The 130,228-nt window shown below is 25.9% G+C and overlaps 11 protein-coding genes and 2 long non-coding RNA genes across 24 annotated transcripts; 6 read left to right on the forward strand and 7 right to left on the reverse strand.

Moving 5' to 3' along the window:
• The first annotated feature begins 989 nt into the window (after positions 1 to 989).
• LOC132918397 (ribonuclease P protein subunit p25) lies at positions 990 to 20,546 on the forward strand. Its single transcript, XM_060979603.1, has 5 exons — positions 990 to 1,253; positions 9,513 to 9,570; positions 18,849 to 19,125; positions 19,494 to 19,613; positions 19,784 to 20,546. Coding segments are annotated over exons 2-5 (510 nt in total). The 5' UTR covers positions 990 to 1,253; positions 9,513 to 9,569; the 3' UTR covers positions 19,896 to 20,546.
• Positions 5,493 to 13,581, reverse strand: LOC132918395 (tyrosine decarboxylase). 5 transcript variants are annotated; one of them, XM_060979598.1, is made up of 13 exons: positions 11,356 to 11,443; positions 11,098 to 11,263; positions 9,713 to 9,927; positions 9,355 to 9,468; positions 9,120 to 9,299; positions 8,810 to 9,046; positions 8,361 to 8,755; positions 8,147 to 8,288; positions 7,898 to 8,069; positions 7,424 to 7,500; positions 6,360 to 6,592; positions 5,874 to 5,954; positions 5,493 to 5,802 (listed from the first exon to the last, which is right to left on the reverse strand). In XM_060979598.1, exons 2-13 carry the CDS (start codon positions 11,105 to 11,107, stop codon positions 5,646 to 5,648), a joined length of 2,013 nt encoding a protein of 670 aa, XP_060835581.1. In that variant the 5' UTR covers positions 11,108 to 11,263; positions 11,356 to 11,443; the 3' UTR covers positions 5,493 to 5,645. The 5 variants fall into 5 exon arrangements, with proteins under 5 accessions (XP_060835581.1, XP_060835580.1, XP_060835583.1 ...); XM_060979597.1 differs by having other exon boundaries at positions 11,324 to 11,429; XM_060979600.1 differs by lacking the exons at positions 11,098 to 11,263; positions 11,356 to 11,443 and adding an exon at positions 12,653 to 13,581.
• Positions 19,157 to 22,005, reverse strand: LOC132918396 (MOB-like protein phocein). The gene is made up of 5 exons (XM_060979602.1): positions 21,740 to 22,005; positions 21,518 to 21,681; positions 21,247 to 21,456; positions 20,143 to 20,254; positions 19,157 to 20,031 (listed from the first exon to the last, which is right to left on the reverse strand). The coding sequence occupies exons 1-5, from the start codon at positions 21,800 to 21,802 to the stop codon at positions 19,882 to 19,884; spliced, it is 699 nt and encodes a 232-aa protein (XP_060835585.1). The 5' UTR covers positions 21,803 to 22,005; the 3' UTR covers positions 19,157 to 19,881.
• Positions 22,006 to 23,467: 1,462 nt separating this feature from the next.
• Positions 23,468 to 29,455, forward strand: LOC132918394 (nuclear pore complex protein Nup160 homolog). Its single transcript, XM_060979595.1, has 2 exons — positions 23,468 to 23,697; positions 24,864 to 29,455. Exon 2 carries the CDS (start codon positions 24,869 to 24,871, stop codon positions 28,469 to 28,471), a length of 3,603 nt encoding a protein of 1,200 aa, XP_060835578.1. The 5' UTR covers positions 23,468 to 23,697; positions 24,864 to 24,868; the 3' UTR covers positions 28,472 to 29,455.
• Positions 29,456 to 33,053: 3,598 nt separating this feature from the next.
• Positions 33,054 to 41,107, forward strand: LOC132932249 (opsin, ultraviolet-sensitive-like). The gene is made up of 8 exons (XM_060998525.1): positions 33,054 to 33,228; positions 33,592 to 33,789; positions 35,108 to 35,320; positions 36,080 to 36,210; positions 37,701 to 37,873; positions 38,847 to 39,007; positions 39,217 to 39,318; positions 40,778 to 41,107. The coding sequence occupies exons 1-8, from the start codon at positions 33,167 to 33,169 to the stop codon at positions 40,869 to 40,871; spliced, it is 1,134 nt and encodes a 377-aa protein (XP_060854508.1). The 5' UTR covers positions 33,054 to 33,166; the 3' UTR covers positions 40,872 to 41,107.
• Positions 41,108 to 41,359: 252 nt separating this feature from the next.
• Positions 41,360 to 45,491, reverse strand: LOC132932251 (uncharacterized). Its single transcript, XR_009662836.1, has 3 exons — positions 45,331 to 45,491; positions 44,401 to 44,468; positions 41,360 to 41,495 (listed from the first exon to the last, which is right to left on the reverse strand). It is a non-coding gene; the product is annotated as an uncharacterized LOC132932251 (long non-coding RNA).
• A 2,077-nt stretch (positions 45,492 to 47,568) lies between these two features.
• Positions 47,569 to 56,136, forward strand: LOC132932217 (opsin, ultraviolet-sensitive-like). The gene is made up of 8 exons (XM_060998487.1): positions 47,569 to 47,707; positions 47,801 to 48,001; positions 48,920 to 49,132; positions 51,227 to 51,357; positions 52,316 to 52,488; positions 52,888 to 53,048; positions 53,656 to 53,757; positions 55,689 to 56,136. Exons 1-8 carry the CDS (start codon positions 47,664 to 47,666, stop codon positions 55,777 to 55,779), a joined length of 1,116 nt encoding a protein of 371 aa, XP_060854470.1. The 5' UTR covers positions 47,569 to 47,663; the 3' UTR covers positions 55,780 to 56,136.
• Positions 56,137 to 57,868: 1,732 nt separating this feature from the next.
• LOC132932218 (uncharacterized) lies at positions 57,869 to 61,900 on the reverse strand. The gene is made up of 2 exons (XR_009662830.1): positions 60,712 to 61,900; positions 57,869 to 58,130 (listed from the first exon to the last, which is right to left on the reverse strand). It is a non-coding gene; the product is annotated as an uncharacterized LOC132932218 (long non-coding RNA).
• Positions 61,901 to 65,334: 3,434 nt separating this feature from the next.
• On the reverse strand, positions 65,335 to 76,263 carry LOC132931640 (guanine nucleotide-binding protein G(s) subunit alpha). 3 transcript variants are annotated; one of them, XM_060997535.1, is made up of 12 exons: positions 75,432 to 76,263; positions 73,456 to 73,528; positions 73,345 to 73,399; positions 73,149 to 73,268; positions 72,971 to 73,068; positions 72,298 to 72,352; positions 70,897 to 70,970; positions 70,657 to 70,836; positions 70,394 to 70,592; positions 70,100 to 70,309; positions 67,075 to 67,238; positions 65,335 to 65,961 (listed from the first exon to the last, which is right to left on the reverse strand). In XM_060997535.1, exons 1-10 carry the CDS (start codon positions 75,568 to 75,570, stop codon positions 70,163 to 70,165), a joined length of 1,140 nt encoding a protein of 379 aa, XP_060853518.1. In that variant the 5' UTR covers positions 75,571 to 76,263; the 3' UTR covers positions 65,335 to 65,961; positions 67,075 to 67,238; positions 70,100 to 70,162. The 3 variants fall into 3 exon arrangements, with proteins under 3 accessions (XP_060853518.1, XP_060853517.1, XP_060853516.1); XM_060997534.1 differs by lacking the exon at positions 67,075 to 67,238; XM_060997533.1 differs by having other exon boundaries at positions 65,335 to 67,238.
• An 8,520-nt stretch (positions 76,264 to 84,783) lies between these two features.
• LOC132918075 (ribosomal RNA-processing protein 7 homolog A) lies at positions 84,784 to 86,858 on the forward strand. The gene is made up of 7 exons (XM_060979152.1): positions 84,784 to 84,937; positions 85,067 to 85,206; positions 85,366 to 85,488; positions 85,547 to 85,676; positions 85,739 to 85,904; positions 86,109 to 86,239; positions 86,674 to 86,858. The coding sequence occupies exons 1-7, from the start codon at positions 84,913 to 84,915 to the stop codon at positions 86,757 to 86,759; spliced, it is 801 nt and encodes a 266-aa protein (XP_060835135.1). The 5' UTR covers positions 84,784 to 84,912; the 3' UTR covers positions 86,760 to 86,858.
• Positions 86,859 to 94,177: 7,319 nt separating this feature from the next.
• Positions 94,178 to 105,066, reverse strand: LOC132916994 (uncharacterized). Its single transcript, XM_060977491.1, has 12 exons — positions 104,835 to 105,066; positions 104,110 to 104,341; positions 103,963 to 104,039; positions 103,685 to 103,739; positions 102,872 to 103,149; positions 100,130 to 100,331; positions 99,163 to 99,339; positions 98,623 to 99,049; positions 96,682 to 96,732; positions 96,173 to 96,235; positions 94,706 to 94,882; positions 94,178 to 94,488 (listed from the first exon to the last, which is right to left on the reverse strand). The coding sequence occupies exons 2-12, from the start codon at positions 104,301 to 104,303 to the stop codon at positions 94,288 to 94,290; spliced, it is 1,902 nt and encodes a 633-aa protein (XP_060833474.1). The 5' UTR covers positions 104,304 to 104,341; positions 104,835 to 105,066; the 3' UTR covers positions 94,178 to 94,287.
• A 7,360-nt stretch (positions 105,067 to 112,426) lies between these two features.
• LOC132917275 (uncharacterized) lies at positions 112,427 to 116,135 on the forward strand. Of its 4 annotated transcripts, none has more exons than XM_060977940.1 (6): positions 113,830 to 114,073; positions 114,226 to 114,403; positions 114,475 to 114,672; positions 114,744 to 114,858; positions 115,445 to 115,559; positions 115,836 to 116,135. In XM_060977940.1, exons 3-6 carry the CDS (start codon positions 114,492 to 114,494, stop codon positions 115,950 to 115,952), a joined length of 528 nt encoding a protein of 175 aa, XP_060833923.1. In that variant the 5' UTR covers positions 113,830 to 114,073; positions 114,226 to 114,403; positions 114,475 to 114,491; the 3' UTR covers positions 115,953 to 116,135. The 4 variants fall into 4 exon arrangements, with proteins under 4 accessions (XP_060833920.1, XP_060833923.1, XP_060833924.1 ...); XM_060977941.1 differs by having other exon boundaries at positions 114,226 to 114,347; XM_060977937.1 differs by lacking the exons at positions 113,830 to 114,073; positions 114,226 to 114,403 and adding an exon at positions 112,427 to 112,607.
• Positions 116,080 to 123,323, reverse strand: LOC132917274 (rab5 GDP/GTP exchange factor). 3 transcript variants are annotated; one of them, XM_060977934.1, is made up of 11 exons: positions 123,166 to 123,322; positions 122,770 to 122,947; positions 121,558 to 121,670; positions 120,505 to 120,759; positions 119,876 to 120,002; positions 119,404 to 119,767; positions 118,790 to 118,918; positions 117,130 to 117,240; positions 116,797 to 116,943; positions 116,484 to 116,678; positions 116,080 to 116,226 (listed from the first exon to the last, which is right to left on the reverse strand). In XM_060977934.1, exons 2-11 carry the CDS (start codon positions 122,928 to 122,930, stop codon positions 116,137 to 116,139), a joined length of 1,692 nt encoding a protein of 563 aa, XP_060833917.1. In that variant the 5' UTR covers positions 122,931 to 122,947; positions 123,166 to 123,322; the 3' UTR covers positions 116,080 to 116,136. The 3 variants fall into 3 exon arrangements, with proteins under 3 accessions (XP_060833917.1, XP_060833918.1, XP_060833919.1); XM_060977935.1 differs by lacking the exon at positions 117,130 to 117,240 and having other exon boundaries at positions 123,166 to 123,323; XM_060977936.1 differs by lacking the exons at positions 121,558 to 121,670; positions 123,166 to 123,322 and having other exon boundaries at positions 122,770 to 122,929.
• Between the last annotated feature and the right edge of the window lie 6,905 nt (positions 123,324 to 130,228).

A 130,228-nucleotide genomic window follows, 5' to 3' on the forward strand; every position in this document is an offset into this window, starting at 1 on the left:
GGTACCTACTACCTAGATCGGCTAGATCAGTGTTTCCCAACTGGTGTTCCGCGGAACCTAAGGGTTCCCTCAGCCGGTGCCAAGGGTTCCGTGAGAAATTTGGGAAAATATAAATTTATTAATAATAATTTTGATTTGAATTATGATTCTAACATAGAATAGCTCCAAAAATTATATGGGGGTTCTACAAAACGTTCAAGCTCCTGCAAAGGTTCCGTGAGTAAAAGAAGTTGGGAAACACTGACCTAGATACCCGTTTTAAAAAATCAAAACTACAACATTATTTCTAACAAAATATATATAATATAATATTACCTATGTTTGCTTCAAGAACTAAAATATTAGTGCCGGATATTACATAAAAAAATGCATTCATTTAATGGTTCACTATAACTTAATAGATCAATCAATAAGTTACTAAATGACCTTTGTTTAAGAGACCATTAATTGACATTAATTGAAATATATTTGAAGATTGTTTGTGAAATCCGACATAAATTTAATTATTAATTTATAATTCATGATGCAGAGAAGATATCTTTTCTACGACTCGACATCGTGTTACGTGTTATAATAAATTCAAATAATTAAATATTCTCTTCATAGGCCTGTAACAAGTATAAATAAAGCACTACCTATAAGTTTCTATACTGATCTAGACGATCTAGTGCTCTGCTGCTCTAGTGTCTAGTCTAGTATAAATAAAGTATGTAACAAACCTATTTAGATTATTAAATTTATATTTATGATGATTAGCTTATATTTTCTAATATCTTTGATAACATTGATAATAACTACGATAAGCTTGTTCTGTGATATTAGTTCGCGATAATACCATAGATAATAATTATCACTGAATACCACGGTCTTGGAAATATTCTAAGACCATATTTGATACCGTCAGATTAGCGCGAAAAAAAATGAGGTTATGTCATGTATTTAATATTTTCATAAGCCAATGATAAAATATAAAGAGATTCATTTATTCATTATATCTATATAGTTTAATAAATTAGTACAATTTTGAATTTTAAAGATAGATAAAGGTTTAAGATAGACAATAGAGAAATACACAATAATAATAATCATAGTAAAATTGTTGTAGATAATTGATATAATATAGTAGCTAGGTATATACCTATTTTGATTGTTTAATTTGTTGAATTCTTTTTTATTTACTTATATCTGTACATCTGTTTCAAACGTATACAGGTGTGATTTAGATAACACGTCCCGTGTATTAAGATAATCAAGTAAGTGTATTGCTTTTACTGCTTTTTAACTACATTATAACATTTTATAAATAATTCATTAAAAAATAATAGATAAATTATTTCATGACCATGGTGATTGACATCAATAACACATTTTAAGCATAATATAAACTTTTTAATTTAAAAATTACATCTAATTAACTTATTAATAAATCTTCTAAAAATCAGTTTTATTACTTCAAAATATATTAAATAGTCCTAAATAAACATTGTTACTAAATTTAATAATTGCAGATTTTTAAAAATGTATTTGAAATTAATTTTATTAATACCCAATAGTACTATATAGCAACAAGTATGAAATAATACAAGTCAGTTATAAAAACATGTCTATAATCTTTAAATTTATTCAACTGATCTTACTCTATACTTCCTTATTATTTTCTACCTACTTATTAAACTATTAAACTTGATTGGATTAATGTTAAATAGTATTTGATCTGACTTTTCAATGTCAACCTTTGGAATCTATTTTTAATATTATCGGTTTTAGTGAAACTATTATAACATTATCAAGTAAAAGTAATATTTTTAATTGTTATTAGCAAATGCCTACTCTAAATTATTAAGAATTTTATAATATTAAAAGTGAAAATTATGTTTTATTTTCAAAAAAACAAAATTTTTATCATTATTTTAAATATAATTTCATATTTTAGATTGGTATTTAAATTTAAATATAAAACTATCATTAAATTTATTTTTATTTTATCGGAATATAAACATCAAACAATTAAAATTTAATAAAAAAATAATATAGTATAGTTGACATTTTCAGACTACAGTCAGTTTCAGACCTATAAAAAATCAGTAAATTACCAAGTTGAACTCTGTAGTGTGAACTATATTTTGATAGATTAATTATTAAAATTTATGGTTCTAACTTATTTTAATGGGTATTTTTTTTTTTTCATTATATGTCTGAAGACATAGGATACAGATGCAAATTAAATTAAAGTACTAAATACAAAAATACAAATTTACAAATTAATATTAAGTAATTTTAATTATTAATGATTATTCATTTTTATTCATTTTTATTCATTTTTAGACAAGTTTTTACCCTGATTAGAGTTGAAAAAAATCAAATGTTTTTCATTTATTTATCAATATTAACATTTGGTGTACTGGTGCAAAAAGCAAAAGTTTTTCTTGTACGTTGGAACGTAAAATTAGGAACATTAAGATAGATTGAAGACAACATTTTAGGACAGTCCATTTTAGTATTTAACAAATTATATATACGATGGTACATCACACTATTGTCCTATAGTAAATTCGGTAGCTATCATGGTTAGTGGTAATTTGTCTTAATGTGATTTTAGTGTCAACAAATATATAAAAATCGATTTTTACTTTTTCTAATTTTTTTATTAAATAATCTAGTTTTGGATTCCAAATCAATGACCAGTGTTCTATAATAAACCATACAAGTGAAAAATCCAAATACACAGTGGTTTATTACATGTTAATTATGAATATGTTCAGTAAATGTTAAATCCTAGGAAAAAGTAATACTTACGTTTTAGGCTAGTAAAAGTTTTAAAACTGCAAGCCTATACTTAACCTATCAGGCATGCAATTATGGTTGTACAAATTAGTATGACTGGATGGAAAAATAATCTGGTTGTAAATAGAATAAGCAAAAACTCTTAAAAAAATTCCTCTAATTAGATCTAAAGCAGTTTTACCCAACTGGTGTTTTGCAGAACCTAAGGGTTCCGTCAGCCAGTGTCAAGGGTTCCATAAGAAATTTGAGAAAATATAAATAAATTAATAATATTTTTGATTTGAATTATGATTCTAACATAGAATAGCTCCAAAAATTATATTTTATATAGAATAGGTCTATAAAGTGAAGAGTATAGAGACACTGACATTGAAACCTAAGATTTTTAATGCTCTATTTATGGTAACATTAGTATAATGTTTAAAAGAAAGTTAGGATGAGTATAATATAATTCAAGATCTTGGAGTTGAATATCACTCTGAAAATAAAAATGAACTAGGTATTAGTTAATAAAAATAATAGTTAATAATATATTGACCTTTTGTCCAATATTAAGGTAACTTTATTATTTGTTTAATCACGAGTAATGTAAGATTTACTAAATTAGTCATTTTATAAATTCTATAAAAAGAAAAAATTTGTTTTTTACTAAATCATCTTAAACCAATGATAATTTTTTATATTAATTATTAATGTATTGCTCTTTTCAAGCGCTTTTTTAAAACGCATTTTTAGTATTATTGAGGGTTTTTGCACTAAACAACAATTAGAAATAAGTAAAAAAAATGTTGACAATATATTAAATAAAGATAAATTTTAAAATTCATAAATTGCTGGATTAAAATGTTTTCATTTTTGCTAGTTACTTTTGAATTAGAAAATAATACTATTACTTTTATATTTTGGTAACAGTAAGTAATTTAATTATATTTTAATTAATAATGTGACCTAGTTACCTTTTAAAAGTAACTTACCCAACATAACATGACTGTTTGAAATCTGAAAAAGAAATTATTTAACACTTACTCAAGTTGAGAGTTAATTCAATTTTGGTGACTCAACCGCTGATAATGTCTAATTCATCTTTGTACGCTTTGAGAATCAGAAAGTGTCAATTTTATGTAAATATTTTATGTCATATAATGGATATTATCGAATAGGTATTATTTATTTTAACAAATTGTAATCTCTCCAAGAAATAAGAAGTGAACTAGACATAAGTGGGTTAGGCTTTAGAAAAATCAGATATAATGAAATCAACTTAAGAGCAATTTTCAATACACTCAGAAATGTATGAAATACATGAGAAAAAGATAATATACTACTTAAAATGATAGATTTTTCAAGCCAGAATCCATAGTGTATTAAATTATGTAATTGATACTATGTATATTGTATAATGTAGTTATGGATGATTAATTCAAAGATTATTGATTGATGTGTTTAATTAGCTTTAATGAACAACTAAATAATAGCTTTCTTACCCATCTATTGGTTTTAACTATTTATAACAATTTAGTAATCAAGTGATTATCTACTGATTATAATAATATATAATTGGATAATAATAACAGCATGTCCCAAAAATAGATTAGCTAACATGTTTAAAATATTAAACCATAAGTATTTATATAAATATAGAATTTATAACAAAAAACTACAATTTATAATTCAACACTAATAATTTATTTTGTTGGTACAGGAAGCAAGTCAATAATTAATCAGGAATTAAATTATATAAGTTATATAGTATCATGACCTCAAATATTATGGTTATTTATTTGTTTATTTATTTATTTATTATTTTTTTTTTTTGTGGCTAAATCAACAAATAGAATAATATTTCATACATTTTTATAAGTATTTACTTAATATTTAAAAATTTAAATATGATATATTTAGTTGAAATATGTTCATATCACCTTATTTGATTAGAAATAATTATAATTATGTAGGTAATGGTTGTTTTAAAAGATGCTGAGTAACATAACAAAAAAAAGTATTTTATATTAAGATTTAATATTAATATTATTATTTGTCTTAATAATTGTATGTACCCTATAATTGTATTGACTATATTATTGTTAATATTAGTTTATATTTTATACTATACAATATGCATAATGACTAATCATTATACATTTATTTTAAAAACAATAAACGATATCCCGAGTATAGTGTAATTTTTCTACCTAATAAATAGTATTAGTTATCATTGTTAGTATAATCAATATTCAATGCCATTGTATATAAAAGCAGATTATAAATATTTAATGAATCAATACATTTGAAAAAAAAAATCATGTATAGTTCTATCTTTTTAAGAAAATTAAAGGATTTAGACCCCTGGATCATACTTTTTCATAGTTATAGCCTTGTAGGGCAAAACATTTAATAGGGATAATTTTCCTCCTTAAATAGACTTTTTTTATTTTTTAAATAATCATTATTTAATAAACATTTTATACTTATTATTATTACTAGTTTATCTTATAATATTAAACTATCTATTAGAAGTCAATATTTTAAATTATTTATTGATACCTAAAGTTATTAATTTTTTAATTGGTCTTGATTCTGAATTTTCCCTCCATTTATACCAAATTCCTAAACCGATTATGTCAATATATTTATAAACTTGGAAATTGTTACCAATATATTTCATTGTTTTTTATCCTAATATATCATATTATTATTTTTTTTTAATCATTTACAAACATTAGCTAAACAGTTAATCTTTTTTAATATAAGCGTCTAGATTTATTTTGTGCGTTTGAGGTCATGAACTTATATTAATTATAACTATTAACAAGCTAGAAAAATAACACAAGCAAAAATTATTTTTATATTTTGGTCAGTTCTTATTTTTGCATGTTATTTTCATTTTCAGTTTTAACATAACTAGATTTCCTTGGAAATACTGGAGAATTGCGCCGTGATTTGTTTTCTTCTGTGGCCAAGTGTTCTGGTGATTTACTTTTTGATTTAAAGTGCATTTTAGTTGCCAAATGTCTAAATCTGTATTACAATATTTGCTTAATATTTAGTTATTCAATTCTAATATTATAAACATGTGTTGTATAACTGACCTTACAGGAACATCATTGCCTTCTTTATCATCAAACACTCCTTGAAATAAAAATGCTAATGGCCAACTTATCCATGAACTCCTAAAAGTATAACAATATAATATTTTAATTTTATAGTTGTTAAATAAACATTTTTACCTGGTTGTGGAATATTACATATATTCATTAACATTCCCCATAATTACTATGACTAATATATTTATAAAATTATATAATTATTTGTATTAATTATTAATATATGAAATATTCAAAGTAGAGTATAATTATAAAATAACTTATATCGATCATGTAATATAAATGTTTAAATAAATCATCATAAATTTATAAACAAGTTATATAATCATACAAGATAAATAAAGAATCACATCCTTCAAGAATATCTACTGTTTTTAAATGTTTAGATCTTCTTCACAATTCACTACATGTATATCAATTATTAATAATTTTTTGTAGATTATTATTATTACTATCATTATTATTTCTTACGCTGGTTGTGTCATTGTATCTTCTGTATCACTTGTAGATGTAGATAATGGATCATGGATATCATCATCCATTGAACTTAAATGAGTATGTCTGCGAGATCCAGGGGATGATCGAGCAATTATTGGATTATATATTTTCGGATCACTGACCATTCGAACAAAAAATGATCTCCTATAGGCCAAATCATCCTTCTTTTTACGTTCCGATAACTCAAACACTTCATCCACTTGCTCCTATTTCACATTTAATACATTTTTATAGAACAAGTAATTTATAATTATTCAGAATTAAATTTGTAGGAGGGGGTAAGAATTGTAAGAATAGGCTTCTAGTAATAGTAATGTAAGATTAATTTAAAAGTTTTAAAATGTTTATACTGTATAGTAAATAATAATATACATTGGTACAAAAGTTTTTAGTTTCTACAAATTATATTTTTTTAAGTGTAAAAAAAATAACTTAAGTGATTAATTGTTTTATTTAGATATCTAATTTTATCAAAAATCTAACTTCATTTTTTTCAAAATCTGAACTTAAATTGCTTTAAAAAAAGTTATGCCTCGTATTTTTTTAATTTCTACAAAATATACAACTTATGAAGTATTTTGTTTTAAAAATATAAGCTTTTTGACTGAGCATAACATTTTTAACAACGTCTATAGTTAAAAAATCTAAATGAATTAGAAAATTTTAAATGTGCATAAATTACTCAAAATTAGTCTAATAAATATTTTGAAATAGAAATCGTTATACCAATATTTTTTTTTATCATTCAATTATGCAAAAACTTATTGAATTACATTCTAGATTGAACGTTAAAATTAAAAACGACAAAATTAAATAATAATATATAACTCATCGCTGTATAATTAGTACATATTCATCGTTCCTCTCATAATATTCATGTTGTACAAGTACACAAATATGAAAATAGGTAGTGTTAATATTTAAATTTATATAATTCTATACTTAGAAAAGTGTCTTATACTCTTATGCTATAATAGATAAAAAAATTTTAACCTATTTAAACAATTCACATATTCACATAAATTATATTTACTAACTTCTCGTTTTTCTGTGAGTTCTTGTTCGTTGTACACGACTGTTACTGCTGTTTCTTTTATAATTTTCCAGGCGTAATCTAGGTTTCAATATAATTTAGTTAAATTTCAAGTCATAGGTATAAAGTACAGTTACATAAATTAAGTATTGTTTTTCATAATTTAAAGAGTTTAGTTGTTATGATGAGAGAAGAAAAGATCAAAAATGTATGAATAATATGCTTCAAAAAATGCTCACGAGAATAAAACTGTTATTCAATTGGAATTAAAAATCATAAAAATTAATTTTTCTAGTACTAATTTGTTATTTTGAAAAATTATTTTATCTCGTTAATTTCTGTTCTATTAAATTTAAATAGTTTGCACTAATGATGACTGATTGAATAGTAGGTACTTTACAAAAAAAAAACTTAAAATGTTACTGATTACAGTCAATTGTTTAATTTATATATTATATCTTTGTTTGTTTTGTATTACCAATATCATCTTCTGTAGCATGCTCTGCAACTACGCAAAACCTGATGACATACTTGTCGTGTACTAATGATGGAACCATGTGAAGTTTTCCTGATTCGTTAATGGTTTCTAAGAGCTTTTTATTTAGTTTATTTGTCGGATCGTCTTTCAGACGGAAACAAACTAACCCCATCTATTTTTTTTTTAATGAAAATGTTAATTTTATATAATGGTAAAACATTAAATTTAATATATGTCAATAATTATTACCTTCACATCGTTTAAGACTTCATACATATTATCGCTTCTGACTAATCTTTCAAAACGTTTTGCTAGTTGACAATGGTGTCTAATATATTTTTGAAGTCCTGAAATTCCGTATGTGCGTAGCACAAACCAAAGCTTCAGTGATCTAAATTTTTGTATTCAAAATAATTAATAAATTTGTACAAATACGAATCGTTTTATACTAATATAAATATACCTGAAACGTCTACTCAATGGTATACCCCAGTGTCTATAATCTACAGCACCAGCATAACCATGTTGTAAATAAAGAGGATCGACCACCAAAGCACAAGTTAATTTAAATCGATCTTTTACCCAAAGACATGAACAATCAAAATTTGTTAACAACCACTTATTTGTGTTAAGGTTAAAAGAGTCTGCATATTGTACACCATTCATTAGAGACCGAAACTCAGGACATATGAATGCACTTCCTGCATAAGCAGCATCAACGTGTAACCAAACAGTTTCAAATTGCTGACATACTAGACCAATTTCGGGTATATTATCAAATGAACAACATGACGTTGTTCCTAATGTAGTAGAAACGAAAAACGGTATCAATCCCATCGCCTCGTCTTGTTCCATCACCTACAACATGCGTTAATTTATATATATTTAACTTAGTATATATGGCTAACGAACTTGTCTTAACGTAGCCCCTCTTAAACTGTTATTCTCGTCAGGCTCAAGTATACGTAATTTAACAAATGCCATCATAGCCCCTTTTTCCACGCACGAATGTGATTCTTTAGAACAGTAAGCCATTAGTTTTGATAATAAAACACCTTCTTCAATAAATGGGTGAAGTTTTCGTAATCGTTTAATTGCTTGAGCTCGAGCTGCTAGCATACAAACAAATATGCACTCACTTGCTGAACTCTAAAAAAAAAAAATAGTGTTTGTGATATATTTTTATTTTTTATGACTAAATCAAATTGTTTGAATTTTTCACCTGAAGTACTCCACCGCCTTTTCCGTTGTGTACTTCGGTTTCGCTATCGCCTTGTCTCGCAGAATTAATAGTTTTTGATGCTTCTTCTGAAAATGTTAAAAACTCTTCTGGTAATCCTATGGCTTTACCGAGCCAATCCAAAACTATAGTTTCCAATTCGGTACACGAAGGACTTGCAGCCTTTATAAATTAAAATATATTATATAAAAATATATATATAGTGTTGGTTACTTACCCATGAAAACCCAATACATGCTATAGAATCAGATAGCATGTCTGCTAAAATTGAAGGAAATGAATTACCAGAGGGAAAATAAGCATGAAATCTTGGATGTTGCCAATGTGTCACCTAGTAAACACAAAAATTAAGAATGTCTTATATTTCTGTTACAGATTTGGTACCATACTTCTGTTTGGATTTGAAAACAAAAAGCTGATAAAATATTGAAAAGTAAGTTTATATTAATGTCCAATTTCTACTTAGTTTTTAACTATATTTAAAAATATTTTATTCTATTTAAATCTCGGTATTAGTGTAAAAGTAATTTATGTTCAACGATAGCTACTAATTATAATATATACAAATGTTTTACTCCTGGCATAATAATATTTTCAACGTCTTTCATTATTGCATCAAATGCCTCCGGATGTACAGGTGCTTCCAGTGGGATTTGATTTTTTAACCATCCAGGGTTTACTGTTGGTGTCACTCTTCTGTGTTTTATTGTCTCTAAATATTCACAAATATAGTCCACCATTTCCTTGCCATGCTTGCGAAATTGTTCCGTATCCATTTTATAAATTTTTCCTTTAAATTAAATAAAACATTTAATAAACACTTTTATTAATATTATTCAAATGCATTTGATTTCGTTAAGGATGTAAAACTAATTGATTTCTCTCGGAGAATGATAATATTCTATGTTGTCATGTGCATGAAGGAAATATTAGATTGACGAAACCACTGCAAGTCAACAACAGATTTTTCACCTTTTTATATTTATTCAATTTTTTCATTTCTTATTTATTAAAGAGATGTTTTTCTGAAAATTTAAGGGTACCTATATTTTAATTAATATTGCTTTATTTGACAAGTTTAAGTAGCACCAGTTGTTAACAAAACTTGTAATGAATAAATCAAATTAATTCATATCGGAAAATAATCGATAGAAGATCATTAAAATCACAATAATTGAACTTTTCGAAAATGTCCTACAAATAATTAATGTATTTCAAACAGAATTTGCCTGTTAGTGAAAATACAGTTAAAATTATTTAACAAATTAGAAGTATACCTACATGATAAGTCAGGAAATCATTACACATTTTCAAAATAATTACTTATATTGGCTATGGAAATTAAATAATATTGCCAACAACGCCAACACATTATATAACCTAATGCTTATTGAATTATACTATTAATTATACTATTAAAAATACGGTTACAATTTAATTTTTAAGCTGAAAATATTTTCATAAAAGTATTCATTGGTGTTATTTCATTTTTGAATTTTGATCATATTATATGTATCTATGTTATATTAAATATTATGTAGCAAAATATCCAAATATCATTTACTCGTGTCGCGAAACTTTTATAAGTCCCTAGAGAGAGGGCTACTTTGATTTGTATTTTTAATAAATGAAAAACTACTTACATAAATAAGTACTAGGTACATAAAAATAAATATTACATTTAGTACAATGAATTAACCTTTTTTTAACTATCGAAAGTCTACCAAATTGTTTAACAAAATTTATTATTTTTAATTTTTATCTATTCAAGTAAAATATTAACATTAAATTTTTAAAACATAATTAAAGATAATTTCTAGATTCTTAAAGAAATTTAAGTAATTTATATAAGGTTTTAATCAAGAGAATGTATTATGTATGTATTAATTTTTAAGTTATTATTTATTATTTATTTTATACTAATTCAACAATTAACGATAATAACTATAAGGATACTAACCATCTACCATGTACAGTTTCACACTTACACTTATTATAATTTAAATAATGTTGGTGTAAAATTGTCATGCAGGTATCCAATTAATACGCCAACTTCTAAACTGTGGTGACACCACCGGTCGACTTCCCCACTCACGCCTCCTAATTCCTTACCTCTATCAAATTTTCTATAAAAAGATTATACAAATTGTAAATTGTCATATTTTTAATAAAATTAATCCGATTACTGATTGGTGTTTATGTGTAGAGGGAATATTACCAATATCCAGCACTTCGAAACAGCCTCGACTACATACGAAATAAATTAATAATTTTATAACATTTTACTAAATTGTATACCAATTCATATGATACTCTTGGCCTAAATTTCTCCTATATAAAGGTATATTATCAATTCTTATATACATATATGATGTATATATTAATTATACATATTTTTTTTTTATTGGCACCGCAACTATTATTTCGTATTTTTGCATAACCATATTATCGCATATTTATCACATTACTTTTAAATATATAGATTGTTCCACCGCTGACCTATCCGCCTACCGAGTTTTAGGAATTTCTAAAGTTTGATTACAGCTACAGCTACTGTACGGTTAAAATAATTCAAATCAATTATATTTTCTACCAATATTTGTTCTAATTTATCACAAAAATAAAAAAAAATACGACCAAACATTCATAACCAGCTCATATTTTGGGCGGCCCACCGAGTTTTCCTCGGTAACTCTCCAGACCAATCCGGCCCTAAATTCATTATTCTATTAAAGTTATTATTTTTTGATCATTTATATAATTCTGGGCACATCAAATGTGTATAGTATAACTCCGTATAGTATGTTATATTAACTGTAAGCTTTTTTTTTTCAAAAAATTCTGAAAATTTTGTATAAAACATTGTTAGTTTTAGATATTACTTTAACATTTCCAACATGTATACCATTTCACAGAGAAAACATGCATTATTTACTATCTTGTAATATAATTTAAAACTATTTTTTATAATTCTTTTATTAAATATTTAAAATATTATGAAAATGTGGAATTTTAATTTAATCATATTTTGCACTGTATAAATCATTTATATATTTTATATGTTTACGCATAACACGCACTAATTTAAAAGCAGTAATTTCATTTTTCTAATTAATTATAATATTACAAATACAATATAACATATTACTAATATAATACATCATATCATAAAGTTACATAATTTCAAAATAATCAAATAATTTATTTTTATTTTTGTTCTAATACTTACAGAATATATATTACAATGTTATTTATTTATATAGATATGCATATGCCTATTATTATAATGTACAAATTGTACAATAAGCCTTAATTTGAAATAATTTGTATAAAATATGAATTTGTCATCAACAATTTTGTTTTCGATGAATATTTTTAAAACAAAAGAATTTAAAAAAAAAACTGATCATTTTGTATTTTTATAATTTGCTTAAAAAATAAATATCAAATATATATTATTTGATTATTATATATTTATATACGAATACATCATATATCTGAGAGGGTGTACTTACTATGATATACTTCGAATGCAGCGCGTCCAAACTGCTGGAGGTATAGAACAGTTGTGGAAGGCTCTCGAAACGACTGCCTGTAGCGTGAATCTAGCGGCCAACATTTAAATCCAAGATGAATAGTATACACCGTTTTTCGATGGCAAATTGTATTATTATTTTATACAATATTGCCAATTTTTATTTTACTTTCTTTTTATCACGTTTTAAAAATTTTTCACCTATAATGAATATACTCGTAACATATAAGTATTAAAACAATTTCTTTTTCAATCATATAATATTGTATTGTACCATATTTGTTTAAGTTTTTATTCCCAGTAAATCAATCTTTTAATTAATTTAAATAAAACGATGTCTTTAAATAATAAATCACGCTGTTTAAGCTATTAGTTATATTTAATATGAAACATTACATAAACAGGCTAGGATTCCCTTTAATCCTCTGACTTGAGGATGGAATGGGACACGTATCATAACACAAACTTAGTATTAAATCATAATATTTATTATAAAATGTAAAAGTTAAGTATTTAATGAAAGTAATATTATTTATTATGTTGGTTCCTACACGATCCCACAACTTATTTTGTCTCACAATTACTAAATTAATAAATGTATAAACTACAGGGAGGCAAAAGGGACATTTGCCCCGAGCGTAAGTGTTTTGGAAGTGATACATTTTTAATTGATCAAATATTATGCAAGAGTGTGAACAAAAAAAAAAAAAAGAAAAAAATATTGTTATTACTGTTATTCGATATTTGTCATTTAAATTGTTTTATGTGTGTTTCATAGGCGTGCGCACGGGGCGAGCCCGGGCTCGACCAGAATCTTTTTAGGGGCATAGTAAAATTTCAAATTTGTGTATATTATATTTAACTCATTATATTCATGGAGATCGTGAAAATTGTATTTGTTGTAATAGTGAAATAAAATAAAAATATTTGTGTACCACCACATAATTTTTATTGATTTATTTATCTGACTAAAACATTGTGCACTAAATTTCAAAATATGTACCTATAGTATGACTAAAGAAGTACTAAAGAGTCTATACTCTATAGTATAGACAATGGCCTATCGCCTATGGAAAATAAGAAAATTCATTTATCAATTATTACATAATTACCTACTAAGTTTATATGCATAGTTAGATATAAAAACATGCATTACGTATGTATTAATATAATATGTAATTTTATTTTTAACTTAAAAAATATACAAGTACCTACTTATGCCTATAGCACATTAATGTCGTATACACATAGCACATACAACTTGATTCAATATTTGTATAGGTATATACATATTATACAGTTTTAAATTTACAATTATTACAATTAGAACGTATGTACCTAGTATGTTAATATGTCAAAAAAATTAAGGGCACTGTTCAAGTATTGGGGCACTAATTTTTCCAGGCTCGACCGGAAATTAAAGTCTGCGCACGCCTATGGTGTGTTTATATATAATATTATTTTATTGTTAATAAAGATACATTTAGTAAGATGAATCAATGCTTAATATATACTTCATAAATAACTACAAATATAGGAGTTACTTACTATTTATTAGTTAGTTAAATATAAAGATTTTACATAATAAGTATTCCATCTTCCAACACTATTAAAAAAAGATCATTATTTCAAATAGATAATTTCTATAAGAAGAACATTTTTACGTAGCTATAATATTTGTATGAAATGGAAATGATTAACTGAAATACCGAGCATAACGAGGAAAATAATTTTGCACCCCTCACTCCCCCCCCATATATTAACCTTTAATACGCCTCTGATAAACTATAACATGTCATTTTGTCCCTATACTACGAATAATTTCAATTTTATTAGTATAAAAATTGTTAACATTTTAGACTGCACTTAAGTATTTTATTCAAGAAATGGAAATAACTATTTCGTGTAACTAAAATACAATTTTGATTTATATTTTATTTAGTCTAACCAAAGATAATTAAAAATAACTAGCTAATCGTATTGAATAACTAAAATGCGTCTAATATGGTGTTCAAAAATATTAAGGAAACATTTTCAAAGTGTATTATACGTAAATCATTTAATTTTTATTTATATAAATCGTGTATATAATTTATAATTAATATTAAATATTACCAGCTAACCAACATTTTAGGCGATTTGTGCGCCAGCTGAAACCATCCCTTGTCTCCGTAACATTCACGAATCAAATACAATATCACATAATTATATAACCGTCAATATTAGATGTACAATGGACACCGTGTCTCCGTGGAAGTTTGTTGTCGCTAGGGTTGTAGAAAACTCGTGCCCAAGTTTTCACAGCGAATTAACTCCCGAGAAACTTCACTTTTCTGTTAAGTATTTTAGCCGTTTTCCATTCGCTCGACCACAGAGTATATAGTACGTGTATATTATATGAGAGTGTTCTAAGGAAATTAAGGCCCTGTCTCGCTCTGTATGATGGATGTATTACATGGCAGGAAATGTTGAACAGTTATATAGTTACTTGTTGTTGTAGCTTGTTAGTGAATTTATGTGCTTTTTGATAAGAATAAAGAATATTAGAGAATCTATTACTCGACTAATGTATTCAATCATACCCAGATGATCGCAGATATTAATTTAAACAAGTTCGCCAAGTTCAATACCTATAAGTTATTCACAAACATTATTTTGATCGGCACCACGTTTACAGTTGGTGTGAATGTGTAAATTTAATTGTAAAATATAATTTTGCTATCCTATACTACGTATCTGTTTTCCGACCCATGCAATAATTTGAACAAATATAATTTTTTATATACATTACCTACTGATTCGAATCAGAAATATTATATTTTGTTATTATTTATTTAAATTACACGCGGAAACTTTAATTTTTAGTGTTCGTTGAAGTTATTTTCAGTGTACTGTATTAACCCTAATATTTTTGTCACGTCCCTTCAACTATCATAGTCCTAAATAATGCTACCAACAGGAAGATCTATAACGATTAATTCGGTGTGTGGGTGTTTGTACGTGCATATATACATATATATATAGCCATATAGGTCAAGGTTCATTGGGTAAATCGTGAAGGAATTTCCATCAACGTTTTCTAATAATATGACGCTTGCAATGTTTATATCACGAAAAATAAGAAAACGCATACAAAAAATCATTGAAAATGTTATACTGTGTATTAACATAATACTTTATGGTTCCGTACCATAATATAAACTGCCTTAGATATAAGTGAATTGTAATGGTCTGTCGCTACGAAACAATGATATGAGAATTCATTTTTATAAAATCCCCTATCCAACTGTGCTTTTCAGGATGTTTGAAGTTAGACTTGAAAATTATAATCGGTATATTTTATTAGTAGTCGGTCGTGGATGGAATGTTGACTATGCGACGATTGCTCTGGAATGCTCTTCATTTTATCTCATAAAAGTCCCGTGGCTATAATAAACCTGGACGAGTGACGCGGGCTCTTAAACTATTGATTCTCGTTCACATGCTTGTGAGATTTGTGTCGCCTGCGCGCTCAACTGTATTATCGTTACATATCTATAGCTTGAGCACATATTCTGTACAAAATCCGTCGTTTTCGTTTTGTTAGGTATATCTGCACGTGATTTATTAGATGACAATAGACAATAGTCAATAGATAATAAATGCTCTACCTTTATATTCGATTTATATGTCCTTCTAGAAATATATATGTTATAAAAATACTCGCCTGTGTGGTGTGAAGACCATTGATAATTTATCTCGAAGATCGAGTAATGTCTAAATTAGAAGTTTAACACACGTTTGGTAGTAAATTCTTAAATTTTTATTTTACAGTAGATCAACAAAAGCTATATTTCAAGGCTACTACTTCCTTAAATTCCTTACTGGAATCCCATAAATATTAAACATTTTTATGATTAAAATATGATGAAAAATTTAAAATTAAGTTTACAATTTGTATAATTGCTGCTATATTTGCACTATTTGTTATTAAATTAAAATATGAAAACATAAAAAGAAATGGTAATTGTACTTTTTTGACAAATACAATTTCTTATTTTTTCTTCATACTTGAATTTTTAATAACTAGTATATTATAATGGTCAACTGTAATTTTAATATTTTATAAATTTAAGCACAACACACAATATCAGTTAGATATCATTAAAAAAAAAAATTTGTAAACTCTCTCTGCAATATTGAAACTTTATGCTCTTTTCTAGTTTACAATACAATTATTATACAATTTTGAAAAAAATATTATAATTTATTTAAAAAAAAGTTGGTTTATCTCAAAACTGATATTTTCTTCAACGAGTTATTGATTAATTAAAAAAACCATTCTAAATAGTTATACCTAATAAAACCGTTAAATAATACAATTATATTGTAGCCACTATGTACCCACCCATTATCGAAAAAAGTTTTAGTTTTTCCTGATAATTATTGCCTAGGTTTAGTTAAATTTCCCATGAGTACTGATTACTCATTTATGTATACTAATCTATATAAACACTAAAAAATTTATTAAATCTAAATTATGTTATTAGGTATTGGTATTATATCTATATTTAATTTAATTTCTCTAATTAATCAAGTAAATATAGATGCTCTTAAATACTAAAAATTAAATTAAACAATAGTACAAAATTATTTTTTACATCAAACTAAATGTGTTAATACTAAATTTATCTATTTTAAACAGTAGACTAGACCTACATAATTCAGATGTGAGTGATGTGACGTTTAGGAGGAGAGTGGCAGGGTATACATAGGTTAGGTATTATAAACCCATAATCTATGCATAAAAGATAAAATATATTGTATAAGCCATAATGCATATAATACATGTACCTTTACGAGAAAAATTGTCCAGATAATTGATTATAGTTAAAGTCCTTTATGATTAAAGTCCTCATTACTTCGATGCAAAATTTTTATATGTACTTTTAAACAGTTTTTTTAATCATTACTTATATTTTTAAGTGAATGTGTAAAAAATGTCATCTGTATTTTGTATTTACTTCTGCAAGATCATTAGTTTAACATAAAAATATTTCCCAACCATATTTGAATTAGATTATTGTTACACTCAAATAACTTCAAAAACACTCAAGATATTTCGCATTTTTATCACCGTTCTAGATAGTACTGCTGCAGATAGTATCCATTCTAATGAAACATTTTTTCATACTTAATAGAACAAAATCTTATTTTTAATAAACAGTTGAGTGATTAATGATCATAAGAACTATAAAAAAAAAGAAGACACTTATCAAAATAGATTTATATAGAGCAGTAAATTAATTTTTTTAAATGAAAAGTAGAAAGTAGAAATTATAATACCATGACATCTATGCTATTACAATTATATTTTACTTTCTGCTTGAATAATATTATTATTTAATTATTTAATTAATAACATTCATTTTCAATCTAACATACTAATAAGTATTACTTTTTGAAAAAAAATATATTAAGTAATCATTTTGGTTCATTAAAATATTAAATATATAATCCTTCAATTTCACTCACTGAATAAAATATGTACATTTATTAACTATAATGAAACAAAAACTCAAACAGCACCTCTAATATAATTTACTCTGTAACTAAATTATAATATACAATTTTAGTCAGGGCGGGATTGAAAATTTTTGACCCATCACGGTTTCAATATTTAACCGGCCAAATAATATTTTAAATACTAATAACTATTAGACATTGTAGTACTCAATTATATAGAAAAAATAAATACATATTAATGTAAATAATAACTTATTCTATCCAATCTAACTTATCTAACCCTGACTAATACATTTAAAGACTTGAATAAATAAGAATTATATTAAAATTACTGTGGATACTAAAATGTTGTAATTTATTTAAATTCAATTTTTACACAATTTATATTTAAATTTTATCAATTACCTAGTTTCAAAGGAAATAACCTGCAATTTGCTATATAACACTTAGTAGGATCAACAATTTAACAAAAATTGTAAAATATCTAGTAAACTACTTATGGGTTTAAGTTAGATAATAGGTGTCACAATTCTCCATATTTACCACGAATCAGACATATCCTTAAAATTGTTACAACACTGTTCAACTTAACATTATTTTATTATTATTACTACATAGTTCAATATTTTTACTTCTATTAAAATGTAAATTAAAATACTTGTATTTTACAGTGGAAACTCTGAAACCTAAATGTGTATACCAGGAAGAACGTTGGACACGTTCCTTAATTACAATTGACAATTTACCAGACAATTTTGAACATTTAAAAGTTAATAACCATTCCAAAATCCGAAACATGCTTGGTTTTGCAGTAAAAAGTTTTGAAAACTCTAATCACTTAGTATGTAGTGCCAGTGGTCCATCAGTTAATAAGGCTGTAACATGTGCAGAAATATTGAAACGACAGATGCCTGAGCTTAAACAAGTCACTGGTATTGGATATAGAAAGTAAGTAACAACTTAAATCAAATATTTTAGATAAACGGTACAAGATAAATAATTATGTTTATTGTTGTAACTTAATAAGTTATAAGTATTATTTCCTATGTATACAAATTAAAAATTATAGTAATGTGATTGTTATATAAATATAATTATAAATTGAATTTTCACTGTAAATTGTGGTATGGCACCATTACAAAATAAATACTATAATACTACAAAACATTAAAATGAGAAAAAATTATATTTATTAGTGTACTAAACAATTACACTTTAATAGTTTATTTATAAATACATATTATTGTTTTAAAGTTAAAATGTAATTTGCTTTGAGAGACAATTTATAAATAGTAATATTTTTTTTTTACTTACAGTGTAAGGATGATTAAGGATGAAATGATTGATGGTAAAGTCTCTCAATCAATTACAACAAGAAGATTACCTTCAATCCATATTCTTTTATCCAAAAACCATCTTCATCCTAATTTACCTGGGTAAGCTTACAATAATCTAATATAATTCATAATTATTGGTTAATTGTTTAACTGATCTAATAAAAAAAAATTAGAAGTTAAAAAAAAAATATATTTTGTAATGTTTCCTAGTTAAATGATTAATTTTACTGTATGTCTAAAATTAATTAATTAAAATATTTTAATTTTAGATACCAAGGAGCTGATAAGGTATCCGATCATGTTAGCAGACCAGTGCCTCGCAAAACATTTGAAAAGAATGATTACCGCGGTACTAAGGAGAGTAAAATTATGGCTCTTTAATTGATGTTGTTCCATCCTCTTCAGTTCTTATACCTTGCATAATTGCATCAGGCATAGGCACAATCAAGTTTTCTTTAGCCATTAAGCTGTATTTAATCACAAATTTTGTAAACCTCTGGCATAAGTATGTTTCATTCTGTAATATTTATCATTTTATACAATTATAACCTATTACATAATTATTAATACATATTGTATCTGTAACTACTTTTAATGAAATAATAGTTTTATATTTTGAATATTTTACCTCAAATTTATTATAAATGTTTTGATGATGGTAGTATGCATGGGAAAATATCCTATACACTCGCCGACAAACAGATCCCAATTTTGCCACCGATGATTCCTTAATATTAACTCTAGAATAAATAATACTTTTAAAATTGTATAAGATATAAATATAATATTTTATTAATTAATTAATTGTTGATTTTTAATTTTAAACATTAAAATAAAAATGATGTACTATTATATAATACATAATGTTGTAAAAAAAACAACCATTATTGGTAGCTTTTCTTTTATATTATAACAGTATACTTAAGTACAAATCTTTATGACTTATATGTAGTAAAATGTATTTTATCATGTATTTAAGAAAAATATTTTAATGTAAGCTGATACTTGATAATAAACTTGCATTATATAATATCTAGTTGTGTTTCTTTTATTTAGTTTCCTTAAAATCGTCATTTTATGACTGGACAAATAATTAGGCTATATTCAATTATTATTTTCTAAGAATAGTTGATATGTGTTATTTTATTATTCAAAAGTACTATGAAAAAACTCAGCTACCAGGCAAAAAACCAAACATATTTTTAATGCATAAAAATAATAAATTAATAAAAGCTTTAAGAAAGGTAACTAGCAGGTTTATTCTGGGAATAGATATTCAACATTAACAATAATTGAATAAAACATATAAACTAAAAAGTTCATATATTTTTTCTTTTTAATGAAACCTGGTCGATAATGAGAGGAAGAAAAATGTTGTGAGCTACATTAGTGTAGACAAACATATAGGTGCCTACACAGTAATTTATATATATTTAAGCGGATTCAAAAGCCCAATAGTAGCTTTTAATATATGTATAACATAATATGAATTTAAATGAAGAAAATAACATTTTATGAATAAATACCTAATATAATTATAAAAAGACTAGTTATAGAGTAAAAATTTAAAAATATCAACTTGGTCATTATTAGTAAATCCCATGATTCAATTAAAAAGTGATAATAGAGCATAATTAGTATTTTGGAATAAGATACATTTTTTGTGAATAGTAGGTTAATTTACAAAAACACTATTTTATAAAATGCATGATAATATATGTATAAGGTGTACCTGCTAGGAAAATATTTGTTACTGTTTAATAAACAAGCAGCTCCATCTAAAGTATGGCGTGTATAATCAATAGCCGGACATTCCTTAGGAGTTTTATGTGCAGCACATAAAAATATCCACTGTTCAGTTGATGTCATTTGGCTACATGTATCTGGTAAACATTCAGTTTGTAATTCGACTGCTAACCCATTTAATTCCATACAAAACTGCCTATAAATGCAATCAACCAGCATTAATAATGTTAATTAAGACAGAAGAAATTATTTGTCACCTTAAATGTTCATATTTCCAAACTCCTTCTTCTTGAGAATCTGGCGGTGTCAATATTATATCAATATTACTCGGATCTATACGTATTTGTTGCTGAATAAACTCTTGAACAGCTAATGTACTTTCCATCTCTTCAAACGGCTCATCAGGCCATTTACGGAAGAACTACAAAACAATGTTCAAATTTAAGTAACAAAAATTTAAATAATAATTTAGGACTCACATTAGCTTTAGTTCCTGGTTTGTTTCTTTTTAATAATTTCTTTACAGATTCAGCCATCTTCATTTTCAGTGATTAACTGTTGTATGATAGAATTGTCTTTTTGTGCATAAAATATACACACTATTTCATTATAAAATTGTAATAGAATTCAAACATAAAAATAATGGTATTCAAATTTAAAATTTCCAAAGGGCTGAACAATAACCAGTTTACACTTATACAGAAAAATAGAAAACACCATTCTTTGGCCGACAATCAATACGCTATCACTATCAAACATACGGAAATGATAACGTATTAATATAGATAAAAAAAAATTATACCTAAACAAATTATACAATACAAAATTAAAAAGTACCCAAATCACAAAATAAATGAAATCTAATCGAATCTATTCTGTACCTTTTGTTTTACGAAACAGTGGTACAAAGTCAATCTGTTTAAATTGAATGAATATACAAAAACAAAACGTACATTTTATTCATAGAAATATTTGTTTCGACGCTTATTTATTCCAAAAAATATTTGTTCTAACGACTAATTGTTCGACAGTCTAATTATACTAATAACCAATTTTTTTATTAATTCTATATAATATTTCTATAAAGTAAAATATCTTCTAACTTTCTTACTATAATCTATAATTATCAGTGGCGCTGAACTCGTATGTTACCTAGTGAAGTAATCGCTTCATTTCTTAAACGGGTGCGTGAGTGGATGAGTTATAAAAGGGTTAATCGGTTAATGGGCTAACAAAGTTAAATAAGATGTAACTTATATACTTAAATTATTATTGATGCCTGAAAGCGTGAAACATAAAAGTTTGAAATCCACACCAGTAATCTGTATGTACCTATCGGCTATCATATTAGAAGACAGAATTTTGGGTAACAAAAATCTTAGATTTCACTTCACAAAAAAATTCTGAGTTTGGCGCCACTGATAATTATAGATTATAATAAAAAAGAAAATTTAGGTAATAGGTACTTTTAGAAAATAGAAATATATATAGAATTAATAAAAAAATTTAGTGAATATAAGTTATGAATAGTTAACAAATACAAGCACTTATACTGGATCAATTTGGGGGGGGGGGGGGTTAAAATATTTTTAAACCATGAACTAAAAACCAGTAAAAAGTGTGTAGTTAGTGTTTGTTATATTATAAATATATACCTATACTTTAAAAATGTCGGGGGGCTGAACCCCTAACCGCCCCTGTATACGGGCCTGAACAAATATATTGGAACCAATATATTTATTTGGTATCTAATATTTAAAATTTTAAAATAATTGATGCGTTTAAATTAAAAAAATGTAAAACATCTATGTATATATAAAAATTTGAATTATAAGAAAATTGTGCTTTTATAATTTTTATATTTTTTGGGGTTTATTATGAATTATTAGTTATTACCTATTTGCTACTATAAACAACGTAGTATTTAATTTGAAAATATTATTTTTAGGTTATTGTGCCATTTATGCCAAAAAAATATTTCTTGCTAGTAAGTTGCCGTAAATAACTTTTTCACAAGATATTATCTCCAGTGGTTATTTATTCTAACTTTTTTGAAATAAATTTTTGGTATGCAAATGTCTTATGAAACTGCAGATATTCTCCCGAAAACATTGGAACATGGACGAAAGTGACGTTGGAACAAAATGTGTGATCCCCATGCTAACGTATTTGTGATCAAGACGTGATAAGCGTTAACAATTAAACATTTAAGCTCCTTCCTCGTGAGGTTGGTTGTTGTTGCCGCCCGACAACACCGAACAAAAATATTACCAAACGACTTAACGTCTAGTTTGACGCTTAACTATATGGTATATTGGTATACCTTTTAACGAAGACGAACGTCCAAACGTGCTTTAAAGTTTAAAATCATTTAATCATTTTAATCGACTTCGACTGTCATCCTGTTAAACTGACTTATAACGTTTGTTTAGGAACGGTGAGTTGCTTACAATAGTATTATTCTTTTGAAGTACCTACTGGTTTTCAAACCAGGATTTAGAGTTTTAATAAAGGTGCATAATTATGAAATCCTTAGTTATAAATATATATTTTTGAATCGGATCTTTTTTGATTTATTCCCATTTCGTTATTCGTTTGTTATGTTACATATTAATTTCATTATCCGATATTTCTAAATAATAGCAATGATCTAAATTTTAAATGCACTACAAAATATGATTATTAATCATAATTTTTGAGAAAATCTTGATTAATTTTAACTTTCAATGTAAGATTATGTCTACAAATAAGATTTAGAATAATAAACATTTAGACTCGATTATTATTATTCGGAGCATGTATTTATATATATTTATATATAAGTAGTTCAAATTATGTTGATTAATTAATTAATTATGTTTACTAATTAGTTTAAATAAGTATTCTAGTATTTATATTTTTAAAAATATCATTACTTAACAACTTTATTTTTAATATTATTAATGATCATAAATGCGTAATGTATACATATAATCTAGGATCGCTTATTTTTGTATGAAACTATCTAATATAATTTTTTTTTTATAACCCCAATAGGTTCAATAAATAATAATAATAAAATATTTTTCTTAAATACAATGATCAGATGTTAAATATAATATTTTCTTTTAAATTTAATTGAAGTTGTATGAGTTTGTATTTTATAAAATGTAAATAAAAAAAACTATGAGATTCAATGATTCATTAGTTAATATAATATTCTTATTTTTAAATTTAATAATACATCAGTTCACCATCATATTGAATATATCAGATTAAAATGTCTTGTTAAATGATTAATCAAAACATACAATTTTCTATATTTTATACTTAAATATACATGTATGCTAGGTACCTATCTCTTGATAATCATTTTTATCGGAATTTTTAATTTTTAGAAAAAATTGATATAGAAAATTTCTTAAGATACTTCAAAACAATAAATTATATTTTATTCATTTATTGTTCGTGTATTATGTAAACCATTTATTAATTGCAGTTATTTTACTTTCTTTTCTTTTCTTACAAATTATAACAATAATTAAGTAGGTTTAATGTGTAATTGCTATTTATTACTTTAGTTTTTATTTTCCAATTAATTTTTCATTGTATTATTTTGTTTAGAGAATATGGATATTGATAATCCATACCTAGATACCATCTACAGACAAGTAGTTACTGAACATTTTCAATCAAACGAATGGAGGGAAATTTTAATTAATCCTGAAGGTGCTTCAACTACTCTGCGTGATGAAAGTACACTACCTCGATCAGGTGGACACTGTTTTAAAGATATTCCTAATCGTTTTATATTTTGGCGTGTTTTGTATGATAAACTTGAATTGGTTGAACATAGCTTAGACGTGAATCTTACAGAAAACCAAGTGCGTATACATTTTCGTGATTCGCCTGTATTGGAAAGTGGAATCTCTGTGTATGAGACATTAGAATCTGTTGTTTTATTAGTACCAACAGCATGTAGCTGTCACCGATTGACATTTCCACGACCGAATCGTGTTGAAAATGATAATGAAAATGAAAATGTATTATTGGATTCATCAATTTTTTCAAATTTTAATGTACCATCTATTGATGATCCAGCAACATTTTATTCCTATAATGCAGAACTTAGTCATCCATATTCAGCTGCTTCTTGTTTAGATCAAAAACATGATGCTATATTTATAATAGCTTTACAAAATAATGTCATGCTTTACATACGTATGGAGTATATTTCTGGACTACCCACCTTAAAAGAAATTTGTCAAGAATCTGCTGTACCTCGAATGCTATCAAATATAACCAAAGTTTTTTCTACACATATTGAGAATCCAGTTATTAACAGTTTAGCTGTACACCCATTTCAACAAGATATATATGTATACTCTCTTGATGATACTTGTGAATTAAAAGTTTGGTCAATCGATAAATCTGTATATATTTATATTATGGATATGAAGAAAATATATGCGGCTTCAACAGAGAATGGTTCAAGACCACATATTATTCACAAAAGCTTTGACGAACAACTTTTACTTACTATTTACCTCAGTTTATCAGAAAGTTCAACATTTGTAGTGCTTGAACCATGCACTGACCATGGTATGTTTAAACTTCAACAAAAGTTTTATGTACGGTCACCTGTAAATAGTAGACTAGTTGATATGTCATTGTACGGTAATGAAATTTGGTGCATATGGAGAACAGGAAAAGATACTGCTTGTGTTAAATCTGTGAATATCAGGAATGGTGGATGGAAAGATTGCTCTTTGGATACAACTGCTTTTGAACAACCTACCCATTATTCATCTAACTCAAAACAAATTTATTTGGATAAAATATTTTCGTCTTCGACTTATTTTACAAATGATGATTTGAAAAATGCTATTGCTGTTTACGATACATCTGATGGTTGTGAATTTATTACTGATTACCGTACCAAGATAAGTAATGCAATTGATACAAAAGTTGCTCAGGAAATGGATAAATATGACTCTTCAGATATTGAGTCACAAATGCAACTTATAGAACAATGTAGTGCCAGTTTTTATAAAAGCTGTTTAGATTACCGTCGCAAAAGATTAGCTCCTCTTGGTCTTATTTGGTTAGGTTCACCATCTTTTTTACTAGTTGTTGTAACAAATTCAAGTTTTTGCTTTTTGCGGCCATCAGATATAGTCGAAAACAAGATATTTTCAATTAAAAGTCCTGAAGATGAAACAAACTTAAATAATTTACTCAATGTGCTAATGTCAGTACCGAAAAATAATTTTAATTTGTTTTTGGACATAAATATGTCTCAGGAAAGCTTTTTAGAATTGGTTAGAAGGTCTTATATGTTTGATAGTAGTGATCCAATCATATCAATATTTTTAAATGGATTTAATGTTCTTGATACTATTCGTATGTTAATAAAGATGCTGTATGCTGATCCAGAGACAGATGAAAGTATGGAAGATACATTATATTCAAGATGCTTTAAAAGTAAATTAGGTACCAGTATAGTTTCTCACAGTTTCCATCAAATAGTGGTGACACGTTTTGACTTGTGTTGTAGATTGTTTACATTTATGGAGTTAAATTCCAAGAATTATGGACAAACTAGAGAGTATGTTGTTGATGCTAGTAATCTTGCTTATAGCTATTGGATTCAAGCATTATTTTCACATGATATAAAGTTATTTGAAAAAATGATCTCTTCAAATAAATTTTTAGCGCAGGAACCATTTATGGAATATATTGATGGCTTGTTAAACTACACTTGGCCACTTATTGATGCTTCTACTCTTGTAGAATTTTTATTGCAAGAGGGACAATACACTTTCATACAACAAATTGCTCAATTATTGGATTTTAATAAATGGGAAGAAACATTAATTATTTCATATATGTTAAATAATGATCCAGGTAAAGCACTTAAGATACTTAAAAGTGATATTAAAAAAAATATAGATGATTTTCTAAAATCTATCACTCTGTTTGAAAAATATAGTTATTATGAACACGCAGTAAAACTTGGAAATCATGCATTAAAAATGTGTAAACATATTGGAAATAAAAACATGACATCAATGTTCTATTCTAACATTTTTCTTAATAATTTAAAATTAAAAGCATATAAGAGTGCATATTGTAATATTTTAAGTTTAGAGGACCCAGATCGAAAGTTAAATTGTTTGCATACATTTGTTTTAACATTATTAGAAAATAATGAAAAAGAAGAACTTTTAAGTTATAATTTTTATGGTTTACAAAGTGCAGTAGAAGATATAGTACTAAAAAAAGCACGATCTTTGTCAAATGTAGATGCAGATCCTTTTTACATGTTTTTATGTTCAATTCATGATAAACATAAAAAATACAAAAAACTATCAATGACATTTTATGAATTATATTTACGAGCTGATACATGTGTAGCCCAAGAACAATATTTAAGACTATCACTCTTATACTTAGAAATATTAAACCCTAATAATGCTTGGTTTGTAACAGTTTCATTACCTTTTCTCTCAAAGACTGATGATGTTCCCAATGGAATAATACAAATTGAGTACTTAAAAAAATTATGTTGGTTGGCTCGAGCTCGTCAGGAAATTGAAGAGTCTACAACCGAAATGGACATACAAAGTGTGATATCTGTATTGTTAATGAAACATAAGTATAAAGATGTGATGCGTTTGTCTAAAATGTGGAATTTACCACTTTATCAGCCATTAAGAGAGTTGGTGAAAACTTGTTTATCTCTAACAGATTCTGATGAATGTGATAAAGCATGGATTTGGTTAGCCGACAATGGAGTTAATGGTGATGGCATTGATAGTGGGAAAATAGCTTGGCATTTTTTGGAGACATTAGTAAATAAGTATGAAGAAAAAGGAAGAACATTGATACATTATCACATAGCTGATGAATTACTTAGACATAAATCATTTTTACCTAATTGGATTGTCAAAATATTCAAAGAAAGAAATGTTGGTGAACTGTTACAATTATATTTAAGTTATGGAGAATTGATTAACTGTGCAGATTTAATACTAGAACTATTTGAAAAAGAAATAAGTAGTGATGGTACTGGAAATACGTTTGGTAAAACAATACCTGTAGATATTATAGAATGTGTAGTAGTAAATTTAAAACATAATAACTTACAGGCTGGTGATGAGGTTCTTAATAAATATAAAATATTTTATGATAAAATTGTAGCACAAGAAAATAAAATTAAGTGTTTTTAATTAAAATGTAATAAGTTTTAAATTTTGTACAAATAAAATTACATATGTTTGGATACTTATGAATTAAGATAAAAATTTATTTTTAAACTTTATACTAACTGCTAATATGAAATAAGTAAATTGTAAAACAGTTATAAAATAAAATAATTTTATTTGTTTGATATATTTTTATGTTTGTCTAAAGAATGTCAAATAAATCAGCTGTTTTTTATAAAATTATTATGCTTATTGCTTAATTTTATTTATGTCTGTATGTTTACTTTATTTACACTTATGAAGATCACAATAATGGCAAATGTATAGTCTAATTGTCGTATCATTGTTTTATCATCATTTTTTTAATCCTATTATATGTAAACTGTTCTTAAGAATTGTTTTAAAAATCCTTGTTCTATATTTATAATCAATTAATTCTATTTCTTTTATATAATAATAGAATGTTGTATTCTGCTGTCTAAACTATAAATTCAAATCAAGTTTATAGTTAACAACTGACTGTGGTGTATTTTATATTGTAATAATTTTAGGTTTTGAAAAAAAAAAAAAAAAATTAGCTGATAAATTTAAAAAAACCAGGCATTTTTGTTATTTGCAAAACATTGCATCTTTAAAAATTTTGAGGTTTTTGATTTTTGGGTATCGTTTCTTAATTCTGAACAAATAATTCGTTTTATTAAATATTCATTTAATTTTTTTTAAAATTAAATTTAATAAATAAATTTTATTCATGGTTTTAAATTTTTGACAGTATTGGTTATACAGAAGTGTGCTAACATCTGTAAAAAAAAAAATTCTGGTATACTAAAAAAATTAATTAATATTGTTACCAATTTTACTTGAATAGAAGTCTTCTATATTCAGTAGGACTTCTGTCACACAACTATTTATTAATTTAAATTCTTATAATTATAACAAACTAAAAACCAATATTTTATATTTGTAAGTAATATAAGTTTTTGATAATATATGCTTGCATACAGAGTATCTCAATGTGTATTTTTTTATATTATCTATTGTTAATGGCTTCTATTTACATTATTTTTTGATATATGATTATATGAAGCCATAATGAAATATCAATCCTATAAAATTGTATTCAGTTTTTATATAAAAAAAAGAAGCCTTTGAAATATTTTAATCGTTTTAATTCATTGGATATATACAATCAATTATAATATGTGCTCTGCTCTTAATCATTTTGTTAATGTAATATTTACAAACCAATCATATCATAATTACCTACCCATCTATCCTATTTAGGTATTACGAGTTATTATATCTTGAAAAATATACACATATTTTTATTATTTTTTTCTAACACATTATATTATAAATAGGTGTTCATATACACCTTAAAAAGCATTGATAATGGTAGGTAGGTAATAGGTATTACTAACAAGTTTTCATGGGATAATTTGTATTGCAACTATTACAAGCATAATAATAATATTTATTATTTAGGTACCTACTGAGATATTTATTAAAACAGATTTGAACGAAATTTTTTGTAATTAAAGTTTTCACTACAGTGAAACCTCCCTAAACGGACACCTCTAAATAGCGGAAATTTTTATGGCATTTTAACTTTTGATTTTAATAATTTCTATCGTAAATTTGTGGAATTAGAAAATGCATTAATACGAAATTACTTTGTGTCAAAATACGAAACAATCTAAAGTAACTGATTTTTTTAATATAGGTATGTTAGTTTTAATTTTTATATTATCAATTTTCTTTATCTTTTTACCTATGTATATGTATAAATCACTAAATAAATAAATCAATTTTTTAATTATAATTTCAATTTTTATTTCTCTAATATTATTTTTCTCCCTCTAAATAACGAACACCTCCAAATAGCGGACAAAATTTCAGCGACCTAGGGTGTCTGGTATTTAAAGGTTTCACTGTATTCTGAATTCAGAAAACAACTATCTAAAACTATGGATAGTTTCAAATATGGTCAATATGGATTGTTTATTTTACAGATGAAATAGAATTTTCATTGTTACAATGTATAACATTACGTAATTTCAGAAAACTAGAAACTAGGTAAAAACATCTATAGGTATAAGAATAAAATATGACAACTATTATATTATAAACTACGGAGCGAATATTATTCTTGAAATATATATTGTAAAAACGATTTTGTAAAATATAAAAAATGTAAATCTAGAAGGGTTTTATGGATCTCTTCTCCCCACTGCTATTCCATATACTCTGTTTTTTTTAAGTCGGGCTACCTAATTTAATTTGAAAAAATAATTTATACCCATTAATGCGTAAGTGCATAATGTTAAATGTTTTATAATGTATATTTGTAGATAATTATAGTAAAATTGTAATAATTATTGGATTTAAAAGTTAAGTGATAATTACTATTTTTTTCAATTAAATATAGGTACCTTTTATACATAACATTATAAAATATGTGATATATATGAGCTGGCATCATTTGCTGGATGTAAGCCGATTAGGCGAAAGGTTGAGCTTTTGCATAGATACATGGATCCTCTAAATAATTAATTAATAATTTTGTTTAAATGAAAATAGTTTAAAATCCTAAGTAGAGCGATGAATGTATTTGTTTTACAAAGTTTTCTTTTGTTTTATGAAGATACTCTTTTTATTGTAGAAAACACGCTTCGATCTTAGTCTTAAAATGTGGTTTCTGGTAATAAATCGGAACTATTAGTTGGTTCAGGCCGTTCAGGGCCAGTGATAGGGGTAGGCGACCAGGGTGCCTACTTTAATACCTACGTGAGACCGTGAGAGCACCTCGACGGTATTAATAGATAATTTAAATTTTAAGCAAAATATAGAAAATTAGTAATTAGGTACTTTTAACCCCTGAAGTTGAAGATAGATGTATTTATTTACTATAAATGGTTTAATGTTGTAATATATAGACTAATAACTTGTCAGTTATCATAATAAATTCATCGATCTGCTAAAAATATCAAATAATTAACAATATCATTTATTTTGTAAAGATTGTGTATAATACATTTTACTTTCTTGATTTTTAATCAAGTAAGTATGGTAATTGAAATGAAAAAGTCTGAATTTTTAAAACTTCAAGAATAGGAAAATGATAAAAATGTAACTGAATTGTAATGAGTAGGTGGATAATTAAACTAGCTTTAACATAAAATATTAATGAGAGAGATCCGATATCACAAGCGGTCAAATCGTTATTTGAATCCACAAAAACGTTGGCATGAACAGTCCCAAAATTTCTATTTTTTTAACTTTTTCCCAAAACCAATATAGCTAAAAAGTTGGTCAATAGCTCATTAAAAAGGGATTATCAAGTAGATACAAAATATGAGATTAAAAATTTTTCACAGTTAAAAAAATAGTTATTTTTTTGTTAGATTTTCATTTAGCGTGGACGCGTGGTACATTACCAAAACTGGAGAACGGATTTTGTTATTTGGGGTCTTGTTAGATTCACATTGGCTAGGAGAAGTGCTGTGAAGAACTTTATCTTCAATCGTTACTTACTACAAAAGTTATAAAGCTGAAAAACATAAAAACGCCAAATAAAATGTGTTTTAATTATTTTTTTGAAGCTCTGTAGTAAATTAACTATAAAAGATAAAGTTCTGAAAATCTCAGTGCACTTATCCTAGCCAATGTGAATCTAACAAGACCCCAAACAACAAAATCCGCTCTCCGGTTTCAGAGATCCATCTCACTAAATGAAAATGAAAATAAAATACATTATACATATACGAGTATATTGCATACAATTAATAAGTTTCTAAAAATTGAAAATCAAGAAAGTTTACATGCCGATCTCTGACTTGGAAAGCGTTTTTTTTATAAAGATTAATTTTTAAGATAGATAGTGAATATTTACTCTTAAAACAATCACTCTGTAGAATTTTCCAATTTAAATAATACTTATACTTATACTATTATGTGATATATACACCTATATAAATTATAGACACATGGCGAGACATATTCGTCATCGTCACATTTTTTATTTATATAGGTGCAATAGGTGCATATAGATAGGAACAAATAAAATTGTAGTAAGATTGATATTTAAAAATCGAAAGTCGATTAACAGTTTTACTTACATAAGTAGTGTTATTTAACACACGGGAAGAGGATTGTGAAAAATATCAAGTACTTAGCTAAATATAATAAGCGATTAAGAATATAATAATGAATAGGTATCTGTATATTTTAAATATTAAAAAACGAAACCATTCACTTTGAAAAAAATTAACCTGTGTACTTACAATATTAAATTCAAATTTAACGTATATATATAGGTACATTCAATATAACATAGGTATACACCACTATATGTTATAAATAGTCTACTTGCATTTGATTTATGCGATTTTAACGTATTATGTCGTCATTAAACTATTTACCTGGAAAAAAACTTTAGATATTATAACCTTATAAGTAAAAAAAAATTATTAGCAGGGGATTAATCATTTGATAGGCTACGACGACTACGATTAATCCGCGTGGCCCTTGCAATCCACGGCGTGTGTACCCTACTCTATCTATACACCTCCCCGCAACCCTTACTTACGTGTATAAATATAAACTACGGCTTAAAAGTACCGTCTGTTCCGGACGTGTACAGTATATAGTATATAGGTAGTGTTTTAGTTTTCCGGACTCCGGAACGCGTTCACAGTCAGTCCACACATAACCGTTACAATGTCACCAACTCTAATAATGGACTTCAATCGTACTGTATCAAGACCTCTGCCACAATTGGGGTAGGCTGAAATATTATCGAGAAAAAAATAAAACAAAACCCCTTGAAGTCGAGCGTACTCGTCGAGGGAAAATTTCTATCGTTTCAATCCCGAGGCTGAATGCGGCCATGTTAAAATATTATATTATATTATTATACGATAACGCCCCGAGAAATACACGTGATTTCCCAATAGATATATTATATCGTTCGCTCCCCTTTTGCATTATTTAATTTACATTTTTTCGAATGGATATTATTATATTATTTACAAATTTCAAATGTTTAAAATTCTTCAATCTCTTTTCTTTGTCGTTTGCGTTGACGATTTAATAGGAACAGTAAAAATAAAATAAATATAGGAATGATTTTGTACGAATTCTAGTTTGATGGAAAACGAAGTAGGAGAAACTCACTTGTTGGGTTGGAACCTTCCAGCCGAAGATCTCATCCACATCCCAGAACACTGGTTAAAATACCAAGAACCCAGTGCGTTGCAACATTACTATTTAGCATTTATGTACACACTTTTTACATTTATCGCATTATTTGGAAATGGTTTGGTCATATGGATATTCTGTGTGTAAGTACTTACCTTATATTATGTAGGTATATCTATATTTTAATATAAATATTATTAGTACATAGCAGGTTTAAATCGCGAGTATCAACAGTGGCGTAACTGGGAAAAAATCTAGGGGGGGGGCAAAGTATAATTAATGTAATATATTTATTATTATAAAAACCCTGACACCCCTCTCCCACCGGTTAAAATATATAACTTTAGCTTTCAAAAAATTATCAGGGGGGGCAAGTGCCCCCACTTGCCCCCCCCCCACAATTACGCCACTGAGTATCAATATATTTTATATATAAATACACCAAATACCTAAGAATATATTATTATTTTGTCAGTGTCGGTATTTATTTATTTTACATACCTACTTAACAAATATTTCAAATAATTGTACACATTAACTAATATTATTCCCCGTTCTATTGCGGATTCTTTTAATATGAAGTTTATTATTAATAATAATAATACCAATTTATTCATTTGAACAATACAAGTAGAAACCCAATTTGTTTAAACAGATGATAAACTTAAATTAAATGTAACAGGTCAATAAACAAAATAAAAGAAATATAAAAGAAAAATGTACATAATTATTACGTGTAAAATAAAAATAAAATAACAATATCTAAATTATTTTTATATTTTAATTATAATTTATAATTATTGTGATAACAGTACATATACCTAACAGGTAAGATTCATTATTTTTATATTATTCAAATGTTTTAAATATTTTAGGTAATAGAAATATTTTGACGAAGAAAAAAAAATTATTTTAAAACAATATAACATAAGGCACAAAAATGTATAGTAATCAGAACAAAAAGTATACGTTTTTTATTGTAGTAGATACTTAGTTATGGAATGAAATTAAAAATATTGGTCTGTAAATATTACATAAATTTCAATGTATCAAAATGTCGTATATTATTTATTGTATTTTTCAAAAATAATATAATAATGACCTTTATTTACTATAAAAGTAATTACCTTTTATAAACTATTAAAATATATCTATGATTATTGTTATAAAAAATAAATTAAAATTGATGTTAAATTATTAAATCGTTAATTAATTTTTCAAATAGATTTTTTCAAATGTATTATAAATCCGGCATCAGACATCATGTACCTGTACAAAAAGTCTTTTTTTTTTCTTAAAAAAGTCAATATTTACAGTCTGTATACAATTAATACATATAAAATAAGATACATAAATACACGGCTTGATTGAAGGGGATGTCCATACTTTATTGACACTGGGTAGATACTTCACAGGTACCAATACATAAAGTTACAATTGAATACCTATACTTTATTTCAGAGCAAAACCATTACGAACGCCGTCTAATATATTCGTAATTAATTTGGCGCTGTGTGATTTTGTGATGATGGCAAAAGCACCAATTTTCATATACAGTTCTATAAATCGTGGTTATCAAGGCCATTTCCTTTGCCAGCTATTTGGTGTGGCTGGAGCTTTCAGTGGTCTCGGTGCGAGTGCTACGAATGCTGCGATTGCATATGACAGATTTAGGTATAAATAATAAATACCTAGGCCCTAGGTACATTATTTCTTCTGTTCTTCATCGACCATTTTCAAATATTTCCTTACCTACCATTCTATTTAGCAGTCGTCTTTTATATATATATATATGTATATACATGTTAGAATGTTTCTATTGTTATATGAGTATATATATCGGTATTATATAATTCTCAGTGTAAGCACCTATACCTTAAACCATTCGCGTTTCGTCTACAACACATACACTATACCTATTATTTATTAGTATTTTTACTATTTAACTATTATTAGTATGCACATACCTATATTATAATCTTATAGTACAGGAAGTAGGAACCTAGTACGTATTACCTATTTACTATGTATTCCTTTCTAATTCTATCTAAACTATTGTAATTATTAATAATATTAATATATACTGTATACTAATATATATATATATATTAATTCATTACATTCAAACGTTTTAATTTCGTTCACATTCAATTTTGGTTTATTTTTTTTATTTTTTATTATTACTCAGCGTTAAATGAACCAATACTTTCATTATATCGATTATAATAATATATTAGCCATTACCCATTATATATACTATACCTAAAGGCTAAACGTACCTATTAAGTTAATGCCGTTGACATATTATTTTGTTTACAATAACTAGATATTTTAGGATAAAAACTAAGTATTTACGTTTAATTATAATTGTTTTTCGGTAAAGTTAACGTTTGGTTTGAAAATATGTTTAAAACGTAACACTTTATTTTTTAGTACGATAGCAAAACCATTCGATGGACGTATGACTTATGGTAGAGCATTATTTTTAATTGTATGTATTTGGGCTTATACTTTGCCATGGGGTATTTTACCTCTAACCGAAAAGTGGAATCGATTTGTACCAGGTTAGTCATTAGTTCTTAATATATATATATATATATATAATATTGTTTAAAAATGTTTTGTAGGTATTAAAAGTAAAAAATAAAAATCGGCTATTAAGAAAAGAACATATAGAATAATACTATATTTTAAAACTTAAATTGTATACATTGCCAACATAATAAATAAAAGATAAAAACTATATTGTTAGTTATAAACTTTTAACTCTGTTTGAAATGTGGAAGCCATTTATTTAATAATGGTATTTATAGGTACTTATCTAAAAGTATATATTCTAAGCGTTTTCACGTACTTATAGGCAATAATCCATTTAAAAATTATAGAATTTAACAAAAAGATAATGAACTTAAATTTTAACCGTGATTACTTCAAATCAGTTTAATATGTATCTATATTATGCACTATCTATAATTTAAATTTGACCGATTTCTGAAATTATAGCTTTTTACAATAATTCCCCATGAATTATAGGGAGATATTGGACATTTAGGCCATGAATATGTATATAATTTATCTCATTATAATTATAGAGTAGGTTGTTTGTAGTCTACACAGTAGCGTATACATAACTTTTGTAGGGATTGAGAGATCAGTGAAAAAATACGTAAATTATGTATAAAAAATAATTATTTTGATGTATTTATAATAATCTAAAAAGAAGCTCATTAGTGTATAGCAAATAGCTTTGGATAAAATACTAACGAAGTCCCGGAATGTATACACCGATGTTTTTAAACTATAAAGTTTTGTAAATAGATAAAAGTTAAGCAAATGTCCTATAATGGATTATTATTTATTATAAAACATATATTTTATATTTAATTCACTTTATTTCAAAACTATTTACTTCAGTAATTAAATTATAAAATTTTCTTTTCTTTTCTTTTCTTTTTTGTCAATTTGTCTATTACTTATTTAAAAATGATAGAAATACGAGTGTCGTGTTAAAAAGTGAACAAGCTGAACAAGTAATGGTGAGATAGGTGATTAGATCTATTGCTATATTTTGTATTCTTGTGTATAAATATATTAATATACTATACTACTACAGTAATAGATTATAGGTAACTACTTACTATAATAATATTATAAAGCATATATATACATATATATATAATAAATTTAATCAGTTGTAATATATCAAATCCGTATATTACCACTATGTATGTTAAATACATTTTAAATTGCCTAATACATTTTTTTATAAATATGAACAAATATATTATATTTTTAATCCTTTTCAAGAAAATCATAATTTTCTAAAATATTATAAGAAAAGAAAATTATAGAGGATAGAATCTGAGTTGTCACCACCACATCTTCACTTTTATAGGCCCTCTATAAGTACCAATATTAATACATTTTTATAAATACTCGCACGATAGACACTTTATATTGTTATTGTACTATTTTTCTGCTATAATCAATTCAAAATTAATTTTGTTTAATTTACCAAAATTAACGATTATTGAAACTGTATTTTTTATTTCAGAGGGGTACTTGACAAGTTGTACTTTTGACTATTTATCTCCAACAGACGAAACTAGAGCTTTTGTTGGAATTATGTTTGTTATTTGTTATGTAATACCGGTCTCATTAGTCATATTTTTCTACTCGCAAATCGTTAGTCATGTCTTCAATCACGAGAAAGCACTTCGTGAACAGGTTAATTAAAATTTGATGGTAGTATTGAATTTTTTTTAAACACCTACGTATTATATTACTTAACAAATTCAAATAATGATAAATCTTTGTTGTATTTGATTCAGAATAACAAGTATAAATTAAGTTATAAGTACCTATTTTGTTGTTGTTTTTATTCAAATGTTAATCAATTCATTTCTCATTCGTTGTGAATACCTAGTAATATATTACTATTTTACTTAGTGACGTAGTGAGTGTTATTCTTATTATTTGAAAACAATATGCAAAGGCGGATACAGTGGTCCTAAATGGGGGGGGGGCAATTTGTTAGTTATCAACTAAAAAAAGGTCATAATCTATTTTTAAAAAAACTTTGTTGGAATATATGATACTTTTTTTGTGATCGGGAGGGGGGCATTTGCCCCTATTGCCCCCCCTGTATCCGCCCTTGACAATATGTTTATTTTAAACATGTATCTTATTAATTATACATTATCATAAATTAAGTATATTAAATGTACTACAATTTATGACATATGCTGACATTACAGGCTAAAAATCAGTACCTAGTCGGCACTTGCTAATAATAAAATTACTTATTTACTATTATAATTATTACTACAACCACCCATCCCTAAATTGTATTGCTAAAAGCTCCAGACCAATGTCCATTATTTAGACACTATGTTCACCACACAACTGTATCTACTGCATGTTTAATATATTATTGTAAAATAATAATTATAAAATGGGTTTCGGTAATGTAAGTCTTGTATATTATTATTTTTTTTTTCATAACATGACAATCATTGATTATAAAATCCCTGCACTATTATATATATACTTTAACTAAAGTGACATTGCAACATTTTAATTTTAATGTGAATTATGCAATCATAACTTAGAATTGTCTCATAAAGTCATAAGTTGCACGTAGACGCCTTTTGAAATACTTGAAAACTAGATTATAATCATTCATCTCAATATATTTAAGGCTAAAAAAATGAACGTAGAATCGTTGCGAAGTAACCAAGATGCAAATGCTCAATCGGCGGAAGTAAGGATTGCAAAGGCAGCTATCACAATATGTTGCCTATTTATAGCTTCTTGGACACCATATGCAATAGTCGCCATGATTGGTGCTTTTGGAGATCGGTAAGGGTTTTTAAACTTTTGATGATTTTTAAATGTTTTCTGTATATTATTATTATATTACTAACTCAATAATTCAATTTTTAATGTAAACATTTATCTAATGGTAAATTATATAATGCATGTGAATATATAATCACCAAAAATCACATAATATTATCATTTAATTTTCTTGAACACCTACTAATCAGTATTATTTTTTTTACTTCAAGATCATTGCTGACACCTGGTATCACAATGATTCCAGCGATATTTTGCAAAACTGTGGCATGTTTTGATCCTTATGTATATGCAATAAGTCATCCAAGATACAGGTGATAACTTATGATAATTATTTGTGATATAAATTATAGTTTATGATTACCAGTATTATAATATATATATAGAGACTTAGTTAGGAAAACAGTATTACTAAAGTAAATGTATAAATATGACTTGGTATATTGTTAAATGGTGTGTATTTTTATGTAAACAAATTTAAATCTTTTAATTTGAGCCCCAATAATATAATAACTATTTTATTAAATCTTAAAATTGTTTAAACTTCTTTTAATTTAATGTATTTTTAGTAAAATGTTATTGAATATTTTAACACCCAAAGGCGCAATTAGGGGAGGGCTGGAGGGGCTAAATCCCCTCAAAAACATTCAAAGCTCCCCCAAAAACCATGCAGAACTTTATATTATTATAATGATAAATAAAAAAAAAATATGTGATTACTACTGAAAAAATGAATAAAATAAATTTTTGTTATTTATTTTTAGTAACAATATATTATAATCACGGTCTTAGATACGTCTATTACGTCTAGAGTCTAGACTCTAGACCGTGCTTATTATAACGCGCCACAGTTGTTTATCATTATCAATAAACAAAAATATTATCCCTGTGAGGATATTTCTGAGAGGCAGTGATTGAAAAATATATGGAAGGGGCTGAAGCCCCCCAACATTTTTTATTCTAATTGCGCCTATGTTAGCACTTCAACATATTTTCTAATAGTATTGATTACTTGGTACCATCTCTCACTCGTCATTAATCAGAAAGCATATTATTACTTAACTCCAGGGTGATCATTATATATTTCTCAATTTATTATTGAATTCATAAATCCACATTTAACTTTTCATTAGTAGTACCTTTTAATTTTTTGTTTAAGGATTTGAACATTTTTGGTTTAATCGAAATATTTTTGATAATGAAATATTAACTTTTTAGAGGAATTGGTTTATGAACTAATATTAAAAATAGAGTGATAAATGGATTGAAAGTTTTAATAAAAATATGTGTTACCTACATTTTTATAACGAACCCTGCGACAGAAAACTGCAGCCTTAACCCTAAATAAATAAAACAAAAAATACATGCAAACAATTATTGTATACAAATAGATATATATTATATATATATTGTATATACAATGCTAGATTTGAAATATTTTCTGGTTTTGATCTTACCAAAAAACTATAATTTGGATTGATAAATTCCAAAAAGTGGTTTGCAATTAATTAACTAAATATTGTTTTTGGTTCGGAATTCCTTTTTACATAAATTACGATTAATTTTCTAATTTTTTGCACTACTTCTAATAAATTTTACCAAAATAGTAGGGTAACTTCATAACAACCCTGCACTTTGACGTTCTCTGCGTGTTATGACTGTTTTGTAATATATTACAGACAATATATTTTATGAGTATATGAAAGTATATTTAATTGACTAAGGTACTTAGGTATTCTATACAATTTAATTTATACATTTTTTTTTATTTAGGTTGGAATTATCAAAACGTGTTCCGTGTCTTGGAATTAATGAAAAGCCGCCACCAACAGCATCCGAGACCCAATCCACAACTACAACTGCTTAATATATACCTACCTATTATTATAAAAGGTTTATACTTACGAATTAAAGAAATCTCAATAATAGATCAATAACTAAACGTGTGTCTTGTAAAATAAAATATAACCATGAACCAAACATTTTATTTAACTGTCTACTCCAAAGAATGTACATTTTCTATTTATTTAAAACTAATATGTAACATTTAATATTTACCAACTTACTTTAGATTGATTGCAAAATAAAAACATAAGAAATAATTGTCATTGTAACTGTTCCATACCAAATCTGTATACAACTCAAAATAAAAAAATATAATTATTAAGTGAATAATAATACAAATTAGGTAATACTGTAATAGGTACTGCTTTAACTAAGAAAATTGAAGTTATAAAATGAAGACTAAACTTATAAACTTTATAAACGTTATTTCAAAAATTAGGAAATAATATAATATATTATACTTATACATAAATCATAATTATATACATATAAAATTAATTAACCAGAAAAAATTAATTTGATGAAAATGATTCTTACACGTTATAATATAATCTATCGTTTTATTTATAAAACATATCCAAATTGGTATCTTCTCCAATTAATAACGAATTCTTCTCTCATTATTTTCTGTTTTTTTTTCACTATTCTAGTAAAAGTAATATTCTTTTAGTAATGAAATATGAAAATAAAAAATAAAATATACTCTTTTAGAATAATAATTTAATAAACGAAAAAAAATTATAATATAATATTCAACGTTATATTAATATGTTGATGAAAAAAAAAATTAAAAAAAAAATTAGGAAACTTGTTCTGCTGTACCTTAATTGGTGTTAAAGTATACCTGCCATTGAGTTAGGTCATTATAATGGATGTGCTAAAATTAAATTTAATGATAAATTATTGCATACGAAAAACTATTTTGAACGAGATTATCTGCCAGCCTATATTTTTCGAACTTTAAAGCTTAATTTATTTTATATTTAAAATTGTTATTAGTAATTTAATTTTTCGAATAGTAATATTGTAATAGTAGTAATTCGGTAGGACGAATTAAATAATTATTTAAAATAAATCGCATGTATAATTATGTGATTAGATAAAATATCATTAGCAGTTATTAACTTATTAGTCAACACTGACGTACCGTAAACGTGTATAGTTTCATACATTAATATAAATATATTGAAATTATCATTGCGCAATGTAAATAATTACATAGGTACGTGTCATACATTATAATATGCGAAAACTTTCATGTCTCTACGAATATTTTTGGTAGTAAAATTTACAATGAAATACAATTTAATAAATGGAAGGTATTTTGTCAAAATGCCAACTTGAAATGTCTATAAAAAAAATGGTAGGTATTAATATATTATGTATATTTAAGATTTTTATGTTTTTGTAATAAAACTTTTGAGGAATCATTTATTAAATTGCTAAGCCATGTATTTATTAAAAATTAAAAATTTTAAGATATGAGGGTATTATTATATTAAATGTACAAACTTTTTGGCTGAGTATAAAAATTGTCGGAAACATTTATAGAAATTTGAAAATGTGTAATATCTATAAATAAATAGCTTAAAATTAGTCAAAATGTTTTGAAAATCGTATTGTATAATATAGAGAATTGTAATTTTAGTAATATAGTAGAATGTTCCAAGTTTCTACAGTTAATATTTTATGAATGATAATTGATAACAGACATTTTTTGAGAATAAATCGCTAGTAAATATATCGTTTGAGTATCCAATATTCCAATGCGTCAAAATTTGAATTTAAACAACCCAAATATCACAAAATTAGTTACGTCTTGAATGTGTGCAGCATACATTTTTGTCTTGGATTGCTTTTAGACTAAAATTGCCACTGGCTCAACATAACTACTTTGATAATCGCCTTTACCTAAATATTATTTCTTTGTCCAGTGTTCACCTGTCATAAAAATATTAACTCTCATTTTTATTTATGCTCTTTTCAATAATTCAATTGATGCAGGTGAGGTTTCTCTTCCATGTACTATTTAAAGTCCCTTCGTTTTCACATAATGTCAGAAATCAAATTCCCTTTTACATTCCTATACTCATTTCACTTTCTACAGTCACAATCATCCAATTGATAAAATGCTTAAGCTATCAAGTAGGTATAACCTTTACTGCCACTTAATTTTATGAATTAATTTTTACTCAGATATCACTCATCTAGTCATCTGTATCACTCGTTGTGTATATTATATTTTTATTTTGCACATATACTAAACATTATAATTGTATGCATTTTTTTTTCTAGTTGTTAAATTATACTTTAGTTTATATTTTATGCTTGTAGGTATATATTTTTTATATTTTTATTATAAATTGAAGCTTACTCCAATAAATAAATAAATACAATTGCACACAATTTTTTTTTTGTTCAATAAACAAAATTTGATATATAAACGAAAAATTACGATCTTAGTTATTTTATTATTTATTTTTCAGATGAACAATATTATTTTTTACTACCTATATTCATAATAAAATTTTCAAAATATTTATATTAATTTTAAGTTACCTATTTATTATATTAAACCACAATCTTATTTACATCGTTCTATGCAGTACGTCGTATTTGACTTAAATAAGTTATAAACAACTATTAATATTATAAAAAATAATACTTATTAAAATAATTTGTTTTTAGAAAAATTAGTCCAACCTACTGCATTACTTATAGAATAAATAATTACAAATAGTAATATTAGCGTATACCTATAATAAAATATCTCCGTTTAGAATCATTTATCATATTCAATGACTTTTTATTGAATTCAAATTTAATATATCCATGATGAGATTTATGACTCGGCACTTACTCAACAATAGACTGCAGAGCAATTTCTCCAGTTTTTAATATTGAAGTGAATTATCGAATTTAATAATCAGAAAAATATTATTCATTTAGGTTTTTATAAAATTTTAATTTTGAAGCAAATTATAAGCATTTAAAAACGGTCCTAATTTATGCTTATAAAATATCAAATAAAGCTTTAATGAGATCCTTGATAATATTTTCATCCTACTTAATAATAGGCACTAATTCAAACTTATATTAAAAATAATTTAGTAAATTGAATTCTTTTGAACGTGAAATTTGGTATATTATGACGTAGTACCACGCGTTAACACATGCGTTTATTAAAAAAAAAAAAATATATTTAATTTTAAATTTTTAAATTTTGATTTGAATGACATGGTTCATAGTTTATACTGTTTATAGAATAGTTTGGTTTAGGTTTTCTATAGACTTATACCTAATCATAAAAAATATGTCTTTAAAATATTTTTTTTTAATTTTCATTCCACAAATGGTTAAAAATTATTTGAGTATGAATTTAGTATATCAAATAACTCAGTAATGCACACACGATTTTTTTGGTGGTGCAAAAACAAACTTTGTATAATAATATTTATGTTTTTAAATAAAATTCCATTCCATTACAAAAAAAATCTTGAACATTTCTAATTGATTAAAACAATTTTTCGACTATTGTAAATACTACATACTACATAGTGATGTCCAACCATTTTTCTTCAGCAGGTCACTTGGGTAAACATTATCTTCGAGTGGGCCACTAAATACAAAAATACGAATAATCTCAATTTTAATCTAATAATATAATTTTGTTATACGAAGTAATTATTAAGTATACAATATGTATGAGACATAACGTCAGACCACATTTAATTTGATTTCTTATCTTTTATTAGATATTTATTGAAAAATAACGGATTAAGGTACACATTAGTTTGAACCTTTGAACAGCATGTGGCATGTCCTTTTAAGTGCACGGGTGATATTGATATTAAATCATAAAATTTCCATTTGAAAATGATAGAAAAAAGCGTAAATATAATGATGATTGCCGAATTTTTAATGAAAAATTAATTTTCATTGAAATTAATGGTCTGGTTGAGACTGTTTGTCTCGTGTGTCGTAAAACGGTTTCAGTTCTTAAAGAATTTATTATCAAACGGCATTACGAATTAAGACACTAAGAAAAATTTGCCTACCTATTAAAAGGTAAGCTATTATTTTTGATATAACACCTTTATTCAATTTTAAGGATTAAAATGACTAAAATCCAATCAGATTTTTCATTATTAATAAATAAAACGAGCTCAAATTTCAAATTCAAAATAAATATAAGACATTTTTTTATATTGTTATTACTATTATTATTGATTTTTTTGAATATATAAAAAAATTAGTAAATTAATCAAAAAAATATTGTATTTTCCTGTTTTTTAACGTTTTGTTTTTTTTTTTTTTTAAATTGTGACGAACTACATTATAGAATACCTTCATAGACCACATATAATCCGTAAGCCGTGGGCTGGACATAACTTCTACTTATAGAATATACTATACCTATAGTAATTTACAACATACGTAAATATATTATACATAAATATATTTTTATTTTTATATCTTACCTTACTGTCATATTCTTGTCCAATCCGTGGATAGGTAATACAAATAAAATATACCATCTTACAAATTAAAAACTACAGTATGATATTTAAGTGAAGTTAATCAAAATATAATACACTGATACGTTTGAGTTTTATAATGAATAATTATTGTTAGTGTCTGTATCGATATATACTACTACACTCCCTTCCGAAAAAAACATGCCATGATTACATAGCTTTTTTAAATCTGTTATATCACGAAGACTTACAATATCTAACATCGAATTAATGTTGTAAAATTATTTTACTTACATATTAATACACGGCATGCATATTGTATTTATTTTTGCAACCCAAGCACTTTCATTATACATTCAATGTTTTTTTTTGTTTTTTTTTTAATCATTTTTAGTTTATATAAAATATCACACAAAGAGCATTTTGAGCGGATCTAGGAAGTTAATGATTTATATAATGATATAATTGTTAGGTGGTCGAATAATATTATTACGAGTCCGTGGATTATTGAAACTATAAAACATGGATGATATTATATTAGTACTTAAAATTAAGATCGAATTAAAGATCTGTTGAATTCCAAAATACTGAACACTTAGTAGGCCCTTTTTAACTCTCAAACTTCAACCCTTCACACTTCAAACAGTTCAAAATATTTTTAATTACTATTTTTTGCGGTATAACCACACGACAATAACAAACTCTTTTTAAGCATTAGACAATTAGAAACGTATTGTTACATACCTTACGCAAATAAGTCAAAAAACCTTATATCATAGTTAAAAATTGATGGTATATTAATAGAATACATATTAATCAATTTACTGTAAAACCTCGATTAACCGTTTATTGTAACGAAACCAAAAGAATAATGGATAAAAGTAAAAAAATCATTTTTATATTTATGATTATAAATTATTACCTAGTAATTATTATTTATTTTTAGTTTATTAATTCTAATATTATATACGTACGTATTAATATAAATGATAATAAAATAAATTAATCATTTTACTATTTTAATTTGTTTATACGAATCCCGGCCTTTTTTTCATAGATGAGTTTTTTATTTTTCTTAATCGCTTTAAACTCCACAAATCGACTTCATCTTGTTTATCATGCCAATCTATACATTTAATTACATGGTTTAATTTATCTATCTTATATATAAAAACAAGTGCGAGTTTATCCATAATATGGGCGTTCAATATTCTATATTTATAATTTACGATACTATTATGACGGCGGGTGGTATATAATATAGAAGTTGATGGATGACAGAGTGACAGATAATCGAGGTTTTACTGTAATTAAATAATTACACGATAAACCAATATACCCATATCACATTGAAATACATTGTTCATTACTTTCATTTGCATTAATTTATTATGTATTTATGCATTTAGTATAACTTTTCCGTTTTCGTGGTATATAAATATTTTTTATTTTTTTTTTATTTTTTTTCGAGACCATTAGAACATTTTTTTTTAAAAATAAATGGATCCCAGAACCATGCCTTCTTATAAGTTATAACCCATTAATCCGATCTTGGTTGAAATTACCTTTTTTCAATTTTATTATACCCCAGGATTCGCCAAAAAATGTATTAAAATTTTAATAATAGTGAAATTTGTACAAATTATTTCTGTCCATAAACCTAAAATCTAAATGTCATGAACTTAGATAAAATTATAATTGTATTTTTTTTTAAATTATTTTAGTTATTTGTAATATTTGCTTAGTATATATTTAAAGAAATTAATTAGGTACCAACTGAAATTTGATAAATAAAATAACTTAAAAATGTTCAGATCATTTTCACTATCCAAAAAAAGACATAAAACATCAATGTCAAACTAATATTAAACAAAATTTAAAATTATGTAATTTTCTACTATTTTAACTTATACCGATAAATTAATTTGATAAATCGTATGATTTATACGTTCATAATATTACAAGGTAAAATATATTTTTTCCAATTTTGAACGACGTGAATTTTCCATACACGAATTATTAAGCCATGTAAGCATGTTTTCTGCTTTGATTAAAAACTCAAACACATTTTGAATATAATTATAATACGTATTATAATTTAATCGTTGTGTAAATAACAGAATAAGGTTGTATGTCACTAAGGATAAATTTAAAAAAATAATAACAACATCCCTTGTAAGTTCGCAAGGATTATCAGTTGATAGGCTACAATTATATAATCCATGTTGTCCCTGTGATGCATATTATTTATATAAACCCAGATTGACTTAATAACTGCGTTTGTTTCGGTTGTAGTAGTGACTAGTGTTTTAGACTAACACTAACAAACATTAATAATGGATTTCAACCGAAGTGTTTCGAGACCTTTATCACAACTAGGGTACGGTACAAAATTATTAAATATCATAGTTTAACGCAATAGCACGATATTTTACAAGGTGATAATATCGGGGATGTTTTGATTTTTGAATAGTTCTAGTTTCATGGAAAATGAAGATGAACTTCAACTAATGGGTTGGAATCTTACTCCTGAAGATCTTACTCACATACCAGAACATTGGTTGTCGTACCCAGAAGTTAGATCACTCTACCATTATATTTTGGCATTTGCTTATACAATTTTATTTAGTCTCGGTGTAATTGGAAATGGCCTGGTGTTATGGATATTTTGTGTGTAAGTATTAATATTAAATTAATAAAATATACATATAAATACTCAATAGAACAAAATACGTATAATAATAATACATATAGAATTGAAAATTAACCTATTTTTAAAATATATTAACAGGTTCAAGTAAAGGTTATAGATATAGGTTATAGTACTTATAGAATTATAGTTATACTTCACTATTAAATGTAACATAATTTTTAAAAAGTCGTTGACTTATGTTTACCCAACTACTTATTTAAATTTTAAATGTATGCAAGCATTTTATGTAGGCATAATATAACCAAACTTTTAACAATTGATTGAAAACATAAATATATTTCAATATAATATAATGTACAAACACGCTTAAGAGGACGTTCCACCCGCATATGTTGTCTCCGTCTTATATACGTACGTTTTAATAAATTTCCGTTTATCAGTTTCAATAGTGTGTTTTTAGTTTTAATATTACATTGAATTGACCTATTATAAAACGTTTAGGTAAGAACATTATCTGTGTTCTCTCGTTGGTTTTTTATGATAAATTAATTTTTAGTTGAGTTATGAGTGTAAAAAATATTAAATATTTGAAAATGCTCATAATTCACTTAAAAATTAATGTATCGTAAAAAAAACTAACGAGAGAATACATATAATGTTCTTACCTAAATGTTTGACAATAGGTCAATTCACTGTGATATTAAAACTAAAAGCACACTATTGAAACTGGTGAACGAAAATATACTATGTCGTACGTGTGTAAGACAGAGACAACACATGCGGGTGCGACGTCCTCTTAAATGATTAAAAAAAAAAATAACAACCATTTTAATAAATAAATATATGTTTATATTAATATTTAAGAGATTTTGGAGGTTGTACATCGAATCTTATTTTTTGTGTAATCATGCAGTAAAAAAGAGGTATTTTTTATTTTAGATCAAAACCATTACGAACACCTTCCAATTTGTTTGTCCTCAATTTGGCGCTCTGTGATTTTTCCATGGTATTAGTACTACCAATCCTCATCTATGATTCAATAAATCATAAATATCCAGGCCATTTACAATGTCAGATATTTGCATTGTGCGGATCTATTAGTGGCATTGGAGCAGGAGCCACAAACGCTGCGATTGCTTATGACAGATATAGGTACCATCATTTAATTAAATGTATTATAATTATTATTCATTTAATAAACTGAATTTCTAGATTATTATGCACTAAAAATAAAAATAAAATAGATAAAATAATTAGCTAAGTTATGTTGGCTAGTTTTTTTTCTACTACTACTACTACTACTACTACTACTACTACCTATCGAGGAAATTTTATTTTTATTTAATATATTATATTACTAATCATAGGCACTATATAAATATATAAAATTAGATAAAAAAAAAATATTCAAACAAAAGTAAATTATATTAATTATGTTAAGTATGTGTAAAGCACAAACAGGATTTTCCAATTTTAGATTCTGAGCAGAGTGATATTGGTTTTACAATGATGTTCCTTTATTTTTATTTTTTTGTCTGATACCATAATTGGTAGCTTTAAAAATACTTTTGTCTTTTAAACTTCGGGCGTAGTTTCTAGTAAATACTTGGATCTTTGGATCTAATTGATAATTTGATGAAAAGGAGGAGAGTCAAAAATAAAAAAATCCCAGTATTTTATTTAATAATCAAGAAAAAATGAAAAGAAATAGAGAAAAGTGAAAATTTTTAAGGAAAACTATTTTTTTTGATAAAATCTATTTAAATTTTGTTGTTATAATTTAAAAATGAATAACAATAAACACTTAAATGTTCACTAAATATTTATAAAAGCAATTTCGATATCATTTTCAAAATATTTTTAAGCTTTCTGGGCTATTTATAAACATTTTAAATAGTCGATAATTTAAGTTTTTTTTTATTTATGTATGATGCAATTTTGTTTATGAGTAAAGAAAACTTGACAATTGAATACAAGGTTCCTCATGTATGAGATATCTTTACTGCAATTATAAATTATCAAAGTTACGGAGTCACAATTTTTTTATAAGGGATTTAAAGTTCAATTTTACGAAATTTGTCAAAATCACGAAAATATGTAAATTATTTTGTAGTTGAAAATATAAAAAAAACATTTTCAATATTAATTACCAAAGCTAGGCAATTTAATACAAAGTTCCTTTTAAATTATTTTATAAAAACACAAAAACCATACAAATATATATCAATATCAACATTATTTTATAGATGATTTTATATTGATCAAATTTTGAAAAAATTGGATATTTAAACGAAAAATACGGATTTTAATTACATTACTCAAAATCACAAGAAACTTCTCGTTGTTATTTAGCTATTTAGCATACACAATGCCATTTTTAGAATATTTTTATTAATTTGAGGCTATATAAACCACTAACCTATATTCACATTGCTCAATGGAACGTTGATATTAACTACATGACTTTACAAGTTACAACATACATTTGAAATAAGTGTATTTATGATTATATAATAAGTATAGAAGTATAAAAAGTGTAATCATGGGCGCCGAGTTTTCTAATTTATATGGGGTGCCCAAAATCACAAAATTATTTAACTTATAAGTGAAATGAAAAATATATTCATTATTCAACAAAGCATTACATAAAAATTATCATTTATATTTATATTTTTATACATGTATAATATTAACGTATTGAATATTTATAGTTTATTTAGATTTATTTATTTAATACATCAGTGATTTATCCTATTGAATTAAGAGCTAAACCCGACATCGACTATACAACATAGCAACTTCCACTGTATTTTATTTTCATCTACTTATAATATACCTATTATATTATTAGTAGAACTGTATTAGCCATTAGGTATGAAGACTTCATTAGTATACTAGTATACATGAGTTTTATTACATCTAAGTTGTAAATTTGTAAACAATTGCTCCAATCATGGATTTTCAAGAAAACCTTAAATTTATAAATTTAACACTATATAAATATAGCTATGCCATTATATTATAATTTATAATATAATTATTTTAATATTATAAACAGTGTGGAATGTGTACATTGTCCGATCTATTTGAACTGCGAATACAAATACATTGTTTTTTTACAATATTTTTTATAAAATGTATTATTTCATACTGTTCATAATATATATATATATTATATACATTATATACCTATATCGTTTTCATAAATAATTGAAAATATATTCACATTCAATTATTATTTTTTAGTACAATTGCAAAACCATTCGAAGGTCGTATGACTTATGGTAAAGCATTAATATTGATCATATGTATTTGGATTTATGTTTTACCATGGTGCATACTTCCTTTAACCGAAAAGTGGAATCGATTTGTACCAGGTGAGTTGATAAAACTGTATAAAAATAAAATTGTTATTCAAATAAATGTTACAAATAACAATTACTTGAAATTCTGATTAAATTTAATAGACATTTTATAAATAGACGTTTTTTCTAACCTACCATATGAAAATAATTATAAGTGAGTATAGTTAGTTTAGTTTGATAAGTTTTTTTTAATAACATGTTCTATAATTCTATAGGAAAGTCAAAATAATTTAGAAACTAACAAAAAAATTCAAACAATAGCATTCTTAAAAACGGCATACAAAATTACAACTACAATTTTTGACCTACGAGGCTACGAGAAAATTGAGGTCTGAGGAATTTTTTATACAGCCCCATGATACAAAACTTTGAATAAGTCTTATAGAAAGGACAAATAAATAGCGTTTTAAATTATGGCATAATAAATAATTATAGTTACAATATTTAACTTTGTTTTTGTTCTATTATTTTGTACACATAATAATAAATAATAATATTGTCGTTCATATTCATAATTATTGTTTTTAGAAATTAAAATTCAAGCTCTGTTAATGATATTTTTCAGGGCATTACATAAATCTCTTAAAAATGGTAATCTTTTATACATATATATGGCATACAAATCTTATGAGTAACTAAACTAAGTATTACATATTTACATCTATAATACTTTTTTAATTAGCAAAAAATGTGATAACTGAAAATATTATTAATAGATACTAATGTTTACTAACAAATAACAATAGCATTAGGTACCTAGTTTTTTAAAATTTATCATTAATAAGTACAAATAGATAATAATTTTTACATAACTACCTACCTATTGATGTACTCAAATGAAGTATATGCGACAATATAAACAATTATTGTAGTGATACTATAACGACATAACAAACACTAGTAAATATTTTTTTTAACTTATTCTTTGTTTGAAGGTAGTAAATTATATAATAACAATTTATTTTTTCAGAGGGTTTTTTGACAAGTTGTTCTTTTGACTACTTAACGCCTACCGAGGAAACTAAAGCTTTTGTTGGAACTATGTTTGTGATTTGTTACGTGATCCCCATGTCTTTTATAATATACTTTTATTCACAAATTGTCTGCCATGTGTTCAACCATGAAAAAGCACTTCGTGAACAAGTAATTCAAATCCAACTTTAAATCTAATATATATAAATATATTTCAGATTTTTAGATTTTTAGATTTAATAAGTTTTCTCAGTTGTTCATATAACTCAATTAAAAAATATTCAAAAAACATAGTCCTAGTTTTTGTTTTATACTTCTTTCAAGTTTTACGAAGTTCATCAATATCATAAAAAAATATACAAGTTATTACTTATTTTATAGGAATAATACCTTATATAATTTTATTACATCAAGAATTTAAAAAAAAAGGTTTGTGCAAAGCCATATAAATTGTTAATGACCGATTGAAGTTAAAATGTTGACAACTTTGGATATTAATCAACCTGTTTGTTTTGGATTATTATTATTGAAAAATTTAATCTAAAAAGCGTTTTTTTTTACATCTTTTAGGCTAAAAAAATGAACGTTGAATCTTTACGAAGTAATCAAGATGCAAACGCTCAATCAGCGGAAGTTAGAATTGCAAAAGCTGCAATTACAATTTGTTTCCTGTTTGTAGCTGCTTGGACACCATACGCAGTAGTCGCTATGATTGGCGCTTTTGGAGATCAGTAAGAGTTTTGATACCTTTTTTTTAGTTTATAACTGAAGGCGTCGCGAGGACAGCTTTCGCAATACTTCGCGACGAAAAGTTTTCATACCTACCTCTATTTAATATGCCAATATGCTATACATTTTAAATCGGACTTCTGAAAAACCATATTTACCAAACTTCTACTAGGTATGATGGATAAAATTAGTATTTTTCAAGTAAAATAAGCTATTCATATTAATATCTTTGAATTGTTTAAATTAATATTTTCGTTTTATTTTATCAGGATATCTGAATTGATTCCATTAGAAATAAAAAAATTACAATAAATAACAAAGGCCCAATTACTATAGTATGAAAAATACGTTTTATACGGTTTCTAAAGTACAAAATGTATTTTTAATTTATGATTTTGGTTCATTTCTAGGTACAGAAGTATTATTATTAAAAAGTTTGTAGGTAGTTAAACAATTTTGTTCTTTACATATAAGTTTTCTTCAATCATCCCCCTGAAAAAAGTGAGAAATTTCAAAATCAGTCTTTTTTCTTATATAATTATAAAAATGTATCAAATTGTTACAGTTTCCTCCTTAAAATTTGTATCAGTAATAACCTTTTGTTTTTAGATCTTTACTAACACCTATTGCATCAATGCTACCAGCGGTGTTTGCCAAGACTGTAGCTTGTTTCGATCCTTATGTATACGCAATCAGTCATCCTAAATACAGGTAAATCAATACAAAAATTAACAATATATACAAGTATTATAATAATTAATATTTTTTTATACATAAATATAATAATTTTGAGTTTTAACAAATTTATAGCAAATTACTATAGTGCCTATGTATATAGGCGTAACTTGGCGGGGGCGATTTGGGGCGACTGCCCCCACGACCAAAACAACGACTGAACTATACTATTAGTTAATTATAGTCAATTTAATTACTGTTTGTTATAAAACTTATAGTAGGTATATATAAAAAAATGGTTGTAAAAATGATAAAACAATTTTATTATAAAAATTAAATTTAAATAAGATTTTGAAAATGTGTAGATTCGCAAAAATTATTTTTGCCCCCCCACGTGAAAAGAGTCCAAGTTACGCCTATGCATGTATTATTATTATTATTTTATTTAGTTTCTAAACAAATAGGTAATGAAAACGATTTATTTTACAGTGATTTGGATAATTTACCAATTTATATTATTTGAGCTATATCATCACATTGTGGTGTGTTTTTATTGATTGGAGTTAGGCGTAATTCAACAGTGAATTTTAAAATCCGAAATCCCCCCCCCTCCAACTGAACTTTGGGCTATAGAATTTATATAACGGACTTATTGATTTCTAAATCAACATTCGACATTTTTGAACCTTCTATTCTTAACAATAAATTATCACAAATGTTTGTTTTACCGTGTTTTTTAATTCATACAATATAGGAAATTAATATACCCTTGATAATTTTGGCTACCTTTACTGGCATAAGCTTAACAATTGTCGGGGCATAACCCGTTTGGGCGTAGTTTAAAAAATATTACATGAAAATTGTTAACACGTTTAGACGAGTTTATGAAAACACCTTTTGGGCACAATATTGAATATTGTAATTAGTAATCGAAAGTCTTGTGTAATCTATACTTATACTTAAAATATTAAGAAAGATTTGATTGTTTGTATTGAATAGGCTCCGAAACTACTGAATCAATTTAAATGAAATTTGGTACATAGATAGTTTAGACACTGAGAAAGGACATAGGCTACTTTTTAATACTAAAAAAGGGCTGTAAGGGATTGAAATAGGGGATGGTATATATTATAACAAAATTAATTCAAACAAATTAAATAAATAAAAAAAAAAGTAATTAGACATATTTTTAGTATTCTAGCAACCGCTTATAGAAGAAATAACAAACATAACTAAATAATTAAAAAATACATATACGTTTTTTGGGTCAGCTATAATATAAAAAAGTCTCGATTATCACCTGAGGTGACTTTTGCCTGGGCAACGCCAGGTGGGACAGCTTTCTTTAAATATTTTTGGAAGACTATTGAGCCAATTTGCGGTGTCTTTTGTGTAAAGCTAATAGGCTCAGATTTAGTATAATATATATTCAAAAGATATATGTACCCAAATGTGCTATTATGAAGGAAAATATTACGCCCTAAAGTGTTCCATTTTGGGTAAATGCGCCAAAACGTATTCCCCCCCCCCCATCTTCGACCTTATTCGAGCGTTCAATTTATCTACTTAAAATTCACCAATCCTATATACAACTATAAAAACGGATTATTTTATTGTTTAAGTATATAATGCATCAAAAAATTATTATTTTGGTTATCTTAAAATCGTATTATTGTCATTTTTTTTCATCCCTTTTGGTCGTATTATTATACTAAATATTTATAAAATTAGAAATATGACTACAAGCCATAATTTAAAACTATAATACCTACAATAACAATCAACAATTGGTACCTATCTATAATACACATTATAAAAATATTACAGAACATTTTTTTTAATTGCTTAATTTACAATAATTACAATACTGCATATATTTACGTATTTCATTGTATGTATTTCCTAACAATTATTCAATTATTAAATTTTTATTGTATAAAAAAAAATTGCTTGAATTTGTCATTTAGATTAGAACTTTCAAAACGTGTCCCATGCTTGGGTATTAACGAAAAACCTCCGGCAACAAGTGATACACAATCAATAACTACTGCTGCTTAATGAATTTCATGCTAGTTCACAATGTGATTTTTCAAATTTCAATGTTTAGATTTTAATCGAAAAATAAGTTAACTCAAATGGATAATATAGCATTTAAATGTAAAAACAGAAATTAACTATAATATATTTAGTGTAAGTATCAGTTTTTAATGTATTAAATATCTCACTTATATAAGCGTGTAAGTGATTGACCAATATTATACATTTATATTGTACATGTATAATGTCCTAATTGAAATTTTATTTAAAATAATAATACAAATACTTACATTTTCTATAAAATTATGATGTACCTAATATTGTTATTTATTTTTTTAGATTTTAACCTTTTATTATTATAATAATTTGTGACTTTGATTTTTTTTCCTTATTTATAATGAAAAATAATAATTTATAGATTATAAATATGTTACCATAAATTATAATTTGCAATAATTAATCGTTAGCTGTACAATAATGGCAATGATTATATATTATACTATACTCTATTCGAAGTAAGTCTGGCGAAACTAACGGAGCCGGCGCGCGTAGAAACAGCGGACCACTGTGATTGACTGCATTGACTAGGTAGGTACTTACCGTAATGCGTAAGCCACGTGTTGAAGTCCTGATTTTCGGTATTTCCGCCAAATGTATTTTGATTAGAGTATGTATATAGTAACACAGAGTCGTTCTTAGGAATTGCGAAGCCCGATGTGCAAATAATTAAGACGCTTAAAAGGACGTAACTCCCGCACGTGTACCTAGTCTTCGCCTTACAAATGTAAAACATAGCAAAAACTGCGCAAGATAAAACCACTCAGATAAACAATTTTAAAAAATTGATAAGCAATACATATAGCCATATAGGTACCTAATAAAAATATTATCCGTGAAATATCGTCTTTATTTTTTTGATATCGCTTACATGAAAAAAGTTCTTATTATCTTGTGTTTTTCAAACTTAAATAACTTATTTATAGCATTTTTTTGTTTTATTTCAAAAATGAATAACTATAAACACTTAAATGTTCACTAAATATTTATAAACATTTGAAATGGTCAATAATATAAGTTTTTTTTATTTATGTATGATGCAATTTTGTTTATGCGTAAAGAAAGCTTGATAATTGAATAATTCGATATCGAAAAAATAAAAACAGTATTTCATAGCCAAAATTCTTCTTTTTATGTGGTGAAAATTTTTTTTCTTAATTATTATGACTATTGACTTTAGCCTTCTCGATTCTTTCCCGCGCAAAACAGTTTATGCAATGTTTTACATTTGTAAGTCAGAGACAACACATGCTGGTGTGGCGTAGATACTCTTATCATACATTTCTATTTGCAAGTGTCTTTAAAATAGGTACCCATTTTTTATAGTTCATAATAATTGATTCAAAATTAATGAACTTCAAAAAATTTATGCATTTTTGTTAGAAACAGAAAAAAAATCGTAGTCTATAAATTACACAGATTCATAGCAACTGAAAAATTTAAATGGGCCATCTCTTCAAAAGAGCAAATTATGATGGCTAAAGCCGATAAGAAGTGCATAAAACAAAAAAGAAGGCAGAAGTTCTACAGTTTTTTAAAAGTATTATTGTACTTCAATGTCATGTCTTAACATATTTGACACATTATATGCTTGACTGTAATAATTACTAATAAGTTATCAGTTTATAAATTATTAATTATATCACTAGGTACCTACTTTATTTCTAAGGAATTTCTTTTGAAAGGTTATTTTTCTTTATAAAACATTAACTTATAAAGTTATAAATGCTATGAAACTATAAATTTAAAACCTATTTTCCCATTCTATTTTTTCAAACTGGAGGCCACAAATTTAAGTAAAAAGTATGAGGATTAGAGCCAAGGCCTTACTTCCCTTCCCCGACCACAATAAGGGGTTACCTAACGTCCTAACCTAACTTTGAATTTAGTACACATACATAGAAGCAGTTAGGTATTTCTAGTCCAAAGTAATCACTGAATTTTTTTTATTTTAAAAATAAAAATAATGAACTATGACCATTTAAAACTTTAAAAGGTAATGATTAGAATAAATACATAATTTTTTAATATGTTAAATTATAACAAACTTAAGTACAATAGGGAATATATTATATTATTATATAATCAATTAACAACCTTAAACATAAACAATTATTTTAAATTTAGAAAAAAATAATAAAAATACAGTAGCCATAAATTAATTTGTCCAATTAAACATCACCAGTCTTCATTTTATTTTTTTACAATACTTAGAATTTAAACTTTTATAAAAAAATATGATAACTGTAAACTACCTCAAACAATACTGACTGCACATTTGATATGCGTTATCTAAGAAGTTTCTAATATTGCATCTGTAAAAATACATAAGTATTTATTAGAATTGTTGACAAATTTGAAATACTTAAAAATTAGTTTTAATAAACTACCACTTTTAAAAATTAAACCATATAAAGTAAAAATGTGTATACATAAATATTCATTTAATACTAGAAATATCATTTTTACAATGCAAATCGATTCAGTAATATTGATATTGTTGTAGATACCTTTACAAAAATGTAGAAAACATTTATGTTTAAACTATCTGTTATTGTTTTGAGAAAATTAATGTCAACTGTAGGAACATCTTTATTAATTTTGCATACTAGGTTAAAGATTATTTTTTTTTAACATATCAAAAATACCAATAAGATTAATTTTAGCTGCAATACTGCATTTCTGAACAGAATACTAATATAATAGCATTGTTTGATTGTAAAATTTAGAATGAAAAAATAAACAAATGTTTAGGTAATATGAAAGTTAGAAACAAATTACTTTGAAGAAAATTGCAAAATGGAGATTTAGAATGAAGATAATTTTTATGACAAACAAAATTTGTTTTTTAAAATATCAATTCAATAAATTTGTAATATTATTAATGTTTATCACAATATAGTTATAAAATATTGGCTATGGCATTGACAATTGATTAATGTAACCAGATACGTACTGGGGGTGTCCGGTTCATTGGGAAAACAGAGTTAACTGGCCCAACTAAAGGTGGACAAGAAAAAAAATAGGTGAATAAAAATATTTTTTTTTTTTTAAATATTAAATCAATATTGTAAATTATTAGGGTAGAAATTAGTATAAATACGTACAATTCAAATTAATTATATCATTAAATGGTCACTATCATGTATAATATTTTATGCATTTGAGACTAACATTTGGGTAACTTCTTTCTTAAGGCAAGAAGTTAATAATTAAAAAAAACTTCTATACTGTAATAAAATGTATTTTTTGTGTATTCTATTACAGTCTTGTAATATATCATAATGTATATTAAAGAGTAAACCGCCAAGTGCCGTTTTTCAAATGTAAGTTTAGCCATTTTAAATTTTTAAGATTTTAAGTCTGTAGTTGTCTCACTGTATAACACGTTAATCAAAAATTACTATAAAATATATTTTAATTTAATACCATTCAGTTCATGCCACATTAATTTAAATGAAATTATTCTTATAATCGTTTATTAAAAGTTAAAAACAGCAGTGCTGAATAGAATTAAATTTATATTTTCATTATTTTTTATTGGTAACAACTCACATTTACAACTATTTTACAAATATATTATAATAGGCCTCAATAGATTTATTTTAATATTAATAATTATATTATTTTAGTATAAAGTTCATAAATTTACAGCTAGCCAGCCTTAGAAAGCCTACGACCAATTAAGCCTATTTTCAATGTCCCAACAGGCCAGTCCGCCTCTCGGTATAACATACTAATATCAATATAATATTATATACTTGATCCCGAAAGGAAAAAAAAAAATTTAATTTATTATACATTATACTCGATAATTAAAGTAAATTAAAGTCACACATTATCTAGATTTCCTATCTAACTATACATTTCCACTAAATGCTCATTTTATCCAAATTTTAGATAATTCTTAATCATAATTTTTTTTTATTGTATATATCAAATATTTAAAAAGTATTTGTTTCAATTACTTATTCATTTTTTAATACCTGATAAAGTACTTAATATTTTATTTGTCTTAAAAAGATTTAATTTATGTTTATTATTATTTTTATTATAAATCCTGAAACAAACAATATTAAAAAAAATAAAAATATCCTATAATGTTATACAAATGTATTTGTGTTTGTAACTTTATTTTGTACATGGAACTTACACAATGATCCCATTTTCACAAGAATTATAAAAGGAAATTATACATGATCAACGTGAATATTAAATACCATATAACTTTTCAAATTTACACGCAATCAAAAAAGAAATTTGAATGCAAGTATAAGCTTTTAAGTTGAATATTATATACAAAGATGTAAAGGAAAACATTTTGAATATACATATTTTCCTAAACCGTATCTCACAAATAAATGTCCTTGCTGTGGTAGAAAATTATTCATTCAGCTTATTCATTAATTCTCAGACAACAAGTCATTAGCTAAAATATAGATATTAAAATGATATACTCATTGCTCACTATTCACCATATACTTATAAAATTAATAATTTTTCATATACATTCATTTCTTTATAAATAGTGTTATGAAAATATGCCGTAAAATATGCCAATTCACTCCTGATTATATGGCTTTTGAGTTGTAAGTTGTAATACCAAAAATAATGGTAATAAACCCTATAAATGAGATTTTAATAGAAAAAAATGTTATCTAATGATAATAATTCTGTAATACACACTTTAACAATATATAAGGATTAGGTTACGGTAAGTTTTAATAATTGTATGACATCCATAAATCTCATTCCAACATTGTTTTAAAGAAAAAATTGTCTCAGAGAATACTGACCCTTGAGAAATAACTAATTAAGGAAATAAAGATGGTAATATGTCATGGTAGTATGATACTATAAAGTCCTACATAAGAAAAAAATAAATATATAATATACCTAAGTGACCAAATTGAGCTCTTAGGAATAGTCGTATTGACTCCGGATAGTATCACCTATCCGTCAGCCCTTCGACCGTCCGTTTGTCAACCCAGGCGTTTGTTCGACAAGACCGTCACGTATGAGCCGCAACAGGGATAGGATACGACCGATAGAGTCTAACAGTCTCTCGTGCAGTTCAACACACTCTCTGATGGTGGGCAGTATGCTGTGCACAGTCCGGGCAAACTCTGTCACTCTATTGAACACACTCTCCAGCAGCCGGAGTCGATTCAGGTCATTTGACATGACGACTGACAAGGAGGAGACTGCGAAATGGAATAATGGGGGCCAGAGTCGCAGCTGATGGTAGTTTTCTTCAGTTGTTGGATGCGCATGGACCAAGACGTTCGGCTGTTCGTGCTCGTACGACGAATATTATTAAATGGCAAAAGGTACAGGGATTTTTATCGACCCTAGTTCACTCGTATGCTACGATTCTAGTAACAAATTTTGTAAGAACCATACATGATATAATATATATAATAAAAGTTTATTATTTACAAACAAGCGATAGGTACTTAACTAAACGATAGTTAATAACGTGTATTATTAACGTTTATGGTCGAACGGTCAAAGTACTCAAAGCACATAGTACATAAATATTAAATATAGTATCACGATTTAAGATAATATTATCTGTCATATTTGTGCGAGCACAAAATAATATGTAGATAATAATCGTTGAAGTCTCGAGAAGAATTTTTTTTTTTATCAGACCTGTCACCTGCGCATATCAAGAATTATCAACCATCGAGGCATGTACCCACCTACCTAACTATTTTTGTCACTTTTGGGCTTTTGGGGTATTTTTAGTTATTTATAATTTTTGTTTTTATTGTTTTTAAACATTAGCAGTTTTAAAGTTTTTCTTATAACGTCGAATGTCGATAAAAAATGTTTTCTGTTTAAACTGCTTGTTCCATATAAATGTAATTACTTAGCTATTCAAAAATATTAAAGATGCAAGGGAGCGAATTTTTTTAAAAAGCATCTTAAGTTTAATTAGTTTGACAAAACTCGTTAAAATCACAAACATTTGTAAACTTTAGTAATTGAAAAAGTATTAAAATGTTCAATTTTTATAACTAAGTCATAAAAACTTAATAAAAGGTTCCTCATAAGTAGGTAGTTCATCATTCTGTATTTCGGTAATCTGTAACCAAAAAATTAAAGATAAATAGTAAATACACAAAATATTCATACGAAATCATTGTATTATAAACAATATTCAAACGAAAAATAAGGATATAAGTTATTTTTCAGTATTTGTTGGTACTTCAAATTTTTAATGTTTATTATATTTTATACACACGAATACACGATATTTCTCATGTGTATAGTGTCAAAATATTTTGAAATTTATACCATAGGTATGAAAGAAATGCTAATATAAATATTTGGTTAAACTCAAGCACGTATACAGTGGGGGTCACCCTCCCCCCACCAAATAATTTCAAGTAACCAGGAAAAAATTGTTTTATTATGTTGTGGCACAATTTGTATTGCTATGTTTTGTAACCCCCCGAATTTTTTTTTGTTTACGTGCCTGGTTAAACCTACGATTATTCGTTTTTGAGTTAGAACAAAAATAATAAAATTTATTGTATGGAAAATTGGTTTTGCGTATAATTTCTTGTTTTTTCTTAATTTTTTTCCCCCAGTTATTAATTTAAGTGGGAATTTTTAATGTTGATCTCTCCAAAAAACCAATTAGAATCAATATTTTTCCAAACCACCTTTAAAGTTCAAAATCGAAGTATTTTTTCAATTACTTATTAAGTACCTACATAAAAAAAAAACACATTATTGTAAAATCTTGTAAAATAAATACATTTATTGCATCGTTTAGAATTTAAAATATTCATTTAAAGTAACTTACAAGTTACAGGAACCCTAGTCTTAACTCTTATGTGTACTTATATATATAAACTATAATATATAATTATACAACATATTATATATTGTCATTTGTCATGTTTAAACATTTACAAATAAGTATAGTCTTGATAAATCAGTACTATATGCAACTCATTTAACTAATATTGACAATAACACATGTGTCTTCGGACATCGGTACATGGTACCTACTTATAAACTTTGTTTTCGCCAATTTTAATGTTAACAAATAACAATTAACAATGTTCAAGTGGAAGTACCTACTTGATATCGGAAAAGTTGGTACCTACCTAAAACACCTATTAAGTTTTGTACATTTAGAGGAAGTATCTTTTATGATATAATCTAGTCAGGAGTTATTTCAATTGTTACAATTATTATAGTTTAATTATCCAGTTTTCAGTTATGAATTATAATTTATATAGATATGTAAGATTTGGTTAAGTTTAACCATTTGATATGTTACGAAGTTGCGATAATCTATTCTGTGATGTTACACATATAGGTAGGTACCTAATGTTATTAATGTACATCTTATATGTATATTATATACAATAAACATGTATTCAGAAATCAGCCCTCACCCAATGGCCAATACCACACATACATAAAATTGTATGCTTTGCAGATGATAATATATTCATCCTGTATTTCTGAGTAATCACCTTGATCCAGATGTCGATAGTAAAAAATAAAATAAATAATTGCCTAGTTTTAATTAAAAACTGGTTAGATATACTTACATTACTGCTTAACAAATAACAATAAACTATATTATACAACTATAATAATACCATTTTGTACGTTTTTAGATAAATATAAATCAACAACTAGTTGTTTTAATAATGTAGTCCTACACGAAAACATCGGTAAAGGTAAACCAACAGGTCTTAATATAAAAAAAAAACTGGTTCAGTTAGGACAGTTAAGTATACATAGATAATCGATTAAAATGAAACATTCGCACTGAAAAAATTAACGGTCTTGATTAGAAAGTTATTTAATATTTTTAATTTTCCGTAATAAATTTTAAATGCAAACCTTAAAATTATGGGATAGGTATTATATACCTGCAATACAGCTTTAATGCAATAATTTATCAATGTTATGATATTGCTCCATATAGTTAGGTACTTTTCGTACCCATACTCGGATTTTAGAAATTACAATTAATTCCTTATTTAAATTTATTTTCTTTAAGCCACAGCCAGAGTTGGGCATCATTCGAATACAATTTTATTTAGATAATATTTTGCCCAACTCTGTTTTTAAATAATTAGTCAACAAGACAACAACACAAATTTAATATGTACCTTCAACTTAAAACCTAATAATTACCTAACTAAACGTTTGTACAACAGTTTTTTTAATCTAACTCTAAAGGCTATTTAACTTTTTACCTACTTATTAGGTAACTACCACTTACCTAATATTATTACCTACCATTTACCTTGGACGTTGGTTATAAATTTATAATTTATAGAATAGACTGTATATAATATTCTATAATACAGCGGTACTTAACCGTTTGTAGAACACGGACCCCCGATGAAAGATTTTTAAAATACGCGAACCCCCTACCAATTTTTTGTCGAACACCTTTTTTTTTACAAAACATCTGATGTTATCATAACCAAAATTACAATAATTATTTTAAATATATTACAAATTATAGAAGTATATCTACTTCTAAAATTATTTTTATAACTGTTTCTTAGAACAACAAAATTTCATTTTTGGTATGATTATTATCGTATTATTTATGTTCTATTTTATAAATTTTAAATACACCAAAAACTGAATACTATTATTATAATATAAAAATCATAATAAGTTAGTTATTTGTACAACCAAACTGCCTCTACTACTTATAACTTTTTTAAGCACCAACAAATTATTACAATCATAATTTTTAAAACAGATGTTAAAATGTCCTGGTTTGGAAAAAAATCTAAATTCACTGTGAAAACTGAAGTAGGTATGGTGTTATTGGTAAATACCGGTAGTAAACAAATACAAATTCAAATTCAAATTTGAAATACCACCAGCCCTGATCTAATATTCTATTTAAAATTAATAATTTTGTTTCTAAATTATAATTGTCCCAATATACTTATCTAATACATTCATATTATTAACCCTACATTCGGTTTGGAGTAGATCAATTAGGCAAATTGTACATTGAAATATTAAATCAATTTTTAATTTTGATTAATAGTTATTGTAAGAAAATATATTAATAATTGAGAAAATTGGTAGCAATCATATATGGTAAATATTTAAGGTATTCCAAAATTGAATTGATTTAATTGTTTAATCATGGTAACGACCATGTAGAGGTACTAGTAATTAACATCATAATATTATAATAAAAAAATAACTAAGATCATATACCTGACCTGCTGAGATGTAAGACATAAATAAATCAATCATATAAGTTTTGAAATTTTGTATTAAATATTCTGTCTGGGGTATGGACTTTTTTGGTTGCAAAATAAGAAACAAGTAGATACCCAACCATTCTTTTTTTTTTATAAAATATAATTATTAATTAATTAAATATTAAAATATTCAAGGGTACATAGAAGGTAAATTTTTTGTTTTTTATTATTATTATTTTAATGGTAAAATTACAATTAGCTATTTAAAACAGCAATTTCAATACCAATGGAAAAAAAACAATAATAAAATAAATACATTATATATACATATTATATATAATATGTATATATTGTAATATTATTTATTGCGCTAATTTTTCTTTTGTACAAAGTTATTACTCATACGCAATTAAAAAGTACAATATTATTTTCAACAATAAAATAAATCATAGAATAGAAAAAAAAAGTTAACAAAATTTTTTTCTAAACTCCAGAATCTAGTATTTTTTTTTTAAAAACTTCTTTTCTAAAGTTAATTTAAATAATAAGTAATTTAAACAATAAAATAAACACATTAATAAAAAAAAAGAAAAAGAAAAACAATTCAACTAGGTTACAAATAATAAAGACAATAGGTATAAACAAAAAGCAATACATAATTGTATGTATAATAAACATATTTTTTATGTATAAAAAACTCAACAAAGTAGTAATATTTAATTATAATGTATTACATTTTTTTTTAGGTTATATATTTCTATTATGCTTAGTATTTTATATAATATATATATATATTATATATATATACATATACATATACACAGATACACACATAATATAACATAATGAAAAGGACGACTAATTTTACAATAATGGTTTCAACTGACTCTCGCATGATGATGTTAAATATTGGCAGACCCTCACACTAAATCTATGTACAAAAAAAAAATAATAATAATAATAATGATATAAATCAATACAATTTTAAAAAAGTCCTAGTTTTAATATCACCCTCTGAAGAAAAAAACACTGGTTAACTTACAAAAAATAAAAATAAAAACCTAGATTTAATAATTGTACATGTTTTTTTTTAGTTTAACAAGTTTTGATGATAATGGAGGATGGGAAGAAGAAGGAAGTATAAGCAAGCAGCACCAAACAAAATGAAAATAAAATATAAAAGAAAGAAATATAAACAAAATATTGGTACATGTTCATGTTGCACAATTAATATTGATTATAAGCACAGAAACTTATGTTCCATCTTTTAATAATGCTTTTCAGTTATGTAAACAAATTGTTGTTCTTTTAAAAATGCATATATTATCCCAGAGCAAAAAAATATATAATAACTTAAAAATATGACTTATAACAAGAAACAAATAATACATTATTTAAAGAAACTAGTAAGTTACAAACATAATATAATAATTAGTTATATTTGTCTATACACGTAATTACATAAGATTTGGAAATTTTACCATTGGATTTACTGGTATAACATTCATAACGGTAATATTAAAAATTAATTTATATATATTTAGACGATAAATATATACTTTCAATTGTGCGATTTTTTTTTTTTTTGTAATGGAACGTTGCAAATATTATATAGTTAAAAAAAGTTATATTAATGCATACAATTATTTACATCATTGAATTTGGACATTCAACTGTAGTAAACAGGCTTGAACTAGGTATCCATTTTAATACAAATAATATAATCATTAGGTTAGGACATTATTGTATCTGGTAAATAATAGTTAACAATAATATAACCATTGACAATGTAATTTTACATACTATAATATTACTATATGTTAGAAAAATGTATCACCAATTTTAAAAGCAAAAAAAAAAACAAATGTATTTATTGGTGAATATATTTTATAATATTCATTGTACTAGACATTGAACAACATAATGAAACAGATATTAAATTAAAAGTTATATACTTTTATAGGATTTAAGTTTAATTGTTAATTTTTTTTAACTACTTCTACTAATAAATTATCTAAAATTGTGACTAGGCAAACATAGGTACCTATACATCTTCAAAGGTCCTAATATCTAGATATGTATTCTTTTTGCAAAATCCTTATTTGGCTGCTTGTAAAAGAACGCTCACCACAAGGAATCAATTTTAATTACATACTACTGAAATGTTTAGGTTTGTTGAAATGATTTTGGATTTGATAACCTGTGATTCTGAAAATCGAATTAAGAAAAAAAAATATGCATTAATTTCCAAAACTGGTTTATATTTTACGAATTGTATCTTTCCATATTTATGATAGATTATAGTAATAAACAATTGTATTAACTATATATATTAATAAAAACCAATTTTTACTTAAATTTGAAGGAACTAGATAAAAAGGAGAAAATCAAATTGTAAAAAAGATTGGAAGCAAACAATATATTTTTTTTTAAATATTGTATCAATATGTATCTAATATTGTTGGTAAAATATTAGTTTAACAAATCAGATATGAAAAAAAAAAGAAATGCAATAAGACACCCTCATAAGTCTTTTAATGGAAACAATTGAAAATGAATTTATAATTTAACTTATTTTTTTATTTTTTTTTTTTTAATAATTTAACCAGATTATTTTTATTTTATCAATACAATATTTGGGAAATGTTAGTATGCATTACAAAAGTATTAAATTAAAAAATCTTTCACAATATTAAATTATAATATATGTTAGTTATTAAATATGAAGTAAATTATTTTAATAATATTTTTAGACAAGTTTATTCTTCTCAATATTTAAGCCAATTTTTAAATTATAAAACCAAGAAAAATGTATACATTATTGCTTTTGTTAAAATACCCATTAAATGATACTCCGTAAAATTAAATAATTAATATATATATTGAATTATTTATAATGGTAGTTTTAATTAATTGATATAAAAATTAATGATTTTTTAATATATATTTATTTTTAAACTCAAATTCCAACAATTTCTGAGGGAAAAATTATCACAGTTAAATTATTTAGTAATTTATAGTAATAAGTATGAAATTAAATATAAACTAAGAAAATCATATCAATGATAAGAAAAAAGATAAGTAATTTTTCAGTTTTACAAGACCTGATTGATTTGTTTAGTTAAATGATTTAATAAAATTAACAATAACTTAATTTATTATTATTATTAATATTTGTTTAGATCTTTTAAATACAATTTATCAATTTAAGAATTAGCATGAACTTATTTTTAATCCAAGAAGATTAATAAGGATTAATATATTGATAGGATATAATCAAGAATACTAGAACAAGAAGACCAAACTCTGCTTATTGAAAAGTAAAAACATCCTAATAAGTTGTACAATTTAATGCTGTAGCCAAACCAGTTTTTACTTTAATTTGTGTAGTAAATAGTTTTATTTATGTTTTTTGAAAAATCTATGCAATATCTTGACACATTATAAATTTAAAGCTTGTATAATTATGTATTTTTACATATGTACAAATTTAGATTCCAACTAAATAGTATTATAAATGTTTAGAAAGTTTAATGTAACTATCTTTTACCACTGTAATAATATAGTGAACAGTATATATTTTTATAATTCATAATATTGTTGTCATATCTTTAAATTCAGTATATCAGATATTAGCTAAAATCTATATGATATAATCAATACAAAAAATTTGTAAATATTTAATGTGATGCATACATTTATAATTTTACAAACTATACAACATATAATGGTCCATAGTTTATAATATAGCATATATTTTCAAAAAAACGTTAAAATATAATATTTCCTATACTATATTAGTTAAAGTAGCAACCAAAGTGACTGCAGCATAGAATTTCTTTTTGAAACATTTTTCAAGTGGGTGACCTGTGTTTGATCTCCTTATTGTAGTCTTCAAAAATATATTACAAAGTATAAACATATATTCTGTTATATAAATATCATTATATTATTGTATATTATTTTCAAAAAAAAAACAAGTGTATAGTAACTAATAATATATAGGTAGTAATTTATTTTAAAACAATAATATTATGTTGTTTTTTATACATAAAATTGTTAATTTTATTTCATGATATACATCTATGTTATTTTTAATTTTAAAAATGTTAGTTGTTTAAATGCATACATAGTTATTTTTAACAGTTATATAGATAATATAATTTTTTACATTAAATTAAAATTTTTATTTCATAACTTTTCATAAAAATGAATAATAAGCGAATATGATGGTGGCATATATGAAAAGAAAAGGACATGATTCACAAAATGAAAAACTTTGAACATTGAATCATATTAACCTGTTTTAATTAATTATACAAATTAATTATTATTTTTATTTGTTTTTTTGTTATTTAATTATACGAAACATCTTATTTTTTTAAAAGAATATTTAGATGGATTTTTAAAGAATTAAATCATATTATTCTTAGCATTTTTATTGCATACAAATATGTATGGCTATTAAAAAATTAAATAAAAACACATTAATAATTTACGTGAAATAATAAATCAAACGAGATATTTATTAACAAATATAACAATAATAAATTTATTTTCTAATAGTCTTTGGTATGTTATTATATTATAATTAAAGATGTGAATAGTTTAACTTAGAAAAATGAAAAAAAAAACAATAAAAACAATAATACATAGGATATTCATATTTAGAGGTTTTAAATATTAACGATTTCATTAAAAATAAATAAAATGAATTATAACTCAGAACAATTAATACTGACAAAAATATTGATGTATTAGAAATTGGTTGACCAAAGAGAAAATGTATTTATATTACTACAAATAATGATTTTAAAAATCAAAATTTCTATATAAACTATAATTATTTGTACAGAGCAGTAATTATTTATTTTAAAATCATAATTTATAACTATATAAATGTATTTATTTACCATAGTAATTAAACATAATAAATATATTGTTAAATTAATAAAAGTTGGTACTTAATAAAAAAAAATAATAATAATAATGAATGTTTATATTGTATTCAATAAAATTATATTTAAGAACCCAAATTAATGGTATCTTAAAATATTTTAATTACTTACTCAAAATTGCTGCAGAATAATGAAGAGACCTGTGTATGTATATGTGAGTGGGTAAGGGAGAGATCATAGCAACTCGTACTGGCGCAGGTGCATCCTTTGTATGATGTCGCGACAGTCATTGAAAACACGTCTGATGTTCTCAGTGTCAACAGCGCAGGTGAAATGTGGATAACAGTAGTGTTTACCTTCGCCACTGGCAGTACTGATGCGCTATAAAACAATAAAAAAATGATTAATATTAAACTTATTATTCAACCAAAAAAATAAACAAGATTTTGGATAAAAGTTGCATACAAGGAACTCATCTCGGATGAAATATTTGGCGCGAATAACTGGAGGGTCTTCTCCTGGATCAGGAGTAGCATCCATTGGCGTTTGGTAACGGGTGAATTCGGCGAAATAATCTTCTAGCCGAGATTTACCAGCCTTGATTTTTTCGGCTAATAAGTCTTGTTTATTCAGAAACAATATTACTGATATCGTTCTCAACCATCTTTAAAAAATAGATAGTAAAAATGTAAAGCTTAATTATAATAAAATTAAAATAAACTAAATACCTGTTGTTCCATATGCTTCTGAACAAGTCTAATGACTCACGGAGTCGATTTTGAGTGGGATCCTCCCTAAGGACCATATTGTAACTACTACAAGCAGTCACAAATATGATGGCAGTGACATCATTAAAACACTGTATCCATTTACGCCTTTCATCTCTTTGGCCTCCCACATCAAACATACTGAAAAAAGTAATTATCAATATACTGGAATACTTGATTAAGTTTAATTTGTATACTTACTGAAAATTAACTTTTTCAACTTGAAATCGTGTTTCAAATATACCAGAAGTTAAAACACGGCACCTAAGTATGTCCTAAAAATAATTTATTAAATTATAATACCAAATTTAAAAAATATAAAGAAAAAATTATATTCAAATTGATCGTGTGTTTTTAACTATCACTAAAAACTAATTTTGTAAGAAATATTTTTTAAAAGTATTTAATTAAATACATAAATACTCTTAGAATAGTTATTTAAATACTACTATAGTAAACATAGTTTAAATATTAATAAAACTAAAATAAAAACAATGTTATTGTTATGATAAACCTATCATAAATCATACAAGAAAATGAATGACTACGGACAATATTGTTCTGTACTAATGAGGATAATTAAAAAATATAATTGGATAATATTTGTCTACTTAAGTAGCTTCTAATAACACATCTAATTATAAAATAAACGGTTTTTTATATTATTTATATTATGATTGACTATCTAAAACATAACGATTATGGATACCAATATTTGATAATTTACCATGTATATGACATTTATTCAATTTTTTGTAGTTAAGTTCATTAAAGCAGATCACACTTTAATTGTATTTAAAATAAATAATAATCTATTCAATATTTAAAATAGTATTTGATACAAAAAAAGTATTTGAATACTTTTATAAAACACTTCTACTCAAATACTTTACAACACTAAAAAATATATGAACATTGAAAATGTTTATGCATTTATTTATATTTAATACAATTCATGATTAATATTTATTTGGCAATGATAAAGTATTTTACATACCAAGTTATTGAGTAATATTGAGTGACCAACCAAATTTTCATTTTATACTTAACATAATTTTATTTTATTATTAATTTACTTTAAATTATTATTTATTGTAGTTACAATAGACAATAGTAATACATAATAAAATAAATATATTAAATGCACTAAAATAGCTGTTACAGGCAAACACCTTTAATTTGAAATATTAAATTTTTTTATTAATAATAACCAATTTACATTGAACTAATATAAGATATTTTAAATTTCTATCTTGTAAAATAAAAAATATAAGAATTTATCAGTGATTGTATTTTTACATTAAAAGTGCTATGTATTGGCATCAGTTTAGGGTTAAAAAACATTTTTAGAATAAGCATGATATCAAAATATATAAACTGATTAATTTAATAAAATTGTTTTTAGTACATTTTATTAAGCCTGTAATCACATGATGAGATTGAGATTGTTAAGTCACATATTAAACTAGAAAAATTACCTGGTAGGTTATACTTTACAAATACCATTTATTTTAAATTAATCATAAATTAATATTTAAAAAAAGGTTTTATAACAAAACACATAAATGTATAAGTATAATTAAGTAAGAATATTATAATTACTTGTTCCGAAGGGGTATAATTTAGTTGCTTGATAATGTGTACTTGATCGAGAAAACTGAAATAAAAATTGATATAATTAATTATTATATAAAAAAAGCTTATTTATTCTATTTCTCATTTAAAATAAATACTTGATTGGTCTTATATTACCAACAGTAAGATTTTTCTTTGATACATTTAACCTAACCTTAGTGTATTGTATAAAAACACAAACCTATTATTATTTAAATGTTGTATATATCTTATATCATTATAACATTAAGGCAAGAAATGAGATATTTTAAATTATGTAATAACTAATAATCAATAAATCAAAATCGACGAGAAAAAACATGTTTAACATAGATTTCTATTTGAAAAATAGTACATTAAACTCTCATAAATGCAAACATAGTACTTAAAAATAATAATATATTGAAAATGTAAAACAAATAATTTAGTTAGTGCCAACTGTCTTACAACTAGACAAAAAAAAATTAACCAAACAGAAAATTTAAAATTTAAATATCACTTCTTCAAACTAAAAGAGGACATTACTTATGTTAAGCAAATGACATAACATGGATATTTATATTTTTGAAGTCTTTTATTGATCACATATATAGTTTTATTTAATATATATTTATAGGTATGTTGAGATAACATTTTGAAAATATTGAAGTGAAATACTTACTATTTTGCACAGTCAATGAGTTGATATTCATTAGATCTGTCAAAACAAGACTGTACACCTCTATCTTTCCACAGTATTTCTGTGTGTTCATAAAACTCCTATGATGAAATAGTATTTAGAAAAAAACTAATGACAATATAAGAGTAATTTACCAACAATTATTAGAATTATTACTCACCGTCGTATATTCAAAGTTATGTTGGGAGGCAACATCTTGCATGTAATCGACTCTAAACTGATTTTCTGGGTGTTCTAATTGTACTGGTGGGGTGAGTGTGCTCATGGCACCTGTAATTGTCTATAAAAATATATATTGTACATATTATACATACAATATTTAATTATAATATTACTCAATGACAGGAAAAACTTACCAATATGGCATCTCTAATATTTTTTTTAATATCTTCAATTTTTTGTTTTTTTTCTCTATAAAATTGAATTATATTAATTTGGAATTCAAAAAGTAACATTATTATACATACTCTTCACTAAATCCATTTACGTGCAATATTCGCATTTGTTTAACAATTGTGCTTTTACCAGATTCTCCAGCTCCTACGAAAAAAAATAAATAGAATTTGAAAATTTGAAAATACACATTTTTAATTTCTATTAGTTTCTACTTTACCCAAATTTTTGATATTGGTTATAATATACAATTTGATTTGTCTAAATATAAAAACAATTTATTGTGGTGGTACCCCAAGGATATTCATTGATTGTAAATTTGGTTAAGACATGGTTTGAGTACCAACTACTATTGTTTCATTCAACTATCTTAATTTATTTTTTCAGTATTTTATATTTTACATTTTTCAACAACTATGGATAGTGATACTACTGAAATAATAGAATATTTTTGAAAACAAAATATTCTCATTATTGTTGGACGTGACAATAATACTTCCGTCAATTAGGAATCAGTGTTTAAAGCTTTGAAAGGAATTCTCTTTATTTGAACAATCTGTTTAACTATTCTGAGCATTAGTCTTTCTTTAATTCATTAAAACTTATATTATTGTTAACCATACCTAAACTCTTTTTTGGGTACATCATCAAGATAGGTATATTCTTTAGAAAAAAAAAAGGTGCATTCATTTGAATAAATATTGATGTATAACAAGACAATCTGTTAATATCACCAACACACATTTTAAGAGAATGTTTGATGTAAAAAAAAAATGTAAAGACATCAAAATAAATGTAATGTTACGCTTAGAACATTTTTATATAAATGTGTATAGAATTATGTATTTTTCTGGTAGATGTTGTGAGAAAAATATAAATTTAAAACTAACCAAGACACAACATTTGGCACGTTTTCAAGTTTATATTTTTAATCGATTATATTATACACTATCATGTTTAGTTTATTAACATAGTTATACTGTCGTCTGTCACATGTAAATATTGTAATTGGGTAAAAAAAAATTTTATATATAAAGGTATATCTTTATATATAGAAGAAAAATAGAAAATAAAACAAGTCTACTGATGATTGATACTTGTAGGTAAAAATGACAAGTTGAGATTACTATCAATAATTACATCTTTCAGTTTCAACTACTTTCAAGGACACAATGATTTAAAAGAATAGCTAATCAAATACTCAAAATCCATGTAAATGGATACGTTTACCTTTAGTTTTAATCGGTTTTAATTGAGTATTCATAATAAAAATACAAAATGAAAATATTGATCATATTATCATTTATGTTTCACAAAAATACATTGAAATCGTTAAGAGGTTAGATAAATCACTGATATCTATGACCTAGTCTTTCAGGAAGATTTTTAAAGTAAAAAACATTCTCAATTTTTACTCGATATACAACATTTCATATTATAAATAAGCATCATTGCGATAACAAATATTATGGTAGGTAAATACACCATAGACATTTTTAAAATTGTTATAAGACTCAAAATAGAGTTCTATAGACTGACTTAGAGTACCACTCAATATCAATTATCAACAAGCAAGAGTGATAATGCATATAAATTACATTAGTGTTAGTAGTAGTGTTAGGTATTGGGGCATTGGGCCGAAGAGAAATTGACACAGAATACAGAGAAAAATCCATACAGAAGACCAAAGAGTTAACACGTAGAAATCGCTAATTTCTTAAGACTATATTAAGTCAATCACGGCAAGCAAACGTTTTGGAAGGCATTCGTAGCAATTGTACTGTGTAGAACCTGATAGCTGGCAGTGGCCAGATGATACGTCCAATATACGGTGGGGCCCGAAATCAAGGAAAGTTCTAGCAGAGCTTTGGGGTTTGTACTTGGCGAGCACCCATCAGAAAAAGGGTGGATCACGAGTCATGAGTGGGGAGAGGACGTGTTGGCGAAACGGGCCGGACTAGTGGTGTTTTCACAACGACTGGCGAGAGTGAAATGTGGGACGGGAAAAAAATTAAAATTTTTTAAAATATATATATACCCTCTCACTCACCCAACAACAGTAATCTGTGTGTGGCCCTGTACACCTGTTTGTCCTTTTGCAGCTGCTGGTTTATCTTTTTGTTCGTCTCCTTGCCCTTTTTCGCATCGTCGTGGTCCGTCTTGGCCGCGGCGCTTCCAAAACACCCCATAACATTAGGCCAGCCTATTTTTGTGGCTTTCCGGCGGGAGGGCGGCTGCGGCTGCTGCTGCGGCGGCGGCGGCGACGGCGGGGCGGAGGCCAGCACTAGGCTACGGCTCGTTTAGAGGCGACACCGGTTTTATTGTTATTGTTGTTACTCGTTCGCACCACCACGAAAACAATAACGACGGGGCGACGACGGCGACGACGACGACGACGACGACGACGGCGGCGGCGGCGGCGGTGACAACGACGACGACGGCGGCTGCGGCGGCGGCAGCGGCGGCGGCGACGACGACACCACTATACGCGGCGGGCAGTGGCGGTGGCGGACGATACACACGGGCCGCCGAGGAGTGTGTGCATGTGTGTGTGTGTGCGTGTGCGTGTGTGCGTGTGTGTGTGTGTGTGTGTGACAGTGAATGGTGGGGTAGCGGTGGGAGCGAACGGTGCGCGAGCACGGAGGACGGGCAGTGAGGTGGCGCGTAGTGCCCAAAAACGCGCGCGCGGTGCTGTTATCTATATATCACCGTTCGCGTACACACACACACACACACACACACACATACACACACTCGGCGGTACGCTGCTGCTCTGCTCGCACACTCTCACACTCACACGCACACTACTAACACTAGCGCGCGCATACATTCACGCGAAAAACACACTACCGTCGCCGCTCGCTACTACTTGTGCTTCTGCCTTCTGCCGTTGCCGCCGCCGCTGGTGGCAGTAGTAGTAGTAGTAGTAGTAGTAGTAGTAGTAGTACTAGTAGTACGAGTAGTACGAGTAGTATGAGTAGTAATAGTAGTATTAGTAGTGGTGTTGGTGGTGGTGGTGGTGGTGTTGACGGTGGTAGCGGCGCGTGCGCTCTCTCTCTCACTCTCTCTCACTCGCTAGCGGTCTTTCGCGCCGCACGCTCGCTCTCTCGCTCGTTCACACACACGGTTTGTGGCCACACGCCGACACTCGCACACCTCCGATACAACTAAACCGCGAACATGACACCCGTCACGATCCTCTAAACACATACATAATATACACACTCGTCGGTGTGTCGTGGACGCGCGATGCTGATGCGCTCAGAGCCGGCGATCTTTTTTGCGCTCGCTCTCCAGTCTCCGGAAATAATTGTCCGTTACCCTTGCGGGCGCGGTGGCGGGAAATTGCATTAATCGTTGAAATTTTCAAAAATCGTCAAAACGAATCGCTTGTATCGCATATTATTACGGTAGGTAGTCGAAGACGCGCAAGAGTACTATATTATATATTATACGTGTTAATGTGGTATCGCCATTCATCGGTGTCCGCTGAGTTTGTATCGCGTGGAAAATTATTATAATAATTATAATAATTGCAGTCTGTACGAGGTGAAGTGGGCCAGCAGATAGCCAGTGAAAATAAACTATTCTAAACTTAATCGTGTGTAAACCAAACGCCGTCGCCGGAGGGTCGCGCGGATCGAGGGAGTCGTGGGCGGCTGGGGCACCGCGAACGAGCACAGCAGCTGAACGCGTCACACGCACCAACGGTACTGTACCGAACGCGGGTGGTTGTGTGGCGCGCGCGCGGCACGTTGCAGTACGCCGCGCGATGGTCGTGCCGCCGTCGCATGGGAAAAATCATAGAGAGGTGGTGGTTCTTTCGGGAAATTCGGTGGCATAATAGCGAAACACGTTCGCCGGACGCGCGGACTCTGCGCTAGCGTAGTGGCGTCGATGTGGTTGCCAAGTTGCATTGGTGGATGTCCACCGCTGCCTATAACATTCATGATTAAACTCGCTAGCGGCGCACACCAACCTCTCGATTTCCATGTAGTAACTCGATGCACCATGCACCCTTTGCATGGTCGATAGGTACCGCTTGACTGCTATCTACACGTGGTGTCATTGGACGCCGCCGCAGCGTATATTTTTAGACGCGTTCGCTAAAAATGGAATTTTTGCAACTATAATAATAGTATATTTTATATATATTTAACTCGTCATGTTATAATATACACCACATATTACCAATTACTAGGCGGCTATTAATTAATAATATACAAAAAAATATACAATTTCTTCTGTAATCATATTTGTGGTGCGTTAAATATGGGGGTTGAAAATATCGCTGGCAGCTGTGGTCAATGCCGCTTATTTGGGAGCTGCAAATTGTAGAAAAAATAGAAATTATCTTGCCAAAAATGCTATTAGTCAGTTTTTGCTACGTACACGAATCGTAGGCTAACTAAATTTTGTACATTAAGTGTAGGTAGTTTATATAATATTATAATATGGTAGACGCATAATATTAATTTTATGGTTTATTTATAGGTACTCGTTCACCGTACAGTCGTCGTTTAACTGCTATATGAATTCATGTATATTTTAATATTATATCATAAATAAATAATAATTATTAAAAGTCCATATACAGATTAATGCAAGTAATTTGTGTTACCTTGTAATATTGTTTTGTTTATTCCATATGTATATTACCTAACTCGCCATAACATTTACGGGTAAGGGACGTGGACATTTCACTTCCAATGAGTGACGAAATGCAGATAACTCTTAAAGTGTTACTAATTAATATATTGAAGTGGCTATAAAAAAAATGCATGTATTGTTTACACTATTTTATTGTATTCAATTTGTACCAATTGTATCAATACAATATATGCCAATATAACCCATATAGATGAAGTATTCAGGCTTTAACATATATAGAATCTTAATTCTTATTTCTTAATCTATTGACTTGGGAAATCTCCCTTCCACATCCACGCTTTACGTATAGCCACACAGTGGTAGCGCGAACTTTTATTCCAGTGTGACAAGAAAATATAATTTGTGGAATAAATAGCATGCTATATTCATAGTTTAAAGCCAATAAAATACATTTTAATTTGAAAATAATATGTTAAATAAGTTTTAAGTATAACTTAAAAGAAAGTCCGATGGTCATAATTTTTTTGTTTTATTATACTCTCAGTGTAAAAACATATTTTCACATTAAAAAAAAATGATTCTCTGAAATCTTTGTTTTTTTAGAATAACCTACAACTTACCACGAACAAGCAACGTAGATGCATATTTAATTCTCGAATGGGCAAGACATAAAACGCGACCCTTAAACAACCCAAGCGACGAGCGTCGTTGTCGTCGTCACATTTCCTTTTACGCGTTTTACCGTGTCTTGCTCATGGAATATAATAATAACGATTATTATTATTATTATTATATGTATTATTACATATATATGTCATATACACACTACTACAACTACATTGGCATCATGTAGTTATGCCCAAAAATTATTATTATTTTATGTATTGTGCGGTATTCATAAAATCATAAACGTAATTCAGGGAGTGGGCAATAGACAATAGTGTCTTTTGTCTCCGGTAATAAGTTAAAATAAAATTAACATCAAAATTAAAAATGTATTATAATATAACAATATTATTTTTAAATTTATGATAAATAGGTATATATGTGTTACTGCGAATGTCCGCAATTGCAGGTGAGTACTGACAGTCACCGGTTAATGTCGTCATACACCAGTCATTGGTGAATGTTGGCATATTGATAAAATTTGTACTGTTTGTAAACATTTACTAATGTCAACATTTATATAATGATATTGGTGAATGTTGGTAATGCCGATATTATTTAATCTGATCTTATCTACAATTTTAGTACCTACCTATTACAAGAAGTAATTGCAAAACAAAGTGCACTACAAAAAAGTGTGGTTGTAAAAATGTTAGCATTTTATGCAGTTCAAAATGTCATGACAGATTGTAGTCATGTTACAATAAGTAGAACAATTTTCGCCGTTGTTTTAAAATAATAATTTTTGTATGGAAAAATAATCATAATTTAAATTAATAATACAGGTATAATATTGTTGAATTATAATAATCATAATTAATAAAAGTAATTGTTAATATTTAGAACTAATTATTGTCTATAGTCTATACTCTATAGTACTATGCTATATAATATTATGTGCGAATACGTAACCTATGTCAACATTAACCAAAACCGTGTTGTGTATGTCAACATTGATCAAAATCCTAATGTAAATGTCAACATCCACTAGTATACATGTCTATATTATTTTAATTTTTCAACATTCATCAATTTAGTAGGTGTATGACGACATTCACTATGTGATCGTCAGCACAATTGCGGACATTCACAGTAACATATACATAATCATAATATTGATAATATTGTTCAATAATGTTAGCGTACCATTTTTTTTTTTCACTACTTACCTATATGTTTTAAAAAATAATAATTCTTGGTTATGAATGTTATGATAGTTGCGGGTACAATATTTTTCTTATTGCCGTTGCTTTCTTATATTACACTTAACTTATAGCTAAAATACTTATTAGTTATTAGTTATTATATATTAGGAAATATACCTCTATGGAGGAGTAAAGCCTCCTCTTTTTCATACCTTATAGATTTTTAGTTTTACCACAATTTTTTCCCAAGAATTTACCCACGATTATACCCCTATAGTTGTATAAATTTATTTTGATTTCGAAAGTTTCCAGCTTCCCCTATCCCATAAACAACCCACCCAAAATATTACGTATAAGTCTACGAACAAAGCTAAACGTCAGTATTGTATTACAAGTGAATAATGTATAAACGCTATAAACATAAAGTGTCACTGTTAAAATGTTACATGCAGAGCCATAAGGTATTAAATTTGAATTCAATGGTAAATCATTTTATATTATAAACAAACAACAGTTCTGAGATGTTTCGTCCACTAGTATAGGATACTTTATAATATAATATTTATTTATTTTTAAACGGCAACATCATTGTTTTTCCAAAAATTCGGATAGAATATATTATTTTAACGAAATTTTAACTTAAAATCATCACTATAAGAAATAAAATGTGTTTAATTATACGTTATCTAACTGGTACTTTATCTGCAAATAATAATTTAATAATAACGTAGATCAGTAACTCGATGGATATCTCAAGTATTTAATACTAATTCGTGTTTAGTTGATTAAAATAATGTGATTACCATTAAAACTATTTTTATATAGTGGAATTTTTTTGTCAAGGTGCCGCTATACACCGACAATTGTTTTACTTGTCTATCTCAGTATCTCCCACGTAATATAGGAACAAAGATATTCTGTATTTTCACGATTACGACTCTCTGGTTCAGTTTAGGGCAAGTCACCTATTATATATTTTATGAAGAAGGTTTTTAATATTTACATTTTTTATAAATATATAAGTAAGCAAGTTTTGATTTAAAATACTTTCGATTATTTTTAACCATTAATAACTTATTTAAACAATTTTATGGAAATAGACAGAGAAAATAAATTCTGGTGGACGGTCCCTTAATGTTAATAGTTCTAATAATCAAATTATATGTAAAAAGTATTTAATTTGATGAAAAAGACCATTTTGCTTTGCTTTTATTTTTTAACTAGATCTGTTTATGCAATATTAGTTTTTAGTGTTTTTACCCATGTGATATACCTGTTTATTAGCTAAGGTTTTCTATAATTGTATGAATATGAATATTGCTGAAAAAGTTTTAATTTAGATATGGCGAATGACAACGTAATGAACGCCTTTAGTTTCTATAGGACAGGATGTATGCCGAACGTCGAATAACGATACCATCTACTTCATATATAATATGTCTTACTATAAATCAAGAAAAAAAGATATACATTTTAAACTAAATCTCTTGTTATTAATTTCATTAATGCATGTTAAAGAAATAAAAATAACGCTTAATTATTTGACACTTTATTATTTATAGTGGTTATAAGTTAAAATTTCGTAAAAAAACGATTTATGTATAAACAAAGTTTTCGATTTACTCCAACTTGATCAATTTTGTAAATAAAAAATAATACCTTACCCTAAATTAGAGAAAATAATGGTGTTGCCATTTATGAAAAAAAGATAGGTTAAATAGTTAGGTAAGCTGTAAGGTACATGTGCAAAAAAGGTAAACATTTTAAATTTCCCTGAAAATGTGTATTTTGGTACTCCTTTTTGATCCCCAAAAGCTCTATTTCATTATTTCAATCGGTGAAACACGATTGCGTAAAATTTTTATCTGCAACTTTGAAGCACTGTTACCATCATTTGATTTGAACTAATAGAACGTATAATTTGAAACTAATCTGAAAGTTTTTATCGAACTTATAACGCTCAATTTCATAGCTCCTATCCTTCTGGAATCATGTACGAAAATGCAATTACTATTTAAAGTTCGAATTAAAAAAATGGAAAATGCTAATTTAATTGGTATAAAAAAAATCATGAAATAATATAATAATTAATACAAAATTCATAAAAATATTATAACATTTGTCAAAGATTAATTATTTAAGTGGTACCAACGTATACATTTTTAAATTGAATACACTTTTACAATTCAGATTTTAAATATTTTATTATTTTTTTTAAATATTTTGACTTAAATCATTTTTTCAAAATTTAATTTTTACTGATCATAAATAAAAACCTTAATGTTGCAACCTTGCACAGCAAATCATACGCAATCGTTTGTCTTTTGGGGTAAATATTAAAGTTAACTGTTTAACGTACGCAATCGTGTTGACTTACGCAATCATATTCCCAAAAAGGTGCACCATACGCAATCGTGTGGTACCAATTTCAATATAGATCAACCAACAGGTGAGATATTTAGTGGTACCTTAAATCATGATCATATTGTGTAGTTGTAGTATGTGAAAATATTACGGGACTGACATTTTTCACATGGTATTAAATCATAACATCGAGAAATACATATTTTGTATTTTTGCCTTGTATACTTAAATTTCATTTATATAATATAATATACATTATACTAGCACAATTTTATTGCATGTCAGTATAGTTACATATAACCTTATAATAATTAGTATAATAGTACAATTACTACAATTATAATAGGATTATATTTATTCAATGATAATTTTAATATTTATATTTTCCATTTCTTAAAAAATTAGCCACCCCCAAAACTTTGCCGGTCTAGGCGTAAATCCGGCTCTGGGAACACCTATTCAGCCATTCTCAAATAATATTTATCGATCTATAAATCATCTACCTATGTTTTATATTATGATAAATGCGATTATCAGAGACGATTAGCGATTACAACAATTCCATTAAAAAACATTACTATACAGTCTACAATTGTGATTTGTAATAAAACTTTTATAAATTAATAATTAAAAATAAATTCATTATTTATTATTAATGAATATACATATAATAATATAATATAAATGAGATGATAACTATAAAAAGAAATGGGAGAATTTTTCTCATAATAATATAGATAGACGATAGACAGGTGTTCCCATTATTTTTTTTTTTGAGAGTATACTAAGTCATCAAATACTAAAATATAAACATTTAATACAATACAATACGCAGTATACTCATAATATGGAACAATATTTTAAGAGTTGGTATACAGCGTATATTATATAGTATACCCCCTTATATATACATATAATATTTATACTTTATAGGTTTTATTCAATTCAGAAATATAATAATCTAACCTTAACATTTTTTCCTTAAATATTATAGTTTTTTGAAGGTTGCTAATTCTGCATTTAATACGTGTGTTACTATTGTTATATGTTATATCAGTATAAGTTATTGTAGTTTAGCTCGATTCATTCATAAATTTATATAGTAGATAACCTAATGATCCATTATATAGTCATTACACTGATGACTGATTGCTATGAATTATACTACATGCAGTGTAGTGAATGTAGATGTAGCATGGTTTAAGATAATTATCTTAATTCTTAATTCGTGCGTAGACTGCATATGCATAACTGCATAGTACTCGTACTCGTAAGTATATAACCACGTGAAAAACTGATTTACTGCTTATCATTTAATTTTAATTTAACTTCCCCTTAGCGGCTTAGTCCCCCCCCTGGTTGCGCCACTGAATATATTATACTATTAAAATATAAATTAATATTTTATACTTACAATTTTTTAATAAAAACGACTATAGATAGGGGGTGTGATAGGTGTATCTTTTATTAATGATATGAAATCTATATACGTAGAAGAACAATAACCAAATAATATTGAAATGTGATGTAATAAGAATTTAAGATATAATATAAAACTTGGTACAGAAAATTATTGATTATAAATTTCGAATTTATAGATTAAAGAATATTTCTGAACGTCAATATGTTCGTTGCGATGGTCGGGGTAAGTCGGTAAATTATATATTATACACAATACACGCCATATACGCAACACTTGATCAGTACGGAACATAGTACTTTTAAATTATTATGTTAAATCTATAAGTGGAATTATCAATTGAGTTCACATTAAAAGATACGACACAATAATGTTTGAAAGCTCTTTGGTGTCTTATTTATAGTTATGTATAGGTAAATACGCTATTTTAATAATAATAATAATAATTAGTTTTATATAGGTACCAGCTATATCTAATTTAAATCATTAAATTAGAAAATTGAAAAATGTAAGGTTATCATTTCTGTAATGAGAAAATTTAGGTTTTATTTACTATTTTATTACGTAGATTTGACTTAAGATTTTAATATTTTAATTAATGGGTGGGGTATTGGGGTATATATATATATATGTATAATGTATAATGCATACCTATATGGGCGTATGGCTGTATATGTACAATATAGGATATATTATTAATTATTATACACTATGTCTATATATATCTATAAGTATACGTACGTAAACAATATTATCATTTTAATTTGTAGTATGAAATTATTACTTTGCTTTAGTCTACATCATAGATTCTAAACGATTTTTTTTATTTTTCTATCGAATTCTCAACGTTTCTATTTGCGCATAACAAAGTCTTTCGCACATATCTTACGGTGGATTTCATTTACACGATAAAGATTTTAATCAAATGAAATAACGTTTAATTATAGATGTGATGGTCGCGTCTTGCGGCGACGAATACGAAGTACGGATAGGTATAAGTATAATATAATATTATACATTTTTATTTCATCGCCACGCGGTGCCGCAGAATAAAAAATAATTGCGGGCGCTCACAAAAAAAAATCAGAAGCAGCGTTGTACGGTAGACATTTTGAAAATTCAGCTCTCATCATTCGTGCACACTGTACGGCTATGATTATAAAGGTGATAACAAATTAAAAATATGGTTTGTGATTATAATTTTGTGTATTCAATAAATCATTTATTATTCACGTGTGAAATGTGTTGATTCTTAAATTATATTGAATAACTAAATATATTAATTTTAATTTTGTTTTTAACTCTTTTTATTTGATAGTTTCATCATGGAAGACTGTGTTGGCTTTAAAGGTACGTAATTTATTTATGCACATTTTACTATTTTAATATTTATATTACTATAATTATAGTAAGCAATAAGCATATAATCCGTTTTAAGAATTTTGAAATTATACCTTATAATTTATTACATCTTTGCAGTTCTCCCAGTAAAAGTCAATGAGAATTCCAAAGCTATTCGTCATTTATTTTTAAAAATGCACCTAACCAGGGAAAAATGTGCTCAAAAACCAGAATATCAGACATTGTTTGTTGTTGGTGTTCCTGAATTTTGCAATCAAGTAACTATTCAATAACAAATAAACTTTTTAACTAAACACAGTTTAAACAATTTTGTTACTTTATTATGTTTTAATATGAGATACTTAAATCATTATGAAGTTCTATTATATTTATTTATAAAAGCAACTATTTTACATATTTTAATTGTACAATTTTAGAAAATTATGAAACACGCATTTCGTCGATGTGGTAAAGTAAAATCTGTATTTTTTCACAATGAACCCACTCCAATTGAACCAGAAGTAATACCATCAAAATATTTCATTCCAAAATTGATTAAGGTATGAGTATTCACTTTATATGCATATATTATGTATTAATAATAGGTTATAATTTCAGGGTTTTAAAGTGGCTTATGTCGTGTTTGCACATACATCTGGCTTGGAAAATGCATTATCACTGAAATGTACTGAAAGTGAACCTTTTATATTGTCCACACAATCTGCTCCTATCACAAACATAGTCAACCGTAAAAAAAGCAAATATAAATTATAACACTTTAAAGTTTAATTGTTTTATTTTTATTTTTAGGATGGTGTGAGAATTACAATGACAATATTGTTGATGTAAAAGAATTACAATCTGAGATTGATACATACATGGCTGAATATGATAAAACATCAGCAGCACGAATACAGATTGAAAAAGAAACAGTTGACAATGAAGACGAAGATGGGTGGAAAACTGTTTCTAAAAAGTAAATTTTTTGTCATTTTTAGACAAATTAATCATTTAAAATTATTATTGTAATTTTATTAAAGAATAGAAACATTTAAAATGGAAAATTCAAAGACAATATTTTAGGGGCATGAATTAATTTTTTTCTTGATACATTTTTTGTAACCAACTTTATTGCTTAATTGTGAATTACTTATTTATTATTTTTCATCCACATTTTTAGAGGACGAAATCCAGGATTTGCACGCAAGGAAGTTATTAAGAATAATATAATGAAAAATGAGGCTAAGAAAAAGATAAAGAAAACACTGAAAAACTTTTATCGATTTCAAATTAAAGAGACTAAAATAAATCGTAAGTATTTAAAATGCTATATAATTTGCGATACCACAAAATAATAACCCCATATGAAATTTTAATATTTAAAAAAAAACAAGGTTTTTCTGGACCAAATACTTATATTATAGTATCATGAAATTGTAAAGATAAAGTTTTAGGTACCTTTTTTATTTGTTATATTTGTAATTACAGTTTAGATACTATTATATATTGTGCCTCGGAAGTAATGCAAAAGCTGTTTCTGCGTAATCGTCGGTTATAAACTGTAAAAAAAAAATATTGTATATTATGTTTATAAATATTGATTATTTGTACTTATCATTACACATATAATCTTAATTATAATGTTATTTTTCCGGAGTTTAAAATTTCAGGGTTATTTATTATGTGAATCATAGTTTATAATATAAATATCTAAATTATTAATTAATTTAATATTACCATTTTAGAATTGATGGAGTTACGCAACAAGTTTGATAATGACAAATCAAAAATTGAATTACTAAAACAGAGCAGAAAATTTAAACCTTTTTAAGATAGATGTATGTTAAATAAATTATACTGTGTTTTGTTGGATGGAAAATTGTATTTTATTGAAATCTTATTGCACAATTATAATTTTTAAAAATATGTATTTTTATAGTTTTTTTAAAATATGAAAAACTACTAAGAATTATGTATAGAATTTGAAGAGTACAAGTATACTTGACAGTTATAAATTATAATATAAGAAATATTCAGCCCAAAATCCAAATTAAAATTAAAAAATTTTCTGAAAAATACTTTTAATAAGATTTGTGAAAACAAATTTAATTTTAATGAACAAATGTAATGTTATGTCCACAGTAGACATCATCATTATATATTTTTATCTTGAACTTAAAACTCGGGAACAGACACTACGGTATATGTCATATGGACAATATTGAATATAATATGTACCTATATAACCTGAAAACTGGCTCCTGAGTACCACAACACAACCTGTACTGCTTACCTCACCAATTAGCCAAGGGCTCTCAACCTATACCGTTTATCATACATTGATGTCCTAGTGGCCAGTGCCACATGTATTATTTACATTTTGAATGTTTTATTCTTGGTTTGAATAAACAAATTGGTTTATAAAATATTTTAATGTATTTTCTGTGAATGAAGTTTTAATTCAAAAAATAATATTGATTTTATTACATTGTGGACCCCTGAGGCGAAACAGTCTCTAGGTTCGTGACGGTCAGGTGCCAGTTTTCATGTCGTGGACTCATTATGACTGTTATTTGTTCTCTTGGAAAATATGGATCCATCAGTTATAATAGATCTACATATAATTTATGATATTAAATGTCTATATGAGTTTTATGACTATAGAGTTTAATTTATTGTGTACTTTTATACACAGATTTCTATACTATATTACTATACTATTATCATTATGTACATAACTTATAACTTATAAGTTATAACTATATAAATATAATACTTATTATTACTATATAGTACTTCTATACAAACCAGTGGCGCTGATCTATATTTTATGTTATAGGGAAAAATGCTGGTGTTAGACCCACCTACTAAAAAATGTTTAGTTACTTACTTTCAAATAGTACTATATTTATTTCTAACTATATACATACAAGATACTGTATAACAAACTATTTTTGATTGTTACCCCACCCACCCATAAAAAATGTTTCTGGGGAATTTTCCCCAGTTCATACCCGTGTTCGGCGCCACTGTTGGTACATACCAAATTTGAATATTGACAAAACTGGATATTTTAACGAAAAATAACGATTATAGAATATAGTTATCTATTTTGTTCTAAGTTATTACAAAAATATTATTTAAAGACACCAATTCGTGTACTAAATACTAATATTTAACACCAACAGAAAAGTAGGTATTCAAAATATTATATAGATTAGTTTTAAACATGAACTAAGATCTTCTTCAGATGTGGGTACTGAACGTTTGGACATTAAATATGACACAAGTTTCACAAAAAAAAATCTATGTTTACGTGTCCTAGACATATCCCAGGCATTATCCTAGACATATCCCAGGCATTCGATCGCGTCTGGCATGATGGCCTTTTATTCAAGCTCCGTAATTTTCTCCCCTCGTCACTTTTTCTTCTTATTAAATCGTACTTAACAGATAGATATTTCCAAATTCGCCTCGGGTCTTGCACTTCCGATTTGGCCCCAATCAATGCAGGAGTACCCCAAGGAGCCATTTTATCGCCTTTTCTTTTCAATATATACTCCTCCGATCAACCCATTTCGCAAGACACCCTAGTCGCCGATTATGCCGATGATAAAGCTATAATGTCGATCCATGAAAATCCAGTTACAGCTTCAGCCAATTTGCAATCCCATCTTGATAAACTCTCACAATGGTTCCGCCTGTCACAGTTGACAATATACCAATTCCTATGTCAAACTCAGTAAAATATCTTGGCATCATACTAGATAAAAGAGTAACTTGGAACCAACATATCAAATCAAAAAGATTAATTTTAAACTCTCGCTCCCGTTCACTTAAAAATTTAATTACAAATAATAAATGTTCAAGTTTAAAAACTAAATTATTAATATACAAATCACTGATAAAGCCAATTTGGTCATACGGACTGCAGTTTTGGGGTACAGCCAAAAAAACGAACCTAAACAAAATTCAAGCCTATCAAAATATAACACTAAGAAAAATCACAAATGCCCAACCCTACATATCTAATCTTACCCTTCATAACGACCTACGTATGAAATCTATAGAAGAAGAATCTGTAATCTTTTACAAACGATTCTTCTCACGCCTAAACAATCACGAAAATCCACTGATTCAAAGCCTAAATTCCTTAACGCTCCCGGAAAACCCTCGTAGGAGGCTAAAAAGAAGATGGTGCAGAGACCTCTTAAATTAAAAAAAAAAAAAAAAAAAAAAAATGTGTACCTCACCTACTGCTTAATAAATTTCCTGCCTTCTTACTCCCACCTTCCAATCTTTTCAATTTTATAGGGTTACCATAGGGTGATTTTTTAATCAAGTCTATTCATGTATAACTACTCTTTTCACATATACTTATTGTGCTATACTGTATAGATTGTATATTATCTCTTAAAAAATAAAAAATAAATAAAAAAAAATGTTTACGTGAGTTTGATTTTTAGAGCTTCAATTTACATTTTTAGACATAAAATAAATACATACTTATTGCACCGGACAATCTGCTACCCGCCGGGCGCCGGGTAACGTATACGTATGCATATTTTATTCCCAAACGTGCGATGCATAATATATACGTGAGACTGAAAATACATAATCGTCATATTAGTTAAATATATTAAGTTCAAATATTACCAGACCTATTTTATAGAATAATAATTTATATTTATATTAATTGTATAAATAGCATTTTTCATTTTTAACCGGCCGAGTAGCCGACTAATATGAGTTTTTTTATCCCTAACAAAAATAAAAAGTTTTCCGAAAAGAATTAATATTTTATAATTGTCTGAATTTTGAATTTTTACGACATTGGATATTCATTTCATATTTCTGTGATAACTATTTCTCCTCAACCGAGTCAACCGATTTTTGTTTTTTTGTAGTAATTTAAAAACGAATAACTGTAGTTATTTGAAAATTTTACCAAATGTTAATGTTTGCATTTCTTATACATATTATAATTTTCAAAATATTTTGACTATACACTTATAGGATAAAAATGTAATCCATATCACAATTATCATCCCAGTGTTTATCATCTTTAAGTAAACCAAGTCGTTTGCATGCTTCTCTGTATGTTTCATCTATAATCCCACCAATATTTCTTATATCTTCATATGATGTTGGCCCACGCACATTACCTATGTAATACGATTCTTAGAAAAAAACATTCGGGATTACTTGGATGTATCGTATACATTCGACCCATCGTATCAGCTTTAAATATGTTTAGATGTCCACTGACCGGAATTCCTTGTTTTCTAATATTAAACTGTTTGGCTGAATTATCTTGAATTATCCTATGTATAATATTTTAAAATTTCATAATAATTCAACGTCTTGGCGAAATGATCAGCTTGGCATCATTTGAAAAATGCTGTTAATGTTATTTCTGGTGGTTCTTACTTTTTTTTCAACATTCTCATTTGAGAAGTAAACACGTTGTCCATTTTCTAGGTGTACAGAGAGATGAACTATGTTGAAATACCATTCATGAATAGGGAAACCTAAAATCCACCATATTGCTTCGTTACTATTTTTACATCTTACAGATTGTAGGTTTTCAATTTCATTTTTATTATTATTTTCTATCGTAAAAATTGCTTGATCACTATTTTTGTTAATATATTTTAATATATATTTAATGGAAATAATCTACATACATATTTCAGTATTAATATGTCCTTTTAGCAGTTTTAAAATAAGTGGACAGTAGGATACAATCCACCTTTAATTAATTCTAATAATTTTATTGAACAGTCGTCAAACAACAGACAGCCTTTAGTAGTTTAGTACATAACAAGTACTCTCATTTTCATAAAATATTTCAATAATTCCATTCTGAAGTGTATAAAGAAGACGATTAGACGAATGAAGAAATAAGCTAGCTATTTCTTCGGTGGCGGTGCACGCTTAAACTTAAATATGGCACAGCATGATTTCGCCGAAAAGCATCGACGGATACTTACGTAAGTTAATTTTCCTACAATTTTGGGAGTAGTAATAAATTTACTTTTTAATTTTTATACGTAAAATAAATATTTATTTACTTGTACGAGCTGCTACCCTGATGACTTAGATCTTGGATCTATATTTTATTTCCAATCGTCCAATGAAGTGGTCGGCAACCGGTGGCTTATTGTATACGACTCGATTTAAATTTTAAAACAATGACATTTTTATTATTTATATTTTATTATTTTAAAGTTCTAGACAATATTTTTTTTCAAAGTAAATAATTTAAGAAAATACAATTTTTATTTTTATCTGGTCCGCAAACTATTTTTAATTTTGTAACTGTGGCCTGAGCGTTAAAAAGGTTACCAACCACTGGTCCAATGCATGAAATTGCCAAGAATAAAATAAAATCGTTAAGGTGTACTTAACTGTTATTTTAGATCCTGGACGTAGCGATAAATGTATATTGATTTTACAATAATGTAGTTTATTATCTGCCTGTCATCAATTCCTGTAGTAAAAAAAATGTATTTAGTACTTTGGGTGGTTAATAATAAAATAAAATAAAAAATTTCAGATCTTGTCATATTATCGGAAAAACAAAAAAAACTGGAATTATTAGGCTATATCCTTGTATAATTTTAACGCGGAAGAAGATTGGCAGCATCAATAAGATTCTCATCATTATATCAACTATCAAGTGTCGCCAGGATGTGTTTGTTTTATAGTATCATTTTTTGAACAGTAGTACAGTATATTTAATATTATAAAATATTTACTTAAATTGTGTTTAACTTTTATGGTTTTTTTCGGATAATATACTGTACTATGGTTTTAGGTGTTCTTTTCTTTTAATTTTAATAATACATTGAAAAATTACCAAATTTTTTAATTTTTTTTCTTATCATTTAGTTAGTTCGTCTTTTGGTAAATTTAAATTTATATTTTTTTTATAGTTATTGTGCTGTTTAACGTTCTTAAAAGAGAGTGAGGAATTTAAACGGTGGCCACCGAACTAATCGAACTGAAAGTTAAACGGCACTATACTAGAATCTTCTTGTTTGAAATTTTAAACTTTAAAATAATTATTAATATAAAATTTTAAATTAATTTAAATTCAAAAATAAAAGAACACCAACACAGATAAACAGATTATAATTATAATAAAATTGTGTTTTTCATAAGTTTAAATTACTTTTTATGTACACTAGTTTTATTTTCATAGGAATCGAATATTAGTGTGGATCATCGACTACTCGCAGACGAAGAATTTGTCATGAAGCTGATAGAAGTCGTCGTTTGGCAGCAACAAAAAGAAGCTCATCTGAATATCAACATTCAAAAGGATTTGTTTATATTATATTATACAATTTTTAGAATCGTAGTAAGTGCAATATAATATATGCATATAATTTTTATTTCATAAGAAGAATTTGTCACAAAGCTGATGGAAAATGTGTTGGCTGTGTTTCAATTCGGATGTCGTCGTTTGGCAGGAGCAAAAAGAAGCTCATCTGATGTAAATCTTTAGGTTTAATATACAATACACATATTTTATTAGTGTTTTTACCTATAAATATATTTACCAATACACCACTTGCTTTACTGCAGCATTGCGCCTTAAGCTTTTATATATATCTATTGATTACTCTAAATAGTAAATACTTAACTATAAATATAAAAATGTATTTTAGAAGTTGGCTTGGTTGCTACTAATCCTGTGGTCTTAACTCTTAAGAAGCCTTAATGAATTATAATATTTTGCATATAATTTTCCTTTAGGATTTTTATTTGCATTGTGCTTCATAAAATAGAAATCCTGTGAATGGTTGAACCGTTTTTAATTACTAATATTAATAAGAAGTATTTAATTATATTAAGGTAAATACAATTTATAACTTTTTATCACATTATTAATCATATAGTGTTAAGATATATATTTTTAAGTTATACTAAATATTAGTTTTTACTTTCACTTCTGTAGAAAACATAGTAACTATTTGATTTGCTAACTATTCTGCCACACACAGATATGAGACATTGGTATCTTCTTGGTTATGACATAGTTAATAACAGTACCCATCAACAATGTTCTTATACCATCGTTGAATTTACTGTTTGACTTATAATATTGTTCTCTCATTGTACCAGTGTTTGAAGAATTTAACACATCCCCTAAACTAATACCTATTTTATCCATATTATTTTGGTGGTGGTGTTGAAAAGAATGATTTATGGAGATCGGCAGATTTAACAGTGATGTGATGGTAGCCATTATATCATTATCTTGAGTTTTTTGCCATTCTTTTAAATTATACACAAACAATAGTCCATTGGAAATACCATTGGAAAATGTTTTAGAAGTTCATAAGCTTGACAAGTTTCCATAACTACTAAACCTTTCATACTGATGAATTCATCTAAACATGAACATTTTTTACTTTTATACTCCTTAGTTTATTTCAAACACTATACTAATATGTATATGTATTATATACATAGTTGGTATATGTTTGGTTTTGAATGTTTTAATGTTCCTATAATCCACATCCACAAGGTACAACAGCGACAGCCAACTGGTGCAACCTATTATTAATTGTATATTTATGCATGCTTTGTAAAAATAATAAGGATTAAAAAAATTATTATGTTTAAAACATGAAGGCAATGGCGCGTTTAGGGGGGGGGCTTGTTGATTTTTATAAATGTGAATAATACCTGATTGAACTTTATCTATATGTAAAAATAGCCCTTAGCTAGTATTCCTTCAAGCAATTGTTTTGCAGAGATGTCATTTTCTGCTCTTAAAAGAGTTAAACATTATCTGCGGTCTACCATTATTAGAATGGAACGATTAAATTCCTTAGCCATATTTAATATAGAGTCAAAGTTAACAAATTAATTCCAATATGATGTCTATATTGAAGAATTTACCCACCAACAGGTAAAAAATAAAATTGTAACTAAACTTTTTAATTCAATTTACTTATGTCATTATTTGGTATGATTTTTTAATTGAAATTATATACTATTAAACTCTAGGATAAACATTTTAAAAATGTTATTCAAAACAAGCAAGAGGCACATTTTTCATTAATTGAGGGTAGAAAGGGAAGGTCTGAGGTTGTAAAGATTGGTGACAATTGGTAGGGTGGGGGGACAGCAATAAAATGATTTCGCCCCGGGGCGCATTTATTTAAGGAGTCACCGATTAAGAGACAATATGAAACTAGAAAAGTTTATAATAATGAACAACAATATAAGTAATTATTATTTAACATCAATTATTTTTATTATAAATTGGTTTATTGTTCAATGACTACTTTAATAAATAATGTTATAGGTAAGCATAACAAATCAATAATAACAAATCGTAATCACAATGTTTTCTTATTTAGTAGTTGGGCTTTCATTAGGGCCAATTCATTGGCATTCTGTTCAACGAGCTGCTCGAGTCCTCGAACCCTTTGTAATATCAATTCACACATGTCATGACATGCAGTTGGATTTTGAGCTCTGATAGTTAATTCAGCCAATTGACTATTTAAATGTGTCTGATGATGGAGTAGAACTGTCATCTATGATCAGACCGAAAACATAAAGTAAATAATTTAAATATTAGAATAAATATTAACAAGAATGTGTCAAATTAATGGATGTTTTATATTTAACAAAACATAATTATTCATTTGTTATGGATAACTGATAAGCAACTTAAAAATGCAAAATATTTATTTGTTTAAGGAGTTTGTACAATTATTTTTCTTTTATAAAATAAAAATAAACAACATTTACCTGTCGAACAATTATTGCTAATTTGTCTACATCAGAATTTGAATCTAATAAGTCAGCCACATGTTGAACTTCTGCTCCCAAACAACTTTGCAGCTCATGGTGTACTTCGTCATCAGTAAGCTTATTTAAATAAACGCGAAGGGCAAGTCTTAAAATTTTACATTGAAGTGCACACCTCTATTAACACAGTTAAAAATTATTCATAAATAAAGTTTCTATATTTTTTATGAAATTAATGAAATGAAATATTATAACTATTACAATGAACAAACATAATAATGCATAACTCATGTTTTGAGAATAGATAATTATTTGATGATTTGTATTACTTAACTAATATTTACAATACAATTTAACAACATTTTCATAATTCAGAGAATCTTTTACCATCATTTCAGTTTTTTTTATTGTTAGAGCAAATATTGTTGCCGGTCACTTAAAATGTATTGGCACTTTTTTGATGGGGGACACTTCCTCTATCTTCTTCATTTTTGTTTTCTTTGCCAACCATTGTTCAACACCTCCATAGTACTCCATTCTCTACCTCTCCTTAATTCCAGCTATTTTTATGTCATTCTCCTCTATTTTATCTAAAAACCTTTTTTTCGATCTTCCTCTCCCACCCTTTCTTTCAATATTCATTTCCAAAGCCACTCTCACTACCTCTGAATCATCTCTTCTCATAACTAGACATATCCTCACTCTGTAGAATATTTGTAGAATTTATTTAAGATAATGTCACATATATTAGTATAATAGTATGACAATATCATCATTGTTATTTTTTTTTTGTCTAATTATGTATACTAGTATACTTTAAATGTATTTACATTTATATTTATTTCGTGATTACTAGTGCCACTAGTGGTATTTACACTTGGTAAATAAATTGAAGGGTAACAGCATATAAGTAATAAAATATCTAATCTAATCTAACCAAAACAAAATTTTGCCATGCATTACAAATTAGCTAGCTAAATAAAACCTAAAATGTATTCTATGGAAACTCTTGCACATAATGGTACAATATACAGTCCATTTAATTCATATATCTATATTTTTTCATTGGTATTTTAGTCTAACAATTTATTTAATTTAATAAAAAAACACGGAGTTATAAAAATAAAAACATTTACTATCATAAAACAATATTATGACTAAATATCTGATTTACAACACTTAGGTATATTGGTACGTATGTTTTATTTTTAGCCGATCAAATTTATTTTAAAAAGTTGGTGAATACACACATTGCCTGCCCCAAATGATGTCTTTGTTTTTTATACTATATCAAAAAATTAAGAACATAAATAATATCTACCTAAAGTACTATTATATTAATAAATAAGTACCAAAATAAATATATAATTAGATTTAAAATTATACTATTGACATTTTTTTATAATCAGTAAGAAATAAAATAACTCTTTTAATTGTCATTTTATGCTAATTAAATCATTAATTTACCTGTTCTGCAGAAAGGGAGATAAATTGATCTTGAGGCACAATATTGAATGGACAGCCTAAAACCTATACAAATAAATAATAATTAATGAAAAAAATTAACAATAGTAGATTTTTTAAATGTATAACATTATTATAAGTATTTTATTTTAAATTTTATAAATTTTGGTTAAAAATGGTTGTCAAAATATTGTTTATTAAGTAATATTTAAAAGTTTTTTAATAAGGGTTATAAAAATAATAAATTTTTTTTTGAAAATGCATACAATTTTAAGTTTAAAGATTCTATCATCACTATTATAACTTAATTTAAACAGAAGTTATGAATTTGAAATATTTTACAAAATCATTGAAGTAATTTGATCCATTAAAAATAAAATTGAAATACACAAGAATTTTTGTTATATTTTTATTTAAATAATTTGGGCATCTTATAATTTTTATTATATAACATAACTATATAAGTAACTATAAACAATAAATATTTAATTAATGAGCTAGTATTAACTTACATTTAGTCTCAATCTCAGATTGCATAAATCTTCATATTGCCTAAATAAATTCTGAAAAAAAAATTTAATTCTCTGTATAGAATAAATATATTATAACAAAAATATAAATAATATACATGGTTTTTTATAGTAATGCATGACTTATGAACTAAGAAAGATCTATAAGGGATATCTAAGAGGTTTTTTCAATAACAAAGACTGGTAAAGTATTATCTCTCACACTAAAATTTACAATAGTATATACAAATATAATTTGAATATTTGAATAAAAAAAAAATACAGCTAAAAATAAATTTATGTTTTACTTTTATTGAAGGTACAATTAAATTTAGTAACATCATTAAAACTTAGATTTTTCTCACAATTTTTAAATAATATTACAGTTCATGTCTGTGTTTTTTATTTTGTTTTAAAGTTCTACACTTCACTATAAAAATTCCATAACTCATCATCACAATCTGAAGACTTTTTGGAATAAATAAATAACTTAATTTAATATTTACTGTTTTTGCACAATAGTTTATTATGTTTGCTTTTTTTAAGTAACTTCTAACTTAATACATTTAATTATTTTCCATAATATACAGTTATTAATAAGTAAATATTTTACAGTAATTTTCAATTATTTTTTTCCTTACATAACTATTATTTTTAAAGAAGAAATAAATATAAACATCCATAAAAAATTACACTCATCTAAATGCATTAATTTAAAATCTCTCAAAAATAACATTAGCAGATACCTAGTTAAATATTTAAAAAAACATTGGTGCTGTGATCTCTTAAAAATTAACTAACCAAAAAAACATTAAAAATAAATAATTTCTGTTAGAGTTCTATTATTGGATTGCCTTCTTTTCTTTCAATTACTCTAATATGTATTATTTTTTCTTTTTACATGATATAAACTTTTATCAAATTTACTTAATGTGCATTTGTGATTTAGCATAAACTATAATTAATAAGTTTAAAAAATATATTACTAGTATTTCTATTTACCTTATTACTTTTACAAGATAAAAAAAGAAAAGTAACTTTTAACTTTAAACTTAACTAACATTTCCATTTGAATTTAAATTAATCAGCAGTGGTATAATTAAAGTAATGCTAGGAGATGCTATACTACCCGTAACTTTAATTTAAAAATCCAAAGTTCCTTGTCTTTATAATTTAAAATATTTACTCAGTTTTGACAAATATAATTTAATGTTTTGAGAATTTATTAACAATTTACAATTTTTTCTTAATCTTATAATTATATTATTTTAATATACATTATATTATGCTGCTATATTTATCCTGGGAGTTCAGTAAAATTAAAAAAAAATCGTTGACTAACCCAATCATCCAATTATCAATAAATCACCACAAATAGAAAAAACATGAATCGTGAATAATATGTGAATGGTGTAAAATCTTGATTGTAAATTTCAAGAAACAATAAATTTATTCAAATCACAAATTGTAAACCACAAATATGTGTATAGTGTTTATAAACTTTATATTCTATTTAAGCTACCCTATGGCAATAGTTATGTATACCAACCACCTCAAGAGCTTTTAATTTTATAAAACTTTTTAACTTATGTGGGCACTACTGAATGTGATCAAATAAAAATAGAGATGGATGAAGTTAATGGATATCATTAAAATCCACTAACAAAATACATGCCTGATATTAAATATTATATAACAAATAAGTACCTAAAGAAAATAATGAATAATGGGTAGAGATAAATTATAGCTATCGATTAAAATAGAGATAAAATATGCTAAAATATGTATATTGCTTGTACATGCTTTTTATTAATAAATATTGAGCTCCATCCCTCTCCCAATACACCAGAAAAAACATGTTCTTAATTAATATAAACTATAATAAGAACGTAATTTTTTTTTAAATTTTGATTTTAAAAATTAAGCTAAGATATAATAACTTACTTTAGAAGAAACATCTTCATTTCCTGTTAATTCATTTTCAGTTAGAGATATTAAATTGTTTTGTACACATGATGTATCAGCACTATCAGATGCTGCACCTGAATCAACTTCTGAACTTGCTTTACTAACATCCTGACAAGGCTCAACTATAGATAATAGATCTTCTAAATCTCTTTCGGGACTATAATCTTTATCAAAAGGTTGACTTGAATTAAATATAGGATTTAACTTGTCCATTTTGGTATCATTTTCATGTATATCAATCGACAAGCTATTTTCTTTTTGAAACTGTGTATCTGAATTTACTGACAGTGATGAGTCAACTTTAAATATCACATTAGTATCTTCATTTAACTGTGGAGAATTCTCATGAACAATAGTTTGAGCTTGCTCATTAATTACTTTTGTTTCAGACGATACTGGTAAACTGAAATTTATAAATCAAAATACTTATTTCAAACTCTATTAAACTTTGAACACTCTATAATAAGTGACATGTATTCAAATAATTAAGAATTATTCTTAGAAACATTAACCAACTTTTCACTATCAGCAATAACACTAGATGGTGGTGTTTCTATTAAAGTTCCATCACGAGTTAACACAAATGACTGCTGACCAATTATTAGTCGTCTTGACATTTCTGGGGACTTGTCACCACCTTGACTGTCAAGCCATTTACGATTGTCTGGAGTTAATACACTACCAGGTGTACACCTATGAAACATAATAAAACATTCAAACATAGGTGATAATAGTAATAAATAGGTTTTATATTTTCTGCATACAAGCTAATGCTTTAAGGATGATTTTGCAACTTGTAAATTTTTTGTGGTTGTAATAAATGAAATATATTTGGTTATTATAACTTTAAAGTGTATTTAAAAATTTATCTTATCTATAGTCTTGTAATTATTTCATTTATATTTAAAGATAGTTACCTAATGTTTATGTAGGTTCATTATATAACTTTTACAATTATATTATTACTTAACCATATTTCATATTTGTAATAACTACTAACAAGAAAATATGGAAGAAATAAATTTAAAATTTATAAACCACTGCTATTAGTAAGCTATGGTATATTAATAAAATTATATGAAACTATTTTTAATTCAGATAATACAAAATGCATGAATTGTTACCATTGTATTATACATTTAAATATTATAGTTTACATTATTAAAAAAATTATTTATATTCAAATTTAAAATGAATGCTATCAATAATTTTAATATGTTTAAGTTACATGTTAATATAAATAATAAATGTCATTAAAATACAAAAATAGTATGATTAATTATTTTTCATCAAACATTATAGACAGGTTATACAAATCTTCTATATTATAATAAAGTAAAGTAATAAAATATTAATATATTATGTTAATCACCTTTAAGATGATCATGGATATTTTTCTTGGATATAGTTTCTTGATTGAATTTATATTTAAAGATTATTAAATGTTTATGATGGAATAAATATTTAAAGGCTTGTTAAATACCTAATTTTTGTAAGGATGTTTTCAGCAGCTTTATTAAATCGATTTGAGGTTTTGTTTGCACTTTTTTCTGACAAATGCATAGATTTAGTTGTTGGAACCATGACTCTTGAAGAACCTTTTGGGCACGTCATATCGCGTTCGTGTTCTCGAAGTTTTTCCATGATTTTTGCAACTATTACTGATGGGCTCGCATGTGGTGGTCCTATAATATAATTATAAATTATAATTATACATTTAAGACAAATTCAATTTACACACAATCATTTATGCAATAAGCCTGTTTCAAAAATATAAATTTCAATCATTTGCTTTGCTTTGTTTTTTTTTATAAATACTAAAGCACGTACAATTTTTGGATAATAGTATAATTGAAAAATGGTTATACAATTTTGTATAAAATAAATAAAGAAAGAAATTATATTTTCCTATTTTATTTAAATATATATACTTTTAATGATCAATGACAAAAATAAATTATAAATGCTTTGTATAAAATGTGATCAAGCTTTTCTAAGTAGATATTAGCACAAGGTAAGGTGAAGCTTAATATTCAACTATTGTCTATGGCTAAAACAAACTTATTAAACTATCTAATACAGTCATTAAATAGGTACAAATATATTTAACAAGATATGTGTTTAATACTTAGTTGTTGGCAATAACAATGCTATACTATTTATTATAAACCATAAAAAGTATTTTAAATATGATACTTAACAATACATTTTGATTTAAATCAAATTTATTTTAGTAAATTAAAAAATTAATGTGGTTTAAGTATAAATATAACTTTATTACTTATTTTCTTAAAAGACTAAAGACTAATACCTACCAGGTTGCATGAAAAATTGATTAATTTAATTGCTCAATAAAATTCAATAGATCAATCACGGACCACTAAATCATGTTTAAAGAACCATTAATTCATTATTAATTCATTAAATATTTAGTGATTGTTCATGCAATCCGAAATAGACCTATTTTATTGACAACTTAAACACTTGTAACTTAACAACTAATAATATATAAAGATTTAGTAATTATAAAAAATAACAAGTTACTCACTAATTAGTATATTAACATTAGTTAACATTTTCAACATAATTAACAATAATACAATCCTTGAACGTTCAATCAATTTTATTCATTTATTTTAATAATAATTAAATTATTTCATATTTATAATACTTTTTATAACTATAATAAAAACTTAAAATATTTTTATAATATTTTAATAAAATAATTAAATTATTATAATTTAACAACTATGATGACTTTATAAAATATTTTAATTTTTACTAAAAATTATTCCAGGGACGCCATTTAGGGGGGTGGAGGAGTAAGGATACTTGAAAATTCTATTTTTTCCTATACCTTATTCAAATTTTATACAATTTACAAACACATGCTAATAGCCAATGCATAGAATTAAAAATATATTATAAAAACAAGAACCTTGCACCCAAATTAACCGGAACTCATAAACCCTAAAAAAATACTAAAAAATCAAACATCTGACACTTATATATGAGACCCAAATTATATTTTTGCTAAAATATAAATTAACTAAAACCTAAATGAAACATTCTGATTAACCAGCAACTCAAATCATTTTTTTTTCTTATAATCTTCACGTAATGTGTAAATTTTATATGTATTTTGTATGGTTAGGTAGATTTTTAATAATAAAAATATTAAGTATTAGTTAATAGGAATAATTTTACAATCAATTATAAGTATAAATACTAAAAATATTTTCCTAAAATAACTTGAAAATAAAATCCAATTATAATATTTGATAATTAATTATGATTAAAATGAATCGCCTAACATTACTTTATTTCTTATATTTAATAATTTCGATTTATTACTTTATTAGTTTAGAATTAATCCAAATATAGCCAGTAGAATTATAAAATATAGAACTGTCTGATGTCAACTAAACAATGTATTGACAGTGACACTGTTATACCATGAGTTATAGCTTATAAAATTAATGTTAATAAGATAAACACATTTAAATAAATTACAAGGACTCCAATGCCTCCCACATAACTAATGTCTATAGGTATAGTTCTCAATTGTCTTAGTTCTAATCATTTCTTTTTTCTCAAAAAATTCAGCCTTTTATTCATCAAAATATTAACTACATAATTCTTTAACCCCTATACATAAACAATACATACATACAATATATAAAATATATGTACTTACTACGATACAGAAAAAGTAACTTGACAATGAAAAAAATTAGCCTTTTTAAATTTTGGCCCCCTTATTAAAAACTCAAATGGCGCCACTGAATTATTCATTATCAGTATACAATTCATGGAGTGTATTAAAATAATAATTGTAACCAAAAAATAATAGTAAATGAAAAATGTTTAAAATACTTGTTAAATTTGATATATTAACAAATTGTAATTCTTTAATAAAATTAAAATTAAATTTATAAAATACTCAATACTACTATTATAGTTATATATAACATGCAATAAAATAATAAAGAAAAATCTATACAGCAGCAAAACAATCAACAAATTCGACACAACAGCTGTAGAATGAACTTACATTATACAATTGTTTACTGAAACACCTGTAGATTGATGTTCCATCAATGTACCTGAATGAAAAGATCTTCCTTCATTAATATTTATTAATGAATAAAAATGTACATGGATTTTTGACTAAAAACTCTATAAGATATCAATATGAATATAATAAACCATAAAATCAACCTACCAGTTAATCCACGGTAACCCCATAATCCAGATTCATACATATAAATGAGTTCTTGTTGGTGTTTTAAGTACTCTTCCACAGAAACCCCCTTTAGTTGGGATGGCTGTAAAAATCTCTTGGGAACACGTCCATACTCTCCATATGTAGTTGATTCAGTTCCACCACCAAATCCTAAGCCTAATAATATTTCTTCAGGATCTGGTTTACGGGCATTTAATAATTTTGAATCAAAACTAGAAGTTTGGCTTTCAGCTTCTGATGGTGCACGTACAATATTACTTTTATAAAAAATAAATAAAAAAGAAAGATTACAAATATGTTAAAAAAAATCTAACTAATAAATAAATTAAACTAATTTTTAACTAATATAATAAATTCATCATTTTAACTTTTGTATATTTATATTCATAATTATTACTATACTATATTATTATATCCCCATAATTTATTAATTAGAACTATTGATTATAAAGTATTCTTGTTTCAAGTATTTATATAGTTTATAATGAATTAGGTATATTTGTATATATATATACTATACATATCTATAATTTAATAAATTAAATCTTATAAATTATAAATTAAATATTATGATTTATAGTTTATGGATACATACTAATTTACTTTTAAAATATGAAAATAATGTTGTTCAAATTTCAAATATTAAGTAAACAAAATTTTGACTTTTGAAATTTTTTAACTATATACCTATAAAGGTTCTATAGTATTATTTGTAATGTGTTTTTAATAGATTTATTAATTCAATATCATAAAATCAACATATTATAATAAATACAAATAAATGAATATTACCTTTCAGTTGTTACGGTGACATTTGGAATAGTTCCAATTCTAGATAAGTGTCCGGCTACAAATAAAATTTAAAAATTAGCAAACTAATGTTTCATAAAAATTAATATATTTAATATATTTTGAATTAAAAATTGGATGTATAATTAATTATTTATATCCAATTGTTGAAACAGTATAACAACCTAACCTAACAGTATAGACAATATAAATATTTAAATTTTTATTAAATAGTTAAATTTTAATCAGTAAAAATAAAAATTAAATACTTAAAATATTACCTTCTGCTCCTAATGTAAGATTATCGACATCCAAACTATTTAAAAGTGTAGAAGATTCTACATTATCAAAATCTTCTCTAAAAATAATTAGAATGTAACAAATCATATCAAGTGCATTTAAAAACAAATTTTAAAATAAATAATTACTTTTGATCAACAGTTGTGGTTAATGAATCGACCCATTCTTGTATAGTAACAGGACTTCTATTTCGAGGAGTAACAGAAGGTGGTCGTTTTAATTGACCTTCATTAGTTTCTTGAATAATTTGTTCATTGATTACATATTTATCTCCCAAATTTTCTACCATTACTTCAGGAACTTTATCATTATCTTGGGCCATTGTAGTTGTATTTTCATCATTTGATATACTTTTTAAACCTGTCAGAAAATGTTTAAAGAAAAAGTTTAAACTGAATACCTATTATACATTTAAATAAATAAACAATATGTACATATTACATATTGTACTCGATAGTACCTAACAATACATAATTACAATTTTAAGTAAAAAAAATCAAAATTGTATCCATTATGTATTGAATTCATCAAAAATAAAATTATATAAATTAATATCTAAAACTAAAAAAAGAAGGTTTTTTTTAATGTTTTTACTTTTGTAGTCAACATTTTTGACAAAAAATGTTTAAGCAATTAATCAATTAATAATTATTTATTTATAAAACATTATAATTATCTATTAATGAATCTGATAAACTACACAGTTTTTTTCACTCAGAACAATCATACATTAAATAGGTAACTAACCTATATTATAAAACATATTAATATTAGATATTAATAAGTAATGATTTATTTTTACACAAAATTGAAGAAAATAAATTGTATAATTTAGGTATTGGTTATAGCTTACCAAGAGTATTAAAACAAATTATTAAGAATAAGTAAACTATTCAGTTCAGTTTTCATAATTTTAGAACTGAACATAATTTTTTTATATATAACAAATGTATTTAAATTAAATTAATTATTTACATAAATTAACTAGGTATATTACGACAAGAAAATATACTAAAAATTGCACACGACAAAATAATTATAATTTAATAAAACCAAAACAACTATTAACAATTAAAATTTAACAATAATAATATTATTTGTATTTATAATTGCATTTATCACGGATTTAAGTATATGATAAGGTCATAGAATCTAGCATTGATAGTGCCGTACTGCTTATCAATATATAGACAAGTCGACCTCTCTCCTCACAATTTCAGTAAGTTGTGCTCCTCATCATCAACGATTTAAGATAATTATCTTTGTATCATGTCATCACTCATCAGCTGACATTCAACATTCTCGTGAGTCATGATGCGCTACTTAGGAATTTGGACCGTCATATTTTTTTTTTTTATATAACTTGAATAATGAATTTACTTTCAAATTTGTAATCTTGGAAATAAATTGGATGACACAAAACTATCAACGAGTCTGGGTGAACGTAAGGACTTATTTTTAACAATCGTCAAATTTATGACTACAGCCGAATACAATTAGATATATTGAAAAATCATTGGTGAATAATTGGTCAAATATGTTTATAGTTGTGGGGGTGTATGGCAGAGCTTGAATTTTGTTAAAATTAGACAGGTTTCAACCTTCAAGTTAGGTACTGGCTAAATTTTCCTTCACAACATTTATAAGTGTTAGGTATAAAAATATAAATAAAGTAAATAAGTGAATAATAATAATAAAATTATAATAATATGTTTAATATTATTAATATGATTACCTACATATTGGGGATGGACTACTTCTGCGGAGACTTAAAACCATCCCGCGGGCCGTCTGGGAGACCTAGCCTCCTGTTTCCCGTAAAATTTATTTTAGAAATACTGACACTAATTTACAAAATCAAATATTTCCTCAGTTTTACTTTATATTGTTAGTTGATATTTGTAAACATTTATGTTGTTAATCAATGTCACTAGGTAAACTTACAACTTACGTACATTGTATATGGTAACATTCTATATTATATTACTTATTTTATAGCTTAGATCATATACAAATATATGATCTAAGTTTTATTAATTTAAATGTATTCAATAAAGCTATTAATACCACGAACTAAGATATATATATATATATATATGTATATCTTAGTTGATAATCTTAGTTAAAATACTTTGTATGATGATTGATGGTTGATAAAAACCCATAGGTGCAATCTGCTTAGAACTCCTAATTTTTTTATAATATTAACAAATTGTTATTAGTATAATAACTAATAAGTAATAACTTATTAGTTACCTATATAGTATATATATATATATATATACATTCTAATACCTACTCTTATACTACTATAATTTCGTTTGTTTTTTAATAAAAATAAATATTTGATTATATTAAGAAATTATAAATTTATTATTAACAACCGACGAAAACTAATAATAAATAATTATAATCTTTTGTCAACAGTGATGATTAGTGGTGAAGGGGTATAGTGGAGGTCAAACCCTCCCACTGGTCACTTCGATCGACATATAAATCTAATAGGTACCCTCATACATTTACCCATCTACCCACAGGTAGTATCATTTGCAATATTCTATATAGCAGCTTTTCTTAAATTTTTTTATCCCTGGAATCCTTTTTGATATGTTCGCTATTATCATGGGACACTTATTTTTTTTAGCTTTTTAGCTTTTTTTTAGGATTTTTTACAAATAATTTTTAATCATATTATAATAATATTGTGTTAAAGGTATTTAATTCAAAAAAACATGTTGAAATAAAAATCAAAATACTAATAATTGTATGTATATATATATAAAAATACTTTAATAATAATTACTTTAATTAGATTAAAAAATATAAATTTTAATGGGATGAGTAAAATTGCTTTTTATTTTTACAAATATTCCTAATTGGGCTTTATTGATGAAAGTTGTATTATAATATTAGATTCGGCATCACGTCTGTTGCGGTATTTTGTTTCTGTCTATACATAGGTGGAGAACCCCGTTTCACACATATAAAAAATGGTAAAAGTCCCAACACGGCCTTTTGTGACAATTATTCATCTTTTAATGAATTGCATCAAAATTAAAGATAGCTGATAGAATATTTCATATTATATTATTATGGCATACATTATTATTTAATATACAAATATTTTTTTTTCTAAAATGAAAACTTTTCTGCAATACTTATCTTGAGTTGGATGTTTTAAATTATTTTTCTTGACAATTTTGAAAAAAATACTTAAGCTTTACAGAACCCTGAAGTGATCTCCGTGGAACCCTGGTGTTCGAACAGTTAAGAAACGCTGCTATAGTAAATTGGAGACATCAGCATTGAACAAATGAGATAATAATAAAATATTTATTAATAAAAAACTTTTCTTAATTTCTATAATTGTTTATCACTTACGTTTTACATATATATTATATTATTATACCATTACCATTAAATAGGTATAACTGGTATAGGTTATTTACTGCAGTTATAAATTATCGTTATGCATTTAAATTAATTAATTTTGATTGATGTGCATCCTAACTAGTGATATTTGGTGGTCGAGTATAATTTTTTTTATATTTATTAGGTATAAGATTGAAATATGTATATAATTAATTATTATTATGTATTTATGTGTAATTAATTTTGTGTTAACACATTGTTAAAAAAAGTATAAAAAATATAATTGCCAATTATCATTATTATTATTTATTTTAACCTAAATATCTATGTTAAGTAAATTATTTATAAATTACAACCATTAGTGTTATAACTTATAATAAAGCTTTTTCCAGGGCACCGCAAATCCTACACCGCTGATAGATACCTAGAGTGATATGTGATATGTGAACGTGCTTTTTCGTCCATGTGATATGTGCCGTATAAAAACTTTGCTGAAGACATCTGTGCTTACAATCAAGGTTTATGCTAATTTAGCAATTATTAATACCTATATAAAATGTTTGTGATTTATATCTAAAGTTAAAAAAACCAACATAAGGTTCTCCTTCTCCATAACATTATCTTCAAATAACTGTAAAACAAATTCTAGCGTCAATAAAGAAAAAAATGTATATGAGCCTATGAAATTTAATATTTTACGAAATTGCGTAAAATAACAATAAGAATAGCTAATAAGTAATAACACTAATAACTAATAATATAATATATCCTAGACTGACAAATCATCTCTGTTCAGAATCGTTTTTCGTATACAATGAACCTGTCATTGCATTCAAATCTGGGCATGGACCAATTCACCAATTGCGCCTAACACAAATTTTTCCTTTAAGGTCAGTATACCAATTGCGCTCCTTATATTTTAAGGTCAGTATACCAAATGCGCGCCTTATATTTTAGGATAAGTATACCAATTGCGCTTGTATAATACATACTAAAATGCTTGCAAATTAAAATTTATTTATTGATCAATTGATTACTGGTTAAAGTGACTGGGTATTTTATAACAGTCTCGGGAATTTTATACAACGAATTATAATGTAATGTAACTGGTATTTAATTTTGAATTATTGATGATCAAAAAATAACTTGTAAAATGCGAAAAAAAATGATTTATTTATTCATATTATATTATGTATTAATGCTCACAAAAAAATCGGTTAGTGTTTTTATTTAATTATAACTAACTAATACATTTTCCTTAGCCTCTTAGGGCTTAGGTATTGTACAATTTTTAGAACGCAATTGGTATATGATAAAGTGATGTGTGTCCTACTCTCCATCTCTACTATACAGCAGAGCGATACCCACTTGCCCACTCTTTTTTATTTATTTACAATTATTTTATTTAGCAATGGTGTAGTATTACCATATATTTAATCAATGGTATTACACTATTACCTATATATAATTATATAGGATTTGCAATTACAGTAGAATACCTACGTTACATTTGTCGGTATTATACTTAAAAATTCAACGAAAAAAAGTCGGACGATAAAAAGTCCGGTAAAAGTGTATTTTTAAAAATTATATTAATATATATTAATGAAGACTAATTCAATTTACATTAATAATTATTAATTAATGGAATAAGAATAACCATTTACAAATATTTGCTAACTTAAATATTATAATATTGTATTATTGTATTTACGGTTATACATTTGTTTTAAAGTTATTTACAATTTTACATACCTAAATAAAACAAAATATTTCAAAATCAGTACAATTATTACAAAATACGATTTTTATTAATTTATGAATTCTTTTAAATATCCCAAAAATACAATAATAATAATAATAAAATATATAGATAATAAATATGTTTTTGTTTTACACTTATTATTAATGTGAAATTGGAACTTGTGTTTCATTTACCTACTTATAAATTATAATGCCATTTACACTAAAAAAAAATTTTGGATTTAAAAACAATCTATAAGGATTTCACAGACACTGCAGATGACAGATGACACAGACTGAGCGTTTGCCAAAATAATCAAACTATTATCCAGAGAAATTCACTTTTAAAATTAAAGAAAGCTAAGTAAAGATAATGTGTGTAATAAATTTGTAATTTACGACTTTCAAATTAAAGTGATAATCTATAATATAATATGGTTAGTCCTTAGACCTAAACAAATATTATTAGGTGACTTAATTTGATAACTATTAAATTTGGGACTTTTTTTCGTCGGACTTTATTCGCCGGAATTTTGTTCAGGGTTTCACATTTGCCTACTCTTGTACCTCAAATCAATCAATACATTTTAATAACATTGCTTCTGCTTCTGCGTGGCTAGTTGGTGCCGCTGGTGGTTTTAAGTCAAGCACTGAATCTTCGAAGTCGTCAATCGTCATCAACTTCTTCGTCAACGGCAGTGACATTGAAAATAATTTGATCATTATTCAAAATTTCAATGATCATATACTTTTTATTTGACGTTGGCCGATGACAGATAATAGAGAGTGACGGACGGTAAATCGAATAACGGTTAAAGAGTTTCTACTGTACAGCCCCTATGGGTCACATTTGTTTGATATTTTAGTCAAGTCAAGGTTTAGGTTTGGTTGAATCCGCTGAGCTCCCAGTTACTTTCGATTTATATTCACATAATATGCGATAATATCTCTTAATCTCTATTGACTCTATTACATTCAGGATTTATAGTTCGCCCTATTTTTTTTTTTTTATCAAATATTTATGGTCTAATGATTCTTTTCATTAAATATCACAAAATCGACCGTGTTGTACTGTTGTCAATAGGTATATATCTGTTGACCGTTACGGTCCAGATGGATTAATAGTCATTGTAAACACTGACCGGGAATTGTATACAATGCCCAAGTTTTTCAAACCATGTAGATATAATTACATAAACTAGACATTGTATACAATGGCCAGACTGATTATGCCAAATTGCCAAGTGGAAAAATTAATAATAAAAATATTAGATTAAAATGTAATACTTATTTGATTTTACACTTATTTGATTAACATTGAAGAAAATGTAATTATTTATTAATATTAATTTTTTTTATTTTGACACACATTGCCTTTATGGCATTTGGAAATGCATTAAATTCCTGCAGCTTTTCACTTGCTGCATCTCCTTGTTTTGCATTTTTGACCATAAGTTCAGTGGTTATATAGCCTTGGCCTCCTATGTTGGAAAACAGCCTAGCTACTTTCTTAAGTGATAACTGAATGTCGGGTACATCATCAATACCAAAAAAAAACTGTTCCTTGAAAATTGTTAATTGATTTCTACTGTAATAATGTTGCAGTATAGTTTATCTTTAGCTGTACCTATAATATGTAATTTTCGTTTTCCCGCGGTGTTTTCCATACTTTAAACCAAAATTGGTATAAATATCCAATAACACATACGCAACTTCTTCAGCAGATTTATAAGTCAGGCGTAAGTTCACAAATTTTTAACCTGATTATTAAACTATACTTTTTTCAATTCAAATCGATAAAATTTGTCTCCTATGATAAAGTACTGAAATAAACTCATACGTTTAGTACCTGCGGCTACGTGTTACACACGATGACAGCACCAGTTTTAGCATTATATAAAATTATCAATATTATGGGAAATAAATATTTATAATTTACATTGCCCAAATATTACGTACATTTTATACAATGCCTGGTCGGCAGTCAGTGTTACAATGAGCAATTTTTATACTTGAACCGTAACGGGGTAACATAATATCTACTACTGCTATACCTAGCTACCTATCTATATAAGCTTGTTCATAATAATATGAAACATACTAATACACATGAGCGTAACTTGGAAATTTATTAGGGAGCAAATATTTAGTTACATATCTTCAATATATTATTGATTATTATTAAATAATAATATTAATATTACTGGCTTCTAATTTATTCTAGGGAAGAAATGCCTCCCTTACCCCCCCTCCAGTTCACGAATATTCTAATATATGTCTGTTACGGACATTTCGATTAGGAATGTGCATTACATGAGCTTATATAGCAAGGGTCCGCAAGTAATTTCTATTGGAGTCCTAAAGATTAAAATAATAAATCAATGAGGTTCAGTGATTTTTTTCAAATCTTTATACATAATGAAGTAAGTACAATGTGTTGACAGGGTCCAGAGTTTTGCCTTCCGGATCCGGACCACGGTCCGCCTGCAGTTGCCGACCCCTGTTAAATAGGTAGATAAATACGATTTCACAGTTTTACACACACGAATACACGATATATCAATATGTCATATATGTATCGCATTCCGCAGTGTCCGCACACATTTTAATTTAATTGGTTAGGATATAATAATTAATAAACTATATGAGTATATCCATAGGCGTATCTAGTCCTTTAAATTAAGGGGGCTATGGAGTTCTAAAAATATTTTATAGGCTTGTAGCTATATTATATAAGGTATTTATGAGAACATAATTGACCCCTCACAGTAATAAGTTTTAATTTATTTGAATTATTTAGAAAAATTATAAGTAATTAGATTGATTAATAATTAATAATGCATAAATATTCTTTGTTTTATTTTAATTCCATAAAAATATAAAATGAATATTATACCAAATATAATAATTAATAATATTCAACATTAAAAACCGTACGTATACGTAGTACACGGTTTACTTGTTTAATTTGACATTTGTATACATAAATTGTAACTTTTTATTTTCATAAAAAAAAGTATAGGGCTTTAAGAAATTTTAAGGGGTGCTGAAGCCTACCTAACCCCCCCCTAGGCCCTAGTTACGCCCATGTGAGTACCTACAACACTGCAGAATAGAGTAAAGTTAATCTATTGACTATTTTGTGTTTATACCATGGATAATCCATAGGTATACCTATTTAACGTTCCCTACATAACTGAAGGTACAGGTTTAATACAGCTAGCGTTTGTATGTAAAATAAAAACAGGAACCGGAAATAGGTTTACGGTTAATAGTTTTATCTATATGTCATTTATTATTTTGAGTAGTTAGACTACAAACTGCAGTGTTCTATATGTAGTCAACAAATAATGAACGCTAACATTTCGTGAATATTAAAATATTGTGGACTGTGGAGTGATAAAATTAGATAGATAGTTTTAAACGTACCTGATAATAATACAAAAGACAATTTAAAATAAATTTAAGTAATCATCTCGCTTTATTTTTATTTGTGAAATTTAATCTTAAAGTAAGTATCCATAACTATTTATACTGTATGTCTGTATCTATTATACAGTATGTAAATTAATTGGAAAGTCAGTAGCTGTAACTCGAAAAATAATACAAATATTCCAGTACAATTTTTTCAATGTAAAATATAACTAATATAGGTAACCTATATTTTACAATGGTCTAAAATAAAAATAAAGTAAAAATACACTTAAATTTGTTTTTGATTATTTCAAACAAGTTTTTTTGAAAATTCGAAAATAGCCATTTTGTAGTTATTTATTTATAGAATGGAAAAATAAAATTTTGAAACCGGTTGAACTTTGAATGAACGAAAGGAACTTCTATTTAAAAAAAAAATACAGCATAATATTATGGTATGGTTTTCATATTTAGATAACTAATTTGCTAATTTAATATATAATATAAAGAACACATAGTTCTTTGATTTTTTATGTAAGATTGTTTATTTATATTTTAATAGATAAATACCATTTCTACATACTTGAGAATAGTAAATTTAATTTAGGTGAAATAAAATAAAATACAAATTAACACTACCAATGTTAAATTAAGTTATTTACTTACGCACCTACATTATGCATAATTATTATTTAGGTATTTTAAATAATGTTTGGCCAATTCATAGAATAATATTATTTTATAGATGGACCAATTATAATTTAAATACATTGGATTACCTACTTGGCTACCTAGAATTATACTCGTAGTTACCAAAACTTTACAATTTTACCATAATAATAGTATGCTGTATTTTTTTAAATAGAAGTTTCTTTCGTTTATTCGAAATTCAACCGATTTCAAAATTGTTGTTTTTAAGTGGGGGGTTTTGACTTTTTTTTATTTTAGATTTAGACCACTGTAAAAGATAGGGGTAGGCTATTAGTTATATGTTACATTGAAAAAACTACACTAGAATATCTGCATTATTTTTCGAGTTATATGTAATTACATGTAAAATACATGTATTCAACTACAAACTTTTATATTATATATTTTAATATTATCTGTACGGCTGTAGAGATATTAAAATAGTGTATGGAAAAAATAATACTATGATTTTCATAACTGATAAATGTAACAAAATAGGTACTTATAGGTTATTTTGTTTTTGTCTAGTGATATAAGCAAGTGGTTAAATAATTTTTGCCTTAGGTAGGATCTATATTATATTACACAATAGTACAATACAATTTTCTCTGTAGGTATTCTGTAGGTATATGATATAAAATGTATTTTTTTAAATTTAAATATTTAATGAATGATTAAATTAAAAAAAGAAGAAAACTATATAAATTAAATTTTAGTAAATAATGTATAAATATTTTATAATTTATATTATGATTCTATTGGATGAAATATGTTACACTTTACACTTAAAATTTACTACAATTTTTTATAGGCATATATAGTTTTTACTTATAAGTGTTTTAAAACAATTAAAACCATCATGAAGCTATAAAGGTAGTTATAAAAATATGTTTTAAATTATTTTTTTATAGCCATTACATTATCGTTTAAAATTTTTTTGAAAAATTATTACATATGAAATTGCATTAAAGTATTCTAAGACTCATTACACAAGATTTTTAAAAATGTGATAATGATGAGTGCAGGGCGCAGGCGTACAAAACATTGGTATAAGGCTACATGCAGGGGTGGCGCTACATGTGGGCCAGGGTGGTCAAGTGCTTTCCAACATTTGATTTTGTCCCTGTTTATCATGTAGAATGAATAGGTATTTTAAGCATACTAGTAAAAGTTAAATATTACCTACTGGCTACTTTAGTATAGGTAATACTTTTTAGGTACCTACTAACATATTATAATAACCATACCTTTTATAACATTACGTATTTTTGCAGATGATTATAGGTACATCATGTGGAATTCAGAAGGAAAAACACTAAATGAAAATAATAGTGGACACTGTAAAACAATATTCAAACAAACTTTTAAATTTACCAAAGATATACCAGAACAAAAAATTTCACCTGAAGGATTTTTAATACGAGACTGTGGTTGCGTCATGCGATTTTTACCTAATTTAGATAATAAATTAAGTAAATATGATATACACTAAAATGTATCTATTGTTTATTTAAATAAAAATGTTTTATTTGTATATTATTAGATAAGAATAAGTTACAGCTCACAACCATTAACAAGAACCAAAATCATCAGAAAAACATCAGTTATATACACCATCGTAATAATTTAAATCAAACAAAAGTTATTTCAACAGAAATGTACAAATATATTTTTTTTATGCTACATTAATAATGATAATGCATTTATATGGTTTTAGGAATCACAACTTCAATATTAAAAAAATAAAAATGTATATAGAATGTAAACATTCTAATAATATCTATAAAACTATGTTGCAAGATATTTTAACATAAATTGAAATAATATTATATTTTATTTAAAAATATAGAGCAATATATAATGTTAATTTAATTTATTTGTAATTAAAATTAGATATTATTTTACATCTAATTTTTTTATTTACAAATTACTAAAACCTTTTAATCTATCCAATTTAGTTTTGTGTTTTTATTTGACTATTTGAAAATATACCCAGTTGATATATTTTATTTTGTAAAACAAACAGTATTTAAATAAGACCATATCTCTTCGTTTTTTTTTTTTAAATAATTTTTGTAAATTTATTTACTAGCCAAAATTATATGTTATAAACAAAAAGATTTAAGAATATTTTGTCATTGATATTTAAATTCCAAGTGTAAAAATATACAAATATTTATTACCTACTAATACTAAGTGCAAAGTGCTTACCATATAGTTTTTATTTGTTATAATTAATTTTAGGTATCGATCGACATTTTGGATGGAACCAAGAATAGTCCCTATTAAGTATACAACTGAACTAAATTTCAACTTGGAATCTCCTATAAAAAGATTTACAGAAACAATTGATTTACAGGTAATATAAATTGTTTTGTAACTTGATATATTACTAAGTATTGCACAGGGTCATATTTTTTATTTTAAGTTTTATTATTTTTTTCTAGTTAAGAAATAATATTTACAATCTATACATATAAACTATTATACTAAATACAATAAGTAATATGTATATAAAATATAAAAAAAAATAGACGGACAATACTTGGTTGAAGCTAATGGGTGTCAATTTACACTATTTAAAATTTAATTAAATTTGTATACTTAATAATATTATATCTAATTTTTATTTTAGATGAAATTAGTTCCTTGTCCATATATTCAGCAAATCGGGACTACAAAGCATTTTAAAACATCAATCGAGACAAAAATACAATCAGAGTATACATTACCATTAAATATTACTATTTAACTTAATTGCATATTTAGTCTTATATTGATTATTAATAATAAACATACTAGTACAGCTATTTATAAATAATTCATAAATTAAAGGATATACATTCTTTTTACATAAAATAAACTAACACAATATGGTATATATATATATATTATTAACAACATTTTATATTAAAAATTTAATACAATAATTATACTTATTGCGTATTCATTTTAGAATTAGTAATTTCTTTTCCTCCAGTTTCACATGGTATACTAGGTATTTGCCATCCTTGTATAGATATTTCCTAGAAAAATTATTTAAAAATAAAATTAATTAAACAGAAACTATTTAAAATGTAAGTTGTTGTAGTTTTTATAAAATCATGCATTAAATCATCCAGTTTCATCAATTAAAATAAATAAACATAAGATTTTGATTTAAGATAATTTTACATTGTTTATGTATTTTTTAACAATGATACAGTGATTCTTAAAGAATATTTTCATTATTTTGTTGTTAATTTGTTATTATTGGATATATCTTATCACATAATATTCACACCTGAATTTCATCTAACTGTGGTTGTACGTTTATTGTAGGTTCTAAACTACTTCCAGCAATTTCATTATTTTCCTGTGGCATATTAAAACAAGCATCTAACGAATGCAATGATACTGTTTCAGCAGAATGGATGTCCCAAGAATCGACATCTGTACAAGAAGAACTTGTACGAGTTCTTTCTGCAGGTTGAATAACCTACACAATATTATTCTATATATAATATTATTGTATTGACCATTTATTTATACCAACTATGAGTATTTTCATAAATTAATTTTAAAAATAATAATCAATATAAATGAGAGAAATTAACCTGTGGTGTCATAGTCCATGGGGATAAACTGGAACAAATAGGGTCATAATCATCAATACTAACAGCAATGTTTTTATTTGATTCATCACAATCATCAATAATAGTATATACTTCTTTTAATACTGCAAATTGGTCCATAAAATTATCCTGTGCAAAAAAATTGTGTTGGATGTTATGAAATGATTAATTTAATAAATGACAGATACTTAATATATCTTATTGGTTTAATTATATTTTATAAAAGAATATTTTTTTAATAATTTGTATAATTCTAAATATATATATTAAATATGCATATGTTAAAAATTATTAAATTTATAAATAAATGAGTACCTTAAAATTAGACATTTCGTTCTTAAGTTTTAATGCATCATCAACAATCATTATATTTCTTCTTTTTAAATCTGCTAATAATGCTAACTGTTCAAACATTTGATGCATTCCCTAAATTGAATCATATAATAGAAGTTTAAATTTGAGATAATTATAATTAAAATCAGCAGTTCACATGTTTTTTTTATTTTTTGAACATAGTAGTGCACATTCAAAAATATAATTTAACAGATGTATATATAAATATAATGTATATGAATTATACAAAATAATTAGTAATTGCTTGTTTAATAAATAATAATACATCATTATTTACTTTTTATTTTATTCAAGTAATATACCTAAATGTTAAATTGATCAGATTAATTTTAACTACAGAAAATGAGGAAAATCTAATAATGGTAGGGAAAGAAATCAGCCTTAACATAAATGGAGAGAAAACAAAATACCTAATTCTATCTAAAAAACAGCACACGACGAAAAAATTAAAAATAGAAGGTTTTCATTTTAAAAGGTAGAATATTTCAGGTACTCTGGAGCGTGGGTGAATGAAAACGTGAATAATCATGAAAAAATAAAAGAAAGATTTATAACAGCAAATAGATACTATTTTGGTATATTAACATTGTTTAAATCAAAATTACTTTCAAGAAGATCAAAGATAACATTGTACAAAGTTTAAATTGAATCCATTATAGGTGTGTGAGGTGTGGGAAACCACTAAGCAGATGAGAATTGAAGCAGATTGAATGTTTTTGAAAGGAAAAAATTTTTGGATAAAAAAAGATTGAAGAAGGTGAATTTGAAGTTAGGATAGATGAAGAGTTAAGAAGATTATTTGGAAAAACCCAACGTTATAGAAGTCGTGCAGTATAGTAAAATAAAATGAGCTGGTCATGTTTGGAAATCTGAAAGAGTATTGGAGAACATAAAAAATGGAAACTGAACACAGAACGGCCTAAAGGGTAACTCAAACAATGACGGGCATGGAAGACCTTAGAATGGGGGTGGGGACAGGGAAGAATGTGGAAGAAGTTTCAAGGGCTGTTGTTGTGGCAATGGGCCTCAATAACCTTTAATTATGCCTCAGAAGAAGAAGACAATTCATTTTTATTTTTAGATAATAACACAATTTTGACAAATTCAGAATAAAAATGGAATTTGACAGTAACATTTTATGTACTGTATTCATTTGATTTTTAAGTAAAACCATTTATGTAGGTAAATTTAAAATTAAATAAAAATATTCTCATTAATCTAGTACTATAAAAAATACAGAAATATGAAAAACATATGATTGTTACAATAACAGTATATTCTTTATCAGAATATAGATATTGTGTAAGAATAAAAAATTATCATTAGAAAATCTTATTATATGCATAAAAAAAAAACAATGCAAATTAATTCTATATAAAATTGAAATGTCATGTTATGACATGTTTTAGTGTTTATACTGTATTATGGTACACAATAGTTATATTAACTACTTTATACATGCTGTACTTGATCACTGTGCAACATTTAACAGCAATGGTGCCTTTTTGCTTTCAAAATAACCCAATACCAATATATATTTTAATTTTCCATGATAAAAATTTCTATCTAAAACTTTTAAAAAATATAATCATGATAATCTTAAAAAATGAAATATATTTACTTCGCATATAATTAACGCAGAATCCCAGGTATCAGATACTAATGTTCCATTCATGTACTGCTCAAATTCTTCAGTATTCATACTAAGAAGTTCTGCATTAATATTTTCAATAAATGATACTGCACAACACTGCAAAAATATAAAAAATAACTTTCAGTAAATTTTAAAAATACATAATGCTAATTTTATTAGAATAACTGATAAAGTGCATTTCACATTGATCTTTATTCTTTAATACTAATAAAATTTAACACATTCACGTCCGCGTACATTTCAGAAGTCGGGCGCTACCAGCCAAGTAAATATTGATAATATTACACTCGTGAAGACTAGGCAAATTATAAACATAAAAATGCTGGGAAATCAAAACCAGCTGTTTGTTGTTGTTGTAAATGTTCTAATAGTTACATTGAATGGCCACACTAAGTAAAATAATCAATCACAACCAGCCAAATATTTTAAATAACGAATAAAAGTAATTGTCCTATGACGACTACCAGTCGTCATCGGTTTGTAGCGCCCGACATCGAATGACGACTACGCATCGTCATCGGAGCTGAACGTGTTGATAAAGATATATTATTCTAAAATGTAAAATATTAATAATCTATTACCAGGTTGGTAAAATAATATCCAGCTTCTCCAGACATCAGCCTTGAAGCATTACAAAATCTAGTCACATAATGCAAATTAGACTTAAGTCTTACAGGATTTGCTTTGAGAACCACAAATATGAGGACAGGTAAGAAATCATCAGCAGATGCTGGTCCTTTCATTCCATTGTTTCCACCTTGCAAGACTCCAAATATATGTCGACAACATCTAACAACACATGCCAGTTTGTCTTGTGGTGCTGTAGCTGAATCCATATCTAATAATTCTAGAATTGCTTTATATACTAATTCAATAATTTGAGCATTAGTCTTGTCAATATCACAGTCTAAATGTTTAGCATTCACCCAATTTAACTGACGGATCCTAAAATGGAATATATCAACTAATATAAAATTAACTAATCAATTTCACAATAATATAGATATTTTTGTTACTAAAAAGTTAATATAATTTTATTAGTTAGCGAAATACCGTTTCTGTATAGCTAAATCTTCCTCTTCATCAGCTAAAGTCATACAGAACAAAAACTTGTATAATTTTATCATAGAGTATTTTTCTGTATAATCCAAAATTTTTTCTTTCTTTTCATGACTCAATTCTAGAAATAATAATTTTTAAAAATGTTTTATAATAATAATTAATAATTATTGGTATTTACATATTTAATTGTAAAATAGATAAGTATGATAGAATGTTACACAATATACCTCATGACCTGAGTGGCTGAGTGCATTTTCTTTTCTTTTTTTGAGCCTACCTTTATAAGACTATACTCAAAAAGGATAAGATTGAGTATGTATAAAATATGTATATTAGAAATAAAATCACAAGATGATCAATTTTGTATAATTAGAGATGTTTCTTCATATCTACAATTGGCATAAAGCAAGTGAAAAACAGAAAAAAGTGTGATCAAGAGAGTACTTATAGTAATAGATTATTATAGTACTTATAAAATATAAAAATAATATAATGAAGACTTTTTTATGGGTCTTTACAATAAATTCATATGCGAGTAAGTCATCTAATTTATTCTAAATACCTATGAGCATTGAGCCTACTTAAAAATATAATAAAAAATACTATAATTTTATACAAACCATCATAAGAATAATTATTATTCAACATATCCAGAATATTTTGATAGAAATGTTGAGTGTGTTCAGACTGAATATCAACAGGGCTTTGTAAATGTGACATCATCATCATTTGACAAAAATTGCGAATTTGTTTTTTTAATTCGGTGCGCAAGGATTTTGTTTCAGACAAAATAGATAAATATTCTGCATCTACTTGATCCAATTTCTTTGCAATAAGTGGATCATAATCTTTTTTAGATTTTTCAGATATTTCATCTAAAAATAAAATCAAGTATAATTTATTATATTATAAGCTTAATTTGTTATTTTTAGTTATATACACAACATATTTAATAATTGAATTAAAATGAAAGTTGTGCAATGTGCATACAGGTTTTGATTCAAGAGATGTGAACCACTCGCACAATTTATACAAACATATAGTTTCTGAGTTATTAAGCTTAATACATTTTTGTAATATAGTCCATAATAATTCTTTCAACATAAAATATAAATAAATATAATATTTAGTCTCATTTTTATTATGCTTATTATTATTTTAATGAATTAATATTAATTATAACCAAAAATATAAATATATAAATAACCCTATTGGAAATTGTCACATTTATCTCTTTTAATTACCAGAAAAAACATAATTTTTGCTTGTTTTTTATGACTTTATGTTATATAAATTGTATACAACTCATGCAAAATAATAATATATTACTTACTATAATTTAAATACTCATAACTCCCATACCCTCTCAACATAATATATGTTAGACATACACTATTATCCTTAGAATGTAAAAATTTAATAACTTAGAAATTACTCATTAGAATTTTGATTTACAATTAACATTAAAAAAAAAAAAATCATTATAATAAGCAAACAAATATGGTATCACTGAAACTAAACCATACATAATTAAATTCATCTAAGTAATTATAAATTCTTAAAAAAAAAAAATTGAATTGCCAATTTAAAAATTAAAAACAAGAAAATATTTGATAAAAAAAATATATTTTATACAGATAAATATAAGTAATTATATAACTACTTTAACAAACCTTTGGATTTAATAGTATTAAACATTTTCAAGTATGACAATTTAGATTTTTTTTCAGTTAAACCAACTTTTTTTAAATCTTGTTTTGTACTACTCTTGTTAATTGGTACTTTTCTGAAAAATATATTTAGGAGAAATAAGTTAGAATCAGTTTGTTAGGTTGTCACTCTCACAGAGATGAATTCCTGTTAAGGGTACTTCCGTGTTATCTCGACTACCGAAATATTTCCAAGACTTCTTATTATGATTATCCTTGGTATTTCGACTACAGAAATTTATTAAATAATAAAAAAAAAGTATATATGCGTATTGTATTATTGATGTTTAATTAACATTTTGTTAATAACAGTAATAATTCCAAATTTAAATCTATTCTGAAACACAGTAAAATGTAATCAAATAAACATATGGATAACATCTTAAAATTTGTATAGAAAAAAGTTTATATAATAGTATAAAACATTTAGTCAATAATAATTCTAAATGTAAAAATTTGAATACAAAAAGATCAATTTATTTACTTACTCAACTCAATAAAATTAATAAAATGTATAATTTAAACTTACAGTATATATGTATAAGAGCTGATTATAATAGTATAATAGTTAAAAACATTTAGTTAATAATTTTTTTTAAGGAGGAAAGCAGGATTTAAGATCCATTAAATTTCTATTAAATGGTGGATTGTTTGCAAGGTTTTGTCGCCAAGCAAATTCGGTCAGGTATGACTACTGAATATAGTAAATTGTACATCGAAAATAAAATAAAATTGTACATTACGATTATACAGATTACAATGCGGGCATATACATTTATAAATAAATTCTTATACGGAGTTAGTCGAGATAACCCAGATGATTTTAACAGGCAGTCATGGAAATATTTGAGTAGTCGAAATAACACAGAAGTACCCTGTAAAGGCATGCATTTGTCTTTTAGCCTCAATATAAAAACATTTTCAGAACCTTTGTGTCCCTTAATAATTACTGAATAAGCCAGACTGACATTATTTAGAACAATACATTTAGTTATTATTCAGATTTAAAATAAAAATATAAAAGTAAATAACGTTTACTTATATTATACAATTTTAAAATTAATATTTATTTTTTTGCTAGAACATATCTCAAGTTTAACTAAATAACAAATATTATTATCTATGCTATAAAATTATAAAATATTATTCTATAATTTTTATAAATTATCTACATACTTAGGAGAAGCATTCATCCGCCTATGTTTTTGTATATCTTTATAACATTTTGAACAAAAGCCATCCCATTGTGGATTACCGTAATAATCACATCCATTTGCTTTTTTACATTTTAATTCAGCTTCTCCAATGCGAAAATTTCCTTTTTTAAATGACATCATTTTGTTGATAAACGAACCTGAAAAGAATGTTATTTATTTAAGTTATTTTTATATTGAAATATTCAGTAATCCAGTATCATAAGGAAAGAAAATTATAATATAAAATATAAAAACATAGTAACTAAATAGGAATCGTCTAGTCAAAGAAGTAATCAATTAAAGATCTATTTTTTAGTTTCAACACAAGTTGACTTGAATTTAAATAGTATTTATTAAACCAATGTAATCTACTTACTAGTACTTGGTTGTTAATATATTATTTTTAATTGTAGTAGTTATAAAAGTTATTATTTACTGTTATACCGAAAAACTAGAATAAACAAAATACAATATTGTACAAATTTACACTGGACAGCGAACACCGAGACACTATTGATACTAAATTTCTGAAACTGAGTATAAAAAAGATTAAATCAAATGTGATATCACATATCTATGAATGATCTGTGCTATGACCAAGGTAGAGAAAATTAAGGTTTTTAGATAATATATTATTAGTACGTGGGTGGGTTACGTATCACCTAGATCCCGCGACAAGTAGATCCACGTACATCAACTGGATCCCGTTGGACATTTAGAACCTCAAAGAAAATTTAAATTCCATATTAACTATAATCTAATTCTAAATTTAAAAATATAATTTTTAAAAGAACTTGCTCAAATACCTATTTATTATAATAGGTAAGTACCTACATTAAAACCTAACCATTAACCTAACAGGGTGACTATACTTATTTACAAGCATTGTATGGCCACTTATTCCTTTAATGTTATATTTATATTGGACTTATTTATAAGTTTATAATATTTCTTGATATAAATAATTATTTAATTGGTATTTAATAAAAAAAAATGTATGCAAGGTAACTATAAGATAAGAATAACAGTGTTAGGTAATTTTCCACACCACCTTTATTATTAAACGACGTACAATAACATTGTCCGTATTGTTTAATAACTTTATGAGGTATTACACGAGGCGCGTTTTTTTATTGTGGTGTCCCCAGTAGGCCTAATCCACATCGTAAGCGAGAACGCATTATATGCAGGGGCGTATTTAGGTAGGAGCTTTGGGTCCAGTTGTCCAGAACGGCAAATTTTTAAAGATTTAGAGGGGCGGCAAATTTTTATTTCGTACTTTATGAGTACTGGCGCAGTAACGTCAATCATTAATAATTTTCACAACAAATGTGTGCCATAGAGGTATAAAATACTATACTATTTATATAACATGGTATTCTATGGTATTAACAGTTTGACCACTATTGCGCGGCGTAGAAGTTTTTTAATTTTTTTTAATGGGGGGGGGCGGCAAAATATGTGTTGCCCTTATTCTAAAATTCCTAAATACACCACTGATCATATGAATGCATTCAAATAATAAAAAAAAATATACAATAACTTAAACTATGTGGATATTAATAATACTATATAATATAAAACGGGTAATGTGTATAATATATGTGTGTTGCCGGCCGGCGTAGTCAATGTGTTGGATGAGTGGATGAGAGATGAGCGCTAATGCGTAAAGGGGGGACAACTAAATTAAGATGAGCTTCTTTTTGATGCTGCCAATCTTCCTCCGGGTTGAAACGAAGCCGAGTGCCGACACATTTCTCATCAGCTTTGTGACAAATTCTTCTTCACTAATAAATATTATATATTTATATATAGTATACTGTACCCACTACGATTCTAAAAATTATAATATAATACAAACAAATACTTTGGACAGTTGATTATCATCAGTTGAATTTCTTTTTGCTGCTGCTAAACGTCCTCCGTGTTGAAATACAGCCGAGTGCTGACACATTTTCCATCAGCTTTGTGACAAATTCTTCTTCACTAATAAATATTATATATTTATATATAGTATACTGTACCCACTACGATTCTAAAAATTATAATATAATACAAACAAATACTTTGGACAGTTGACATTAAGATGAGCTTCTTATTGATGCTGCTAATCTTCCTCCGGGTTGAAACGAAGCCGAGTGCCGACACATTTTCTTCAGCTCAATGACAAATTCTCCGTCGGTGAGTAGTCCATGATCCAGCCAAATGTTCGGTTCCTATAAAACTTCAACTAATGTGCTGATTAAATGTAATTTAAATTTATAGTAAAATTTTAATGTTTAAGAAATCTATGTTGGTGTTCTTTTATTTTTGAATTTAAATTAATTTTAAATATTATATTCATAATTTATCAGTTAAAAATGTAAACAAGAACTAAAAAGATTATAGTATATTGCAGTTTAACTTTCTGTTCGGTGGCCACCTTTTAAACTCCTCACTCTCTTAACTCTTTTATAAGAAAGTTAAACAGTACAATAACTATAAAAAATATAAATTTAAATATACACAAAGACGAACTAGCTATGTGATAAGAAAAAAAATTGAAATAATTGGTAATTTATCAACGTATTATTAAAATAAAAAGAACACCTAAAACCGTAGTACAGTATATTATCTGAAAAAAAAAACCATAAAAATTAAATATAATTTAAGTATATATTCATAATATACTGTACTACTGTTCAAAAAATTATAGTATTAAACAAACACAGCCTTGTGACATTTATTTTTGTTATTCAGATGAGCTTCTTAATGATACTGCCAATCGTCCTCCGGGTTGACATTATTCAAGGATATAGCGTAATTATTTCAGTTTTTTTGTTGTTCCGATATTATGGCAAGATCTGAAATTTTTTGTTTCATTTTACTATTTAACACCCAAGACCCAAAGTACCAAATTGATCCATATTTGCTACAAGAATTCATGACAAACAAAAAATAAACTACATAATTGTAAGATCATTCTACATTTTTCGCTACGTCCACGTCCAGCATCAAAGGTGTACTATTTTACTACTATTCTAATATAATATAATCGCGAATAATACAAATAATACATGGTTGTGTTGTTATTTCTCACAATTTTTGTCTACTATAACTAATGAGTAAAATAAGTAGGCATTGTGTACTATTTTTTCATTGGACCCTGGAGAATAAAATATGCGTCTACATCAACTACATCGTCCGACTAGCGCGGATTGTTCATATAAATTTATATATTTTATTTTAAGTTTAAAAAATAATTTTAATCCCAAAAAAGAATAATAAAAAAAAACTTACTTAAGCGTCGACTGTTCCCGTGAAACCGAGTTGTGTCAATCTTCAGACTATACGTAGTAGTGCACCGCCGCCGAAGAAACTGCAAATTTTCTTCATATCGATCTTCATCGTGTTTCTAAATGAGAATAAAAATTCATTTTTATGAAAATAAACAGCACGAAATGAAAATGAGAATACTTGTCATGTACTTTAGTACTGTTCATTAAGACTATTATAGAATTGTTAATCGTCTTCGACGAATGTCGTCGATTGTCGTATTCCACAGATGACGAATATTATAATATGATAAATCTATGATTTTTTTTTATAGAACTCTTTGTGATATTATACAATCTTTTTTTCTATTTTTCTATTTTTCTATTTTAGTTGTTTGACATATGAACGTAAAATTGAAACATTTAAACTATAAACCAAATCTTTATAGATATTGCAAAGTATTAATATTTTATTCTAATGAAAATGATTACAAATTATTTAATTTAATCTATAAAAAGAGTGAACTAAACAAAAATAATTATATTATTATATATATTTAAAAAAAAAAGAATTATGATTTATGATTAATATCGTTATGTTTCTGAGTTATTATTTCTGCATACTTTAGGTTTTAATCACGCAGTGCTTTAACTTAATCTTACATATTTTTACATGTAAACTTACATATATATATCTGAAGACACCTTTCATAAAAAAAACAAATTCATACATTTATATTATATAAATATCTGATGAAAAAATAATTTGAAAATTGTTAATTTAGACAAAATTTTGATTTTAAACGTTTATAAAAATATAATATCGTGACTATACATTTTTTATTGCAGTAATTTAGTGACTGATGAGGAACACTATATTAAATTTTAAATCATATTTGCTATCAATAATTTATATCGGCTTAAAAAAAAAAAAATTAATTATTTAAAATTGTTAAAATGTTTTTATAATTATTAACATTGTATAATGTATAGGAAATCATAATGTAGACAGTTGGTAAAATTTTCAAAATTCTATGATTAGCATTTTTGAATTAAAACTTATTAAATTAATTAATTTTGTCGAAATTATACAAGTATATATAGCGTAATGATTCCAGTTTTTCCGATATTATGACAAGATCTAAAATTGTTTATGTTATTTTACTATTAACCACCCAAAGTACTAAATATATCATATTTGCTACAAGAATTCATAACAGATAAAAAAAAAAACTAAATAAATTTAAAATCAATATAGATTCATTGCTACGTCCAGGATCCAAGGTATAATTGACGAATTTATTTTATTCTTGGCTATTTTTTAACTTTAACCTTTTAGAACTCTCATACCATATTCACAAATTAAAAACAGTTTGCGGACCAGATAAAAATCAAAATTTTGGCATAAGTCTAGTTTAGCGGCTACTCGAATTTTTCGATTAACCTATGTATTTTAACGAGTCTTAAACGACGGTGTAAAAATAAATTTGCGGAAACCATTAGTTTTGAAGTTATAGACTTACGAAGTCCACGATTTTCGGTTTTTTACTCAGGCGCGTGACGGGATATTTTCGATTTGCGGAGCAGAGCGACTGCACAGAGGAGCAAAACGTGTAATCACTGCACATACTATACGACATAACTTACCCTGTGACCTACTTGAGGTTGTGTTGCAAAGCAAGTCGAGGGATATTTTTTTGTTTTTTTTTTTACATTGAAAACCATACAAGGATACGGGTTACACTGACAAAAAGTAAAACCAATTTTTATATTTTATATTTTATTTTAAAACTAAAAAAAAATTGTTTCGAAATTGTTAAAAATTTTATATTCTTAAATTATTTACTATGAAAAAAATATTATCTAGAACTTTAAAATAATAAAATATTAAAAAAAAGATTTCATCGTTTAAGAATTTAAAACGGGTCGTATATACAATAACCCGCCGGTTGCCGGCTATCGGAAATAAAATATAGTTCTAAGTAATCGGGGTGGCAGCTTGTACAAGTCAATAAATATTTATTTAAAGTATAAAAATTAAATTTATTACTACCCTAAAATTATAGGAAAATTAACATACGTAAGTATCCTTCGACGCTTTTCGGCGAAATCAAGCTGTGTCATATTAAAGTTCAAAGTGCACAGCCACCTAAGAAATATCTAGTTTATTTCTTCATTTGTCTTCTTTACGCTTCGGAATGAAATAATTGAAATTTTTTATGAAAATGAGAGCACTTGTCATGTACTGAAGGCTGTTGTTTGACGACTGTTTAATAAAATTATTAGAATTGTTAATCGTCTTCTACAAATGACAACGATTGTCGTTTGCCATGGATGTCGGATGATAAATATTATAATTTTTTTTTTTATAGAACTCTTTGTGATTTTATAGGATTTATTATTATATTTTAGCTCTTTGACATACGTAAAATTGAAACATATAAACTAGACCAAATCTTTATAGATATTGCAAAGTATTAATATTTTATTCTAATGAAGATGATAACAAACTATTTAATTTAATCTATGAAAATAGTGAACTAAATAAAAATAATTATATATTTAAGTATTTAAAAAAAAGAATTATGATCAATATCGTTATGTTTCTAAGTTATTATTTCTGCATTATTTTGATTCTAATCACGCGCAGTGTTTCAACTTAATCTTACTTATCTATTACATTAGAATATTAGATGCAATTACCTCTGCCTGTAGATATTGTGTCTGAAGACACCTATCATAATAGAAAAAATTCATACATTTCGTTTATTGTGGTTTCTTGTAACAAATAGTACCTAGTCACTAGTCAATGCTTTAGTGTTTAGTTAATCAATTTACTTTTTAAACTTAAAATAAAATATATTCATTTTTATGAAAAATCCGCTACCCGGATGATGTAATCGATGTAGACGCATATTTTATTAATTTATATATAAATTATATAATATTGAACTTCAAACAGTCATAATATAAGTTTCCAGTGAACATTTTATTTTTGTTTTTGCATTAAAAAAACTAATGGGAATTGCTATAAAATATTTTAAAATTGTAGATACAAAAACAAAATATTTATATTAATACTAATGAAAAAAATAATTTGAACATTTTAAAAATTTTAAAAATTTGTAATAATAAAAAAATAAAGAACATTGTTTATATATATATAGTTTGAAAATATTTTTAAAATAATAACATAAATAAGAAATACTCTCATAAAAAATTAGTTAAGACTTTAAGTTATCGGTGTATAAGATTATTTGTTTTTAAACTATGTATAGTATTATAGTCTATAACACAATATAAAAATCGTTTTACAAGAAATAGTTTTTTTTGGGGATGAAAAATTAATACTCAATAAGTCATAAAATATTGAACTTCAGCCGTAAAAAATAATGTGACTTTCCAGTAAACCTTTTATATTTGTTATATTTAAAAGAACTAATGAGAATTACTATATCAAATTTGTATATAAAAAGACAATATTATATAATATATAAATATCTGATGTAAAAATAATTTGAAAATTGTATAGATTTAGACAAAATTTGTCAAAATTTTGATTTTAAACGTTTATAAAAATATAATATCGTGACTTTACATTTTTTATTGCAGTAATTTAGTGACTGATGAGGAACACTGTATTAAATTTTAAATCATATTTGCTATCAATAATTTTTATCGGCTTAAAAAAAAAAATTTAATTATTTAAAATTGTTAAAATGTTTTTATAATTATACAATGTATAGGAAATCATAATGTAGACAGTTGGTAAAATTTTCAAAATTCTATGATTAGCATTTTTGAATTAAAACTTAGTAAATTAATTAATTTTGTCGACATTTTACAAGTATATTATAGCGTAATGATTCCAGTTTTTCCGATATTATGACAAGATCTGAAATTTTTTATTTTATTTTACTATTAACCACCCAAAGCACTAAATATATCATATTTGCTACAAGAATTCATAACAGATAGAAAATTTTAAAATCAGTATACATTCATTGTGCAGGATCCAAGGTATAATTGACGAATTTATTTTATTCTTGGCTATTTTTTAACTTTAACCTTTTAGAACTCTCATGCCATATTCACAAATTAAAAATAGTTTGCGGACCAGACAAAAATAAAAAATTTATATTCTTAAATTATTTACTATGGAAAAAAATATTATCTAGAACTTTA

Source organism: Rhopalosiphum padi, chromosome 1 (assembly GCF_020882245.1).
Source record: "Rhopalosiphum padi isolate XX-2018 chromosome 1, ASM2088224v1, whole genome shotgun sequence".
NCBI classification, from domain to species: Eukaryota; Metazoa; Arthropoda; class Insecta; order Hemiptera; family Aphididae; genus Rhopalosiphum; species Rhopalosiphum padi.

Coding starts and splice junctions, on each gene's coding strand:
- LOC132917274 (XM_060977934.1), bottom strand. CDS start 122,930: ATGATGTCATTTAAAAAAGGAAATTTTCGCATTGGAGAAGCTGAATTA. Junction 120,003..120,504: donor TAATAATTATTCTTATGATG/GTTTGTATAAAA, acceptor TATTATTTCTAG/AATTGAGTCATGAAAAGAAA. Junction 119,768..119,875: donor GATTTAGCTATACAGAAACG/GTATTTCGCTAA, acceptor ATTCCATTTTAG/GATCCGTCAGTTAAATTGGG.
- LOC132918394 (XM_060979595.1), top strand. CDS start 24,869: ATGGATATTGATAATCCATACCTAGATACCATCTACAGACAAGTAGTT.
- LOC132916994 (XM_060977491.1), bottom strand. CDS start 104,303: ATGGCCCAAGATAATGATAAAGTTCCTGAAGTAATGGTAGAAAATTTG. Junction 99,050..99,162: donor GTTATTGCTGATAGTGAAAA/GTTGGTTAATGT, acceptor TATAAATTTCAG/TTTACCAGTATCGTCTGAAA. Junction 96,733..98,622: donor ATGAAGATGTTTCTTCTAAA/GTAAGTTATTAT, acceptor TTTTTTTTTCAG/AATTTATTTAGGCAATATGA.
- LOC132918396 (XM_060979602.1), bottom strand. CDS start 21,802: ATGAAGATGGCTGAATCTGTAAAGAAATTATTAAAAAGAAACAAACCA. Junction 21,682..21,739: donor AACCAGGAACTAAAGCTAAT/GTGAGTCCTAAA, acceptor ATTGTTTTGTAG/TTCTTCCGTAAATGGCCTGA. Junction 20,255..21,246: donor AACAAATATTTTCCTAGCAG/GTACACCTTATA, acceptor TATTTATTCTAG/AGTTAATATTAAGGAATCAT.
- LOC132918397 (XM_060979603.1), top strand. Junction 19,126..19,493: donor ACTGGTATTGGATATAGAAA/GTAAGTAACAAC, acceptor TTTTACTTACAG/TGTAAGGATGATTAAGGATG. Junction 19,614..19,783: donor CTTCATCCTAATTTACCTGG/GTAAGCTTACAA, acceptor TTTTAATTTTAG/ATACCAAGGAGCTGATAAGG.
- LOC132917275 (XM_060977937.1), top strand. CDS start 114,492: ATGTGGAATTCAGAAGGAAAAACACTAAATGAAAATAATAGTGGACAC. Junction 114,859..115,444: donor AAAGTTATTTCAACAGAAAT/GTACAAATATAT, acceptor AATTAATTTTAG/GTATCGATCGACATTTTGGA. Junction 115,560..115,835: donor CAGAAACAATTGATTTACAG/GTAATATAAATT, acceptor TTTTTATTTTAG/ATGAAATTAGTTCCTTGTCC.
- LOC132932217 (XM_060998487.1), top strand. CDS start 47,664: ATGGATTTCAACCGAAGTGTTTCGAGACCTTTATCACAACTAGG. Junction 48,002..48,919: donor GTGTTATGGATATTTTGTGT/GTAAGTATTAAT, acceptor TTTTTATTTTAG/ATCAAAACCATTACGAACAC. Junction 53,758..55,688: donor ATCAGTCATCCTAAATACAG/GTAAATCAATAC, acceptor TTTGTCATTTAG/ATTAGAACTTTCAAAACGTG.
- LOC132918075 (XM_060979152.1), top strand. CDS start 84,913: ATGGAAGACTGTGTTGGCTTTAAAG. Junction 85,489..85,546: donor TCATTCCAAAATTGATTAAG/GTATGAGTATTC, acceptor TTATAATTTCAG/GGTTTTAAAGTGGCTTATGT. Junction 86,240..86,673: donor TAAAGAGACTAAAATAAATC/GTAAGTATTTAA, acceptor TTACCATTTTAG/AATTGATGGAGTTACGCAAC.
- LOC132932249 (XM_060998525.1), top strand. CDS start 33,167: ATGTCACCAACTCTAATAATGGACTTCAATCGTACTGTATCAAGACCT. Junction 36,211..37,700: donor GTGGAATCGATTTGTACCAG/GTTAGTCATTAG, acceptor TTTTTATTTCAG/AGGGGTACTTGACAAGTTGT. Junction 39,319..40,777: donor ATAAGTCATCCAAGATACAG/GTGATAACTTAT, acceptor TTTTTTATTTAG/GTTGGAATTATCAAAACGTG.
- LOC132918395 (XM_060979598.1), bottom strand. Junction 5,955..6,359: donor GATACAATGACACAACCAGC/GTAAGAAATAAT, acceptor TTATACTTTTAG/GAGTTCATGGATAAGTTGGC. Junction 5,803..5,873: donor GGCAATGATGTTCCTGTAAG/GTCAGTTATACA, acceptor ATTGTAATACAG/ATTTAGACATTTGGCAACTA.
- LOC132931640 (XM_060997534.1), bottom strand. CDS start 75,570: ATGGGGTGTTTTGGAAGCGCCGCGGCCAAGACGGACCACGACGATGCG. Junction 73,269..73,344: donor ATATTAGAGATGCCATATTG/GTAAGTTTTTCC, acceptor ATATTTTTATAG/ACAATTACAGGTGCCATGAG. Junction 70,837..70,896: donor GTTGAAAAAGTTAATTTTCA/GTAAGTATACAA, acceptor TACTTTTTTCAG/TATGTTTGATGTGGGAGGCC.